The sequence below is a fragment of the Equus przewalskii genome, chromosome 1 (genome assembly GCF_037783145.1).
Source record: "Equus przewalskii isolate Varuska chromosome 1, EquPr2, whole genome shotgun sequence".
NCBI classification, from domain to species: Eukaryota; Metazoa; Chordata; class Mammalia; order Perissodactyla; family Equidae; genus Equus; species Equus przewalskii.
In genome coordinates this window covers 15,677,451-15,782,467 of record NC_091831.1, presented here as the reverse complement: position 1 = coordinate 15,782,467, position 105,017 = coordinate 15,677,451, and the positions used below count along the sequence as shown (strand labels likewise).

The 105,017-nt window shown below is 36.5% G+C and overlaps 1 protein-coding gene and 1 long non-coding RNA gene across 5 annotated transcripts; both read left to right on the top strand.

Moving 5' to 3' along the window:
- The first annotated feature begins 21,145 nt into the window (after nucleotides 1-21,145).
- CCDC172 (coiled-coil domain containing 172) lies at nucleotides 21,146-85,554 on the top strand. 4 transcript variants are annotated; one of them, XM_008514534.2, is made up of 9 exons: nucleotides 21,244-21,338; nucleotides 21,754-21,898; nucleotides 22,108-22,193; nucleotides 43,283-43,399; nucleotides 44,595-44,760; nucleotides 61,730-61,831; nucleotides 62,185-62,287; nucleotides 83,043-83,130; nucleotides 83,946-85,554. In XM_008514534.2, exons 2-9 carry the CDS (start codon nucleotides 21,820-21,822, stop codon nucleotides 83,979-83,981), a joined length of 777 nt encoding a protein of 258 aa, XP_008512756.2. In that variant the 5' UTR covers nucleotides 21,244-21,338; nucleotides 21,754-21,819; the 3' UTR covers nucleotides 83,982-85,554. The 4 variants fall into 4 exon arrangements, with proteins under 4 accessions (XP_070451426.1, XP_008512756.2, XP_008512755.2 ...); XM_008514533.2 differs by having other exon boundaries at nucleotides 21,270-21,598; XM_070595325.1 differs by lacking the exon at nucleotides 43,283-43,399 and having other exon boundaries at nucleotides 21,146-21,338.
- Nucleotides 85,555-85,748: 194 nt separating this feature from the next.
- Nucleotides 85,749-94,756, top strand: LOC139079622 (uncharacterized). The gene is made up of 3 exons (XR_011533388.1): nucleotides 85,749-90,026; nucleotides 91,747-91,938; nucleotides 93,535-94,756. It is a non-coding gene; the product is annotated as an uncharacterized lncRNA (long non-coding RNA).
- Nucleotides 94,757-105,017: the final 10,261 nt, after the last annotated feature.

Sequence of the window (105,017 nt, the reverse complement as noted above, 5' to 3'; positions counted from 1 at the left end):
TATAATAGTCCACTTCAATGGAGACATGATATATTACAGGAAAATTGAAAATGTGAGGACTATTTGACTGGTCAATGGTCATTTTAAATTATTAAAGTTTGGGGTTTTGTTTTGGTTTTGGGGTATAGTAAAAACAATGTAAACTAAGAGGAATCTCATTAACTTCAAACCTTTCTTACCAAGCATATTTATTATAGTTTGAAAAGTACCAAGATATTCAGTTAGAATATAAATTCACTTCATATCAGAAGTGCACATTTGGGTAAAATCCATAGGGAGTGACATCCCTTAATGGAAACCCTAGTAGACCAAAGTAATCATTCTTGAGGGACCCAGAATGTATTTACACAGGCAAGAGACTTTATTAGGAACTAACTTCTGGTGTGTAGGTGAGGCATGTGGTCTAACAGAGTCTGAATCTGACCTCTCTCAACCTTCTCATTCCTTTAAAATTGTCCTTAGGTATCATCTTCCCAAAAGTAACAGTCAAGTATAGCATTGAACTTAAGTCAATGGTCCTGCATCATTGCACTTGAAGTTCTCTTCCCATAACCTGGAAATCGGAAGCAGATTTGTGTATTAGAAAAATTTATTGGTTGGAACTCTTGCAGTTGCAAGTGACAGAAACCAAACTCTAGCTAGCTTAAGCCAAAAAGATAATTTACTGTCTCATGTTATTGGAGAATTCAAGTAAGGCTGGATCTAGGAGTTCAGATGATGTCATCAGGAGGGTGTCTGTTTCTCTGCTTCTCTCAGCCATGCTTCCTCTGTAACGGATTCATCCCCAAACTGGCTGCAACCATGTGGAGGGGCCCTGATCGTCAGGGATGCTGAGAGCTGGTACAGCTGGAGGACATTTTTTTTTTTTCAGATGCTCCAGCAAGGGTAAACTAGTTTAAAATCTTTACACTGGTTTTGTATTGATCGGTACACTGAGGTCCAGAGCACTCTTCTGGGTCTCTAACCCTAGAATGTGTACTATCTTTCCCCGCTGCCCACGCGCACTTCTAACTCTGTCCCCTCTCATTGGTCCAGCTCATGGGCTTTCATGATGATTTCTCAAGGCAAGAGTATCTATCTGTCTCTGTCTTGCTCTGTCTTTGTTTCTCATTTTCTCTTCCTCCCTCCCCTGCCACCTCACAATCCACATCAAATTTTGAACCACATCAATTGGTCCTGCTAAGGTAACCCCCCACCAACCCTGGCCAATCACTGTGCTCAGTGGGATGGAGTATTCTGATGGGCCTAGGGCATGCCCATCCCTATGCGAAGTGGAGCATATCTTGATGGATAACCCCACCGATTACGTGTGCAATTTGGGTGGGGGAAGCAGTCCCCAAAAGGAAGTGTTCTACCACACACAAATAAGAAACAGACTCCACCTCAAGTATTGAGACCCCTGTGAAGAATCAGGATTGTTTTATGTGATTTTCCCTGATTTCAGTTTTCTGATTCAGCTGAGATCCATAAATCAATTGAAATAAGTCCAATATGGAGATCTGTCCCTGTTAGCTGAATGAGGAAAGGAATGCTTATTTCTACCTCACGCTGTGGCATTGGACGCATCCTCACCAAAAATGTGTTCCTCAAAACTTGTGCTCGTATATCTAGGCTTCAAAATGTGGACATGGTGCCAGGCTGTGGAGCAGTGAAGCTGGAGTTTACTGCAGGAAAATGAGGGGAGGCATTGACAGGAGGAAAATTCTCTTCCCTTGGGATTTGGCTAAGGTGGTGAATATGCCATTTCTGGTGCAAATCTGGTCAAATAAAGATGTACTGTGCATCTCTTATGTACCAGACATTATGGGGACATACTGGTGAATTTTTTTAAAAAATTCCCTGCCTTCAGAGAATTCACAGCTTTTGGGGAACACAGAAAAGCAAACAGCTAACTAACACAACGTGATTATGCTATGAGAATGGCAATGACAAACTGTTACAAAGAAGGAGCAAAAAGAAGAGGTGATTAATTTTGCTGGGGATGGAGGCAATGAGCAGTAATTAGGGATACGGGGAGAAAGAGAAGCCAGCAGAGGTTTCCCTGGAGAGGTGACATCTGACCAAAAGAAGGAGAGGGCGAGTGATAACTCAGAAGGAGGAGAGCAGCATTTTAGGCAGAGGAAACAGTAACGGGAGGGAGGGGGAAATCAATCCAACATCTCTTTAATAGTTGCTGGCCAAGTTTCCGTGGCTAGCACAAGGGTGAGGATTGAAGCAATTATGGAGAAAACTGTCTCAATCTTTCCTTTTCTCCTGGCTGTGGGAATTTGGCCATTGCTGCATTTTCGTAAGAGGAAGAGTCTTGATTCCAGAGACCACACATTGTTAAGTGATGGAAAAACTGGTTTTTAGGCAAAAGAGAGAAAAACCAGAGCACCTGGATTCAACTGGGGGAAAACCAGACTTTATAAGAAAGGAAAATGAAAACCTTTCCTCTCTGTCTCTCTCTCCACTCTTCCTTCTTCCCTTTTTTTGGGAGGGAGACGGGGGCAGTAGACAGAGAAGGCTTCACTTCAGAGCAAATCCATTGAGCAAAAACCATGTGTCCATATGCAATTGGTGCCTTGTGAAAGCTTAATAAGCAGTTGTAGTAGGCTGATGGTGATTACTTAAATAATTTCTCAAGAATTTACTAACATCAAAATAAAGTGCAGGGGCCGGCCCCGTGGTCAAGTGGTTAAGTTTGCGCGCTCTGCTTCGGCTGCCCAGGGTTTCGCCGGTTCGAATCCTGGGCGTGGACGTGGCACCGCTCATCAAGCCACGGTGAGGTGGCATCCCACGTGCCATAACTAGAAGGACTCACAACTAAAAATACACAACTATGTACCAGGGGGTTTTGGAAGAAAGAGGAAAAATAAAATCTAAGAGAAACAAAAAAATAATAAAATGCAACTCTAGGAATTGATTCCCATGCCCTCTCCTTCATTATCCTGTCTCTCCAAATGCTTGGGTGGCTTGTTAGCATTCAACACATCCTTTGAAGATTAAATAGCATTAAATTTTTGCCTTGCAAGGAAAGGGATTATGAATTTATGTGAAAACAAGTCTTTGGTAGAAATGTATGCAGAAATCTGAAGAGGGAAGACATTCTGCCTTAAAGTCCACAAAATGTACTACAAATGAACAGAAATGGAGTGGGCCTCAGTTTGAGTTTTAGCACCACCATTCATTAACTGTGTGACTTTGGACAAGTTTCTTAATCTCTAGACCTCAGTTTTAAAACGAGAATAATGGCAATACCTTCAGCCTAGAGTTATATTGAGTATTAAAAGGAACAATCCATGAAAAAATATTTTACACAGTGCCTGGCACACAGTGTTATCGTGAAGTCAACAGAGTAACGGAATTACAAGAAATTGCTCCAGAATTGATACTAACCACAGAAGCAGACATTACATCAAGATTCTAATCTGATACCTTCTATCTCATCTGTTTGTCCCTTCATCAAGTTGTCACATTTAACAAGATTGGAGAATAGTCATTATGACATTATGACATTGATCCATGTTGGATATCACCAGAGGGCTAAGGGATGACTTTCAGTGTGTTTTACCCTTCTGTTATTTGCAAAGAGGAGAGAGAAGGGCATTGGACTCCCTTCGCTGAAAACTTTGGCCATTTGGCACCACATGAGTTTGGTTGTAGAGAGAAGGAGGAGATTCTAACATCATGTTAACACTGGGCTCAAAAGGCCATGACACAAACCCTTTCTCCTCCCTCATGGCAGAACTTCTTCATGTTATCTGAAAATACACTTCAAAAAGATGTCACTTCATGAGCATTAAGTCTTAGGATTTGCTAATGTTTAACCTTTGGCTTGAGCTGTATATCCTTTTGTAAGGCAGAAGGAAGCATAAGCTTCTAACTGAAGTGCAGCATGGGTAACAGTGGAGTTGTCTATAGTTCATAACTGAGTATGAACATCCCCTTTATGTTACACGTAAGAAATAGGTAGAAAATTCAGTACTGCATGTCTTTAAAATATATTTGCCTACTGGGCCCGTCACTTGGAATTCATTTCTTACAAAGGGGCTAAAATATGAATTTGTGTGGAAACTGAAGTCATGGTAAAATTTTCAGTAGACTGCATTGTAAATAGACCTTTTGTCCCTTACTGTTATAGTTAAAATGCTTCAGACCATTATAATTCATCTCATTTACTATACAAGAAATAAAGTATGACTGATTGCAGATATCAAATTTGAAATAAACACATGGAAGAGAGTTCTTAGGGCTATACACTTTGTAGGCAGAATTTCCTGTGACTTTGTTCACATACCTGCCATTTAAATTCACTTTTAGCTGGATATGTACACCAAAGGGATATGTCGGCTGTTTATGATTTATTGGAACAGCTGAATGGTTGCAAGATATGGCTCCTTGTGGTCATCTGTCATTCCAAATGATGATTAAGTACAAAAGAGAGATACAATCTAGGAAAAGAGCAATATGGAGTTGGGGTAACAGAATATTTCTCCAAGTTCATTATGAAAAAAAACTTTAGCAGGAAAATCACAACAGATATGTTAGATTTTGCAAAATCAAATAAACATGACTGCAGAATGGGTAAAAACCAAGATTTCTATTCATAAGGAAATATTGGTTTCCTAGGTCAATTTTTGAAGTGACATTCTAATGGTCTTTGGCTATGTCTACACTAACTTTGCACTTTCCTTAAAAAAGTGTGCAGTTGAGAGAATTTATTTATTTATCTATTGAGGTTTTGTTGGTGAGGAAGTTTGGTCCTGAGCTAACACTTGTGCCAATCTTCCTCTATTTTGTGTGTGGGACACTGCGACAGCATGGCTTGATGAGCCACGGGTAGGTCTACACCCGGGATCTGAACCCACAAACCCCCGGTTGCCAAAGTGGAGCACATGAACTTAACCAGTACGCCGCTGGGCCAGCCCTGAGAGAATGTTTTTAATTGGACAAAGAAGTTGTATACTTTAAGTCTCCTCAGTTTAGAAAAAGTCAACCAAAAGTGGGCGCTTCTGAGTTTAGAACCAGCTCTGTCACTTGCACATTCGCGTAAATCAGAACCTCAGTTTCTCAGTCTGTAAAATGCAGACAATGGTACTAATTGTTCTGCTTCCCCCCACAGAATTGTTGTGAGGGTCAAATGAGACAACAGATGTAAGCTGCCATTATTAGTATCCAAAAATCAATTAATTTAAGGAGAATCGCAGCTACTATTTCGTCTCGGATAGCTCAGATGTAGTCTTCTGTGGGAGCAGGGTGGCATAATGCATTATTTCCGGGGGTAGCTGTTGTCTTGAAAGTGATAGCTCATTGTGCTATTTGTTTTGTGATGCTATTTTTATTCCTGGGCTGAGGGGACATAAGAAAATATTGGTGATACTTAGATGAGCCTTCCTACGCATTTGTAAAAACAAGTGTGTATTTGTGCACGTGTATTAAGAGCAGGGATTCTGGAACCTGATGGCTTAAATTTGGATCCTACTTACTTGCTTGTGACCTCGACAAGTCTTGCTGTGTCTCAGTATTCTTCTCTGGAAAGGAAAAAAATATAGGTATGTTTGTGTGCATTAAATGAGTTAATACAAAAAGTACTGAGAATGGTGTCTCTACATATTGCAAGTACCTAATAAGTCTTTATTATTTTTATCATCGGGGGGCCTAGATTTTAGCACCAAAATTATCAGTGGTGATTTACTCAGTTCAAAACATACACTCATGTTCTGTCTCGCTAGTGACCAACAGTTTACCAGAATGGGAGCCCAGACCAGGATCATAACTTTTGGAACTCCTGGGCAAAGGGAAGCTGCGTGGTCTCTGACCAAGGCCTTGGTAGCTGCCTAAACAGAAATCCATACCAGGTTTTGAAACATAAATTGTATTTTGCAGAATATCATCGGCCCTAACATGGTTAAGTATGCTTTGTGAAAAAGGGTCTTGGCCAAATATGGTTGGGAACACGGTGTTAAACTACACAAATCAGGTTTCTTTATCATAGGATGCCTCAGAACCTTTAATAAACTAATGTGCATTATGAGTCTTCAGGGGACTAGAGAATGCAGTTTCTCAACTTATTTTCATATAGAATCATTGGGTTTTTTTTAAAGAAAGCCTATAAAAGTCTTGAGGAATATTAGAGGTTCCTTAAGGTATAGCTTACGAAATATTTCTTTATGAAATTTTTCTCAAGTTCAGATATTTTAGACTGCTGTATTTTTAACAACAGGATGGTAAAGGATTAAAAGTACTCAACCAAATGCTCTTGGGGGAGGTTTGGAATCCTCCACTGGAAGGTCTTGGAGCTGTCTTTGTTGGTAATGAGTTAATTATGGATAGTCAGTGACTGTAAAAAGAATATCCCCCAAACCCTAGAGATTGCTGTGGAACATAGAACAACATGCATCATGAAAACTAAACTTAAGTGTGATCTTTTGGGAACTCACTTGCACAATTTAGAGATGATGAGAATTTCTTTTTTATGGATTAAAACAAAATTGTTAACTGCAGAGCAGAAGTTGGGTCAGACAGATATACTGCTCTGGAGAATGTGCCGATGATGATTTGTGTTTTATTGTAGCTGAAGAGTTTGAGCTGCTTGTTAATGAGATCAAGCACCATTACATATATTACTGGCATCCTCAGAAGCTGCAGATCTATTTTGAAATATCTTTACGCTACATTTGTCCAAAGCATTGTCTTTCTGTTAAAAGTATTCACCTGCACATTAAATTTTCTCTGTAATATACTACTGATAGTTTAAAGAAATATTTCTGTGTATCTCTTTGCCTGAATTTGGAAGATATGTATTTTCTTTGAGTTCCTTTTCTTCTGAAAACTAGTTGTTGACAAATACAACTGTCACAATGATTGTGGGACTCAATTACCCTGTTGATTTCCTAATTCGTTGCTTGAATTGTAATCACGCCAAATAAGAGCAGTCTTTCTAAAATATTTTGTCATCTTACACGGTTTGAAAGATAAATGGCCTTAAACAGAAGAGTTGCTGAAATTCTTTGCTAGAATTGAAGTTCTAACATCAAGGTCTATATCCGAGAGAATGTAGTGGCATAGATTGCTCTTTTTTTTTCAGTGGGTTTTTCTAATCCAAGCAGGGAAATTCTGTAGGGTCAAACATAAAGTAAAGAAGAGAAGGTAGAAGAGATGAACTTCCAAGTCAAGAAGAGAGCTGGAACATGTATTAAAAAGAGTACAGAGTTTAGTTCTAGATCTGTCATGAATCCTTGGGTAAATCTGGCCGCTATCTGGGCGTCAATTTCTGCATTTATGAAATGAAAGGAATAGACACCAGTAATCTATAAGGTACAACATTTTTCATTAGAAAGTTGATATGGAAGGAGAGGAAAAAAAGGAAAAATATGGAGTCTAGCAACTAACTATAGAATTCTTTCCATGCTTTAAACATGGGAAAAAGTCATACTATTAGGACTCATAATGCTGTATCGTTTGCTTACCATTTCATCTGTAGATTAGAAATGGCTATTGCTTTTGGGGGACACAGCATTTCCAAACTTGACTGAATTTTCTGCCTAGAATTTTATATGTTGTTGCATGCCTAGAACGTTTTTTGTTATTTCCACTTCTCATTTGAAAGGCTTTCACTGACTATGCCTATAAGCTATGATATTAAGGCTCAATGCCAGTAAAGTTTCAGGGAAAAGAGTGAGAAAATTATTTAAAAGGACTACTTTTTGATAATGGCAGTGTTTTGACAGTTTTTGACAGGCAATTTGGAATAATGCAACCTCCTGGATTACAGCCAACCCCTGAAATGGGCTGTTATTTAGAATGATGGCAGCTCCAATGACCTCTATATTGGAGAGTCACTAGAATTAAAAAAAAAAAAAACAATTCTCCAAACAGTTTAGGTTTATATTTCAAAATCTGGCTTAAATGTTCTGACATGTAGCCATTTTATTTAATGAAAGGATTTTCTTGTCCTATGCACAGCTTCACATACTTATCCTAAAGCTGGGGAAGGTTTTTTGGCACCGCCTTTTGTGGGGTAAAACTCTTCTTCTCAGATTCACTCCCAACCAGACTATGAACATTCTGATCAGCTAGTTGTGAGTATGTCTGGCCCTTCTATCCATTGGATGAAATTAGACCCACTCAGGCATCGGTATCTCTATTATATTGGCATCCTGCCGCAGAGAGAAGTCCTGGGCAGTTACAGCTTCCAACTTTCTCCTTTAACAAAAACGTGTTGTCTCAGGTTCTAAGTTTGGTCCTCCAGGCCCCTTTGAAAAATAGATTCTATTACTCCCTTAATTCTGAGAGTTAAATGCTTTTTAAAGAGTTGTATAAGTTAAATATGAGCTGGGCGTACAGTGTAGGATTTTCAACTGAACCGCAATTCTCCAAACATACCAATATATTCTACAATTGCCAGTTGCAGGCCATAAAATATTTACATTACAGAGTAAATAATGTATGTTTAGTAAGAAATGATGAAATATTTACAGTTTTTCTAAAGATACTGTGTGGGCTTTTTCCTCTACCATAGCCATTTTTCTTGAGGCAGGCAAAATAGGCAACTTTAAGAGCTCTGAGAACAACATGGCAGCATCTATGAAGGAAGGGAATGTTCTGAGGCACTAAATGAAAATCTCCATAAGGAGAAGAAACAACAGCTGATCCCAGATATCAAGATACATATTTCATATGGTTAAAGGTCTAGGGAGGCATGAGCAAGCAATTTTGGTATTTTTACCATTAAATTGAAGAGTTGCTGGGCCCTGTCCACGTGATACAATCATTTGCCAAAGCCGTTCTGTGGAAGTGTTGTGAACCTCAGAGGATGGTATGACCTTCCCAACAAATATATTTTGAAAATCTCTCCCACACACTCACTGACCCTGAACATGATTCAGAGAATCCAATCACGGAGGTACTAAATCCTCACCACCTGTGTTTGGGAAAGAGCTTCAAGAAGCTCTTAACAGAAGTTTTCAACAGTATCACCTGAGAGAGTCTTACAAAGAGATTTTTAGGCTTTCACTCACCCTAAGAAATTCTGATAGGATCGCTGTAGTGTAGGGCTTGAGAATTTTTATTTTCAAAACCTTCCCAGGTAATTCTCATGATCATCCGGGTTTGGGAACTGTGGTAGACTGAATAATGGCAGCCCCCCCCCCCCCAAAATAATCCATGTCCTAATTCCTGGAATTTGTGAATGTTACCTTGTATGGCAAAAGGGAGGTTACAGATGTAATTAAATTAAGATTCTTGACATGGGGACATTAGCCTGGATTATCTGGGTGGGCTGTAAATGTAATCAGAAGTCTCCTCTTAAGAGGGAGACAGAGAGAGATTGGACTACCGAAGAAGAAGGCAAAGTGATGATGAAAGCAAGATGCTAGGCTTCTGGCTTTGAAGATGGAGGAAGGGGCCAGAAGCCAATGAGTAGGCAGGCACCAGAAGTGGTAAAAGGCGAGAAAAGACTCTCCCAGAGCCTGCAGAAGGAAGCAGCCCTCCTGACATCTTTTAGCCATGAAACAGATTTCAGACATTTGACCCTTAGAACTGTAAAAGAATAAATTTGTGTTTTTGAAGCCACTGTTTGTGGTAATTCTTACAGTAGCAGTAGGAAATTAATACACGAACCATTGCCCTAAAATACCTCAATTTTAATAGTCCTTTGTTGCTAAATGTAACTCTTCAAGCCAGGGGTTCAAGGCCCTAGGATTTAACCTGTTTCCCAACTGCAGAGGGACACAAAAACAGCCTCGCCTCTAGGAAATACTGCTGCCCCCTTTCCCATCTGTGTTGAGCACCTCCTTCACAGTCCTATTTCCTTGAGGATGCCATAGCCGCCACAAAGAGAAAATGCAGCAGTGTGGGACTGTGGCCAATAACTGCATCCCTCAAGCTTGGACACACAAGAATTCATCATACCTCTCCTGTGTGCTCAGCATTCTGCTAGCCACTGCGGGGAATTCAGAGAACCAGGAGAGGTCCCTCCCTATTCTCGGGCTGAGTAGAGAGCTTGCAGAGCGATTAGGAACACTTAAGTTGCCTTTTCCAGAAATGTCAACACTGAGGCTCTCCTGGCTACAAAGGATATTGTCTCATTTTGGGATAAGACAAATGCATCACCGCAGTTTAGGGGAAGAAGATGATGTCAAAGCATGGGCTTCCCAGTTAGACTCTGATTAGGAGACCTGGACATTAAGTCATTTTTCCGTGGTTTTAGACTTTCGGTAAGCTGAGGGACATCTTAATGAATTACGCGTGCAACATTTGAAATGTAGCACTATTTTCCAAGGTGGGTAAGTGTACCTGGGGAGTGGGGGTGATCTCTATATTTTATCAGTACTTGTTCCTATCAGAACTCCTCACAGTGAAAGAAAAAAAAAAGATGGCAGCTGCATAGAACTGGGATAGCATCTCGTTTCTATGACAACGGTGTCTGCTCTGCTCCCAAGCTCCATCTGGTATTTTCAGGCCTAACAGCCAGGTAGCATCTAAATGCCTAGTGGAAAAAAAGGCATCGATAGAGATTCTTCAGATCAGACACAAACGAATACAGCAACATCATGCCCTTTCTAAGAAAAACAGTGAATTACTTCACCAGCAACAGGGCTTTATGAAGACAGATCACTTAGTACGGAGAACATGCTCACCTCTATCTTATGGACTAAACAAACACAATATGCACATAAAATAAAAGTACGGAAGCTGTTGGGGCTGGTGGGGGCTTTTTCCTAAAGGCAATCTAACGAGGCTCTCATGGCGTGGTTCTCTCCTTCTTACTTGCTCTCTTGCCGGTCCTGCTTTGTGGAATTGTGTGTGCTTTAGGTAATATGGATGCAGCAGCTCTTACCTGCCTCACTGACCTTCCCTTCAGATTTTATCCTTGCTGATTACTGTTCCTTGGTAGCTCTGCAGAATTTATGAGAGCTGAATTTCAGTGCTCCTCCGTGGGCGCTCACAGAAAAGCATGCTTTTAAAACAACACAATATGACACAGCCAGTTTTCACCTTTCGCTACCCCCATTTTGAACACAGTCTAGTGAAACCACTTCCTTTTTCTTCCTTAATAATACCATCATTAAAAACACAACATTTTGGGGGCTGGCCCGGTGGTGTAGTGGTTAAGTTCGTGAGCTCTACTTTGGCAGCCCAGGGTTTGCAGGTTCAGATCCTGGGTGTGGACCTACACACCGCTCATCAAGCCATGCTGTTGCAGGGTACCACATACAGAGTGGAGGAAGACTGGCACAGATGTTAGCTCAGTGACAATCTTCCACAAGCACAAAGAGGAAGATTGGCAACAGATGTTAGCTCAGGGCCAATCTTCCTCACCCCCCCAAAAATAAATAAATAACATTTTTACAAAGTTATAATGTATCTAAAATATGATACAATATGACTTTCTAGCTAAGTTATCATGCAATATTTGGGACACACTCATACTAAAAAATTACTCATTGTTTACCTGACATTCAAATTTAACTGGGCATTCTGTATTTTTATTTGCTAAACCTGGCAACTCTTCTCAGCTTGTTTGATCACTTAGGCTTTGACATAGTATATCAAAATGTCAGTACACTGAATTGAGTATTGGTTTCCAGCATTTTCTGGTTACTAAGAGGAACAATGAAATGTTCACTGTTCATACCAAAAGCTGTTGCTTACACCAAACCTTTGCATGCATTCAGTTTCCTTTATTCATTCAACATAGAGTTACTGGGCACTTGCTATGGGCTGGGCCCTGTTCCAGGAGCTGGGCATGGGTGGTGCACAAGAGCAACAGGCACTTCCTCATGGAGCTGACATTCTATTGTGCTCCTGGATTTTATTTCAGGACATTTACCCCCATTGCCTACAAGGCACTTTGATATAAGAGACCCATGAGACAAGGTCCTGCCCTCTAAGAGCAGATAAACTAGACTAGATTAGTTGTTTCTTACCCTGCTTAAAATGTCCCCAACTCTCGTCAAACCATCCCAAGGAGTTCCATGGGCATTAAATCACAGAAGAAATTCAAATTGTCATTTTGCACTTCCTTCATCTCTCAGTATCCCAGGTTAGGAGATAATTAACCCTCGAAGGGTTTGACATTACCTAGTGCCACCCTACCTTCAGTTTCTGGAGCCCCCTCTTGTCCTCTCTTGGATCCATCCACTTGAGGGTCCTTACCCTGTCCTTTTCCTCTCCTGAGCCCTCACAGGAGATTTGGACATACGAGTGATATTTCTATTCTTTCTCTCTCTTCCTCATTCCTTCTTTCTGGACTGTCCCAACTCTTTTCCCCTTTTAGCTATTTCATCTATTTGATACTGGTAACTACCAAACAGAGGGGAAAATTAAAGGTCTGCAGCATTCCAGAAAATTCTTGAGATATGGACCTACTTTAGGTTTTTCTTATTTGACTCATATTCTTTCCCTACATATCTCACTTTTCAACAGTGACACACTCAGTTTTATTTTATGAAAATTCTAGGTAGCTTATTACATCACTCAAGGATGGTATTTAAAATATATAAGCACTGTGGTAGACAGAATAATGGCTTCAAAAGATATCTGCATCCTAATGCCTGAAACATGTGACTATGTCACCTTACATAGCAAAAGGGATTTCGAAGATGTGATCAAGTTAAGGATCTTGAGATGGTGAAATCATCTTGACATATCCAGGTGGGCCCAATGGAATTATAAGGGGCCTTAAAGCAACAGGAAAGTGAGAGAAGGAGAGAGATTTTAGGATGCTACATTGTCTGCTTGAATGGAGGGAAGGGCCGGGAGCCAAGGGACACAGGCACCTTCTACAAGTTGGAAAAGGTAAGGAAACAGATTATCTCCTAGAGCATCCAAAAAGACTTCTGATCCTTTGATTTTAGCCCAGGAAGACCCATTTGGGGCTTGTAACCTCCAGAAGTGTAAGATAACAAATTCGTATTGTTTTAAGCCATTAAGTTTGTGGTGATTTGTCATAGCAGCAACGAGGCAATACACCTACAGGTCCAGGCACTGAGAAATCAGAGCTGACCCTGAGCAGGCTCCTCGAGGCTCTTTGTTAAGCTGGGTGTTAACCCTTAGTTGCCAGACTGTGGAAACATCTGCATGGTCGTGGAGGTGGGACAGCCCAGTAGTGGGAGCTGGTACTGGAGGTCTGGGGTAGCGGCTATTTACTAACCACTGTGAGAAGATTTCAATATTATTACAGTCAGAATGGGTGTGCCAGTGAATTTCTGCTGTGCCCACACTTATGCACAACCAAATCTAAGGAATATAGAGTGGATTCTGGCATCACCCTTGAATTTTTCTTCCTTATGACCCTGCTATTAACCCTTAAGCAAAGTAGCCAAGGCAATGGTTCTAACAGATTTCTAGATTCTTTTCTATGTGACCTAAATTGGGATTTTCCAGACTGTGGAGTGGGATAACTACTTCTTGCTTAGGGGCATTTATTACTAAATTCTTAGTTGTTTGTTTCTTTTTTCAATTTATTATCTGAACTTTCCATGTTTCAGTATTGAGTATTTTTTTCTTTCTTTCATCTCTCCTGTTTCCTCCTTTCTTTTACTCTGCCTCTCCCATCGCCATTTGAAAACAAGTGCAATAAGGGGAAAAGAGAGTCAATGACTTGCTCAAGCTCTCCTAGCTAGTTATCAGCTAAATCGAGCTTTGGACCTTGGTCAACACCCTCCATCCTTATCCAGTGATGTGTAGTCACTCCTCCATCAAGAGAACAGTGCTTAGTAATTATTTTCTTATTCTTAAAATGTAATCATTCCCCTACAGAACCCTCTTATGGCCTTCCATTGCATTTTAAATAAAAGCTGGACTCCTTCCATGCCTTCAAGGCCCTGCATTGGGCCCTGGCCATTTCACCAACCCCATCTGTGCAAGGATCCCAGGGGCTTCCTCTCCGTCCCTCAGACGCCGGTTCTGTCTAGCCTGAGGGACTTTGTGGAAGCGTAAACGTGTTGTCCACACTGTCTACAGCAGGTCTCTGTCCCACACTGTTAGATTTTACACCTACACTTACTCTGTGTGTATTGAATTAGTGAATGTGTGTACTTTGTTTCTTGTTGACCCTGTAGGCTCCATATCAGCAGAGAGCTCATTCATCTTATTCATTGTTGTGGCAGAGCCTGGTCCATAGTAGTTCTTCAATGAACATTTCGTGAAAGATGTTTGTGGTCATTCCTCATGGCCTCACCCTAAAGTCATAGCACTGCTCTTAAGGCACAGAATTCCTGGTCCATCTTGCGAACCACTGAGACAGGCTGCCAACCAGATGCTGGGACTGAATAAAGGAAAGACAAGGTGTCTGGTTAGTTATGTAAAATATCACAGCTGGCACTTAAAGGAAGTGGCAACTAGCTTTCTGACCTCTGCAGTAATCAGCTTACACTGTGAAACAGGAGATTTGAATCCCCTTATCTACTTCTAGATGAGAATATTATGTCTCATTTACAGTTACAGCTTTCTGGACTGAAATATCATATCTTATGAATAATAGCATCTGTAAGTAAGATAAAAGACATCACCAAAGAAAAGGAAAGCATTTAAAATACAACAATTACCAAAATAAAATACCTATACCTAAAGATTTAGGACATTCTTCTGACAAATTCTCTTAGGTTTTATTAATTTCTTCTAAGGATATCCCTATGAATCTTTTTTACGAGTGTTTGGACCCCATGTGCACAGTCCTTGCATCTCTTCACTTGAGGCTAAGGCACGTAGAGTACAAGATCCCAGCTGCTTCCTGCTTTTCTCTGTGTTCACGACTGGAAATGGGAAATGGTGCAGGTAGATTATCAAAAGGTTTAGGAAACCCGTGCATGTACACATTTCCTAAGATGAATAATGAGATATACGACACAGAATTACAGTAAAGACTGTCAAATTTCAAATGATGATATATACATAACTTCAGTAATTCTAATATTTTGTAATATTTCCTTATTTGTTTTCAGATATTTAAATTCCTTTCACTCTCTTCATTTATTTCCTTCAATTCTGTTCCAGAACCGCTTACTATTACCTATGAAATAATCAGCTTATTCTCTGTTTAAAATGTTTCTTAGGGAGCTCTTTTGTTTAAATGCTAATTAATTGTTTCCTTTAACCATCTTACCGAGTTTCCATATTCTATTATCAACACACCTGCAATGTCAAATAAAAGATAAAGTTTATGAGCCATGTAAACTAGAATAAAACATTTTGAACTCTCTATGGCATCGTGAAGGGAAAATAATGGCAGTGTCTGGCTTTTATAAGGTAATACTATTGTACTAAGGCAACTGAAGTCATTTTAAACGTTGGAAGCATAAAGCCATTTTATCCTGATAAATGAGCAATTTAGCAAATTGTTTTAAGAAAAAAATAGGATTTATGGTTCACTCTACCTACTCACATATATATATGTACATTTCATTTTTTTTCAAAATTTACAGTCACTGTGAATAATTCACAGAAAGTAACAGAAATATAAAAATTTATCCCAAATTTTCAAATAGTCACTATGATTCATTCACTGAAATTAATAGAACTCTTCATAGAAATTGTAATAAGAGACTAGAGTACAATATGTTAATTGTTGGTTTAAATTTAGACCTATTTGACAACTAAAGAGTCGGTTATTTACCAAGTGACCATGTGCTTAGTAGGTAGGCAAAGAACACATTGATGACTAAAACGAATAACTGGAGAGAAAACAAACAAACAAAAAGCCTTAAATTTCTCTTTTAACTCTTTCTATGTAATTCCAAACCACTTAAATTTATTGCCATGGAAACTATAACCCGGTACAACCAGATTTCGAGCCCCTTGTTTCTTCATCTTTGTAATCTCAAGTTCTTACTCGCCTTACATATAGTATACACCCAGCAAATATTTATTACATAAACACGTTAATTATGCAAGGTGGAGAACAGTGGTTTCCAAGTTTTGTTTCGTTTTGGTTTTCTGGGGCTGACCGGCTAGCCTCCTGGGCAGGGCACTTGGAGCTGCCCTCCTAGACCCTCTGCTGGGCGCTGGGCTCTGCCAACGTGAAAATCCAAGTTCACCAGCTACACTGTAGCTTTTTTCTTCTAATTATTTTGATATTTAATAACTCATAATGTGTTAATGGAATTTCTTCATGCAATGTATTTCACAACCAAGAAAAGTTTGCTTTTCTGAATCCGTAATTAAGAACAGGCAGTTTACTGTCATTTCTATTGTAGAAGTGTAAGACGACTGAAAATAAAATTGACGTCTTTAAGCATTTATATTTATATAGATAACTTTATCACATATGTGTGTCTATATATGTATGTATGCATGTGTTTTCTCTATATCTATCTACCTGTCTCTCCCTGTCTACCTCTCTCTGACTCTGTCCCTAGCTATATCTCTATCTATCTATCATCTATCATCTATCTATCTAATCTCCTTAATGTGGAGGGGCTCCTGCAGTAGATGAATTGCCCCAGGCCAGCTCTGTACCCAAATCATTATACCCCTTCTTCAAACTCTTACTAAAAAGTTCAATATAGAAAAAACATAAAAGAGGAGTTGTTTTAACTGAAGTAATTGAAAGCCACTAGTGAACAAAAAAGATCTTTCACTGGAGCAGAAGGAATTAGGAGGGAGTTCTAGACTTCGCTCTCACATTAATCGCCTGAGCAACATTGGGGAAATCCATCAACGTCCACCTGCTCCGTTTTAACATCTATAAAATAAAAGGATTATGCAAGATGTTTTCTAAAGTCCAACAAGCCACTAAAAATGCTTTGATTATAATAAAAATAAACTTCAAATTTAAAAAAATTCATAAGTATTTCCCACAACTTGACTTTTAAGGTCTGTTATGGCTCCACTTGTGTCCCCCAAAAAGATGCATGGAAATCCTAACACCCTGGTAGCTGAGAATGTGATCTTATTCAGAAATAGGATTGTTGCAGATGGAATTAGTTAAGATGAAGTCATACTGGAGTAGGGTAGGCCCTTTATCTCATATGATGTCTTTATAAGGAGAGGAAAAGAGACAAAGAGGCAGAGATACAGATGGAGAACTCCAAGGGACATGGAGGCAGAGATTGGAATGAAGCATCTACAAGCCAAGGGATGCCAAAGACCACCAGCAAGGACCAGAAGCCAGGAAGAAGCGAAGAACAGACTGTCCCTCAGAGAGCTCAGCAGGAACCAACCCTGCCAACACCTTGATTTCAGTCTTCTGGCCTCTGGAACTGTGACCACCTAGTTGTGGTACTTTGTTATAGCAGCCCTAGGAAAACAATATAAATATTAAGAAACTAATACAATACTTCATATATGAATTTCATTTTTAGTTCTACATATTAGATATATAGCTGGTTAAATAAGCATTTACAATAAGCCATCGTCCATTCTCAATTATTTTTCCTTAGACCACATTTGATTTTAATTCATTACAGATGCATTGCATTACTAATCCAAATTCTAGAAGTCTGAAAATGACTTCAGAAAAAATATTAATTTGTTGGTGACAAGCATTTTTTAGGAAATGTATCTGCCTGGAAATGAAACACAGCTGCTGAAATAGTCTCATTTTCTCTAGCCTCTAGTTTTTTGGAGGCAGTAAGTGAAACAGTTAAGGGTTTGCCCTGGGGCTGGCCTGGTGGTGTAGTGGTTAAGTTCGTGTCCTCTGCTTCACCGGCCCAGGGTTCGCAGGTTTGGATCCTGGGCAGGGGCCTGCACGCTCTCATCAAACCATGCTGTGGCAGCATCCCACACACAAAACAAAGGAAGATTGGCACAGAGGTTAAGCTCAGGCCCAATCTTCCTCAAGCAAAAAGTGGAAGATAGGCAATGGATGTTAGCTCAGGGCCAGTCTTCCTCACACACAAAAAAAGAGAGAGTTTGCCTTAAATCCTGATTCTGCTACTTTGTAGCTACCAAATGTGACCTTGGACAAGTTACTTAGCTCTCTCTGCCTAAGTTCTCCAATAATAATGTGGAAATAGTAAAAGCATTGATCTTATAGCGTTGTTGAGTTGATTAAAAGAATTAAGGGCTGTCATGGTCTCAGACAATGGTTGGCACATAGCAAGTTAATAACACATGTTAGCTATTAGTCTCTTTCTTTTTAATGTTTCTAGCCCATTGCCACAGATTGCCTGCATAAAGCAACTCTGACATGCCACTCACCTGCTAGAAAACATTACATGGTCGTCCATTGTGTATACAAAAATGTTAAACACTGGCCAAACGTTGGCCGTATCTAACTTTCCGCTTTTTTCTCCTTTAATCTCTATCTGTTAAAGTCCCATCCTCCTTTAAAATCCAGCTCATATTTTATTCCTTACTGATAAGACTTCCCAGATCACCCACGTCAGGCTTATTCTTTCTCCCTCTGCCATATTCTCATAGCACAAGGGTGAAGCTCTTGTACACGGCCTGCCTAGGAGTTATTGTGCACGCTGTGTCCCATTTGATGGATTATGACCTCCAGGAGGGCAGGGCCAGTATCTTTCAATTTTGTATCCTCCATAGTACTTAGTAGAGATTTTTACCCTAAGTAGATACTCAATAAATGGTTGTTAAACTTGGTTGAACCCTGCATTTTTTGGGGGCAGATGTCTTAAGAAAAACATAAAATAAATGAATTACTTTTCTTCTTTTCATTGCAATATATATGCCGTGGGCTCTAGTGGGTATTTGCAAGCCTGGTTTAGAACTTAGGGAAGTCATCAATCTAAGAAAGGAGAGGAAATACATTTTAAATCACAAGAGCAATATAGCCTTATATAAGGCCTTCTAGCAAAGCAATTATCGAATGCTCAATAACCCAGGTGCTAGTGTTATTATGAGTAAAAGTCTGAGGTTGACAGACAATGAACGATCTTAACTTTTATATTTCATGGGTATGCAATTCAGTGGAACATGTACAGATGGAAAGTTGAGATCTGAGAATCATACGTGGATATCATAACGCAAATAATTGGCTTTCTTTCTGAAGAACATCTGTTGAAACATCTGAAAGCAGTTGTTTATACTGCTGCCAAAATGCTGAAAAATATAATAATTCTCCAATGAGGTTAGAAATATCCGGGGGAAGAAAAATCCTTTTTATGTAGTTCTGTTTTTATTAAACCCTCTTGTTGTTTCTCTAATATGGCACATAGGAGATGCTCAATAATATTTGTTGAATGAATGTTGAATGACTACCAGAGACTCATTAAGCAGTTGTTGAATGAATCATTTCCTTTTTTTAGACTTATAAGATACATTTTTCAGAAAATAGCATGCTCTAGTTTTACCATGCTGTCTGCCATTTTTATTTGGCATAAATTTAAGTAATGCTACTCTTGCTCTAACATTATAGAATGTAATCAGCATGTATATCTATATATAGATATACATGCTGAAAATGTATGAATAAAGCTAGATACACAATAGCAATATTTTAGTATGTTAATTTTACTCATTATTATGAAACTTTTAAAATTTGAATTGTGGGCTTGCATAATCAGGTTTGCTTCAACAAATAAAATAAAACAAAAAACCTGCTCATGGCTACACTTGTGGTAACTCTAAGAAGACTCAAACTTGGGATTTAAAAGCACCAAAATATTCTGGGAGGTGCAGAAGATGAAGAAGCCATTTCTCCTTCCCAGAATTTCCAGCAGCTCTGTCTTCCATACTCCTGCGTGAGTGAGGCGACTGGGCTCCCTAAAGGCTGCCCAAATTTCCCTCCGCCAAGTTTCAGTACAGAAAGAGCATGGTAAATAATAAATGTGAGTTTGAGTGTAACTAATAAAACTGGAATGTTAAAGAGCAGCATGCTTTTGAAAACCAGCCTCCTTGTGAGGGCACTCCCTGGGTAAGTCTACAGAAATAATTCTGAAGGGAGTGATATTAATTAGTAATATAATTTATCTTCTGGAGGCCCTTTCCTTTGATGGCCGCTATGGCACAGTTCACAAGCTTTCAAATGAGTCCTCAAAGAAAATGATCCAAACCACAATTTCAGCTTTGTTTCCATCCTTAAACAGATAAACGAATCAAATTTATTTCAGTATACCTAAATTTTACATGTGCATCTGTATGATGGAGGATTATGAAATTATAAAAATATATTTAGGGAGAGTTTTCAATGAAATACTTTTCAATAAAATACTTGTGACATAAAAAGCGGGAAAAGGAGCAGAATTCAAAATTAAATTCATGGCCTCTGATCTCAGATTTCTTGGTTTCAGATCTCACTCTGCCATATACTAGATATGCAAGGGTGGCAAGATACATAACTGTTCTGTGCCTCAGTTTCCTCAACTATACTATGAAGGTAATAGTAAAAATCATCTTAAGAAGATATGTAGTGTTTGGGATAGTGCCTGGCCAATACTCAATAAAAAATAATAACTATTACTATTACTTATTCACGATATTTTCAAGTTTATAAAGGAAAAATGCAAGATGAGGAAGATAACCTGGAAGGCAATAACCAAAATGTTATTAATATTGCTTCTGAATGATATGTTTGGGCAATTCTCTTCTACTTCATTACACTTTTCAATATGTATCCTTTTATAACAAAGTTTAAGAATTAAGTTTTATGCATACATGGCTTCATGGAAATTAAGGTGGAAATCTGCAAAAGGTTAAAATTTATAACCAATTATACTACAGCATTAATGAAATATTAATTAATTCTATTATACAGATGATGTGACAGAATTTGCATTTACCTTCTTTTGCTTACTTCTAAATACATTAGAAGTAACTAACTAGAAATTACTTTTTAAAGTTTAGCCAATGTCAATTTAACAGTCAAAAATAAAGTCGTGTTTATTATAATCTTAATATTTTGACCTACTAAAACTAAAAATATTTTATTTTTTAATTTAAAAAATTCCATGCAGAAGTCCCAAAGGTGCCTTTCATGATTAAGCTTTAATTAGCAACCACGTTGGTCTCTGACACATATTGCGCAGCTATTGAAGTGTTAATATTACTGTAGCTTGATTACAAAAGGCAATGATTAATTTTAAAGCAGACAAAAAAGATATGCCCTGATTACAAAGGAATGATTAAGATGGAGTGTCAGACATTGCACATTTATAGCAGCCTCTGCCATACGCAAAGGATAAGACTTTCCAAAGTTTATATTTAGAATCATGAGTACTCTGTACTTTATAATCCTGGGTGTTTGTGCCTTGGAGATAGATCACCCCAACGCCAAGCAAGGCCTGAGACCTTTGGGGGCCACACGGCCACAGCAAAACACCTGAACGCGGAATGGGAATGGGCTCAACCGGATGCCGTAGATTTAAAGTTCCCCCCCCCCCCCCGGGCGAGGCCGACCGGAGGCGTGGGCCGCCACCTTCGAGAAGGTCTCCAGCTCGCAGTACTGTTAGCAGGTGCACGTTTTGCTGAGAGACAGAGCGCTTTGGGGACTTTATGTCTAAAAACAGAGGCGGCTAAGAGGAAGAGGCTGACCACAGAAAGGGCTGCTGGCCACACCCGCTCGACGCCAAGGCCTAGGGCGTCCATTTTTATTTGCCACCCGAACGAGGAAACCCGGAGAGGGGCCCAGGCCTCGTCCGAGGGGAGCTGCACTCAGCCAGGGAGAGGCAGAGTGGGAAACTGTTGTCCCAGGCGCAAGGAGGGCGAAGAAACGGTGTGGCCCTGGTGACAGAGCAGACGAAGGCCGAGAGCGCCGCTGCCGGCCGGGAAGGCGCCCGGGGTCGCGCGTGGTCCCCGGTGTGGGCAGGGACGGGAGGCCGACCTGGGGATCGCCCTGGAACAATCCTTCCTCTTTATTGTGCTTTCCAGGATCCTCAGGCTTGGTTATTAAATATTTAAGAGCGGAAAAAGGATCGGCGGGAGCCCGGCCCCAAGATGAATCTGGAGTCCTTGTTTCAGCACATCGTCTTCTCCGAGCATCAGGCCGAGGAGGGTCGCCGCCGGATGCGCGAAGGTGGGCGCGTCGGCCGCTTGCCAGGGGGCCTCTCGTCTTCCCGGTGCGGGGCTTGGGGCGGGAGGAAATCCAGAAGACAGCGGTCAGAGCAGCTCCGGGCGCCTGCTTTCCCCGTCGAGGGCAAGGCAGCTGAAAGGCGTCTTATCACAGCCTGCAGCATGGGGACTTGAGAAAGAGTGATGTGTTTAAAGATTTAATTTGTTTTACAGTAAGGTCGGAAATAAGCAGATGTCGTGGAAAAATTAAGAAAGCAACAGAGGAACTGAATGAAGAGAAAATCAAGTTGGAATCTAAGGTATTGACATGTAGAGCAGGCTCATTATCACTTGAGAAAGTCTTTTAACTTGGCATTTTGAGGATATTTGTTATTTAACTAGTTGTTTCAAATTTTCAGCTGTTTAACGAGTGCTCCAAGTAGGAAGCACACTACTATACTAGTTAGTGTAGTTCCATGTTGTAAGATCTAAAGTTCTAGATCCAGTGGCACCTTCGATTCTAATATGAACTTGTCCTAAAGAAGCCAGTGTTGTGGGTTGGTTAACGTTTTAAAAGAGCACCATGTCATTGGACAAATAATTGTTCAATAAGTAGTTGGTGCGGTATATGTAAATTTTGAATGATAAATAATTTAAGAAGAGTGCTTTGTTGGTGTAACAATTGAATGTAACTTTCAAATGTGTGTCTGCCTTACGTTTTTTAATTCTCAACCATATTTTGGAAATGTCTTTCATCCCCAAGTATAATTTTTCCACTAGCGTTTCACTCTTTGCTGCAGCATTTGTGAAATTCTGTTGTCTTATATAGAAGCAAGGGAATCTGATGGCTTCCTGAAGGAGGATGTTGAAGTGGTGGGTAGAATTTTGGAGAGGCAAAGAGAAGTAGTAGGAGAACCGCATTGAGGCAGAGAGAGGATAGAAACAAAAGGGAGACATGCCCAGGGCATACTGGGAGAGAAATCTCCCAAAGCACAGGGCTGATAGCTGGGAACAGGAGGAAACTTGCAGGTTTTTGATCAGGGAGCTGTGTCATAAAAGTGGTTCTAGGAAGATCTTGCTGAGCTCTGGGAGGACCGAGCTAAGAACATCATCCAAGTACGTCACAATGAAGGCCTCGCCATGGGTGGGGACGACAGTCATTCAAAAATATTTATTCAGCTCTGAAGATAAAATAAGCAAACTGTGCAATGGGAAAGCTGTTTGAGGAAGTCCATTTGCTTAAACTGTCTCTTTTAACTTAGCACTGTGAGGAATCTTCAGTCTCTTTCTGAATAAAATGATCAAAGATTCTTTCTCCACCTCGTGATCGTCAGCTCTTCCAAGTCTTGCTCAGACACACCTGTGAAGCCCTCCCTTGGAGATCTTGGAAAATTTTTTTATTATAGCATTCAGTGTACCACATTACAATTAAACAGCAATATGCACTTGTGTTTGTATCCCTCGCTATTTTTGAGCAATATATCTGGAATTTTTTTCTCACCCAGTTTATAGCCAGTGTATCCAATGTCTAGCACATCGTATACATTAGCATTTTGAATGAATTAATGAGTACTAGTGAGTAACTAATGAGTAATAGTGAGATAATAGGGAGAGTGCTGTCTTTTAAAATAAAATTTGGAATGATTATTCAGTGAGACCCTATGTCCTATTTTGCCTGTGAATAGGGATGGGCAAAGCATTGAGAATGTCATGATGTGGCTTTCTTTTCCTTTAAAAGAATTAAGATCCCTTAAGGATTGGTAACTAGAAGTTAATCGAAGAGGGAGACAAATACAAGTAGGTAAAGCATAGCTAACCCTTCCTGAGCGCACTCTATCCTGGGCACGTTGTAAATGCTTCAGCTGTATTATTTCCTCTAATCCTGCTAGGAATCCCGTGATGAGGCACCATCGTTAATCCCCCTTAATAGGGGAGGAAACTCAGAGGTTAAACGACTTGTCCCTGGTATATAATTTAAAAACGATTAATCTACCACCATGAAAGTGACAACTGAGTGGTGACAACATGTTTTATTAAAACAGATTTCTTGAACTCATCTTAAAGTTTTTTCTTCATGAAAATCACATAAAATAATGTATCTGAAGCTTTGGCATCTAGTTTAGGGCAATATTTTTAAAAGGTCACTTATGTAAGCTTTTGTGCAAAATGGATTGGTGAAGATATTGACCTGACAGATAACAAATGTTAAAGAAAAAAAAAAAAGATTTACTCTCTGAATATCTTCTTTGAAAAAAATAGGTTTACTCTTTGTAATATTTTGTCAGTAGCCTATTTTGCTGAAAATGGAAATGTAGTTTGTTGATATATACACATACATAAAAAATGTAGATTCAAATATTTATACTGGAGAGAAGACAGAGCAAATCCCTAACATTGTTTAGAAACATTTGCTGAAAGTACTAATTAATATAGGCTCATAAATGTGCATTGCTTTTTAATCAGCTCATATACATGAGTAATAATACAATTGTATCTTACTAATAAAATTAGCATATGAGGTTCACAGTTCATACAATACTAATTTGTAATTGGAATAATTTGATTTATAGTCGAAATTGTGTGTGTGTGTGTGTGTCTGTATAAAGATCTTAAAAGTGGGACCACAGTTGTAAATGACTAATGGGAGGAACTGAAGAAGTCGTCATAAATTGATTTCTTGTTTCTTTTATTCTCAGACTTAATTATTTGTCTGCCAATAACAATGAAAATATATTTACTTGAATATTTGACTTGGCATTTATTGACCAATTTATCAAGTAGAAGCAGCATAAGGAGAAACTAGAACATAATTTGAATAGGCCAGTGCTTGAGCTATTTTTACAGTGATACATTCAGAAAATATTTTGGGCATTTATTTTGGAAGTTGCTTGTGGTCAGAAAATGTATTTAGGAAGAACAGTATTCATTTTTTTCCGTTCTGTAAAACCCAGGTAGCATGTAATTAGAACTTGAATGATAGCATTTGCCTTTCAGGGCTCAATGAGTCCTTTAGAATATATGGTTGCAAAAGTCTCAGCTTATATAGTATGAGTACTTTCTGAATTGGAGAGCCACAGTATGCCTGGTTAGGTTTGGTAATACGAAAACAGAAAGACAGGAACATACCCTGGATTCGCATTAATGCTTACCAATATGCCTAAAGCTTCTGATAGTCAAGGAAGGGTTTCATCGTAGTGATGACAGAGCAAGTCAAAAGGACTCACAGAACGTTTGTAGTTTCTTTTAAGCATCTAAAAGAATATTTTCTGTTTTAAAAGATAGTCTATATTAAAATTTGGGCATTTAATTTTTATAAACGTATTACATAAAACCTAATATAATGCTATACTCCCTCAAGAGGAAGTAAATGGAGGAAAGTCTGAGGCTATTTTGTTTATTTTTTCTTCTCCCAATTTTAACTGGTTGCTTAAACATCAAAACAATAATAAAATAATATTTATGAATTTTGAAAGGAAAATTATATTGAAATAAACAACCTAAGGCGCCTTCTTTTACTTCATTACTTCAAACTGTACACATTCTTTTTTTTTAATTAATAAAAGTTAGAAATCCTCCTAGAACAACAGGCAAAATCGTATTGTTAGTACTCTATTAGCTGATTAAAGAACAAACAAAATCACAAATTATCATCATTTATAATGTTGAATGAAGTTTTGTAATTGAGATTTTTTCCTTTTTTTAAAGTTTAATCAAAGAAAAACTTATATCCTGCCTAAATTTAATTTTATTGTTGATTAAAAGTTGCTTAAAAACATAGTAAAAGAGGGGAATTATTTCTCCCCTCTAATTAACATTTGTTTAAGTAGCAGTACATGTGAATTATTTAATCCTAATTTTAGAAAGTAAAGAGGAAATTGTGTTTATCTCAATTTAATACATACCTATAATTCCGTTAATTGTGACCAAGACACTTTTGGGGACAGTTGCACTTGGTTGCTTGCAGTCTCTGTGACTTTATTTTCTTTTTCTGGGAAAGATTTGCCCTGAGCTAACACCTCTTGCCAGTCTTCTCTTTTTGTCACCCCTCCCCAAAGCCCCAGTATGTAGCTGTATATTCCAGTTGTAAGTCCTTCTGGTTCTTCTATGTGAGCTGCCACCATAACATGGCCACCAACATACAAGTGGTGTGGTTGCACACCCGGGAACCAAACCCAGGCCACTGAAGTGGAGCACGCTGAACTTTAACCGCTAAGCTGTCTCTATGACTTTTTCATGTGAAATTTGTTTAAGCCAAATCCATCCTGTCTTGAATATGTACAGCTGATTTTTTAAAGTTGTAATATAGAACTTTAGATATATTGTCCTTTTACGTATGTGCAATTCCATAGCCAGTCAATATATTTCTGAGTCTGGAGTCCATTCTACGGAGGGTGGTTTTTCTTTCATACTCAAAATAACCTCATAGTTGGAGATTTGGTGGATGTCCTCTTCACTCTCCAGTGCTCCTTCCAAGACATTATGTCTCTACCTTCTTGTGGTAGCTCACGCTGTATTCTAGGCCATACCATCTTTTCCCCTCCTCTTTTCTGTCATCCTGCTGACTCACTGGATACTCTCCTTTGTTCTTTAGAGTTTTGGCTCTGGGCTGTCAGGCTTCCACTCTGTCCCAACTCTTGTCATCATCCTGGATGGTGTCATTGTCTGTATGGATCATTCAGCTACCACCCTGGCCTGTCAGTTGTTTGGTAGCCACATATTCAGTGACTTTTTTCTCTATTCTCCATCAGCCACCTGTTTCCATAATCATACTCTGGACTTTACCATCACCTAAAACCACCTAACTTTCAAAATCAGTAAAGCATTTCACTTTTCTCCCACTATATTTGTTCTCCGATTTCATCAGGACCTCGAGTCCATTTCTGTCTTTTTTTCTCCACTAGTACCTACCTTTATATTCATTTCCCTCTTTTTTCTTAGATTTCACGGTTGAGCATTCCACTGTTTCCCCAACTCATCTCTCCTTTTTTTGCAGCTGCCTCACAAGGTTCCAACTCTGGGTGAACCAATTATCTGCTACTGTGCAGCGCTCAGGCCATTCCAGGAGAATTTAGGTCCAGTGTCCATTCATGGACATTAGCTTCAACCTCAACTGAGTCTTCCACACTGCTTGGAAATACTACTACATTTCTCTGTCTCGCTCTCTGCAGTGACTGTTGTAAACCTTCACTCTTCTTGTGTATTTTATCCTCTCTTCTGAACTCCTTAACTCTCAGGCAATAACTTTGCCTTTTATTTCAAAGAGAAAATAGAAGCTATTTAACAAGACTTTTTTTTCCCTGCTTAGATATCTCCAAAGCTGCCTAAGTAAAGACCTCATCTTCTCCTTTTCCTTCCTGTTATGGAGGAGGTGTCCTTCCTTCTGACAAGGGACAGTTCCTCCATCCATGTTTCAAATCCCTTCATATTCTTTATCATCATCATCATCATCTTAATCGTCATTGTTGTTATGCATTTTAGTGGGAAGGGGCCTGTAGAGAGAGATTGAAGATAGTCTAGAGAGAAAGATATTAAATAGTTAAAGGGCCCTGAGGCGGTAGACGGAGGATGGGATCCAGAGCATGAGGTAAGAATTAGCCGTAGACAGAGGAGGGATACCTCTTCTGTTGTAAAAACTAAAAATAATAGGTAACATTTAGTAAACGATTACTATGTATCAGGCCTTATGGTAAGCATTTTATAAACATTCTATTAATTCTCACAAGAACCCTGTGAGGTTGGTAGTTTTATTATCTCTGTTATTCATTTGAGAAAATTGAAGCTCAGAGAAATTAAGTAACTTGCATGAGATGATGTAAGTGGTAAGTAGTAGATGTAAAATTTGAATCTCTATTGGGTTAACTAGAGAGCCCTGTGTCTTAACCACTATAGTACAGTGTAAAAGGGAGGAATAAGGAAAGGATGAGGCGATAGGAGAGTTCGAAGGCTTAGTGACAGGAAACTAAAGGCATGATTCACTGAAAGTAGTCTCCTCGCTTTATTATTTCAACAGGTTTGATGAGTATGTGTCGTATATGTTTAATGAAGTTATTAATAAGGATATCTCATTCCTTTGTTCCTCTGCTTTACCAGTTGAGTGGCCTCATGCAAGCAAGGTAATACCTTGAGTTTGGAAAAGTTTCCCTGTAATCAAGTGGGCTACTCATTTTACTATCATGACTGATTCGTATCAGTCAGGCAGCAGGTTAGGATCAATAATATATGGGCTTTGCCCTTGAGGGACTTAAGAGTCAAATCAGATATTGCCCCTTCTTTAGAGTGGAGGCTCTCTTGCTTGCAAGTAGCAGGAATTTAGTTCAAAATGGCTTAAACAGTGTTGGGAAACTCTTGACGTATATTTGAAAACCCAACATTTGATTGAGTTATATCAGTTGGAATTGCATCAGGATGCTTATAACAAAAATCTAGCCGTGATTGCTTTACCAAATAAGGGTTTATTTTTTCTCATGTAACGGTAAGTCTGGAGGTGGGCAATCCAGGGCCATTTATTAAAGCTGCTTGAGGAAATCCTAGAAGACGCCAGCACATTCTGTCTTTCTGTTCCACAATCCTTAGCATGTGGCTTTTACCCTCATAGTCACAGGTACTCCTCCATCCCAGGCATCATATCTGAATTCCAGCTGGAGAAAAAGGGAAAGGATGAAAATCAAAAGGCTTCTTCTCATGTGGCTTTATCATTGCTTTGGTGGAAGGGAAGTCCTCTCTAAGGATTTAGAATCTACATCTCAAAGATTGGAATTTTGTCACTTGGTCAGTCCTAGAAAATGGGGTCTGGGAATGTGATTTTTTCTTTTCAGTTTTGAGGACTTTACTATAATAATGTGTTCAAACATGTAGTGCTTAACTGTGTGCGGGCGTACTTTACATATAGTAACTCATTTAATCCCCACAACAGCCCTGTGAGGTAGGTGCTATTTATGAGGAAACTGAGGTAGAGAGAGTTTAAGTAATTTCTCTAAGTCATACGCTTAGGAGAAAGTGAAAGGTTGATTCAGATGTAGGAAGGCTGGTTCCAGAGTCCGTCTCATAAGCCCTGCGTTCTCCTGCCTTTTATGTCGCCCACGTATCTCTAGAACTGGACAGTTGCAGGATCAAGGAGAGCCAGAAGGCAGTGGAGCACCTGCCTCTCTCTCCAGCTTCAGTCCTCATCTTTGCTCACATAGACTTTGTCTCAGTTGAGTATTTTTAACTGTATTTATTCCTGCTCTGAACAGAATTGGAATTTTAATTAGTAAAGAATGGTAGAATGGCTAGTTGTCCTTGTGTTCCCCAAATAGTTACTAACAACTCCTAGACTCACATGCTTTTTTGTTTAAATTAGGGAGAGAAGGAAGTTTCCAGAAGCTTTCTCTGAAAAAGAGAGAAATTATCCTTGTCAGATACCTTCTTCCATCTCTTTTCTGTGAATTTTGACATGTGACTACCCCTGAACCAATACCTGTGGTCCCAGGGTAGTAACGTCTCCAAAATTGAATGGGCTGTCTGAGAATGGTGCAGGCTTCCAAAAAATAACGTAAGTATTGACCAAGGAAAGAGGAAATTCGTGTTAAGGAGGCAACCGCAGTGTCTCCAAGAGAGGTTTCAGTGGTTAAAACCAGAATGGCCATGTAGAGAGTGCCTGTAGTGGGTTGAAATATTTCAGGTTAATTATTGATTATGTTTATCATTTAATGTAAGTATGATTTATCATATATGACAGAACATAGTGCAAGCTTTTCCCCTCTAAGTTATCCCTCAGTCAGAAGGAATTGTTTCATTTTAGAGTCCTTAAAAAGGCTTTCATGTTATGAAATGCACTGTAAATTCCTTTATTTTGAACAAAAACTCAATTAATGATGGTTTGGAATCCTTGGAGAAATGATCTGATAGACCTGATAAAAAAGTAGGCGAAGACATTTAACAACAGTTAGTTATTGTTCCTGGGAGTATGACCTAAGTGCTGGGTGTCATTGTAAAAAAGCCACTTAATGATGACCTAAAAAGCTAATTCATAAATCTGTTAAAAAATAATATTGTGATAAAAGAGCAACCTATAGAAGGTACATAAGTAAGATACCAGTTAAAAACATGCAAAACAATAATACGTTTTGTGAGGGATTTATAAATATGTGGTGAAAGTATAATGACATGCATGGGAATGATCAATAGTACATCGAGATGGTGATTATCTCTGAAAGAGATGGAAGATAAATGTAATCAGGAAAGGGTATGCAGTGCACTTCAGCTGTACATGTAATTTTCTTTTTCTTAGGCTGGCGGTGGGGACATAGCTGTTATGTTAATTTAAAAAATAAAGATACATTTTAGAAGTTACAGAGCCATGACTTTTAGCCTATTCAAAAGATTGTGCAACCATCACCATCTAATTCCAGGATATTTTCATCTTCTCAAAAACAAACCCCCTACCCATAGCTGTTACCTGTCTATCCCCCTCAGACCCCACGAGCCCTGGGTCACCACTAATCTACTTTCTGTCTCTGGACATTTCATATAAGTGGAATCATACAATATGTGGCCTTTTGTGATTGACTTCTTTCACTTAGCATATTTTCAAGGTTCATCCATACTGTAGCATAAATCAGTACTTTATTCCTTTTTATGGCTGAATAATATTCCATTGTGTGGATATACCACATTTTGTTTATCCATTCATCAGTTGATGGACATTGAATTGTTTCCAGTGTTGCTATGAATATTTGTGTACAAGTTTTTGTATGAACATGTGTTTTCAATTCTCTCAGGTATTCCACCTGGGAGTGGAATTTCTGGGTCATACAGTAATCCTAAGTTTAACTTTTTGAGACAATGCCAGACTGTTTCCATAGTGGCAGCACCATTTTACATTCCTGTCAGCAATGTATGAGGGTTCCAGTTTCTCTGTATTTTCTCCAACACTTGTTATTGTTATTTTCTGGTTTTTTGTTTGTTTATTTTGTGTTTGTTTTATAGCCATCTTGGTGGATGTGAGGTGGTATCTCATTTTGGTTTATGTTTCCAGTTCCCTGTGATGTTAATGTTGAACATCTTTTCATGTGCTTGTTGGCCATTTGACACATCCATTCTTAACATGAGCTTCTTGATTAATGGTCATATACATGGTTACAGTTCTTTTCTGGGGGCCTGGTCTCTGAGAAGTAGCAATCTCTCTTCATATTAATAGAACTGAAATGACTACCTTTCTAAATGAAGTGTAAAATTGTACATGTAGCATTCATTGAACTCCTTTTTCTTAACTTTGTTTTCACGATCCTAAGAAAATCCGAAGAATATTTCATGGTAATAACAGTTTAGAGCAAACTCTGTAACAACATGCTGGAAAGCCTTTCTGTTTGCAAGAGCTTAAAAGTCACAAAAGTTGCGCGTTTCCTGGCTTGGATCCACAAAGTGGAAAATCTACTGCACTGTTTCTAATGGTAAAATCTACCAGTGTGCGTCTTTCTTTCTTTCTTTCTTTTTAAAGAGCTAATCTAAATAAATTGTTTAGCCTGAAATGTTAGAAATGTTTTGAACAGAAGAAAATGCTTCCTTTCCAGGAACTGAGAAAATGATCCTCATATAAAGAATAGTAAGTTTGTGGCTCAGTATGCAGAAGGCATTAGATTAAAATTTAGTATGCTAAGCTTGTAAGACTGTAACAGCACAAAAGAATGCCTCTTAAAAAGTTTACCTTTTGATTTGTGAGTTCTTGGAAAATCAATTAGCTGTGTTTCTCACTTCTAAACAGCCTTCAATCATGCAGTGAATAATTATTCAATCAACAAACATTCATTGAACAACTTCTAAATCACATAATGAATAATTGGCAAATAAATTATATAACAACTTTCTGCCTTAATTAGAGGGTTAACATCAAGCAACTTCAACTATATAAATCTAACTGTAAACTCAAAATTCTTGATGTTCTCATTTTTAAAATGTTTGTAATTACTCTTGATTGTCTCTAAGTAATTCTATTAAGAAAGTCTTATCACATTTATCGTGAATAAATACCTAAAATGCAGAACTAGACAGAAGAGGTCACCAAATGTCCTTTGAGTGTAGCAGTGGCATTTTCTAGTAGTCCACCTGCCTGGGGATAATCTGATTTTCTAGGAACATGTACCTTTGTAATGGATTCTTTTGTTCTTATTATACCAACCATTCTTTGACCTCAGGGCCTTTGCACTTGCTGTTTCCTCTGCGTGAAATGCTTCTTCGCTCAGCTATTAGTGTTTTATACATGCTCACTTCCTTTAGGTCTCTCCTAGTAGGATAGCTACCCATTCTACTGGAACATGAGACTTTAAGTTCTAACTTTAGAACAGTCCTGTGCAATTCTTGATGGTTGGTTACCTTAGCTCTCTGCTCAGTTACCACTTGAGAGCTGTGCTTCTCAAACTGTGATCTGCAGATCCATAGGAGTCCCCAAGACTCTTTCAGGAGGTCTTAAATTAAATGCTTAATACTACAAAGGTGTTATTTGCCATTCTCACTGTGCTGAATGCACTTTAATAGTGCGCAGGCAATGGTGCGTAAAACTGTTAGCACCTTAGCACAAATCAAAGCGCTGGCACCAAACTGTACTAATGGTCAGTTGTATTCTTCTACTGCTATGAACTCACAGTAAAGAAACAAACTCACCAGTTTCACGGTATGCCCCTGATTACAGTGTAAAAAGTACTGTTTTGAAGCTGACCATTGTGTACATGTGTTTTTAATATTGTGTGTGATGAAATGAGTTCACATAAAGGACTCCAGAGTACAGTGATTGTCTCAAATGAGAGCACTTGTGTGATTGTTTGAGTTGCAGTATGAGTTAGCTCTTCTTTTTCTGGAACACCATATTTACTTGAGTAATTAACAAACTGTTAATTATTTAAACGAGTATTTGGCAAAATTTTCTCAAAAGTTAATGAAGTGGCTCTGACATTTGAAGGCAAACAACAAATAAAATTATTATTATTATTATTATTATGTTTATTATTTTGCCAGTGATAATATTCAACCTTTCAAACAAAAATCAGAATTTGGAAGACTCAGATCTGTCAATATAAGCTTGGCAGTTTAACAGTACTTAAAGATTTTTCTGATGAGTTTGTTGGCAGTATTAATGAATTTTGTTTGTTTGTTTGTTTTGTTGAGGAAGATTGGCTCTGAGCTAAGATCTGTTGTCAGTCTTCTTTTTGTTTAAGGTCTTCCTCTTTTTGAGGAAGATTGTCACTGAGCTGACCTCTGTGCCGGTCTTCCTCTATTTTGTATGTGGGACGCCACCACAACATGGCTTCGTGAGCGGTGTGTAGGTCTGCAACCGGGATCCGAACTCATGAACCCCAGGCCACCAAAGTGCAGCACACAAACTTAACCACTGTGCCACCAGGCCGGCCCCATGAATGTTATTGTTTAGTGTTGTATTACGAAATGTATCAACATTTGAAGAATCTGAATAATTCAGTGAAGCAATATTTTCCAAATGACCAGCATGTAATGTCACAAAACCATGCATGGATAAAAGATCCACTCAAAGTACAAGGTAGGCCAATGGATTTTATTGTCACAGAGGATGAAAAGTTCATTGAAATGATTTCAGATTCCACATTGCAACTAACCTGCGAGGAGCTACCTACCACTTGTTGAGTTTGGGTATGCTGTCAGAGAAGATGACACATAGTCATTTGCAAAGGATATTAAAATACCTCTCCCATTTCCAACTACATTTCTTTGTGAGGCCAGATTATCTTCATATACCTCAACCAAAAATCATATTGCAAAAGGTTGACTAAAGAAGCAGATCTGAGAGTCCAGCTCTCTTCTATTAAGCCAGACATTAAAGAGATTTGCAAAAAATAGAAGTTCAGTTCTTCTTACTATTATTTTTGGTTTTGGAAAATACTATTTTTTCATAAAAAATATATTTATTTTAACATGCAGTGGATTTGTTTTTGTTATTCTTAAATGAATCAAATTTTTTTTTTGTTTCTCAGTTTTAATCTTTGTTACAGAAAATATTGATAGGTATAGCTCACAAAAACAGTCAAACAAAACAAGTCCTCAAAAATTTGACTTATAAAGTGTTAAAGACCAAAAAGTCGTAAGACCAAAAAGTTGGAGATACAGCTGCTGTAACGGACCCTCCCTGACCTTCGTATGTAAAATAGCATCACCGCATCCCATCTCCAGCTCTATCTTTTATTCTGCTTTATTTTTCTTTGTGGCACTCACTTATCACCTCTTGATGTATTTTGTATTGATGTGTTTATTATTTGTCTCCCCTCAGTGTAAGGTAAGCTCCACGAGAAATACTTCTATTTTGTTCACTAGTGTTATTCCCAGTATCCAGAACAGTGCCTGAATCACAGTAGCTGTTAAATGTTGTTGAATGAATAAATTAGTTTAACATTTTTCTCATAGAATTTTCTGTTTCCTGTTTTCCTCTTCTGTGAATTCTGCTTGTTTCATCTGATGGCTTTCTTACGTAGTGGTATATTTTCTTACGAGCTTTAAAAGTTTTTATTGTGAACTTATCTTTAGCAGGGCTCATCTTTCCTAGGAGTACCACACATTCCCTTCATAAAAAAGATGTCCCTGTGAAACACTTTCATCCCTGCTGCCGGGTCCTTGCAGATTTCACCTCTTCGGGACCAGTTTTTCTGTTAATTTCTGAGCTGAGAGTTTCTACACTACATGGATGAGAGATATTTGAATCTCGAATTCATGAACAGTTCAAGCTTGGGGTTGAAGTTCCTCGGGTATGACTCCCCTTCCATTCATGGCTTACTGGAGGCAGTTCACTTACATGCTGCATCTCTAAGCCGATGGATGGAGTTTGGTTACTTCACTTGCAAGGCTGGCATAGACCCTTCTTGATCCCTGACTTTATCCAATGAGCCCAGTTCCAGCTCCCTTTGGCCTTGACTTTTGGTCTTATGTGGACGTTTAAAAACCTAGCCTGTAATGCCCGTATCCAGTCTCAAAGATACCCTGAATTCTGGCACACCATTCTAACCCTGAATTACCTCTTTGTTTTTGACACAATGATTTTTCTCTCTTGCTTTTGGCCTAGCTATGTAAATGGTACATATTTTAAATGTAGTTATATTTTATCCAGCATTTCTCTATATTTGAGTAGAAAATGGGTCTTTCTCACATTTGCTTAGACTACCATATTAACCAGAATTCTTCACTTTAAAATTGTTTAATGCCTCAGCTTTCTCATTCTTGAGTTCTTATTTTTGATTTATCTTTTCACAACTCTGTGTAATTGTTCAAGTAATTTTTCAGAAGGAATTTGTGCATAATGGATTTTCTAAGCCATGAACATCTTAAATTTCTTTCTGTTGTTTTCACACTTCAATGAAAACTTGTCTGTATGCAGAATTTTTGACTCAAACCTGTTTTTAGAAATTTTGTAGATCTAGCACTATTGTCTTCTGAAATTTATTAATGCAGAAGAGAAGTATTGAAGTCAGCCTGATTTTTAAAAATCCTTTTTAGGGGCTGGCCCAGTGGCACAGCAGTTAAGTGCACATGCTCTGCTTCCGTGGCCCAAGGTTCGCCAGTTTGGATCTCGGGTGCAGACCTAGCACTGCTCATTAAGCCATGCTGTGGCAGCATCCCACCTATAGAACAGAGGAAGATTGGCACAAATGTTAGGGCCAATCTTCCTCAGCAAAAAGGGGAGGATTGGTGGCAGATGTTAGCTCAGGGCTAATCTTCCTCAAAAAAAAAAAACTATGCTTTTTAGGTAATCTGTTTTGTTTCATTTTTCTTCCTGGTAGCTTGGAGAAATTGTTTTTTTTTAATCATTATAATTCCATGTTTGTGCACAGTTGTATATATTAATTTTGTTTAGAACATGCATGAGCTGCCCATTTTAACCTCAACTATTATCTTCTGGGTTTTTTTCAAGTACCCCTCTTCCTTACAGCTTAGGTGTTTGTTCTCTGTGCTCTGAGTCAATTCTGTTATCTGCTAGTTGTCAGCAGTCTTGGAGAACTCTCCGTACTTTACATCACTGACTCCAACTTTTGCGGTGTTATTTTTGCTATTCAGTACTCTTTGCTGTATTGCCTTCTTACTTTTCTTTCTTACATTTCTTGCATTTTCTTTCTTTTCATCTCAGCTTGTATTCTTATCTCATTCTTGTGTCCTTACTTGCTCTTGTTTTATTGTGGACAGCTTTGCATCTTCTTGAGGACATCAAGTAATTAGTTAACAAAATTTTTCTCTTTGTGCCGTATCGTAATATATTATAGAGATATACAGTACTCTTTCTCTGTAATCTTGTGGGTAATTCTCTTTTTCTCTTCTGTTACCGTATTTTTTTGGTAGGGTTTATGCTATTTTTCTGTGAGAACTGCCAGACTCAGTTTGCCAACGGATACATTATATAAATAGTTCTTTGTCCCATTCCTGTTTTCTTGACTTCTTGAAGAATGAACTGTCTTAACAGCTAAAGCTGCTGGTTGACAAGTTGATGTGAATATCCCCAACCCAATTTCTAGTATTCTTGTAGTATTCTTGACTGAGGTGTGATCTTTTCTTGCTCATATGCCAGATTTTCTTATTATGAGGAGGAAAATGTATGTTTTAAAGAATCTGTGACATTTTACAGTTCTTCCATTAAAAGCAGTACATGAGAAATCACTACTCTCAGCATTCCGTTGTTTTATGTCCTGACAGAATAGGAAGATGTAGTGATAAGTAAAATAAGGTACTGCCTCCTGAGTTGTCAAATAGCACAGAAGTCACCTTATTTGAAAGCATCTCTCCAGCAAGTCTTTCAGATTAGGAAGTGTCGTTACAAAATGTTCTTGGCTTATCGGTATTTGTGCTTCACTGCTCTTTCCCTAATCAGATTAATATCTAGCTGAATCAGCAGTTCTCTGGGAATGGGAGTTTTATTTGAGGAAAAGGGGAAGAATAATTTCGGAGTATGGGGGTTATTTTGAGAAGGGTAGATTTAAGTCGGCTATAGAGGTTGGGTTCAGAAGAGATGAATGGAAGAGGTCAAAGGCAAACTGGCTACTTACAGCTGTGTGTGGTCTCGATGCTGCTGGAAAGAATTTCTCATATAGCCTTTGGTGCTTATGCGATCTTATGAATTGTTATTATGTGAATTAATATTTTAAGATAAGTTGAAAGGCTGCCTACCTCAGCTACTTTGATTCAGACTAGTTCCACGGCTTTAAATATAGTCCAGTTTCTCGTGGTTAAAATTCTAATCAATTCCTCCCAAGAGAAGACAGAAAAAAGGAAGGAATGGGAGATATATATCCACCACAGTAGGAAGATAGATCAGATTGTTACTCTAAAATGGTCTTTTTTTTTTTTTTAGTATGAACTCCTGCTCCTCTCTGTCTTTCTTAGGATCACTTGCTTATGTCCCTACTGGAAGAGTGGGTTATATTCCCAAGAAATTCTGAGGGCCTTTTACCATTATATATGATGAACATTCGGTAGACATTTTTTTTCCAGAATTGAACTAGCTTTATTGTTTTAACTCTTCATAAAAGTAATACATGTTTATTGCAAATTATTCGAAAAATAGAGACAGGCAAAAAAGCAGAGTGAAAACACTCATAGTTCCACTGTGTAGTTAATATTTTTCTAAGTTTTCTTTCAGAATTAAGTGCATGTATTTTTTCTTAAATGATTTGCTTTTTTCCATTTACTATATCCTGGATATCTCAGGAAATACATATCTAAATAAGCAATTTTTATTGATTGCATAGTATTCCATTAAATATAAGCTATACCATATTTTAGCTAATTTCCTATTGATAAATATTTACTATGAAGAAGTTACTATTATTAATATCACTGTGATGACAATCTTGTGCATACATCTTTGTGCACTTGTTTTTTAGGATAAAGTCCTAGAAATCAAATGGCTACATTGATGGGTATATATTTTTAAGGCTTTTAATAATTTCCAAATTGTCCTCCAGAAAAGTTGTTCCAGTTTATATTCCCACAAATTCACCACTCGTACAATAGAAATTATCATTTCTTTTACAAATATAAAAAAACTGACATCCCTTCGTAGTTTTAACTTGAACTTTTTTGTTTGCTTATATTTTTTTATTTGCTCTTAGGTTGTTCATATGTACTTCATGATTTACCTATACGCTTCCTTTCCTTGTCTTTTTCTTATTGACTTCTAGCTTTTTATATGTTACAGATATTACCCTTTCTTTGTCATTAGTTGCAAATTGTATTATTTCTAGCTTAACTTTTTATGACATTTTTTATAATTGAAGTTTAGAATGTTTATGTTGCTGGAAATTTTAGTCTGTTCGTTTGTTTGTTTGTTTCTGAATCCATTCCAGGCTTGGGAAAGTCCACCCTACTGCAAGATTTTAAAGAATGTCTTTTTCCAGTAGTTTTACAGTGTTTTCTTTTCTTTAATATTTTAAATAAAATACTTATCTATTTTCACCTGAGTAAATGTCAAATGTTCCTCATTGATGTGCCTTTTTTATAATATAGTAATGTGTGTATATATATATTTGTGTCTGTTTCTAGATATTCTTCACTGTTCTATTAATCTATTTATTTTGGCACTAGTATCATATTCACTTAATTACATTAGCTTTAAAATATCTTTAACTCTCTGGAAGGACAATCTCTTTTTCAGAATTTTCATGATTCTTTTCACAGTTTTTTTTGCTCGTTTTTCTAGATAAATTTGAGAATGGCTTTGTCAAATTCCAACAAAATAAAATTATTGAGGTTTTAATTAAGATTATGTTAAATTCATGTGCTAATTTCGGAAGAACTGATGTATTTACAACTCTGAATCTTCACATTCAAGAAAGCAGCATATCTTTCTGTTTATTAGTATCTTTTATGTTTCTCAGTATACAGGTTTTTTCATATAGATGTCAGATATTTCTTATTAAGTTTATTTGTGTTTTGTTTATTTTGGTTTTGCTGTTATGAATGGGGTTTTTTCCATACATTTTTCTGTTTACTGTTGGTAACTAGAAAAGATTCTTAGTTTTTGTATTTATTTTGTCACTAGCCACTTTACTGAATTCTTTTTTTATTTCTAACAGTTTCTTGATAGATTTTCTTGGATTTATTAGGTATATAATAATGGCATTTGCCCAAAAAAACAAGAGAGAGAGAGAATTGTATATCAACTTTTTTGATAATTACATCTATTATTCTTTTTTCTTGCCATATTGCATTAATAGGAACTTCCAGAACAAACTTAAATAGCAGTGGTCTTATTGGGCATCCTGATAACCCTCAGTGAAGAGGTGAGAGATGAGCAAAGTCTTGACTGAGATGAAGGAACAAACCAGGAAGAGTCTGGGCAAAGAGATTTCCAGGCAGAGAACAGCCAGTGCAAAAGCTGAGGAGGGAGTGTGCCTGATAAGTTCTGGAATGTCAAGGAGGCCAGTTTGCCTGGAGAGGAGTGGCTGAGGAGGAGACTGGTAGCAGATAAGATTGGAGAGGGAATAAGGAATGCAGATCATGTAAAGCCCTAAAGGCCATTATTGTAAGGACTAATATTGAACCTTCCTTGCTTACTATGTTAGCATTACCGTGTCATAGTGAGTCTCTAAGCATTGCATCCTTGGTTAAGAAATTTATTTATTAAAAATAGATCTACTTTTTAAAAAATCTTAATATCTATTATTGACAAATATTCACTGATGTACTCTAGTGTTTAAAATGTCTGTTATCATGATCATAGTAAACACATTCATTCCCCATGATCTTATGAATGTGAAATCTCCTGCATAACTCTCTTCATGTTTTCTTATGTAAAGATGCCTATTATACTATTGGGCAGAGTGTTTAATCAGCAATGTATCAGTTTCTAGAAGGGGAGATTATTGTGAACAACAGCAACCACAGCCAAGAGTAGCTTTGTACTTTGCTTACTTTGACCCAAACGTTAATTTAAAATCCTCAGTCATTTTCAGCGTTCAGGTTCTTCTGGTAGAAGAATACGTAAAGGCAGCCAGGCAGCAAGAGTAGTGGAGAGTCACAAATGGTGGCTATGTTGAAACTGGCCTAGTTGAGCGGATTAGTCAGCTCACTGGGAAAACCGTAAGCTCCTGTGAAAAATCAAATATCCCAAGAGGAATAAAACAGGTAAAGGAAAAACAAAACTTTATTGCTGAGAGAAGCGGAATTAACCAGAATGTTGGCATTGCTATAAATTAAAATTTTCCAAAACTCAATAATTTCTGACAAAGCTTGGCTATTTGATTCTAGAATGTAACTTTAAGGCTGCATACAAATATTTTCTCTTCATTTGTAGTCAGCGGAAAGAGAGAAATGAGAAAGAGAAATTTGTCTGACTACTGCTAGGAACCTCCCACCCTTTTCTTATGGTTTGTAGCCCTGCAGGATCCCTGGGTAACTTACAAGATAGAGTCAGTAGTTTCAAAAACATTAGTCACGATTTTACATCTCTTCTAGTATCTCCCAGTTATGATCCCCACCCATCACTTTTGCAACAAAGAGGAGCTGAGTGGTTTCTGATGATAATTTATTCTGTGAAATGACCTCATCCTGTGATCTTGTCAATATGTTCAGATTATATTTAGAATATTTACCTAAATTTTACACATCAGTAGGTCTGGTTTTCAAACACAAGAATATGAAAGATACTTTAAGAAATTAGTTGTGATAACAGAAAGAACAAAAGGAACAATGAGAAACACATTCTGCAAATAGCTGGTTGTGAAAAGCTATTTTAGTTCCTAAGAGTTAATAATTTATACTTGGTAGAGAGGAACTGGGCAGATCCAAAAGTTTTTGTCCCTTTAGTTCCATTAAAATGTGAAGGCTCTCTCTTAGTAGTGTTAGACCCCATGTAGCTTCTGCAACCCCAGCTTACTGCTGTCCTCAACATGTGAATCTGCATATTGTAGTCATCTGTTCTTTTTTGACCCTCCTGACTTGAGCTTTCCCACATTCCTGCCTCTTTCTCTATTATGCCAATTTCCCCTACTTGCCAATTCCTTTTTGTATTAAATGTGTTTATCACAGATCCTAAGTAAATTTGAAAATTAATGTTACTGTAACTTTTCTGTAGTTATTGACTCTCTGGGATTTTTTAAGTTGATTAAAACAGGAAAATATGGAAGAAAAGTAAAGACAGAGTGTAAGACAGAAAGTGGGACTGAAGAGGAGAAGTAGACTAATAATATGAACAAAGAAGCAGAAAAGACCTCAAAATGGATAATTAACATAGGACTTTAGGGGAAGAGGAAAATTACAGATCTTTTGAACAACTGTCTACTTTTCAGTCTTGGATCTATAGCTTTCGTTTTTCAGGTTATGGTAAAATAGTTCAATGCCAAAATATCTAATAGCTTCCATTAATATTGTTATTCTGCCTTTTAAGAAAGAAGATGTGAGCTCAGTGGTAATTTTAGGTCTTAGTGATAGCTGGAACAGAACACCTTAATTTCCCAGTCCTTAACAAGATTTTTCTGAACTTGAATAATAAATTTACGTAAGTCTTATTTAAAAATTCCTCAGTTTGATAGTTAATATTTCCTCCATTTTTGGGTTTCAACATAGGTCTTTTTCAACAAATCAGTGGCAGAAACAGAATCAGAATTCAGGAATTTTGATTCTGAAATGCGTATTACATGAAATAGCTTATTGGATTAAACCTGAATTTGTCCAGCGCAGTATTTGATCTGAAAGCGTTTTGCAGGTATTCATGATTACTGTCCATAATAGCAACTCTGAGAGTTAGGTGTACACTGCAGGCAACCTTCTCTCAATAAGCTCTGATGGACCTAGTGTTCGATAATTTTTCTCTTTCTTAAACTTATATATTTTCAGTTTCTATTATTATCAGAGAGTGAAGTCCCTTTTTAGTTTAAGAAGTATCTCTTTATTATTTTGAAATAGTTTTAATATTTCCATGTTAACATCATGATTTAGAAGAAAGGAAGTCAGAAGACTTGGATTTTACTCCTGGGTTTTCCCCTGATTAATTATATAACCTTTGAAGAGTATTTAACTTCTCTGGAACTCATTTTATTTTCATTTATATAATAAATACTAAATAGCTCTGAAGTATTTTCTTATTCTAAATGAATGTGATAGATTTCTTGATCATACTCTTTTTTTTTTTTTGCCATTGTTACCAATTTCTATATGGTTTCATAGATCTGGCCATATGTTTTCTAATTTCAGTCTTCTCAGTAAACTACTAACTGCCTTGGTTTCCCTTCTCTCAATTTTAAAAGTACTTTCTGATTTTCTCTGGCTGTGTAAATTGTGCCTCTCTAATCTTCCTCTCTTGATGTCTTTCTTAAGCTAGAGTTGATGAGAATAGCACCAAGGACTGGAGGTGTGGGAACGTGTGCTGTGATATTGTACTAATGTAAGGTCATATTTTCTGTTTTATTTGGGCTACTTTTTTTTTAATGCCAATATTTCTAGAATTTTTTAGCCATATTATTTCAGAATGTCTTTTAGGCCAACCCTGTGCCTCTGGACTAGACTATTCCTAAGCTTGTTACTATTCAGTATCATCTGGGACAGATTTCACAGCCTGTCTCTTACCTTGAGGAGGTTCTTATAGCTAGCATAAATCTTGCTTTCTGCAATTTAAGTTGAATTTATTTCCTTTTTCTTCCTCTGTGGGGATGGGAACAGCCCCAAACTAGAAGTGATGCTTTCTTACGAGGGCCATCCTGAAGGTAGTAGAAAGATTATTTCCAGTCCAGCATCATTTCTAGCTTTTATATATCAAAGCTTCCTGACTTTCATCTCAATATTCATGGTCTCAGGAGATACTATACTTTATGGCCCAAATATTAGTTACATATCTAATATTAATGTTTATTATGTCTTTTGCTAGTCAGAACCAAATGAGGTTCTAAGATAAATGAGTTCTCAAAACACATTTGTGGACTTTAGCAGATTTGTGTTATGTTTAGTATAACTACAGTTATGGGACTGGGTTTTTGCTTGTGGTTTCTAGATTTTTAATCTCATTATTTTATTAGTTATATTGTATACATGATTTATTCATCCATATCTTCCTTATAAATGATGAGAATAGAAACTTGTTCTTTAAAACAAGCTGTCTTGAAGCAAATTTCAATGTGTGTAGTCAAAAAGCTGTAGTACCCAAGATAAGAAATGTGCTAGGTATTGGAATGAAAGAAGAAAACACATTTTCTGCCCTTGAGGAGTCTATAGTCTTACTGAGGGAAGAGGTTATAAAAATTGTAACTATAAAGCACTTATAAAATAATATATGATAGTGCATATAAAATAAGACGTTTAGTGTGAATTTTATTTTACATTTTAAAGATTAATACAGAAAGCATGTTATACTGTATATATCGTCTCTATTAATTAAGCCATCCTAAAATGTCTAAATTAATTGTTTCATTCTGATATTTGTTTTTTCACTTTAAAGGTTCAGGAGTTTTCTGAAAAGTCCTTCTTCTTACAGCTTTTGAGAACTCATGAAAATGCCTTAGAAAGGCAGTGCAGTGAAATTACAAACCAAAGGATTATGCTTCTTCAAACTTTTGTAAGCCTCCAGTCACTTAGAAAAATCTGTTTCACTGACTGTGTCAAAAAGTATTTAAATGTACTTAGGTGTACTTTCAGAAAATTATCCATGCGCATATTGGCAGATAGTCCTGTTCAGCTATGGAGAAGTATTAAGTGCTATTTAAAACCAGTTGGTAGGGTAATATAGTTTGAAAGAATCCTATTGGCAGCGATGCAATATAGAAATTATTTGCAATTATAATAAGCATAAAAGAAACAGTGAAACTGATTTGAATTGCTCAAGCTTTGAGACCTTGGTTTTAATGCCTTTGAAAGGCAGAGAGGTTCATACTTAGGCATATTTATGGATGTGGGTGAAGAGAGAGATTTTGTTTATCTTTTTATCATAAATCGGAGCCAACAGGCTCAGTAGTTTTAAATGATAGGGCAGTTTAGGCATATGACTTGTAGCTAATTGACATTTCAAAGAAAATATATTTTAAAATATTAAAAATATGTATCTAAAGTCAGAATCACCAGAATCAGCCACCAGTGGTTATAAATGACATGGCCAGTTTCTGAATGTTGCTCATAATTAGTTGACATCTCCTAGAAAAATGCAGTAATGTTTAGGTTTTAGCATTTTAAAAAAGTTTAGGTTCTAGCATTGTCCACAGTTTTTGGAAATTCTTGTTTCTACTTTATGTTGATATTTTATAAAATGTAAACTGTTATTTAGAACTGAATTTGAAATGAATGTATGATTTTAACTTCATTGTCTGCATTTTAAAGGTTTCCTTGGCTTTCCTTGTTTGTTTTTCTTTTTTTTTTTCCTATAAGGCAGTAATTCCTTTGAGTGCAGGTTTTCATTTTCAAGTTTCGTCATTTAATTATTTTACAACTTAATTTTATATTGTAATGACAAAATGGCATATATGGTTGTAAGTTTAATACACAAACCACGTATATAATGATGAGTGGTGGAATTTCTACATCAATAATTCTCCCAAAACATTAAGGATAAATCTTTCATGTAAAAATAGTTGGTTGTTATTACTTAATAGCTTCAGTTTTTTGTTACTATTGCTGGAGGAGTAAAGCATTTCTGTGATAATACCAGAAAGTATAATTTTATATTTTTGTTAATAATTCCAGTGATTGTATTTTAAATAGTAAAGAAAAATATTATTGCAATTAACACCTATATTTGATCTTTTATTTCTGTTTTTCAGGAGGCTACAAAGAAAAAAGTAACAGAGGAGAAGGAAAAATTTATTAAAGAAATTACAGACTTCAATAATGAGTATGAAATAACAAAGAAAAGAGAGCTTTTGATGAAAGAAAATGTCAAGATTGAAATATCTGACTTAGAAAAGCAGGCAAACATTTTGAAAAGGGGTATGAATACACAGTACGGCTTCATTTATCTGGCATTAGTGAAAATAACTTATTTTGAGTCAATGGATTTTCCAGAAATTTAACTCTTTAATAAGCAAATTGAGTTATTGCATAGCTATTCTTTTAACTTTTTATCTTACTTGTCCTAATGAATATGTATCTTTTATTGTGAGCAGTCTCAAATTATTTAGAAATAGGTGTGACATGAACATTTGATCATGCATTCAATAAGCAAATATCTGTTTACTATGTTATATGGTAAGAACTATTCTTATCCTCTACAGGATATAAAACTAAAAAGTAGACGAGTCATATATGTAAGCAAATACTTAGAGTACAATGTGATAGAAGCTATAATAGGGGTAAGACTGGTGCTATAATCCTCATTTTACCATAAATCCAGTTTAAACTAGGAAACAAGGTTACACAGCGGGTTGAGGAGAATTTCATTTCAAGAACACTAGTATGCATGTCATTGCCATCTGTGATAAGATCCTGAACTAAAGAAGTTGCCAAAGAGAGGAGGGAGTGAATTAAAGAGATATTAAGGAAGATTGACACTACTTTATCACTGATTAATGAAAACAGAAATAGAAAAAGTCAAGAATCAGTCACAGTTTTCAAACTTCAGAGATTGAGTAGAATATGGTACCAGGAAGAAGAGGAGAGGTGGAGAAGCCTGTCTGAACTATAGTCTTTTCTGGGCAAAAAGATTGAGTTTTGTTTCACGTATTTTTAGTTGGTGATGTCTGTGGCATAAACAGGTACTGATGTCCAGGTGGCAGCTGGAAATTTGATTGTGAAGCTGATAAGCAAGATCGGAACTGGAGTATTATGTTTGGACTGAGTCCAAAGGAATTGGTGACATCATTAAGAGGGAACATGTAGAGGGAACGTAGAGGAGGAGCAAAGACCAGAGACAGAAAACTGGGAAAGCATAGTATTTAAGGGAAGGAAGAGAAGAAGAGTGAGACAGAGTAGTCAAGGAGGGCAAGAGGAGAACCGGCAGAGAGTAACATTTTGGAAACCAAAAGCAAAAAAGTTTTTCTCAAATGATTAGGAATCAAAATAGGACATCGATTTGGTAATCAGAACATTTCAAGAGTAGTATCGTAGAGTTGAATGGTAGAAGAACACTGGTCGTAGTAGAGAAGGAGTCAATGGGAGGTGAGGAAAGGGAGAATGAAAATATAAATGATAGTAGGTGGACAATGAGTTTTTAATGGAAGCTTTCTAAAACATACTCTTACTTTGATGCCTTTAGTAAGTGGAGAATAATAAACACATTTAACTTTTTTACTGACTTGGAGCTATCACGATGAATAATTTATTGTTGTGCTTTGCATATGATAATTATTATTGTAGGTAATATTTATTAGGCTTATACTATATAAAAACTACCATCCTGAAGATTATAAATGCTAAAATCAGGTTGACTGAATTTAAATCTTAATTTCCTCACTTAATAGTTGTGTCATTTGAGGTAAGATGCCAAACTTTTCTTTGCGTCAGTTTCCTCATCTGTAAAGATGAGGGATAATAATAATGACCTTAGCGAAGTTGTTGTGAGGGTTCAGTGAAAGAATATTTAAGCACATAGATTGCTGCCTGGCACATAATTAAGTCTTCAAAAATATAAGGATTATACTTTTTAATTGGTCTTATTTTATAAATGAAGGAAATGAAGTTCTCAGAGATAAATTAATTTGGTAGGACAGAGAGTCTTAACCATAGGTGCACATCTGGGAAGCATTAAAAAAGTTTTAAATGCTTGAGTCTCATCCTAGACCTATTGAATCAGAATTTCTGTTGATGAGGACAGGAAACTTTTTTTTTAAGTCCCTTAGGTGATATTGATATGTACTGTTGTTTAATAACCATACATGTAAAATACAGAGTTAAATAGGTATTAACTTTAGGAGATAACCCTGAAACTAACTTTCTTCAAAAAGTCATAGTTATCATCACTTCTATTCAGTACATATTGGAAATTCTAGCCGAACAAGAAAAAGAAATAGAAGGCAGCCAAATTGAAAAGGAAGAAGTAAAATGATCTCTGTTTCCAGATGACATGATCTTATCTATAGAACACCTGAAGATTCCACAAAAAACCCTGAAGAGCTAATAAATAAATACAGCAAAGTTGCACTATACAAATTCAATACACAAAATTCAGTTGCATTTCTGTGAACTAGGAGTGAGCAATCCAAAAAGGAAATTTAAAAATTCCATTTCGGGGCTGGCCCCATGGTGAAGTGGTGGAGTTTGCATGTTCTGCTTCAGCGGCCCAGGGTTTCGCTGGTTCAGATCCTGGGCACAGACCTAACACTGCTCATCAAGCCATGCTGAGGTGGCGTCCTGTGTAGCAGATCTAGAAGGACCTACAACTAGAATATACTGCTACGTCCTGGGGGGTCTTTGGGGAGAAGAATAAGAAAAAAAAAGATTGGCAACAGATGTTAGCTCAGGGACAATTTTTAGGAAAAAAATTTCTTTTTAAATTCCGTTTATAACAGCATTAAAAAGAATAAAATACTTAGGAATAAATTTAACCAAGGAGGTAAAAGACTTGTACATTGAAAACTATAAAACATTGCTCAAAGAAGTTAGGGAAAACCTAAATAAATGAAAAAACATCCTATGTTCATGAATTTGTAAACTTAATATTATTAAGAGGACATTATTACCCAAAATGATCTACAGATTCAATGCAGTCCCTTTCACAATCCTAATAGCATTTTTTTCGTGATTAGAAAAACTCATCCTAAAATTCACATGGAATCCCAAAGGATCCCAAATAGCCAAAAGGAAGAACAAAGTTGGAGGACGCACACTTTCTGATTTCAAAACTTAAATGCCACAGATTTAAAATGCTACAGTAATCAAAACAGTCTGGTACTGGAATAAGCACAGACATATAGAACAATGGAATAGAATACAGAGCCCAAATATAAACCCTTGTCCATATGGTCAAATGATTTTTGATAAGGGTGCTAAACGTATTCAATGGGAAAGGACAATCTTTCCAACAAATAGTGCTTGGAAAACTGGATACCACATGTGAAAGAATGAAGTTGGGCCCTTACCTTACACCATATACACAAATTAACAAAATGGATCAAAGTCTTAAACTTTAGAACAAAAACTGTAAAGCTCTTAGAAGAAAACATGGGAATGTTGGATTTGGTGATGATACTGGATTTGGTGATGATTTCTTGGATACCAAAAACACAGGCAACAAAAGAAAAAGTAGGTAAATTATACTTCATCAAAATTAAAATCTTTTTCACATCTAAGTACACTATCAAGAGAGTAAAAACACAACCCGCAGAAGGGGAGAGAATATTTGCAAATCATGTTTTTGATAAGGAATTAATATCAAGAATATATGAAGAACTCCTACAACTCAACACTTAAAAAAATAAACAACCCAATTAAAAAATGGGCAAAGGACTTGAATAGACATTTCTGCAAAGAAATGGCCAATAAGCACATGAAAAGATGCTCAATATCACTAGTCATTAGGGAAATGAAAATCAAAACCACAGTGAAATACCCCTTCGCACTCATTAGGATGGCTATTAGCAAAACAAGTTGAAAGCCTCCACGACATGATATTCACAGTGTTCAGGATGCAGTCCAAAATTACTCGACCTATGAAGAATCAGTGAAATAGGACCTAGCGTCAAAAGAAAATCATGAGATGCCAAAACCACAGTGATGTAGATGTTGGGATTATTGGATGAAGACTTTATAGCAGCTATTATAAACTATGCTCAATGAGTTAAGGAAAATATACTTGTAATAGATGAAAAGATAGGTAATCTTAGTGGAGAAATAGAATATGTTAAAGAATCAAATGAACATTTTAGAACTGAAAAGTACAATATCTGAAATAAAAATGGTGCTGAATAGGCTTAATAGCAGAATGGAGCTGACAGAGGAGCCAGTGAACATGAAGATAGATCAATAGAAACTATCCAGTCTGAAGAAGAGAGAGAAAATTGAAACAAAACAAAAAATAGAACCTCAGGGAGCTGTGGGACAATTTCAGAAGGTCCAAGTGAGTAAATAGAGTCTCTGAAGGAGAGGAGAGAGAATGGGCCTGAAAATATATTTGAAGAAATCATAGCAGAAAATTTCTTAAGTTTGCTGAAAAACGTTAGTTTACAGACTCAAGAAACTCAGCAAACCCAAACAGGATAAATTCAAAGAAATCCATGCCTAGTCAAACTGGCAAAAAGCCAAAAGTAAAGAGAAAATCTTGAAAATATGGAACAATGAATCAAAAGACCATATTCCTGTCACTAGAAACTGTCAAGGCAAGAAGACAGTGGAATAAAACTTCGAAAAACTGTTGAAAGAAAAGTAAATCTCTAGATCCAGTGAAAATATCCTTCAAAAATGAAGATGAAATAAAGGCATTTTCAGATAGAGTAAAATTAAGGGAATCCATTGCCACCATGTCTGAACTACAAGAAATACTAAAGGAAGTCCTTCAAATAGAACCAAAAATGATACCAGAGAGAAACTCACATCTTCCTGAATGAATGAAAATAATGAGAAATGGCAAATATATGGATAAAAGTAAATACCTATTTTTCTCTTAAATCTATTAATTATATATTTTATTTTTAATATATAAATATATTTATGTATAATTGTTTAAAGTGAAAATATGCTGCCTTGTGGAGTTTATAATGTATGTGGAGATAATACATATATATGTGTCATGTGCATATATGACAGCTATAACATAAAGGAGTGGAGAGAGGAACTGTGAAAGGACCTATACCGTCCTATATAACTTTCAGAAAACCAGGAACAGAACTTTATTGATCTGATAAAGAACCTGTATGAAAAGTCTACAGCTAACGTTATACTCAATGTTGAAATATTGAATACTAATATCATACTTAATGATATCATATTAAATACTTTCCCACTAAGATTGAGGATAAGGCAGGGATGTCCATTCTTCCTACTTCTATTCAAAATGGCTTTGGATGTCCTAGCCATTTTAGCCATTGCAGTAAGACAAGGGGAAAAAAGGGCATAAAGATCAAAAAGAATAAAAATAAAATTGCCTCTATTTGCAGATTACATCATTGTTTACATAGAAAATACTAAGGAATTTATAAAACAGTTACTAAAATTAATGTCAATATAGCAAGGTTACAGGGTACAAGGTTGCATGGGTCAGAATAGATGAGCTGCAAAGGGACACAAAAAATCGTTTGGAATTGATGGAAATTTACGGTTTCTTGATTCTGGTGATGGTTTCACGGTTATATATGATGGTCAAAACTCATGGAATTGTATGCTCTAGATGGATGTAATTTATGTAAATTGTTGCTCAATAAAATTGGTAAAGAGAATTGATACCGTAAATGCTGTAAGAGCCCTCTATTTTATGTTCTTCCAGAAATAGGGATTTATTTTACCAGATTTGCTTCCGTGGTACCTGATACTGTTGGTTATTTATACTTTCAGAAAGTCTGTCTCTAGAGATTTCACAACATTTCCATGTGAAACTTTAATTTCCATAATGGCAGAGACTTTGTTTTCTTTAATGCTTATCTCCAACAGTATGAATGAGATCATTATAAATTGATGACTGCTTCAAGAGGAGAAGTACAAAATGATGTGAGAACATAGAGGGGGTCTGACCTGGACTAGGTCGTTAAGGAAGATCTCTCTGAGCGAGTGACTTTCAGACTGAGGTCTGAAGGGTAGTAGGGATTAGCAGAGAAAGATTTGAGTGTAGATGTCAGATCGTTGGGTATTTAAGTTAAGAGCTCAAAGAGAGGTTTGGACTGGAGCTATTAAATTTTGAGAGTCACCCAGGGAGAATCTATTGAAAGAAAATAATAGAACCTTGAGAAGCACCAGGATTTTCAAGGCAAGAAGAGGGAAAACCCAGCTGAGTCTGAGAAAGAGCTTCAAGAAAGGTAGGTAGGGCACGTTACTGTGTGAAGTTGGGATCACCTAGGGGACAGAATATTTTCCTATATTACTTTCCTTGTTTAATTATTTTCCTACGTTATTACCCATCCCATTACCAATTTGGGCATTATGAATAACTGTAATTTTTGCCAATCTGACAAGTAGTAAAGATATTTTCATTGTTCGTTTAATTAACGTTTTTGATTTCACATGACATTGAATGTGTTTCTCCCAATTTACTCACCACTTATATTTCTCTTTCTGTGAATAGTCTGTTCATGTTCTTTATCTTTCTATTTTTTGTTCTTATTGATTTATATTAGCTTCTTATAAATTAAGGAAGTTAGCTCTGTCATGTTATAAATCTTATTTCATAGCTTATTGTTTACTTTTTGATATAGTGTGTGTGTGTGTATGTGTGTGTGTCTGAATGCCATATAGAAATTTTAAATTTTTGCAGTCATCTTAGTCACTCTTTTCCTTTATGGCTTCTGGTTTTTTATCTCCGGCTTAGAAAGGTTTTCTCTTTGTAACATTAATAAAAAAATTCACCTATGTTTACCTAAATTCACCTACGGTAATTTTCTGTTTCATTTTTCCCATTTATATTTTATATCCATCTGTAGTTTATTTTAGTGTAAGAGGTTAGGGATTCAACTTAATTTTTTTTCAAATAACTGGTCAGTTATTTAACACTATTACATAATTCACCTTTTCCAACCAAGTTACATTTATCATATCTTAAATTCATGTTATATATGTGTGTCTGTGTGTTTCTGTACTCTATGCTCTCTGTCGACTTTGTTTTTTAACTATTCTAGTTTCATAGTATGATTTAATGTCTAGCAGAGCAATCCTGTCTCCCTACTCTTCATGATTGATTGTCCTGTGTATTTTCCTAGATAAAATTGTCTCATTTTATCAAATTCAAAAAATCTTGTATTTTAATTAGAATTGCATTAATTTTATTAATCAATTTAGAGAGAATTGATAACTTCACAATCTTGTCTTCCTATCCAAAAGCAAGATATATATTTCAATTAAGTCTTTGCCTTTTTCTTGTTAATATTTCTCTAAGTATTACTAATTACTGTAAATGGGATTTTTCCCTCTTACATTTTCTTGCTGGTTTTTGGTTATTTGTAAGTAAAATACTTTTTTTTCATATTCTGATTTTCTAATAAGCCACCAGACTGAATTCTCTTATTGTCTGTACCTGATTTCACTGGGTTTTCTATGTGTAATTGTGTCATATTCAACTAATGATAGTTTTGTCTTTGTTTACCAATATTTATTACATTTTTAAAGTTAATTTCACTGGCTGATACTTAGAGAAGGCTGTTAAATATTAGTGACTGTGTTAGTCTTTCCACGCTGAATAACAGAATACCACAGACTGGGTGGCTTATAAACAACAGGAATTTATTACTCACGGTTCTGGAGCCTAGGAAGTCCAAGATCAAGGTGCCGGCAGATTCCACGTCTGGTGAGGACCTGCCTCCTGTTTCATAGACTGCCGCCGCCTTGCTGTGTTCTCACATAGTGGAGGGGGTGAGGTAGCTCCTCAGCGTCTTTTTTATAAGGGCACCTAATCACCTACCAAAGGCCCCACCTCCTAATACCATCACTCTGGGGGGTGAAGATTTCATCATAGGAATCTTGGGAGGACACAAGTATTGTCTTTAGTAGTTATATTGGATACCCTTCTTTATTACTAATTTTCGTGGAAGTACTTCTAGAGTTTTACTATTAATCATGATGCCAGATTGAAGCTTTCTTTCTACTCTTTCTCCCTCTCTCAACTCTTCCTTCCTACCCTCCTACCCTCCTTCCCTCCTCCCCTACCCTCCCCCTTTTGAGATGATCATATATGCTTTTCCCACTTTAGTCTATTAACTTAGTGAACTTTATGAATAAATATCCTATTATTAACCTTACTTAGCTGGGGTATCTTAGTCTTCTAATGTACTACTGAATTCTGTTTGAAAAATATTTTCTTTAGGATTTTTGCATCAATATTTATAAGTGAGATATCTTTTTTGCGTGTGTGTTGACAACAGAAAAATTGTAAAAGCTATTTTCTTTCTCCAGCTGGGAAAATGTAAATACTGGAATTATCTGTTCCTTCAAGGTTCAAAAGAATTTACCTGTGAAACTGTTTCTGGTGAATTTTTCTCCCTGGTGGTGGTGGTGAAGAAAGCAGTTGTTCAAATTTTAAACATACATTAGGAGCCATATTCTTCCCAGAGGAGTTTTAGTTTCTGTCTGTCTTCTTTCCTGTCAGTGATGGCTCTTCCATTCTTTCTTCTCATTTGTACCACAACATCTCTTATTTCCTGACTCTTGATTTCTCTCGCCTTGGCTTCCCTCTCTGACCGTTCCCATTGAGCTTTTAGCCCATAATGTGGTTAGTCAGCCAGTTTCATTAGGTTTTGAATAATCTTCACACACAACTTTCCATTGCTGTTTAGTTATTTTCTACTACTCAGGAGTGTTTTGTCCACTGCCACACATCTTCTTTGATTTATTAATTTTTAACACTGGAGTTGGATTCTGTTCTCATTCCTTGACGTTGCCAAAATCTTAACACTCATATTTTTAAAAGAAATTATTAGTACTAGATTATTACAATAAACTTCATAATTTAGTTATGTTCTGTTTAAAAATGTCATGATAAACAGAGGAAACCAAGTTCCATACTTTGTTTTGCCATCCCTGAACAACCTAATGTTTGCCCACCTTCCAGCCTTCCCAGTGGGCCTTGCTCTTTGTGCTAAAGCCAACTTGCCTCTTTTGTTCCTTAGATTGTGTCATGCTTCCTCCTGCCTCAGGACCTTTGAATATGCTCTACTTGAATACTTTTCTTATCCTTTATCTGCTTAACTCAATCATTCTTCTGATCTCAGCTCAAATATTACTTCCTCAGGTAATCCTTCTCTGATGTGTACCCCTTCATCCCATATTAGGTCAGTTCCTCTGGTTCTCTTGTCGTTCTCTATACTTTTTCTTGAAAGTATTGTAATTACTTCTTTTATTGTTTGGTTCATATATATCTACCCCACTAATGTGTAAACCTCCTGAAAGACAGGAACTATGACCATTTTGTTCATCAATGTATTTCTAAAATCTGCTTAGTGCGTTCATTCAGTAGTAATTTTTTGTGCATTTTGTGTATCAGGCACTGTGCTAGGCATTGGTGATACTGCAGCAAGCAAAAAAGGAAAAAAAATATCCCTGCCCACATGGAGCCTACATTCCAGTAGGGGAGACTGATAAAAATTAACTATAATGAATGAATTAATTAGAAATATGTTAAATAGTGATAAGGGCTGAGGAGAAAAAAAGAGAAGGAAGAGGATAGAAAGATTCAGGGCAGGGTTGGCATACCCCTGTGTGTGTGTGTGTGTGTGTGTGTGTGTGTGTATGTATGTGTTACAGTTTTAGATGGATGTCCTGGGAAGGCCTCACTGAAAAGGTGAGGTTTGAATAAAGAACTGAAAGAGGTAAGCGAATGAGCCACATCAATATCTAGGGTAAGAGCATTTCTGACAGAAGAGATAGCTAATACAAAGACCCCCGAAGGGAGATTGTGCCTAATCTGATTTTGAGGAAAAGCGAAGAGCCTAATGTCACTAGAGTAGAAGGAGAGGTCTTGAGGTCACAGAGCTGACAAGAATTCAGATCATTTAAAACCTTATTGGCCATTCAAAAGACTTTGGCTTTTACTCTGGTGAGATCAGAAGCCATTGAAAGGTTTTAACCAAAGGAGTGAAGGGTCTCACATATTTTAACAGGATCGCTCTGGCTGCTATTGCGAACACACTTAATAGAGGTAAAAGCAGAAACGAAAGCCTAGAAGTCTGTTGCTGTAATCGAGACCAGAGATGATGATGGCTTGGATCAGGGATGTAACAAGCAAATTGATGAGAGGTGTTCAGATTCTGGATATGTTTTGAAGATAAAAAAGTGGGATTTCATAATTGTGTAGATGTGGGTGTGAGAGAAAGAGAGGTGTTCAAGTTGATTCCAAGGTTTTTGGCCTGAGCAACTAGAAGTTTGGAGTAATTGGTATTCAGTATATATTTGTGGAATTGCTAAATATTTATTCATTTTAAACATCTGGTTATTCATAGATAAAAGGGTCATCACTTAGCTTCAAAGTAATGACTATAATGATTGTCGTAACATTTTTCTCAAAATGTCCCCCTTACTCATTTCTCCAAGTTGGTGAATCAGTTTTTCTTGGATGTTACATAAGAAGCACAATACATTCTTTGCTTGCTAATATCCCTTAATGATAAGCAATGTACAGTCATATGAGAAAGACAACTCACATGTCAAAAGTTGGGAATGAATTTTTATTATCTTAATTTTGTTTAATATTCATAGCCATAAAACCTAGCTATTGATTATAACTTTGTGGGGTTTAGGCAGTGGAAGAAGTAAAAAGTTCTCCCCGTGTCAATTATACCTCAGTAAAGCTGTAAAATAAAAGTAATAACAAAATTAATATAAGGCAATAGAGAAGTGGGGGAAAAGTTATTACCACAAACAGAGATTTTTTTTTTTTCTGTTATGTAAGCTTCATAAGAAATGTGTTTTACATTTGACAAGATACAGCATCCATTTATGATAAAAACTCTAAATAAAATGGATATAGAAGGAAAATACCTCAACGTGATAAAGGCCATATATGACAAACCCACAGCAAATATCATTCTCAATGGAGAAAAACTGAAAGCTATCCCTCTAAGAACAGGAACAAGACAAGGATGCCCACTGTCACCACTCTTATTTAACATAGTATTGGAAGTCCTAGCCAGAGCAATCAGGCAAGAAAAAGAAAGAAAAGGGATCCACATTGGAAAAGAAGTGAAACTATCACTCTTTGCAGATGACATGATTTTATATCTAGAAAACCCTAAAGAGTCCACTAAAAAACTTTTAGAAATAATAAAGGAATACAGTCAAGTTGGGGGATACAAAATCAATGTACAAAAGTTGGTTGTGTTTCTATACACTAACAACGAAGTAGCAGAAAGAGAAATTAAGAATACAATCCCATTTACAATTGCAACAAAAAGAATAAAATACCTAGGAATAAACTTAACAAAAGAGGTGAAAGATCTGTACACTGAAAACTGTAAGACATTGTTGAAAGAAATCGAAGAAGACACAAAGAAATGGAAAGATATTCCGTGCTCTTGGATTGGAAGAATTAACATTGGTAAAATGTCCATGCTTCCTAAAACAATCTATAGATTCAACGCAATCCCTATCAAAGTTCCAACAACATTTTTTACAGAAATAGAACAAAGAATCCTAAAATTTATATAGAACAATAAAAGACCCCGAATGGCCAAAGGATTCCTGAGAAAAAAGAACAATGCTGGAGGTATCACACTCCCCAATTTCAAATTATACTACAAAGCCATAGTAACCAAAGCAGCATGGTACTGGCACAAAAACAGACACACAGATCAATGGAACAAAATTGAGAGCCCAGAAATAAACCCACACATTTATGGACAGCTAATATTCAACAAGGGAGCCAAGAGCATACGATGGAGAAAGGAGAGTCTCTTCAATAAATGGTGTTGGGAAAACTGGACAGTCACATGCAAAAGAATGAAAGTAGACCATTCCCTTACACCATGCACAAAAATTAACTCAAAGTGGATTAAAGACTTGAATGTAAGACCCGAAACCATGAGACTTCTAGAAGAAAACATAGGCAGTGTGCGCTATGATATTAGTCTGAGCAGCATGTTTTCAAGTCCCATGTCTGACCGGGCAAGGGAAACAAAGAAAAAATGAACAAATGGGACTACATCAAACTAAAAAGTTTCTGAACAGCAAAGGAAACCATCAACAAAACGAAAAGACAACCTAACAATTGGGAGTAGATATTTGCAAACCACATATCAGATAAGGGGTTAATATCCAAAATATACAAAGAATTCATACAGCTCAACAAAAAACAACCCAACGATCCAATTAGAAAATGGGCAAAAGATCTGAACAGAGATTTCTCCAAGCAAGATATACAGATGGCCAACAGGCATATGAAAAGATGCTCAACATCATTAGCTATCAGGGAAATGCAAATCAAAACTACAATGAGGTATCACCTCGCTCTGGTCAGCATGGCTATAATTAACAAGACAGGAAACAATAAATGTTGGAGAGAGTGTGGAGAGAAGGGAACCCTTGTTCACTGCTGGTGGCAGTGCAAACTGGTGCAGCCACTATGGAAAGCAGTTTGGAGTATCCACAGAAAATTAAGGCTAGATCTACCATATGATCCAGCTATCCCACTGCTGGGTATTTATCCAAAGAACTTGAAAACACAAAGGCATAGAGATACTTGCACCCCTATGTTCATTGTGGCATTATACACAATAGCCAAGACTTGGAAGCAACCTAGGTGCCCATCAAGGGACGAATGGATAAAGAAGATGTGGTATATATACACGATGGACTACTACTCAGCCATAAGAAATGACAAAATCCGGCCATTTGTGACAACATGGATGGACCTTGAGGGTATTATGCTGAGTGAAATAAGTCAGAGGGAGAAAGTCAAATACCATATGATCTCACTCATAAGTAGAAGATAAAAACGACTATAAAAAAACAGAAACACATAGCATTGGAGATTGGACTGGTGGTTACCATTGGGGAAGGGAGCAGGGGGAAGGGCAAAAGGGGCGATTAGGGTCACATGTGAGGGAATGCACTATAATTAGTGTTCAGTGTGAACATGATGTAATGTATACAGAATTCGAAATATGATGTATATCTGAAAAAAAAATTTAAAAAAAGAAATTTGTTTTATTTTTTCTTGGAAGAATCAATCTTGGGATTATGCCTTTTCAATTTAGCCTAGAAAGGACTAAGAAAAATAATATGTTCTTTCCCTTAGAAATGTTGAAATCCAAAATTTCTCCATCATTCTTGCCTAAGTTTTACAAAAATGTTTTATCATAGATTGTCTAATAAGTCAACTAATAATGAATAAAATATTGCATCATTTTTTATCTTTTAAAGATTATGTTATGATATCCTGCAATACCTCTATTTATTATTAGCATGTAGTTATGTTTGTGTTTTAAATTTTTGTTTATTAAAGGAGCAGAAGCACAAATGTGAGTATATTAATTTTCTTTTCATAAAATTGTCTGTTTTTTATCCTCTACATTTGTGGGCAAAAGCATTGTGGATCATAAAAAACTTTAAAGTCAATTTTATGACTTATTTTAGTTCAGTTCAATATGCTTTCTTGAGAATGTGCTGTGTGTCCTGTATATACTGTGCCAGGCACTGTGCAAGAATTGGGGTTTAAAGATGAATGAGGCTTAGTTCCTGTTTTTGAGGAGTTTATGGTCTAATGTGGAAGATAGATAAGTAAAAGGATAATTTAAATATTATGTGGAGAACTTCCACTTATGATGATGAAGGAGCAATTTTATGGAACTTTCCCCCGACACAAACAACTGAAAACTGGAGAAAAAATGTGAAAAACTATTTGTAGATATTAAGGACAAGAGACAGTGTAAGACTGTGATCCCTGAGAGAAGGGAAACAAATGAGGTAAGCTCTGTGATTGCCCCAGCTTTCTACCTGGATGCAGGTTTTGGACAGCAGCACTGGGAGAGGGAACTTAAGCAAAGCAAAGTGGTCTGATTGAGTTGAGGATACAAAGACTGGAGTTCAGGGAGGCTGAGTTAGCTGGAATTTTCAGGTCTATGTACTTGAGAGGAAAAAAACTACACCAAGAAGAATCTCCAGAAATCTAAATAGAGGTTGCTTTGAGTCTTTGGCTGTGTATTATTCTGTGCATATATAGGGAAAACTCCACTAGGCCAAGTAAAGAAAAACTGCTGGGGAGTGGTAAAGTCAACAATTCTAAGAGCTCACACACGACTAAGGGACATTCATGTTTCATCCTGTCAGGATAGGAAAATCTCATTAAATAGAAGAGTCCTGCCTTAATAGTGGGATTAAATTAGCCTTAGATTTAAGGCTATTCTAAACCCACTACTAAAAAAAATCTTAATTGAACCAGCCCTGATGGCTTAGTGGTTAAAGTTCAGAATGCTCCACTTCAGTGGCCCAGGTTTGGTTCCCGGGTGCAGAACCACACCACTCATCTGTCAGTAAACATGCTGTGACAGGCAGCTCACATGAAAGAACTAGAAGAACTTAGAACTGTACACAACATCTATTGGGACTTGGTCGGGGGGAGGAGGAAGATTGGCATAGATGTTAGCATAAGGAAAATGTTCCCCTAGTGGGGAGAAATCTTAAAAACCAGGCCTGAAGCTGATTCACAAGTTTCTTAACTGCCTGCTAAATAATAAGCATCAACATGCTTCAGGGGAACATAGCAAATCTCAAACTTTCAACAAAATAGCACAATGCCTAGTATCCAATCAAAAATCACTAGACATGTGAAGAACCAGCAAATTGTAACTCAAGCAAGGAGGAAATTATATTAATAAAAACATACCCAGAAATGACAGAGATGATGCAATTAGCAGAGAAGACTTTAAAATTGCTCTTATAAATATTATAAATATATTCAAGGACATGAATTTAATAAAGAGATAAATGGAATATATACAAAATAAGCAAAGACAGAAAAAGCATTTGGCAAGATCTAACACACTTTCATGATAAAAAACATTCAATAAACTAGGCATGGAAGGCACTATCCTCAAACTGATAAAGGGCATCTAGGGTAAACCCATAACTAATGTCATTCTTACTGATGAAAGAATGAAAGTTTCCCACCTCAGATCAGGAAGAAGACAGAGATATTGACTCTCGCCAGTTCTATTCAGCAGTGTACTAGAGATTTCAGCCAGGACAATCAGGCAAGAAAATGAAATAAAAGCATCCAGATTGGAAAGGAAGAAGTAAAACTATCTCTATTTGAAGATAACATAATCTTGTGCATAGACAATCCTCTGGAATCCACAGGAAAACCTTTTGAGCTGATAAGTTTAGCAAGGTTGCAGGGTATAAGATCAATATACAAAAATCAATTACATTTCTATATACTAACAATGAATAATTTGTAAATGAAATTAAGAAAACAGTTCAATTTACAATAGCATCAAAAATAATAAAATACTTAGGAATATATTTTACAAAAGTGCCAGACTTGTACACTAAAACTAGAAAAAACGTTGGTGAAGAAAATTAAAGTAGATTTAAGTAAATGGAAAGACATCCTAAGTTGATGAATTAGAAGATTTAATATTGTTATGGTGGCAGTACTCCTAAAAGTGACCTACAGATTCAATGCAACCTCTATCACAATCCCAGCTGGCGTTTTGTAAAAATTGACAAACTAACCCTAAAATCCATTTGGAAATGGGAAAGACCAAGAATAGCCAAAACAATCTTGAAAAAGAACAGAGTGGGAGAACTCACATGTTATGATTTCAAACTTACTACAAAGCTGCAGTAATCACAACAGTGTGGTACTGGCATGAGTATGGGCATATAGATCAAAGGAATATAATTGAGAGTCCAGAAATAAACTCATACATGTATGGTCAATTGATTTTTGACGAGGATGCTAAGACAGGTTAATGGGAAAAGAATAGTCTTTTAAATAATGGTGCTAGATAACTGGATATACACACTCAAAAAAATGAATGTGGATATCTACCTCACATTATACACAAAAATTAACTCAAAATGGGTCAAAAACCTAAATTTAAAAGCTAAAAATAAAAACTCTTAGAAAAAAGCACAGATGTAGATCTTCATGACCTTGGATTAAGGAATGTTTTTTTAGATGTACGCAAGCAACCAAAGAACAGATAAATTGGACTTCAAAATTAAAAACTCTTGTGCTTCTGGGCTGGCCTTGTGGCGCAGCAATTAAATTCGTACATTCTGCTTCGGCAGCCTGGGGTTTGCTGGTTCAGATCCCGGGTGCGGACATGGCACCGCTTGGCACGCCATGCTGTGGTAGGCATCCCACATATAAAGTGGAGGAAGATGGGCACGGATGTTTGCTCAGGGCCAGTCTTCCTCAGCAAAAAGAGGAGGATCAGCAGCAGATGTTAGCTCAGGGCTAATCTTCCTCAAAAAACAAAAAAGTGTTGGAGAGGCTGTGGAGAAATTGCAAACCTCATACATTGCTGATAGGAACATAAAATGATGCAACTGCTTTGGAAAACGGTTTGGGCATTTCTCAAAATGTTAAACTAGAGTTTAACTAGATGTTAACTAGATGTTAAACTAGATGTTAAACTAGAGTTTAGGATCTGTCAATTCCATTCCAAGGTATTTCAAGAGAATTGAAAACATATGTCCATACAAGAAGCTACATCAGTGTTCAAAGCAGCATTATTTAGGTTAACCAAAAAGTGGAAATAACTCAAATGTCTATCATGTACTGATACATGCCCCACCTCCAATTACCATCACGTTGGAGATTAGGTTTCTACATATGAATTTGGAGGGGACACAAACACTTAGTCCATAAAAATGTGTAATGGAGTCCCAGAAGGTACAGCAGAGAAAGAATATTTGAGAAATTAGGAAATGAATCTTAAAGGATGAATTGGAGTTTTTGTGGGGATAAAAGGAGGAAAGGAATTCTAGGTAGAGAAAACAATATTAGCAATATTGTGGAAGCTTGTAACCATATACTGTAGTGAGTACTATGCAGTGTCATTTCAAATATGTTTTAGTTATGAAGGATAGAGTTTTCTTATTATGTCTTGGGAAGTTTGTTTTACTTAGTGATAATACATTATTTTGAATTCTCTTTTGGTAGCCTAACCATCAACTAGCTTATTCTTTAGTATCCAGTTATTGCTTAACGAATTCTAGTCAGTTTATTAGTGTCTAGGTGGCCAAGAGAAGCCAGTTGGGGCTCAAAATTCACCATATGTTGCTCAAACTTTTACTACATGAGAAAAAGTTAATAATTGCTGACATACTTAATGCAAAGCATAAATAGTTAAAATTTGGTTTTTGTTTATCTATTTGTTCCTAGAACTGAAGTCAATGGGACATGATCGTGGCCAGTTAAATGAACTTCAAAAACAAAAGAGTGAATTAATACAAGAATTATTTACTCTGCAGAGAAAACTTAAAGGTATTACCTTTAGGAGTTAGTTAATTTTATCAGTGAGTATAGTTACATACACATGGCAGGGTCATATTATTCTTTAAAAATATATTAACCTATTGGGATATAGTACTACTATTGGTATAAAAAAGGAGGAGGTAAAACACTGAATGGATCAGTGCTAGATCTGGTGTTTCTAATGTCAGAAATTTTTTTAAGATCTTTTTTGTGCCTTTAATTGCTATAGTAAAGTAGAAAAATAAAAATCATTAGTACATAGGTTTTACGTGAAGCACCAAACATTAGAGTATTGTTCTTATGAATTAAGATAGACTTTATGTTTAATTTTTAAAAGACTAAGAATTTTCTTAACTGTTTAGTTTTTGAAGATAAAAGGAATGAAGCCATTTGTACTACCAAGTACCTGGAGGCAGAAAAAGTAAAAATCAATGAAAAGCCTCAAAATGATGCTGAATGCTTAAGGTAAGAATGGCCTATTATATTTTGGTATAAAATCTGGTAATTTTTCAAGTTGTCAAGTAGATTTCAGCATAAAACTAAATGCATAGTTTTTTTTTTAAGTTCCAGATGAAGACATTATTTCCTTCTATGTGTGTTCTGAAACTTGCTAATAAGCAAACACTTCACTGGCTAGGAAGTTCTACACGTTAAGTTTCACCGTGCATCAGGTTGATGATACTGAAATCAGTTTTATCTTTCCTTATACCTGGTGGACTCTGTTCTTCATATCCTAATAGACTAAGACAGAGTATCGGTTCCACAACTCTCCTTTCTGTTTGTTATTCCTAACTTTTTAAAAAAATAATTGAAATTATTTTTTATCTATCCAGATTTGGGGAGAAAGAAATCACAGTCTACTATTCTACTTGAAATGTGTTACTCTGGTTTTGTGCCTAAAGAATGAAAGTGTATTTTTGTATGGAATATTTAGATGCTTTTTATGTACTTGGATAATGAAAGAATAACTGATGTTTGAAATAACATAGTCATATACACAAGGAGAACCCCCCCCAGTTCATTAATTTGACTATTATTTATTGTTAATTCAGTGTTGTAGTTGCTGGCTTAATTTTAAAGAAGTTCCTATACTTTTTAGGCTTAATATAAGAAAAGAAACTTCGTTACTGAATCCATGAAGAAGCAAATGAAGCCTTCTTTCATATAAATCATATAGGAAATATGTCCACTAGAGCTGAACAAATGCTTCATATTAGCAATGTATTGCCTTAGACCATAATTTTAGTAGATTGTGAGAAAATATTTGCAATTTAATTTTATGTTAAGTTTTATAAGCATGAAATATCAATCTCTTGGGTGATATGTGTGATGCAGAATGAGTTTCTGTAATGACAATCTGCTCATTGATTTTTTTAACACTTTTAAAAGTGGTAATGCCCACTGGTATCATTATAGTTAGTAGTGTAAGAGATTTCAACATGAACTCCAGTTTGTGGGTTTATCACTCAGTTATAAAAATTTGCCCTGGGTTAAAATTAAACACACAAAGTCTGTTAGAGAGTGCTTTTTCCTTCACAAATGGTGACAGAGGAAATTTGCATAGAAAGAAACATCAGTCCGGATACCTAGTCCAGTCTTTGCATTTTAGCAGTTTTTAAATGAAATACCAATATTTATCAATTCCCACTTTAAATTGTTTGATATCTGTAACTTAGTTTTCCTTCTGGTATGTTTCATAAAGCTTATTTCAAATGTGAAGAGCAGAGTCAAGGTATGAAGTGTAAAGATTTTAGGAAAGAGGGCTTCAGACTCATAATTAGTGCAATAACAAGAAGCTAATGATGGCAAGAAATGATATGACATTTATTCAACTTTTCATGAAAGCCAAAATTAAGTTGTTTTTATGCTTTAATTTTGGAATAGAATAGTCACTTTTCATCTGTGTGTTCAAATGTATACTGAATTCTGTAATGGTTGCCCTTTTCTTATTTTTTTGGGTTGAACTGCTACTGGTTTGGATGCTATTTTTGTAGCAGGGATTCTCAAACTTGGCACTATTGACATTTGGGGTGAGGTTATTCTTCTTGGAGGAGGCTGTCCTATGCCGTGTAAGACGATTAGCAGCATCCCTCACCTCGACCCACTAGATGCCGGTAGCACCACTCCCCGCAGCTGTACCAACCAAAATGTCTCCAGACATTGCCAAATGTCCCTTGGGCAGAGGGGGTGTGGGCCAAATAGTTCCCAATTGAGAACCAGTTTTATTTTAAGGTTATTGTAGCTATATTTCTATTTTTATTAAACTTTAACCCATAAGAAAGTCATTACAAAAAAATTATTTGTTCACCTGTATGAGCTTATTGTTTCTACTTTTAGTAATTAGAAAATTTTGATATATATTTTATTCTGTCTATATTATTGAAATTCTTTAATGATGATTATGTTTTTTTAAGTTAATCTGCCATGTTTAGGTTATGTGTTGGATTCTGTCTCGATGTCATCTATCAATGTAGAGAACCAGTACTTTACATTATTCATAATGGTTTAATGGTCTCTGCTTTAGGGGATTTTTCCCTATATATAAAAACCAAGATGTCTGTTTATTTAAAAGATTCCATTTTGAAGAGTGTGGGATCCTTAATTAGCAGATGTTAAGACAGCTAACTTGTAGAATATTGCTATGATTAACAATTAAGCCAGAGGTTAGATTAATTCATAAGAAGCTTCCCAGATTTGTATAACTATGACTGAGCTAGTTTTTCATATAGTCTAGGGAGGAGAAGTGATAAAGCTCAGGGTCTTGAGAGGCCATAAGCATAGAGTTTAAGATTTACAAGCCCCTTTGAATCCCAGCTCTGCTATTTACTCAGTTGGTGACCTGGGACAAGCAGTTTAACTTGTCTATGCCTCAGTCTCCACATCTATGAAACTAGGTTAATAATAGCACCTACCTCACAGGATTGTAGTAAAAATTAAATGATTTAATATGTATAAAGCCCTTAGAACAATGCTTGGCACACAGTAAATGTTCTATAATTATTAGATAGCATTATAATTATTTAATTACTCATAATTTATTTATTTATTTTTTGAGGAAGATTAACCCTGAGTGAGCTGACATCCGCCGCCAATCCTCCTCTTTTTATCGAGGAAGATTGGCCCTGAGCTAACATCTGTGCCCATCTTCCTCTACTTTATATGTAGCTTGATAAACAGTGCACAGGTCTACGCCAGGGATCCAGACCGGCAAACCCCAGTCTCCCGAAGTGGAGTGTACAAAGTTAACCATTACACCACTGGGTGGGCCCCTCATGATTTCATTTTTATTTCATATTATCTTTGTGGATTTCATATTCACGCTTCTTTCTCATTTTAAATTTTACCTGTCCCTTAAACGCAGAGGGTCCCTAGAGGTTAATTGTTGATTGTCTTCTTAATGTGTACTCTGTAGGCTTCTCATCTGATCTAATGATTTTAGTTATCATCCATAGACAATCTCCAAATCTTTGTCCCTAAACTCTTTTTTCTCAGCTCCAGTCCTAAATTCCCAACAATCTCATGTAAACATAGGAATAGATCTGAAGTGATGCTGCCCTGATTAGACAAACAAAAATGGAAACAAAGTTCAAGGGCCTTTGTGATGTGTGCCTGTGCATTATCTCCCTGCATTTCTATCACACACCCTACACTGCTAGTGCATCAGAGTACTATTTGTGGAAGTGTGAATATGCCACAAGCCTTCACACCTTTGTATCCTTCTCCCTTTCTTCTCTTTCTTCTCCCTTAGCTAAATTCCAGTGTAGTCGTCAAGACCCAGCTCATATTTCATTTTGGGGACAGTATTGCTCAAATCCAAAATGTAGCAGGCATTTTTGACATGTTGACAAATCTCGTCATTCTCACCCTACCCTGGTCCCTCACCAAGTTTGAACCCTTCCTCTCCTCTGTCTCCATTGCTGATGTCCTAGTTCTAGCACAGTCCTCTCTCACCTGGATCACAGTAACAGTCTCTCCTTTGCTCTCCCCTCATCCACTTTTGTACCTTTCAACTCGTTGTAAGTTAAATCATGTCATCCTCCTTATTAAAATCACTCAATGGCTTCATAATGAACATAATGAAACCTGAAGTCCTTAGTGTGGCCTACATGACTTGTCACAATATGGCCTCTGACCTCATCCCCGCTTATTTTCAATGGTACTCTTCTCGTTCTGCTCCCTCAAGCACTCCAAGCCTTCTTCTGCCTAAAGACGTCTGTACCTTTCCTTCTGAAACTATCTGTTCACCTCTCTGCCTGCCTGTCTCCTGCCTGGTGGGACATACCCCATGCTTTAGGTCTCAGTTAAAATGTTTCCTCAGAGAAGCCCCCACTACCCTGTAATCTAAATTTTGTAACCTCTGTTATTTTTCCTAATAGCACAGATGCCATTTTGTAATTACATATTTATATGCTTTATTTTGTTAATGTCTCTCTCCACCATGTGCTCAATAAGAGGAGGGATCCTGTCTACTTTATTCATTATTGTAGACTCACAACCTAATACTTTGGTACAGAGCTTGGCATATAGTAGGTGTTGAATAAATAAATGGACAAATAAATGAATGTAATAAATTATGAAAGCTTTCCTCTACTGTTCCTTTCTCTGAGTTCATAGAGAAAATAGTTATAGTTCTATTGTATCATTAATCCTATTCTATGATAGTTATGTGTATCAGTCTATCCCACTGGACTAGGAACTCCCTCTGCTTGTTTATTTTTCTATCAGTCTCTGCATCTAGCACAGTCAAGAGCACATAGTGTTGAATAAATATTTGTTCCAGTAATTGAGTCTACATAAAATTTTATTTTCACTACAAAGAAGATAAAATTTCTTCATGTATTTTCAGTGTTATTTGCAAAGACATAGTGTGCTCTAACCACCAGGGTAGCCCCATGGAATTCTTTCCACTCTTGATTTTTTTCCTTCCATGTGGAAAAACCTTTACTGGTTTAACCCTCCTACCCTTCCCCATAGCACCTCCCTTTCGTATTCTAAGGTGAAGAGGAGTGACTCAGTCTGATTTGTGAATTTGGAAGGGTAAACTGGAGCTCAGCTCCTTCCTTTTCCCTATCTCTTTGGAAGTGGGCCTGCCTCAGAGAGAGTGTGTTCCACTAGCTCCTCCATGCCTTAAGATTTACAGTGGTAGGACTCCATGAGAGAAAGCTTGTGGCATAATGGTTTAAGTTAGGTTCGTCTAATTCTGGGGTTCATTGTAAGTCCTTTGCTTGCAGATATAAGCCACATTCCTCAGTATCTGCTATATTAGTAGTAAATGTACATCTTGGTCTTCCTTATTTCTCAATTGGGCAGAAGTCAGCCAGGAAAGATGTGTGTTATATATTGGGCCCCTTCAAATTCCCAGCGCTTGTTATTTTTATTGCTATCCAACACCAGGGTCACCAGGGTCACCAAAATACAGTTCTTGATCATGACTTTTTATTTATTCCAAATAGTAAGATCCAGACAACTTGAAACATTTGAGAGATTTTCCTTACCCACAAAACTTCTTTCTAGAATGGTTTAACATTTTTTATAACCGGTGTTTGTGCTTGTTTAATACAACAGAAAGTTGGTCTCAGAAATGAAGCTGCCAAGTCAACAGCATGAGATTTTCCTTCTGAACATTTGAAGATAGTGTGGTTTTTTAAAGAGCAAATTTGCAATGGAAAATGCACAAAAGTTAATATACACCTGCTACTGAGAGACTCTAAATGTATTTATATGAAGTAGTAAATCAGTGCTGTTGCCTCTTCAGTGAAAAAGTCATCAGGTTAAGTTCCTCATGGAGGTCACATTGGTGGTCCTTAAGATTTATAAGAAGGCATAAACACATGATGGTATTAAAATACTTCCAGCCTCTCTAAAGGATACACAGATAAATGTGTATATTTACACATGTGTATATTTTTTACTTTGCCAAATATATAGAGATATTTTTAAATTATAAGAGTAGGCTGTTGATTGAATAAAAAATTCAAACACTACAAAAATGTAAAACATCAAAGTCTCCTCTCTCATCACCTCAGTCCAGAAACCCTTGATGTAACCATCGTTAAAAGTTTGGCACGTATCCTTTCAGAATTTACCTATCTCTGTGTGTATGTGTGCGTGCACATGTGTGTGTGTTTAGCAAAAACTGAGGTCACACTTACTGGTCTGTAATTTGTTTTGTTAATTAGGAAAATGTTATAGACAGTTCCCATGTTAGTTTGTACTGATCAACTTCATTCTTTTTAATGCCAGTGTATGGAGATGCCATATTTATGTAACCTATCTCCCATTGATAGATGTGTAAGAGTTTCTAAATATTTATAATTAGAAACATCTTTATAAATGTATTCTTAAATACTTGTGGGAGTATTTCTGTACCATTACTTAGAATAATCATCATTTAGTAAAGTAATAGGAATTGTTATCTAGGCTACATTGAGAAAATAATGCACATTTACTTTGCAGTACTCTTTGACATCAACAAGAATGAACTCAAAGTGGACACGTATAACCAGCTCTCAGTTCTAAAGTTTCTGGAAAATACTGGTCAAATAATTGTGTATCTATAGGTGACCAATAACATTCCTCTCCTCTTTTTTTTTTTGTGAGGAAGATTGGCCCTGAGCTAACATCTGTTGCCAATCCTCCTCTTTTTGCTTGAGGAAAGTTGTTGCTGAGCTAACATCAGTGCCAATCTTCCTCTTCTTTTATGTGGGATGCTGCCACAGCATGGCTTGACGAGCACTGCCAGGTCTGTGCTTGGGATTTGAACCTGCAAACCCAAGACTGCCAAAGCAGAGCACACAAACTCAACCACTCTGCCACCAGCCAGCCCCAGCCCTCTCTTTTTCTAACGTTTATAAAATATGAAAATCCTCATTTGATTCCAGGATCATTCTTAGCTATGTATTTTATTGAATATTTCTGTTGACTCCTCATCTTTTCTGGTGAAACGTCATCATTTATTCACTAACAGAAGTGTCTCTACAACATTGATTATGTAGCCTTCAAGCTAAATAGAGATCCCTTGTTTTGTGAATTCTTGGCACATACGATAGTTATTAAAGCTTCTTAGTAAATAAAAGGGAAATTTTGATGATAGAATCAATTGATTATTTTAAAAGTTATATTCTGATGTAAATTTGCCTATTTGTAAATGTCCCTAAACTTTGAAATAATTTTGCTTATTGTACAAGCCATATATAATATTAAAGTAATCATTTTCAAAATTCGTTAGTATCTTTGATATCGTAATACAGGTTTTTTTAAAATTTTCATATGTTTACCTTTATAAGCAACATCTTTTGATGTGACGGTGTGGAAGATGATAAAAAATATGTGGTAAGGGAGCTGCCTAATCCAGCCAACCTAGGATTTGGAGTAACGGAGATGCTGGCAGGACGCCTCTCTCTCCTACCTCCTCCTCAACAGGTCTCTCTGGTGAGCCTTATACACTTGTGAAGGTTCTCACCTGTCTGCTGGTGGCCTGGACTAAGGAAAGGCATAATTAGAAAGGTGAAATTCTGCTTTCATATGTTCAGCTTTCAAACCTACTTTCAGAAATAAATTGTGTATGAAAGAGGATGACCTGTGTATCTCTAAAAATAGTATTTTTGTGTTTAAATGGCACTAAAATAATTTTCTTATGAATTAATATAGACAAATAATATTAAGAAAGTCAAACCATGGAAAAACTAGCAAAAAGTAGAAACAACTACTTATTAAACCTCTGGCGTGATTAGGAAACCAAAAAGGATAAGATTAATAGACTTAACATAGAAGATTTAATATTCCATGTGTCAAAAAAGTCAACATGGAATGATAAACTGGGAGAAATTTATAGTAATTATGACAAACAAGGGATAACAGTTTATCAAACAATCAGCTGATAAAAAATCAACAAGAAAACACTAAAATCAATAGTTTTTCGTTCATGTGTTTATCCAACAAACATATATTAAATGCCTACTTTATGCCATACACTGTGCAAGTTACCAGGGATACCAAGATGAATAAAACAAGATAATTCAGTTATATTGCTTATTGATTAAATGCAGATTAAAACCACTGAATATTATTTTTCTGTCAAATTTTGAAAGATATTCTTAAATGACCATAGTCCAGATTGGCGTGAGTGCAGTACAGAGAGAATTCATGCATTGCAGTGGCAGTATACTTTGCATATATTTGGAATGCAATTAGGTGTATATAAAATTATTGTGAGCACCTTAAAATGTTTATGCTATTTGACCGAATAATTCCACTTATGAGCTCTATCGCAAGGAAAATAATTCCAAGTTCAGAAGAAGCTTTATGCATAAAGGTGTTCCTAGAAATGTTGTTTATGGTAGAAAAAAAATAGGAACAACTTAAATGCTGTACCATAAATGAGTGATTAAGTTAACTGTACTATGGCCACTTGGACTACTACATATTATCTTCAGTGGTATTAATTGGCATGTGCAAACAACTGGGGGAATTGTATATGGTAGCATTAAGCAAAAGAAAAAACTAGGAGGCAAGATTACATAATCACTATTATACGGAAACACCAGACTGTGATGAAACAGACCTAAATTTTAATAGCATTTGAGTTTGTGTACTAGGACTTTGGGTGAAAATTTTCCTTCTTTCTGCTTAACTATTATTTGTGCAGTTCTATAGCTAAAAAGAGTATTCTTTAGTTAAGGCTTTTCTGTGGCACTTAGAGGTAACTGAAAAACATTTGGAATGGTGCATAAAATCGTAAAAATACATGGAACATAAATTTTGCTAAACTAACTAGCAGTGTTGGCCCATCCTTGTCATTATTTGATGATTCAGAAAAAAGTGATAATAACCAGTGCAAACTGCCCCTAGTTATTGTGCAGTAGGTGAAGGAAGTCCTTCTTGACTCCTGTAGGCAATCAGTCTATGCACTGAAGCGTGAGATCTGCTTACCATTGTAGAGCTTTGGCCAGCTGCAAATGTATTAATATTCATACCATTATCATCTAGCCCCTTTTAAAGCTAGCAACAGCAATCTTTAAGTGCACATCTAAATTCTACAGCTTGATTATATGCTGAAGAGTGAAATACTTCCTATAATTTGCTCTAAATGCCTTCTTTAATTTCAGTAGTCTCTCATTCTTATTATTAGCTAACTAAAAGGGAAAGCGATCACTGCCCAGTTCCGATGGGCATGAAAGATCTTACAGAACCTGTAGTCCATTTGAACTGAAAAAGGGGAGGGGCAAGTATTGATGGTATGGTGGGAAGAAAGATCCCTACCATTTTATTTGAAGAGATATATATATGAAAATAAAGCCTTAAGTGCATTGTACAGCAGCATCTGCAGTACACTGTAACTCTCCATTTAACTTTCCACTTACTCTTTAAAAATATTTATTACAAGGGATTTTATGCTTGTGTGAAAATCTAATGCTTAAAATTAATAACTTGCTGTATCTTTCCTACTTGAGCATTCCTTTAGAATTCTTACTTACTATTACCTTCCTAAAAGTTCAGAACACAATGAACTTCGCATATGTAGGGTATTTTTCCCCCTCCATCCCTATAACTATTATATTTTTCTTCCTTAAGTATATGTAAGTTCTAAAGTATAATAACGTAATGAGCACCTGTGAACTAAACTAGAACATTACCAATAACTTGTGTGAGCTATGGGCTCCTCCTTTATCCCATACTTCCTTTCTTTTCCCAAATGTATTTACTGTCCTAGATTGTGTTTCATTTTCTTGTGTGTATGTGTGAGATATGACTTAGTGGATTCATTTTCTTATTTATGTATAATTTTCTTTGTTTCATTGTGATTTATTTAAATTTATGCCACGTATTTATATATATGAGCTGCCCATCATTTATATGCATGCTAAAACAATATATTGGTTTATTTTTGCTTGTTTTTGAGTTGTGTAAAGATGGTATCACACTGTCTGGGACTTGTTTTTCATTCAACATTGTTTTTAAAATTTACCCATGTTATTGAGCGTACATGTATAAATATACCACAATTTTTTTTCTTGTTAATGCACATTTGGGTTATTTCCAGTTTTTGTCATCACAAACAGTGCTGTTGTGATCATCCTAGTGCACATGTGCAAGAGTTTCTCTAGTTATGCGTGGTGGAATTGCTGAGTATAAGCATATGAATGTTGAACCTTAGAAGATAATGACAAACTATTTTCCAAAGTGATTAAACTAATTTATACTTCCATTAGCACATTGTAAACTTCCCCATTAATCTCCAGCCTCTTCTATACTTTGTTTTCAGAATTAATAATTTTTGCCAATCTCATGGATGTAAGATGATATTTTGTGGTCTTAATCTGCATTCCCTGACTACCTATGTGATTGAGCATCTTTTCGTCTTTTTATGGACCATATGTTTCCTTTTCTGTAAAATGCCTCCTAATTATTCTGCTACTGGGTTGTTTGGGTAATTTACCTTTTTCTTATTGATTTCTAGAAGTTTTTTATTTTCAATCTTTTAATAATTCTGGATTTTGTCTGTTACGCATTGAAAATATCTTCTGCCAGTTTACGAGGGTTTTCTTTTTTTGTGTGTGTGTGTGAGGAAGATTGGCCCTGAGCTAACATCTATGCCCATCTTCCTCTATTTTGTGTGGGACGCTGCCACAGCATGGCTTGAAGAGCAGTTGTAGGGCTGCACCCAGGATCAGAACCTCAAGCCCCAGTCTGATGAAGGCAAGCACTCAGACTTAACCACTACACCACTGGGCTGGCCCTGATCAGGGTTTTCTTTTGATCTTTTTTTTTTTTTTGGTGTTTATGCTGTTGTGCTTGAATAGAGTTCCTACTTTTACTGTAGTTGAAAGTATCTGTCATTTCTTTTTACGGTTAGTGTTTTTGTGTCTCGTTTAAGAGCTTTTTCCCTACCCAAGATAAGAAGGATATTCTCCTATATTTTCTCTAATAATTTTTAAGGTTTGCCTTTTCACATTTAGGTTGTTATCTGGAATTGATTTTTGTTTGAATGTACAGTAAGATCCATTTTTCTTTTTTCCCACATGGGTAATAAATTGTCCCAGCAGATTTATTGAATAGTTTTTCCTTCCTCTAGTGATCTACAGTCGCTTCTCTTATAAAAAGAATAATATATTCATGAATCTGTTTCAGGATTTTATTTCCTCTTCTCTTTCATTGGTCAATTCATTCATTTCTGTTCAAACCTGTCTTAATCACTACTAAATGCATATCGTTCAGTTTTGACTATTTAATTACTGATACTTTATAATGAGTTTTTTAAAGGTGGTTGTTTTAATATTATTTATTAGCACAGTGACGCATGCAGACTTAAGTAATAGCGAGTCTTGTTATAAGGCAGGACACTCCTCTTTGTCCTTTGTCTTCATCGAGAGTGTCTTGGCTATACTTGGCTCTTTGCTTTCATGTACATTTCTGAATCACCTTATATCCATGAGACTCTGTTGTTATTTTGGTCACAATTCCACTCACTCTGTAGTCACTTTTGAGAGACTTTACATCTTTGTTAAACTGAAACTTCCTGTCTATAAACTTAGGATAGTTCGATTTACTTGTCTTCTTTAATATCTTTTAATAAAACTTTATAATTTTCTGTTTATCAATCTCGCACATTTTTTGTGAGTTTTAATTTTAGATACCTTGCAGTTTTAGTTGCTGTTGTAAATGTGTTTTTTTGTTTTTATTGCTGGTGCATGGAAATATAACAGATTTTTGTATGTTGACTTTATGGCCATTATCGTTGCTAAACTCTATTTTTTAAAAAAACTTATTATAGAAGATTTAAAGTACATACAAAAGTAAAAAAGAAAAAATATAGTGAATCCTATGTACTCATCCCTCAACTTTAATCGTTATCAATTTCTGGCCAATCTTATTTCATCTATATCTCCACTCATTTTTCTCCTGTATTACTTGAAGAAAATTATACACATCATATTATTATCTTATTATGTCTCTCTAAAAAGTAAGAACTTTAAAAAACATAACTAGAATCCATTGTTACACATAAAATAAACAGTAGTTAATATCATCAAATATCCAGTCAATGTTTAAGTTTTCAATTATTTATAAATGTCATTTTTTTTGTTTGTCTGAATTCAGTTCCAAAAACGTTCACACATGACAGTCAGCTGATATGTCTTTTAAATCTCTTTTAATCTAGAAGCTCCGCCTTCTGTTTTTAACTTGTAATTTATTTGTTGAGGAAATTAAATTTCTTTATCCTGTAGAGTTTCCCACAGTTTGGTTGTGGTTGATTATATTCCCATTGTATGGTTAAACATATTCATTTGACATATATTTTTTGTAAATTGGCAATTGGATCTAGAGGCTTGATCAAATTCAGGTTGAATTTTTTGGCAAATCCATATCAAAAGTGGTGATGTGTTTTTCCGTCAGGAGGCTCTTATAATGCCTACTCTCTCTCATTTTTGGGATGTTAGTGGCCATTGATGCTGAATTATTTTTAACATTTTTTTCTGTGGCTTAGACAAATTATGCTTCAGAAGCAAACAACCCCAAAATCTCAGTGATTTACAACAGGTGTTTATTTCTTGCTCACACTACAGGTCCATTGGGAGTTAGCCACGCTTCTCCTCCTGGTCTTCACTCAGTGACCAAGTGTGAAGGAGCAGGCCCTACTGGGATGTAGTCAGTTTCACCGCAGGAGTAAAGGAGGTCATAGTGAAGCATGCGTCTGCTCTGAAAACTTCTGCTTAGAAAGCTTGTGCTCATATTTTTGTTGGCAAAAACAAGTCAGATGGCCAAGCCTGACATCCGTAGAGCAGAAACATAGCATCCTGTAGGGAGGAACACTGAATATACCATCTACTACAACATCTGTAAATAATAGTTTTGTTCTTTCTTTATAGTCATTATGCCTTTAACTTCTTTTCTTGTCTTCTTGTGAATTGGGGCTCCAGTACACTGTTGAATAAAAACGATGATAGGGAACATCCTTATCTTGTTGCTGATTTTAAAGGGAAAGTTTCTTGGGTTTTCCCTATTATGAATGTTTTGTTGAGAGTTTTATAGGTATATTTCAAGGGATTTAAGCAATTATCTTCTTCTTCTAGTTTTCTACGAGTTTTTTTTTTGTTATGAATGGGTAAGTTTTATCAAAAATTTTTTCTGTATATATTGAGGAAATCTTATGTATTTTTCTTTATTTAATCTGCTAATGTGGTGAATGACATTTATAAATATACAAATATTAAACTATCATTACATTCCTGGGATAACTCAACTTGGTTATGGTGTATATTTTTTTTTTTTTAAAGATTTTTTATTTTTTCCTTTTTCTCCCCAAAGCCCCCCGGTACATAGTTGTGTATTCTTCGTTGTGGGTTCCTCTAGTTGTGGCATGTGGGACGCTGCCTCAGCTTGGTCTGACGAGCAGTGCCATGTCTGCGCCCAGGATTCGAACCGCCGAAACACTGGGCCGCCTGCAGCGGAGCGCGCGAACTTAACCACTCGGCCACGGGGCCAGCCCCTATGGTGTATATTTTTTAACATACTGCTGATTTGTTTTGCTAATATTTTATGATTTTGCGTTTGTATTTATGAGTGAGATTGACTTAAATTTTTTGTTTTTGTACTATTATATGGTTTCAATATCAAGACTATATGAACCTTATAAAATGAGTACAGGGGTATTATTTCTTGTTCAATTGTCTGGAAGATTTTTGTATGAGATTAGAATGATCTATTCTTGGAACTGTGACATTTTTTAGAACTTACTTCTGAACCCATCTGAGTCTAGTGTTTTCTTTGTAGGAATTTTTGGACCAATTATTTGGTTTTCCTTAAGTTAAAGTACTGCTTAGTCTTTCTATTTCTTCTAGAATAAATTTTGAAAGTCATATTGTTTTAGAAATTTGTCCGTTTTACCTAAGTTTTCAAATTTATGTCATAAAATTGTTTATTGTATTTTCTCATTTTGGGGGAAAGACAGTTTTTTATCCCCAAGTTTTATTTTGAAAAAATTAAATTTATAAAAAAGTGTGCTCCATGCACAACTGTAAATTCTTTATCTCTCTACCCTCCTGTATCATTTTGCTGCAACACTTGTTCCCTGAATACTTCAGCACGTATCTCCCAAGAACATGACTATTCTTCTCCATCCCCACGACACAGCTAACACGCCTGAGAAATGTCACCTTGACACGATGCTCTTATCTATTACACAGTCTACATTCGTATTTCTCCTTTTATCTTAATAATGTTCTTTATAGTTACCTTTCCTTTTCTTTTCTTTTTTTAAGGATCTAGGCCAGTTGTTTTGTAGAATGTCATGCAATTTATATTTATCTGTTCCTTTGAAATTAGATCCAGGTTAAGCATTTTTTTGGCAAGAATAAAATATAAGTGATAGTTCTTTTTCTAATCTTTATTGATTTAATTTTATTCATTAAATATGTAAATAAATCATCACCATGATTCAAAAGTCAAAAGTATGTAAAAAGATACACCTTGAGGAGTTTCATTCCAGTCCATATCTCTTCCACCCCATTTGTACTTACTGCTGTAGGTAACCATTTTCACTAGTTCCAGGTTTATCCTTCCTATGTTTCCTTTTGCAAAAATAAACAGGTAAGTGTGTATTCTTATATCCCTTTCTCTTTCACATATGTTAACACATTATATATAATCTCTTGTATCTTGGTATTTTTCACTCAACAATATATCCTCGAATTCATTCCATATTAGTTAAAACAGATCATCTTCATTCTTTTTATACTGTTTAATGCTCCATTATATGAATATACTATAGTTTATTCAACTAGTCTCATAAGACCAGATACAGGTTTCCAGTATTTTATGATTACAAATAAACTTTGTGCATATGTTGTTTTGTATTTATAGGGTATATTACTGACATGGAATGGCAGGATCAAAAGAAAAATATAAATATAGTTTTGTTAGATATTGCCAAATCCCCCTCCGTTTAGGTTTAATCATTTTGAATTCCCAATAGCGCTGTTTGAGTACACTTGTTTCCCCACAACCTTATCAAAAGAGTGTTATTAAGTTTTCGAAGTTTTACGAATCTGATAGATGAGAAATGATATCCCTGTGTAGTAAATTTACACGTCCTTTATTATGAGTGAAATTGACCATTTTTCATGTGTTTAAAAATGATTTGTATATTGTTTTCTGTGAACTGCCTGTCTCTGACTTGTCCCCATTTTTCTAACAGAGTTTTGGTCTTTTCCTTTGATTATAAAATTTCTTTATATATTAGAGAGATTAGACCTTTATCTGTGAGATATGTGGCAAATATTGTCTACTAGATTGTCATTCATCTTTTGATTTTATGTATGTTTTTTGCTATGCAATTTTAAAAAATGTAATTGAATTTTTTTTCTTAAAGATTGGCTCCTGAGCTAACATCTGTTGCCAGTCTTCTTTTTTTTCTTCTTCTTCTTCACCACAAAGCCCCCCAGTCCATAACTGTATATTCTAGACATGCTGAGGACGCTGCCTCAGCATGGCTTGATGAGCGGTGCCATGTCTGCGCCCAGGATTAGCACTGGTGAAATCCTGGGCCACCAAAGCAGAGTGCACAAACTTAACCACGTGGCCACGGGGCTGGCCTCTGTAACTGAATTTAATACTCTTATTGCATTTGTATTTTGAGTCGTAGTTAGAAAGTCTTTGACCACATCCAGCTTATAAAGGAATTTACCTATACTTTTACTTTGTCCTTGTGTTGTTTCAATTTTTACATTTAAATCATTGATCCACAGTATATGCTGTGAGATACAGATCCAGTTTTAGCTTTGACTGTCCATTTATATCCACATTGCAAATGATTATCCAGTTTTCCTAACACGGTTTATTAAAAAGCTCATCTTTTTTTCCCCAGTGATTTGAGGAGCCACTTTTATCACATACTAAATGTCCACTTGTCCTTTGGTCTATTTCCATCTTCTATGTCCTACTGCTCTATTTATATGGTACTATTGCACTATTTAATTATAAAGGATTAATAGTATGATTTAATATCTGGCAGGGCTAGTCAACATTTTTTGTTTGTTCTTTTCCAGAGCTTTCATTGAAAAAAACATTCAAGAGCTTTCCTAGAATGTTTATTTTTTTATAGTGTGAACTTTAGAATAGATTTGCCTAGCACCAGGAAAAAACAAGATGTTAGTGTTTTTATTGGGATCAAATTAAATTTTACTTAACTTAAGGATAATTAACATTTTTATGACATCCTATCCAAGAAAAAGTCGTGTTAGTTACTGCTGGTAACATTGATTCTTAGGTTTTCCAGGTATATTGTCAAATCACCAAAAAATGAGATAGCTTTATTTCTTCTTTAAAATTCCTCTTCCTCTACTTATTTTCTCTAGATTAATTTCAATGGCTAGTTTCTCCATCAAAATATTAAAAAGTAGTAGAGACAGTGGGCATCTTTGTTTCTGAACTTAAGGGGATTGACTCTAGGGTTACCCTAGTAAGATGCTTACTTTAGGACTGACATGTTTTTTTGGTGAGGAAGATTGGCCCTGAGCAATATCTGCTGCCAATCTTCCTCCCTCTGCCTGAGGAAGATTGTCCCTGAGCCAACAACTGCACCAGTCCTCCTCCACTTTGTATTTGGGACACCACCACAGGACACCCTATGAGCAGTTTATAAGTCTACACCCGGGATCTGAACTTAGGAAGCCTGGGCCGCTGAAGCAGAGCACCCAAACCCAACCACTATACCACAGGGCCAGCCTCTGACATGAGCTTTTTATCATTTAAAAACAACATTCAGGGGTCAGCCAGGTGGTGTAGTGGTCAAGTTCACACACACTGCTTTGGCGGCCCAGGGTTCTCGGGTTTGGATGTCAGGTGTGGACCTACACACTGTTCATCAAGCCATGCTGTGGTGGTGTCCCACATACGAAAAATAGAGGAAGATTGGCACAGATGTTAGCTCAGGGACAATCTTCCTTAAGCAAAAAGGGGAAGATTGGCACAGATGTTAGCTTACTACCAGTCTTCCTCAACAACAAAAACAACAATATAAAACAGCATCCATTAATTCTGATTTTTATTGACTGTTTTTATCAGAGATAAGTTTTGAATATTTCAAAGCTCCTTTCAGCACCTCTGGAGGTGACCATATTATTTTTCTCCTTGGAAATACTAATAAGGTCAACTATATTAATGAATTTCTAATATTGAACCATACCTTCATTCCTAGAATAAATCTTAACTGGTCATAATATATTATTTACTTAATGTGGTATTAGATTCTTTTTGCTAATATTTTATTTAGAATTTTTGCATCAGTATTCATATGTTGGGGTGGGTGGGTGCGATGTGTGTACTATCTTTCTGTCTTTATCAGGTTTAGGTATCACTATTACACTTGAAAAGAATTTGACTGTTTTTTTATTTTTTATACCCTGGGCCAATTTATATAGTATTGGGATTATCTGATCTCTGAAAGTGTTTTTGCTTTTTTATTGTTAGTATAGTTCTTTGAAAATTTTATCCATTTCAGCTATGGTTATTGGATGAAAAGTAGTACTTGGAAAGGGCTACAACCTTTAAAGATGAGAAAGAAGCAAGAGGTGAAAATTAAGGGCCTTGGAGAAACAAAAGAAAATTATAAAATTAAAAACCACAACAACACTTAGACCCCCCAAATAAGAGAGCCATTGATTGAAAACTTCCCTCGATTTTACAAAAGCCAGTACTCTGAGCCATGAGGCTTCAGACCTGTCCTCACTGTTGTCCCACACAGGGTGAGACTTTCTCTTTCTGAGGGCCTTTGAACCTGTGTCTCATCACTCCATGTCCCGCTTCCTCTTCTTTCTCCTATCTTCCATTTAATTGCTGCTTCACCCTCTGCATTGGTGTAGGCTTCAGAGCTGGTTCTGCTGGATTTAGATGTTTATTTCCCTACTTAGGTGTAATTTCAAGTTTGTAATATCCTCTATTTCCTAGTTAGCTTGTAGGTATGGCTTATGGGTGGCTTTATTTGGTCTTCTTATGGAGAGAGAGTTTTTATTTAGTGGTTGCTATTATCCTATGAGAACCTAGATTACTCTCATTGTCTTTGTTTAAAGACAGGCTTATTGAAGTTTAATTTATATCCAGTACAATTCACTGTTTTTAGTATACAGTTCAGTTAATTTTGGCAAACACATTCAGTGATGAACCAACACCACAATCAAGGTATAGAATACTTCCGTCACCCCAAAATGTTCCCTCTTGCCCATTTATAACCAATGCCTGCAATGTGCACTCAGTCTTTGATCTATTTTCTTTTCCTAATTTTGTCTTTTGCAGTACATAATATAAATAGAATAATATGCAATATAGCCTCTTAATTCTGGCTTCTTTTATTTAGCATAATGCATTTGAGATTCATCCGTACTGTTCCATATGTTAAAGATAATGGCAGAAAATTTTACAAAAATAATAAAATACTTTAAAGCACAGATACAAGAACCTCACAGAACTCCATTAGCATTTTTAAAAAGCAAACATCTATTCACATCATATTCAAACCTCATAAAAATAAAGAGAAAATCATGAAGGAAGAAAGAGAAAGAAAAGACACATTACACACAAAGGAATGAAGATCAGAATTACAGTAGACTTTTCATCAGGAATTGTGCAGGCCAGAACATGAGGGAATGACATCTTTAAAGATTGAAAGTGAGAACTGTCAATTCAGAATTCTCCATGAAAATATCTTTCACAAATTAAGGCAAATTAAGATATTTTTAGACAAATACAAGTTGATAGAATTCCTTGCCAATAGACTACATTACAAAAAAAGCCTATGGTAAGTTTTTCAGGAAGAAGGAATATAATACCAGATAGAAACTTGGAGCTACACAAAGAAATAAAAGCTCCAGAAATGGTTAAAATGAAGGTGAATATGAAAACTTTTTTCCATTTTTAATTGCTCTAAAAGATAAATGACTGAAACAAAAATAGTAGTGATATATTTGATGTTTGTAGTATGTGTAAAAGAAGAATTTGTGATAACAATAGAACAAAAAAACTGGAGGGAGAAATTGGGAATATACAGTTATAAAGTTCTTATACTATAAGTACTGCAATATAATATTATTTGAGAATGTACAGTAATAAATTGAAGATGCATATTATAAACCTAGTGCAAGCATTGCAAAATTTTAAAGATATGTGTAAAAAAATGTCAATATAGGAGATAAAATGCAATCATTAACAAAATCAGTTAATCCAAAAGCAGGCAAAAGGAGAGGTAAAAGTGAACAAAGAACAGATGGAACAAATAGAAAACAACTAGCAAAATGCTATATTTTTAATCCAGCCATATAAATAATTATACTAAATGTCAGTGGTCTAAACACACCAACTAAAAAACAGAGATTATCATATTATGTAAAACAGTAAGACACAACTATATGGTTTCTACAAAAAACCCACTCTAAATATAAAGACAGCCATATAAATAATTATACTAAATGTCAGTGGTCTAAACACACCAACTAAAAAACAGAGATTATCATATTATGTAAAACAGTAAGACACAACTATATGGTTTCTACAAAAAACCCACTCTAAATATAAAGACGTAAATAGATTAAAAGTGAAAAAATGGAAAATGATATCCTATGCCAGCAGTGTCTGAGAGTTCTAGTTTCTTCATATCCTTGTCAACACTTGGAATTTCCTTTTTTTCATTTTAGTTATTCTGGTGGGTGTGTAGTAGCATTTCATTGTGTTTTTCCTTTATATTTTCTTGGTAACTAATGAAGTTGCGCACACTTGCATATTTTTATTAGCCATTGGACAGCTTCTTTTTTTTTTTTTTTTTTGAGGAAGATTAGCCCTGAGCTAACTACTGCCAACCTTCCTCTTTTTGCTGAGGAAGACTGGCCCTTAGCTAACATCCATGCCCATCTTCCTCTGCTTTATATGTGGGATGCCTACCACAGCATGGCTTGCCAAATGGTGCCATGTCTGCACCCGGGATCCGAACTAGTGAACCCTGGGCCACCAAGAAGCGGAATATGTGAACTTAACTGCTGCGCCACCGGGCTGGCCCCTGGATAGCTTCTTTTGTGAATAATCTGGTGAAGGTTTGTGTGTGTGTGTGTGCATGTCCATTTTCCATTGTCTTGTCTTTTTCTTATTAACTTGTAGTTCTTCATATATTATGGATATAATCTGCTGTTTATTGTCTCTGCTGACTTTTACTTATGGTGGCTTGCATTCTTAAGTGCTTGGTGATCTTTGATTGTGAACTCATTGTTTGCTCTTAGTCTGTGAGAGGCCTGTGGGCCTAAATATGTTAAACTTCCCTTCAGAGAGGCCTTTGTTTTGTTTCTTCCAGTAAACATGGAGTGCAACTGGCCTAGGACCCCCTCACCTTCCCCTTAAGTGTCAGGACTCAGCAAAGGTTCAAGCTGATCTATACATTTCACCTGTGGCTGCTCAACTTGCTTAGGTTTGTGAGAGCACTATGACTCTTGGTATCTGCCCTCAGGGCAGCCTCACCTTGTAGCTACCCAGTCTCACTCCCTAGTTCCCCACCTCTCCATCCACAGTTCATGGCTTTTGCTTGTTTTTCTTTTTGGAAGGAATGTTAGTCATAATACTAGAAATGAAAGACTGTTTCTTCACTGTTTTTCACATTAAATATAGATATAAAATAATTTTTGAAAAAAGAATTTCAGAGCATTCAAAGGGTTAGAGACTTAACTGGGGAAAAGGAACATTGATAGTATTTTCTTATTTTTAAATTAAAATATATTTTAATTACATATGTGTATTATAAAGTTAATGTTTAATTTTAGAGCAAGAAGATCTCAGATGTCGTTTTTTTCCTGTCCTTAAAATTTTTCAGGTGAGGCTTAGAGAGACTAAATGATTTAGCCAAGGTTATTCACCTTGTTAGTGGCCAGGACTGAAACAGAGGTCTTCATACAGTACTATATTTTTCCCACTAAACCATGTTGCTCTTTTAATTAACCTCAAATTTTTAACCATCTATTATTTATTCAGTCTATCTACCTTATTTTCTTTCTGGAAGGTTTTTGTTTTCCAAAATTTTATATAGTTGTTACAAAATTATAGAAAATTAAAATTTCTTTCCAAATTCCTTAGTGTTACCTTGAAATTCTGATGATAGAAGCTGCAAACCTGACGCTACCCACATAATAAAAGATTATTCTAAAAGTTTATTGCTGAACTAATATGGCGAATTTTTCCTTTAAAACAGACTTAAAAGAGAATTAGAACTTTATAAGGAAGATGACATGCAAAGTGTTTATGAAGCTCTCCAAACAGAAGTAGAATCTTTAGAGTTGGTAAGCCATCATTGGTTCTTTCACTTCTGTTCAGCATTGTTTTACCTACGGGTAATAATGGTTTTACTGGTACACACATCATTGAACATCATCGTATTTTGCCCTTCACATGGATTTGTACTAGATACAAAGAACAAAACAGCAACAACAAAACTAAAGTCAGAATGTAAATCTGTGTGGTGTTTTGAGTTCCTGGAGAGTTAGGTGCTACACAAACCAAGTTCTAGTCAAAGAGAATATATACAATTTCAAACTGAGTTAAAAAATTCAAACCTGACCTTGCAACATTCCCTTGACTGAAACTGTTATTAGAGGATTAATGCACTAACGGAGTTTAACTATCATAATACTTAAAAGCTTTTTGTTTTTGATAGGCATAAATTATACTTTTATTATATTTGATCCTGTGATCTCAAGAACTTTGGATGTAGTTATTGGAAACTTATTTTTGGATTGTGTGGGAGCACTTTAAATTGCTTTTAACCTCTTACTTTGGTTGCTTATAAAAAGAGCACAGTATTTGCCATGCTCTATTTTAGAAGAAGACATATATAGCTAGCTTTAAAGTATGTTAAAATATAGTATTAATTTAATATGTTACATTTTGTTTCATGTTTGTTTTCCGAAAACATTTTTTTTGTTTAAAGTGTTCTAAGAGGTTATGTTAGGATTTATATTTTTTTATAAAAATTTTCAAAACTAAAATTTAGAAATGCCCAGAGTTATTGTTGTGCTAAATTTACATAAATTGTATGTAATTCCTTTGTTAAGAATTTCATTTCCCTCATTTATAATTATTATATGTTTCTTTTCAGACATTGGCACAGAAAGATCTTCAGGAGAACAAATAACTTGTAGAGAGTTGATTAGCTGTCTGAGATTTGATCAAAGCATCTTAGAATCAAATCTTTGTGATAGATATGTGCGTGATACCCATTACAACAGATTCTTGTGGCAAACGCGAGGTCCAGAATGTTCAAAGTTATTGGTACCTAGAATTGGTTTATTAGCACTTTTAAAAAATAATGTTTTGTTTTCTTGCTTGCTTGAAATTTGAGGGTTCTTGTGTGGTTTGATTTTGTTTCTAAAGGAAGAAAAAGGAGAAGTAGACACTGTGTTCTCAGGCTTCTCATATCCCCCTGACCCTTAAGCTGATCTATACTTTCTGATGTCACTCATTCTCTGTTGCAGCTTACCTCAGGTCCAATCAAACACATGCAGGAAGAAATGCTCAGATTATTGACCCAATTTTATTGGTGTCGTTTCCACCAACAAAGGTGCTTGCTTTCATTTTAATCCTTCTCTAATCATATGATGTATGTCGGCAGAGGTCCTTTGAGGCCTTTTGTCTGCAAAAGCCAGTTTTCTCCACTTTTCTCAAGATGTGTCTATTGAGTTAAGTCTGGGGCATCTGCAGCGGTTTTCCAGCAGTTTGTGCCCACCAGTTTTCTTCCTAATGCCAGTGTTGGTTAGAAAGAAAGAAGTCACTCACTTGGGGAGGTACATAATCTCCTTACGGCCATCAGGATTCATTTGTGCTGGTGATCTGAAACACAGCAACTGAAAACGGTGTGCTTATGTTTTGATCACACTTGGTATTGGCAGCAAATTTCCAACATCATGTCGGTGTCTTTCTGCTGTTAGTAATCCTGACTAGGAAGAAAGGTATATTTTCATGAGTTTCTAAAAAAAGAGTATTGAAACTGTTCAACAAGGGACTCAACTGCAGTAGGTTGGAGAGGGGAACAAAACCTATTTGGGATATATCTCAAAGTACTGAGTGTAAATGTTAGAATCAGGTTTTCTTTTGTGGTTGTAGTTGAATTAGTTTAACATCAAATGTGGAATGTTTACAAATGTCTTATATCTACTGATCTTGAGGTAGAGTACTTGGGTCTAGTTTCAGAGCAAGTCTTATTTTGGGATAGCTTTTTTGAATATGTTGTTTTACACCCTTATTTTTTAAAAATTAGCGAAGTTAAAACTCTCCTTTGAGATGTGCAGCAATTGCAATCTGTTTAAATAATTTGCATTTTCAGAAGTGATTTCTATTTTGAGTCTTTAAATATTTAATAGTAAATTATTTTTGCTTAAGAAGAAAAAAATTAATGGTACCAGGGAATTGCCATTTATCTTATATGCAAATATAAAGTAGGAAATGGTTGTTGGGATTAGTCATGACTTCAGTTCTGTCTTATTTTAGTCCATTTATCTACCTACATTCTAAGTCTTGTGAATATCTCTTATTAAATATGTATCATATTATTAATATGCAGATTTATTTTACACATAAAGTCTTTTGACTTACCAGTAATTTTTGTTCACTATTGGTTTTGTAGCTAAAATATTAATGTGAACTAGAGACCTGCCACTTATTTGTGTAACTAACACACAATGATATATATGTAGAATAAACTCTTACTGATACAACTGTCTTTTCGTGTGTGTGTCATATAGAATATCTAGATTAAATGCTTAGTAATGGAATCAGGATTCATATGAATTGAATTTGAAAAAAAATGGAAGGCTCAGTATTTTCATTATTTCAGAATGCTTAAAATGCATATTTTAAGATTTCAACTAATTTTCAAACAATCAAATGAATGATTATTTTAGCACTGCATGGTAGAGTAATACAAAGCATTACCCATGTGATACCAGTCAAAATAACTGGGACTATCAGAATCAATGTAATCAAAGGAACAAGTTCACTGGATAAAGGAAATACAACAATCAATAGAAACCACAGTGTACAAAACTAAACTGCACTGTCAATATAAAATATCAGCAGTAGATTAGGTCTGTTCTTAGTTTTTTTAAGAATTAGTAATTCATGAAATTCTTAGGAAAAATAACTGAAATTATCTGGGTAAAAATGTGTCTCAGGCTGGCTTTAATTACTCTGGAAGACTTTGGCTGTACAGAGAGGCAATTTTTATATGACTGCTCATTCGTTAAGTAAATTCACCAAATTTCCACTATCCTCAGTTATAACCAAAGCTCATACTAACCCAGAGTAACACTGGTACTGCTCTGAGCTTCCTAGCATGCCACCATAGTTCTTTTCTGTAACAAAAGTTCTTTCAGAAGCAACTGATTCTCAGCTCTCCACTGGGGATAATATTAGGATGTATAGATAGTTTGCTGCATATTTTTCCAGCTGATTAATGGAGTTATTTGGCTTGGGGGAAAACAGCAACAAAATTATAGGATGTGGACGTGACCACTGGACTAGAAATTCCTTTCTTCCTTCCCTGGCCTAATTATTGAATGGGAGGAAAAAGCAAAGAAAAGGAAAAGCTTTAAGGTACAGTATGTACAATCAGGAAGATTTCTATACTACTCTTTGTTTTGTCAATAGTAGTGTTTTCTTCTGTAAAAGAAAAAAAAATTGAGGAGCATTTTGTTTGCCTGTCTTTTTTTCCTTGAAATTTGAAAAACCCTGATGAGATTCTTAAAAGTGTCTAAGATAAAGATTGAGGTTATTGTATTGTAGTGAATTAGAATCTAGAAATTTCTTAAAACAGAATCAATTGGGATGGGTAATTTATTGTAGAGTGAAAATTATGCAGCAAAACAGCCATTGAGTCTGTTAGCAGAAGGGCAATCAGTAATTCAGTTGGCTAGCTGCAGATGGACAGGGAGCACGCACTGGACAGGCCCTGTTCTAAGCTTATGCTGAGGACAAAGTCCCTTTCTATTTCATACCAATCAATCATACATAACTGTGTCACGTTATTATGAATAAGTCATTTATTTGCAGTCCAGAAAACAGTAGCAGTTCAGTGACATGATTAAAAATAAATATAATATGATTTTTAATCCTGGATGTACAAGGGTAAGGTGTTCTGTCATTCAAATATTTATTTGTAGCTTAAAATTTGAAATTTGAAGTTGTTCAATGTATTAAAAAGTATTTTAACATTTGAAGCTGACCTATTTTAGGTCAACTTTTATGTTGCTTCTTGACTTCTCTCCTTTGTCATCCTGAAAAACTCAAGCAAATACATTTGTGTCTCAGAGTCTAGTTCAGAACATTTTCTGTCAAGGGAGTTTTTTTCAGGATGTGTACTAAAAATGAAAAATATTTTTTGTCATTAGCCTGAAGCAGAGATTAAGTCTTGGAGTTTTGTGTCCCTTTTATCTTAAGACAACAACTTTTTTTTTTTTTTAAAGAACGGGAAGGATGAAGTTATCTTTGAAATGTTGGACGTAGGAATGTATAGTTTGTTGCGTCTGTGCTGTCTAAACATAATATTTGTAAGTTCAGTCAGTCTTTTGCTTGGCCTGCTAGTCATCACATCATGCCATTGAAGAAGCTTTACCTTCTTACTTGCTTTACTGACATTTGACAAAAGAATAGTATTGAGAGGCATTGACGAACATGTGAAGGAAATAATAGAATAACTCCCTGTTCTGTAAGGGAGAATCAGGATTTCATTCGTTTGTTTGCGGTTGTTCATTGTACTGAGAGTCGCTTTCATTAAACGTGAGGAAGAATTTTGCAGGGTAATGCTGATGGTAAGAACACATTTATTTTGATCGGAGGAGGAAAAGAAAGCATAACAAAGAAAGCTGTGACTGATGGTAAAACGCTCTCCTAGCTTCTGCTGTGAAAAGTATCAAGAGCAGAGCTGTCAGAACCGAATGCTTATTTAAACAACCGCTTCTGATACATAGCGAATTTATCTTTAAAAGACCTTTATGAAATTGACAACACCAGAATTCAAATGTCTGGGAAAATAAAGAGTAAGTAAGAATGTGAAATTAATAACAGTGACTGATGTAAGTGGCTGTGCAAAAACGAGGCTCGTAGAGCGGGAGAAAAATGATTTACTTTTTTTCTTGCAACCGGAAGAGCTATACTACTCTATTAATTCTGAGTTAATTACTTTCATACTTGTAATAAATTGTCATTCTAATTAGTTGGTAAATAAAATCTTGTTAAAATAAAATCCTCTTAATCTACATTTAATAGATGCAAATACAATTACTAATGAATATTTCTGGCTATGGCTTTGTGATTGCTGAGAGAAAGTATTTGCAAATTCAAACCACCGTTAAATGGTGTGGTTGTTGACAGTTTTTGTGGACTTTAGACAAAGGAGCTCCTGGTTGAGAATGAGTGGCATGGGAGTAATCATAGGGTCAGTGTAATGTCAGCTCTCAAATCTAGTGCAAATTGAAATGTGTAAAATACCAAGGTTATATCTATAAAAACATTTTTATCCAATAAAATCAAAGCTCTTTATTGAGATAGTAGTTGGAGACCAAGCATATATCCCGGTTTTTGCAGGAGGAGCTGAGACTGACTGACGATCTGATTTGCGTGAGGTCATAGGAGGCAGTGGGCCTCTTTATTTGCAGTTCAGTTGCCTGGACTTCAGTTCCAACACCTTAAAATTTACTGCTTATGAAAATTTGCTTATAATTAAGTCTTATACAACAGGTAAATGTTAGAAGATAACAGAAATTTGAGAATCATTTAAATCACCCTTTTGGTACCAGAAAATATTGATTATTCTGAATCAGTGAATGTGAATTTTTAATTACCTAAGAATATCTTTTACACTCCATGAGGGGAAAGGGGCAAATCAGTACAAAACAGACTGAAAATTCACTTTCTGAGTATCTCTTGAAATTAATACCTATTCATCCCACTTTACTACACTTTCTACAGATTTATTTTTTTCAGTGCTTCCCTGTGGTCACCGATAATTTAAGGTGATAATGTGAAGGATAGCATCTTCTTAAAATATCAAATAAGAGTGATATTCATTCTTCGGTACTTGTGAAGGCAGGAATGTGGACTAACAGAAGACTTCTAGAAAAGTCAACATGTAAAAGAATCTGTGATTAACCTGAAATGAGCACTCTTACTCATTTGTTTCTTTTCCCCTTCTATTCTTCCTACCATCTACTCTTTCATCCATCCATCCATTCATCTTGGCTCCTGGCTATTTCTTGGAACTCATGTCGTCTCACTCTCCTCCTTCCTCATTCTTCTCCAGCCACACCAGCCTTCTTTCTGCTCCCCAAATAGGCCCCACTCTGGCCTTGGGATCATTTTGGGAGCTGTGTTCCCTCTGCCTAGAATGCTTCTCCTCCTGATCTCTGTATGGCTGTCTGCTTCTGTCATTCAGGTGTCAGCGGAAACGTCGCCTCCTCAGGGAAGCCTTCCTTTAAACAGTCAATCTAAGGTAGTCGTGTGGTCACATTATCACGCCCTCTAACTTAATTCTGTTCATACTACGTGTGATTTCTGATATCCTTCTTGTTTGGTTTTCTTTTCTGTTTATCACCACTAAAACATAAGTTCCATGAGAGCAGGGGTATTGTTTGTCCTACTTTTTTCTCAGAGCCTAGAATAGTGTCGGCATATAGGAAGTGTTCAATAAATGTGTGTTGAAATATGACTTGAATTAACTTGTTCATTTAACCTATATTTATTAATTGAGAATTTAAGCATAAATTATTGATTCTCAAGTTAAAGGAACTGGATTCATTTAATGTTGATTCTCTTTCTTCATTGAATTACCTTATCCTCTCATTTCTTACTCTTTCTGAGTCTCTGTTTACTTATCTGAAAAATGACAGTAAGAATATTTGCTATGGATTATAATTAGTCTTTGGGTGGTGAACATGACGTAATCTATGCAGAATTCGAAATATATTACAGTGTACACCTGAGAGTTATATCCTGTTATAAACCGATGTTACTGCAATGAAAAATAAAGAATGTTTGCTAATTTCAGAATCTGTCTATGTAGAACAACCAATAAAAGCATTGAAAAGAAACTAGAAGAAAATAATGATCACGTATCCCATCATGGAAAAAGTTTGTGACTCTCTCAATGGTCCCTTCAGCTCTCTATTATCAAGCTGTTGATTGGCAGGTAATAGTTATGAATGCTTACTTTCCACAAGCTGCTAGAACAGGAAGTGAAAATTGTAAGTTGCTTGCAAACTATGAATGTGCATTAGAGTAGCTTAAAAGCATTATTTCTCCATAGTAATAGAAAATTTAGAAATGTGTTTGCTTCTGACTATGATTTATTCAATCTTTCTGGTCTGAAATACAAAATGTGAGCAATCCTGATTTTATTCAGCATCATATTTAGAAAAATGTATGAGTGCCATCTGCTGGATTTCTCTGGTACCACCTTGAACAAGATGTTACAGCAAAATTGGAGGAAATTTGAGAATAACAAATCCTTATAAAAGAATGATCCTTCCTTCCTCCCTCTCTTCCTTCCTTCCCTCCTTCCCTCCCCATTTATGTAGGCATAAATTTTAAATCTCTCTCTATATAATTTTCAATCATTCCATATAAATTTTCAAATATGTATTTGATACTAATTTTCAAAGTAGTATCACATGTGCTGTAAAGAAAAATTAAAAGTTTAAGGGACATAAAAGTGAAATTTTAGTAATAGTACAGTCTAGTTCCACTTTTGCTAACCTTAAAAGAGGCTAATTGGTTTAATCAATATATTTTCTTTATTCTTGAATTAAAAAGTATAACTAACAGGGTCATCCCGGTGGTGTAGTGATTAAGTTGGCACAATCCACTTCGGCAGTCTCGGGTTCGCAGGTTCGGATCCAGGGCACGGACCTACACCACTCATCAGGCCATGCTGTGGCAGCGACGCACTTAAAATAGAGGAAGATTGGTACAGATGTTAGCTCAGGGCCAATCTTCCTCACAAAAAAAATTAAAAAAGGAACAAAATAAAAATAATAAAAAATATAACTAACAGACTTTCGACCTGAGACCACATGAAAAATTGGTGTTAATTCAAGTTGTTGATTATTTGTATAACTTCTGAGTGTGTTAGCCTCGATTATTTAGTGTTCATCCTTAGTCTTCAAAGATTCATCCATAAATTATTAGTCCATCAAATAAAGTGAAGTCATTCTGCTTAGGATCTTTGGTAATTGACCTGCCAATCAGCTTTATCACCAGATACGTGTTTCCTTTAAAGCTTTACTTAAAAATTGGGTGACTATCTGTTGACTCCAAGAATATCTTAATAGTTGAATATCTGATGGTACTTCGTGTGTCCAATCCATCACCAAATTCTGTTATTTCTACCTTCAACATATATGCAGAATCTGGAACCTCTTCTCCTCACGGCATGGCTACTGCCCTAGTGTAGGCCCCTTGATACTTCCTGTCTTTTTTCTGCTTTGTCTCTTAGCACTTATCCTATGTATGTTACTTATTTATAAATTGTGTCCTATTCACTGTCTATCTTTCAGACTAGAATGTAAGCTTCCTGAAGGCAGAGATTTTTGTCTCTTTGCACTGCTATCTCCCCAGTGCCTAGAACAGTGCCTGACCTGTAGTATGTACTCAAATAGCTTATTTCTCGAATGGGTTTACTTTGCGTGGTTTTCTTCTTTCTCAAATAAAATATTTTATAAATTATGTTTGTACCTCTGAAAAAAATAAAAATTAAAAAAAAGAAAATGCAAAAATAAAATAAAATAAAATAAATTATGTTAGTAGGGACATATTCTTGGTGCTTCTGTCAGCTCTAAACTTATAATGTCCAAATGAGAATAATTGTTTCATCATTTACATACACTGACAATATCTCTCTATATTTTAAGGTGAAAAATTAGCACCAGCTAACTAAACAGGATATCATGGTAGATGTGGCATGGGACCAAGGAGACCAAGACATGGTCCTTGTACTTACGGAACTGACACTTCTTCTTCCTGAGGATTGTTAAGGGGTTGTTGTGAAATGACAAGACTATTCAGACTCAGAGCTGCTAGATTTATCCTCCTTGAAATAGGAGGTAGGTTTAGTTTTGTTGCATTTTGCTTTATTTTTCTGAAGGGCATCAATTAAACTTGTCAGTGGTTCTCAAGGAGTTCTGGAGTTTGTGTATTTCCTAATCTGTGAACACTTGACTTGTGTATGTATCAGTGTAAGAAAGTCCGAATTCAGAATTCCACCCTTGATCTCTTATGCTAAGTGCCTTACGTACATCATCTCTAATCTTCACACTATCCTAAAAGATGAGAAAACTGGTGATTGTTTTACAGCCAAGGAAACAGAGGCTGCAAGGCTAAGCAAACTGCTAAGATAATACAGTGCCAATTTCAAAGCAGATTTGAGCCCAGGACCACCTGAACTCAGTGATCTCTAATGAAAGCGATATTTCCCATTTCTCAATACCTGAGACTGATTTGCATGGGTTTAGAAATGCAGCAGAGAGCCATCTCTTTCATAGATGCAGAGAGCAGTTTACTAGGTATCAGGGAGGTTTCAGCTGCTCTTCCCCAGTGGGGGCCACTGCTTCTTCCTTCCCAGCAAGTGTGGAGGTACTTGGAATAGGAATTTCATTCCTTTCAGATTTTGCACAAGAGTTCCTTCCTCTGTCAGGTGTCTCCTGGTACATCCAGGCAAATTGAGCGTGCCTTCTCTGCTCCACAGAACTTTTTCTGAATATGCATTATAGTATTATCCAGCAGTGGTATAATTATTAGTCTCCTTTGGATTGTGAACTATATGAAGGCAGGAATTTTCATTCATCTTTGCGTTTCGAATCCATACCAAGTGCCTCCCACATAGCAGGTACCCAGTAAATGTGGAAGACTTCTATTTCACATACTTAATGGGTTGATTAGGTTTTATAGACTGACCTGGAACCTAATCATTTTTAATACCCTTGATGAGAGAAGATGTATGCTAAGATTTAAATAATCTAATTAACATTAACTTTTGAACACTATGGCCTACCTTTATTTCTTTCTCAAATTCTTGTTCTGGGGATTATTTTCCCCCTCAGACTCAAATTTGCACTCAGTACAATCTATTGCCATTTGCCATTCACAGTAGCACCTTGATAGTGTTAAAAGGGAAAATGGGAATACTCACTAGTATGGAGACATTTAAAAAAGAATGGAGGAAGCATCTTGAAAGAATAGCTGATGTCAGACTGTCAGAATTAAAGAAGTAATGAATACATACAGACCAGTGGGAGAAGTTCCTCTAAGGAAAGGATGTTTTGGGTAACTCCATTCTGCGAGTATAGAAAGAAGCAGACTGGCCGCACTCAAACAGTATTATGCCATGATGATGGTGTGCTAAATGGGCTGCATATGCATGTTTAATTCAGTTCTAATTTCTGTTTTCATAGACTTCTTTAATTAGATTTAACTAGGAATATACTTATTTGAAATAGGTGAAAACTGAGTAGGTTTTTGTTTTAACAAAAAAAATGATTTTTTTACTTTGCACACTCAGTTTAATGAGGGTCTGTTGACTTGCTTTAGAGAGTAAGATAAGACTATCGATGAGTTTACATACATTGGCTAGTCAATTGTATTGCTGCTGTGAAAAATTACTACAAACTGGCTTAAAACAACACACGTTTGTTATCTTACAGTTCTGATGGCAGAGTCTGATGTGGGTCTCGCTGGACTGAAAGCACGGTGTTGTCAGGGCTGCCTTCCTTCTGGAGGCTCAGCTGATCCACAGACAATTCCATCTGCAACCTTCCGTCCTCTCTGCCATGTAACGAACACATTCATAGGTTTGGGGGTTAGGATGTGGACATCTTTGGAGGGGGGCTTTATTCTGCCTACTACATCAATGGAATATTTTTTTCTCTAAAACAGGTTAAGCTGTATTCTAAATTGTGCAGCACATTTGTGTTGGTTTTCTTAGCAAAGTCCTTTTCAATTGAGTGAAAAATTCAGGATTAGTTAGTGGCATTTTACTTTTTATGTGTCTGTGGCCCATCTGCTGGCCTGCAATAAAGTAAAAGCGTAATGTAGTTGAGTGATGGTTTTTTTTCTCGCGGGAAACAGGATCCTGTAACAGAGATGTTTTGTGGGCAGTTTTAAGTTTGCTGTTTTTCTCTCCTCCATCCCTTCCTCCTCCTAGTTGTTCACTTCTCTGCTTTTCCTTTCTGAGCTTCTCCCGAACATGCTTCTATAATTTTTTCTCTTATTTTTCGTCTCCATTCTTGTTGCCCGCGCTTATCGTTTTATCTATTTTACCGGATTACTTCTACTCTTGGGTAGTAAGCGAAGCTGTGTCCCCTTGTTTTCTAGATTTTAAAACTTGATGGTTACTCCCTAGCTGAATCTCCCTTTTCTGTTAAAAATCTTCATTTGGAAGTCTCCCTAAAGAACATAAAACCTCAAAGTAGCCTATAAAAATTAAAGCAAAAATATACACCCTCAAAGTAGCCTTTGGGAAAACCACCTTGTTGGTTCAAATGTTTGGAATCTGTTTTTACTTAAAAAGACAGAAGATACTGCAGAGCGATGTTCAGTAACAAGGCCTGTGTGTCTCTGAAGGGTTTCTGTCCTGTTGATTCCCTTGGCAGAAATCTGCCTAGTGACTTACCATAGGTATCTGTAATAATGTTGAATGAACTTTTTCTTGTGCATGTTTCACGGAGCTATTAAATATATTATAACAGTCTCCAATTTAATGAATTTTTTTTTGAAGTTTTGCTCTGATAGGTGCTGTATGGGTCACACACAGAAAAAATAAGATGTGGTCCAAATATGTAAAAATCTTAAATTCAAGTATGCCATGTTGCCTCATGAAATAAGCTTGGGTTTGTGTTCTAAATAAATATTTTTATTTGCTTTTAACTCATCTTATTTCAAAATGGTCATGTGGTAGCTTTAGAATCAGGTAGACCTGCAATCCTGTTCTTGCTCTGCCCTTCCTGTATGGCCTTGGGCTAGTTACTTAACTCTTCTGGATTTCAGTTTCTTACTTGGGAATGAAAGAATAAAATAATATTTATTTTATCAGGTTGTTGTAAAGATTCAATGAGAAAGTATCTAAAGGACCTAGCATAATGCTGACATTGGTATATGCTCAGTGCATCACAGTCATTTTAATTGTTGCTGGGCAGAAGACAGTATGAAATAGATAGAGTACCTTAGCATGGTATTAATGTTTTTAGTGTTGCTCTTTATACACAAAGATGAGCTTTCTGGTTCATATACTTTGTTTTCTTTCTTTGAGTCACCAGAATTTCACGTGTGGCTTGTATCCCAGACCCATGACACACTTGACTGTGGGAGAGGTGCAGGCTGAAGCTATGGAACACATTTTCCTAGGCAAACATAGTTGACATCTTTTGCCAGGTCTGAAACCACTAAACTGACCAGCCTAGTGGAACTTTCGGGGATGGTTCAATTTGCTTTCAGGCAAATCCTGTTTGTTTCATATTCTGAGATACAATCAGAGTCTGAGAACATGGTTTATTGGACACTAAAGACTCTTCCAACTTCCAGTTGAAGGTGGCAAGTTGAACACAAACCTTTACCTCTGCGTCTTCCTCCAGACTCTACTATATGATAGTGAAATGATTTTCTTTTAAAGACCTAAAAGGGAAAGAGAAGATGACGTAGAGGAGTTGATAGCAGTGCGATTCTGGAAGCTGGGAAGTGGATGGATGGGTGCGAAATGCCTTAGCAAACTTGAGAAAGTGGGTTCCAAACCCTCAGAGAAAAAGATAAAACCATCTTGATTTGCCTCTAGAGAACTCTCAAAACACTGGGAAATTGGCAGTACGAGATACCTGTGGAAATGACGGTGAAGGTGGGACTAAAAATAAAGGGATTGATTAAATGTATGTTTAAGAAACGCTGAGATCCTCAGGTCGTCTTCCCCATTACAGTGGGGGAATAGGCCCTCCCCAACCCTAGCAGAAGCTTTTAGGTTTGTTTTCTGGAGAATATAAAACAGAAGGCCTCTGGACAGAGGGCACCAGTCACTGTGGGGGATAGAGTATGATTACTGAAAACAGAGGGATTATGAAAAGCTTACATTCTGAATGTTGTAATCCCAACCCTTCTAATTCAGATTTTGTTTGAGGCAATCAAATTTATATCATTCAGGCTGGCTGGTGTTCTCAAAGTACAGTTCCAGGAGCATACCAGCAGCATCGGTATCATCTAGAAACTTGTTAGAAATGCAGATTTTAGGGCCCTACCCCAGACCTTCCGAAGCAGAAACTCTATGGGTGGGCCCAGCATCGGTGCTGGAACAGGTCCTCCAGGCGATTCTGATGCCTAAGGAAGTTTGAGAATCACACTGCTCCAAACAAAAGGTTGGAATATCCTTCTCTGAGGAATTTTACAAGCTCAAAGGAAAAGGCTTAAGAAAGAATTTTTTCAATGAAACAGTTCAGTCAGGTGACCCCAGGGTGAAGGTCACAAGTGACAAGTGCCACTCATGTGTTCGATTAACCTTTTATAGCTTGACTCTAAAATGGAAGCAGTCAGTATTCATGAGACATGCCTTTAACATGAAGAGGACCTATCCAAACAAATAGGGGGACAGCAACTCAGAAGAGAGAGAGTACGCAGGGAGATGAAAACTTCTAAAGAATCATTGAAATCCTCAGAGAGATAAGAGATGTTTGCCATTATAGGATGCAGATGAGTGAAATTTAAAATATGTTAGCAGAAGTTTAAAAAAATGAGTTAGATAAAATTAGGGAAATCTCCCAGAAAATAGAGCAAAAAGACAAAGAGAGGAAAAAAAGGAGAGAGATAAGATTAGAGAATCAGTTCATTTTGTTCAACATTTGAATAATAGGAGCTTAGAAAGAGAAAGCAGAAAAAACAGAGAAGAGAAAATTTTCAAGAGTTAAAGGACATGAGGTTTTAGGTTGAAAGAGCCCAGTAATAACCTAGTGGAATCCATGCATCAGACCCACTGTCAAAGTGACATCATCACAAAATTTCAGAATATGGAGGACAAAGATAAGATCCTATAAAATTCCAAAGTGAAAAATAGGTCACCCCTAAGGAAACAGGAATCAAAATGCCTTGGACTTCTCAACAGCAATACTTGGATGACCAATCTAGCAGTTGGTTTACCAATTCACAAGAGAGGTGATGAGAAACTCATTGGTATAGGGAAGATAAATCCCAGGATGGTAGCTGTGCACTAGGCCTAGAGAGCAACCAGTTCAAATGAGAGCAGCCTCCAAAGAGAAGTTTCCAGGAAGATGAAATTGCTGGAATACCTGATACATTGGAACTATTAAGAGAAAATTTAAATAATTGGGATAGAGATTGGTATAAATCACTGATAGGTACATGGAAAACTAAGCAAATGAAAACAACAAACCACAAGAATGTCACTAACTCCAGAAAAAACAAAAGTTATGCAAGGAGGGAAAAGTAATACTAATCATAATACTAGACAGCTCAGCTGTGGATATTTTCATAATCATATTAGTGTCAACACTGAATATTGATCTAATGAAGTATAACACAATGTTGGAAGGATAAGGGTAGTGAGAAGTGTATTTATGGTGGCGGCAGATGTTTTGTGAGAAAGAAAACTAAATTCCTATCTTCCATAGTAGAAATCAGTAGATAATGCTAAAATTGGAAAAAGTAAGTAGCAGCATGAGCATGTTATATAGTGACATGCCGGCAAATTCAAAAATAAACAGCGAAAAGAGTTGAAATTATTGCCTGGGAATAGGGGTGATGGGAAGAAAAGGAGAGCAGAGAAGGAGGTACTGATTGTCCCTATTAATATAAATAATCTTTGCAGAATTCTATTTTGGAAAATTTGCTTTGTTTATTGACCATAACCCTAAACTTGACATGCAAAGCACATCTTTATTTTAATATAAATCATAAATCCAGTGGTATGCTAGTAAACCAGCTTTCTGCAGGGGGGTGAAGTGGGTGGGAAACCCTGATTTGTAATGTGTTGTAAAGAATCCTACCATGGCCAATTTCGGGCTAACAGTAGTTTAACAGCTGGCTCACAAAGTTCCTAAAATTTAACAATCAGCTCTTGCAAAGCAGTGTAAATCAGCTTACAATGACTTCAATAAAAATACCTTTTTTTTTTTTAAGTAAAAAAGTCCTCTCTGGCTTGCATGAAAAGCTCAGTGTTGCTATGTGAAATATGGTTCTATATCTTTCTTTGCTGTTATTTTTTCTTTAAATTTAAATCAATTTTTGAGATGTAATTCACGTACAATAAAATGCAGATATTTTAAGTGAACAGTTTGATGAGTTTTGACGATGGTAAACATCCATGTAACCACCACCCAAACCAAAGGAGAGAACAATTTCATCACTCCCGGAAGTTTCCAAGTTGACTGCAAGGAGAGCTGCCTACTCCCACCGCTGCCCCTGCCTTGGGTAACCACTGTTTGGATTACTTTTCACTAGAGATTAGTTTTGCCTGTACTTGAACTTTGTATAAACGAATTCTAACATATGTGCTCCTTTGAATCCACCTTCACACAATGTCTGTGAGAGTCACCTGTGTTGTTGCCCGTACCAGCTGTTCATTCATTCAGTGTACCGAGTATTTCATTGTATGTCTACACCTCAGTGTTTATGATTTATTGTGGATGATGCATTGTAATGAATTTGGATTATTACATCTTCCTTTAAAGAGTGTGTCATTTTGTCCTGACAGGCATTCAGAGTACTGGCCAAGTCTTTTGATCCTGTTAGTCTTGGTTTATTCTTTGGGTGGTTGTATTTTCATTCTGAACTTGGTCTTAGGGCAGGGCCCTTACTCCAGGGTGTGGTCCCTATACTGAGGTGTGGCCTTTCTGAAGATCTTAACTGCACCCCTACCCCGCCCCTCCCCCTTACCCCACCGACTCAGGCCTCTGCTCCCACCTGTTTGGGTGGCAGCCTCTTTGCCAGCTGGTACACTGCCCCACAAATTCCAGCTGTTTCCACTGCCTGGACCTTGAGTGTGTGCTTTCTCAGCTCAGGCGGACTACCCATCTCACCTGTCTCTGCTTGGGGCTCACCTGTCTGTGCGACAGGAGCAAAACTGCCCCCAGCTCACTTCCTGCGGTGCCTGCTCCTGCTCTGCCTGTCCTCAGGGCCTAAGAAAGTTGTCTCATACATCCTGTCCCGTTTTCTCATTGTTTTCACTGGGAGAGCAAGTCCAGTGCCAATTGTCTCATGACTAGAAGCAGGAATGTGTAGAAAGATTTGACTCTTTAACCTATAACTTGGATAAAACTAAAAACTGAAGGAAAAAAAACAAGATTTCTCTCTTCCGTTGCCTCTTTTGAGAAGGGCCTTCAAATGGAAACCAAGCCTCTATAGGGAGAGCGGGTGCCTTGTCCTTTTTGTATTCTAGGGCCTAGTTCTGGACCCAAAACTGTCAGCTCTCAGTGAATGATTTCCACTCAGGCTTTGTTTAACGAGGGGGTTGTGTTCTGAGATGCGTCGTTAGGCAGTTTCGTCGTCGTGCGAACGTCATGGAGTGTGCCTACACAGACCCAGATGGTACAGCCCACTGCACACCTGAGCTCTGTGCTACAGCCTGTTGCTCCTAGGATACAAACCTGTGCGGCTTGTTACTGTACTGAATACTGTAGGCGGTGGTAACACAATGATATTTGTGTACTTAAACACATCTAAACATAGAAAAGGGACAGTAAAAATATGGTATAAAAGATAAAAATGGTACACCTGTATAGGGCACTTACCATGAATGGAGCTGGCAGGACTGGAAGTGGCTCTGGGTGAGTCAGTGAGTGGTGAGAGAATGTGATGGCCTGGGACATTCCTGCAGACTTTATAAACACTGCACACTTAGGCTACACTAAATTTATAAAAAAAAAAAATTCTTTCTTCAATAATAAATTAACCTTAATGTAACTTTTTTACTTTTTAAACTTTTTAATTTTTTTTAACTTTTTTACTCTTTTGTGATAACACTTAGCTTAAAACACAAACACATTGTACAGCTATACAGAAATATGTTTTCTTTATATCCTTATTCTGTAAGCTTTTTTCCATTAATTTTTTTCTTTTTTTTTTTGCTTTTTAAACTTTTTTGTTGAAAACTTGACACAAGCACACATATTAGCCTAGGCCTACACAGAGTCAGGATCGTCAACGTCATCCACCTTCCACCTCCACATGTTGTCCCACTGGCAGACCTTTAAGGGCAATAACACACATAGACCAGTCCTCTCCTTTGCTAACACTGCCTTCTTCTGGAACACCTCCTACAGGACCTGCCTGAGGCTCTTCTTGAGAAGGTGTCGCTCTTTTCAGAAAAATGTCCATGGTGGGTTGCTTGGTTTGTTTCTTTTTTTCATCTTAGATTCGCTTGTAAGCAGGTAATGCACCATGCACATCCCTCTCCATTAATGACAACTTTTCAGTGTTGGGGTCCATGTTTTCAAACTTTTTAGGGAGCTTGTTGAGGTCTGCAAAAGCTTCTGCTAAACACCTCATTGTGAATTTTCTTGGGGATTCTTCTTTTTCTCCTCTTGAAGTTTCCTTTTCTCCTGCCTCCTCTTCAGCTATGGATTCCTGTTCCAGTTCCAATAACTCCTCATTAGTCACTTCCTCAGGAACCACCTCTAGGAGCTCCTCAATGTCATACTCATCCATACCCAGGCTAATGTTGTTTGCTGTCTCAGCCACAACCTGGTCGATTTTTGCAACATCCTCATCTTTGGCAAGTCCTGTGAAGTCATGGACAAACCTCCTAGTGTCTTCTTCCAGATGCCATTCATACACTCCTTGTAACATCACCCAATCCCAAACAAGGTTCTTGATGCAATCAAAAATGGTGTAATCCTTCCAGAATTGCATCAGTGTCTTCTCACTGTCTTCCTAGGTCACAACAATAGTCTGGAAAATGTTCTCCTCAGATCGTAGGCCTTGAAAACTGCTATAACTCCTTGATCCATTGGTTGGATCAAATAGGTGGTATTTGGAGAGAGAAACAACACTTTGGTATTGGGATGCAAATCACCAATAAAAGAAGGATACCTGGGAGCGTTACCAACAATAAGCAAAATCTTGAAAGTTTTGTTATTCTCCAAACAGTACTTGTCCATTTTGCTGGCTTAGCAATTCAGGAGGCCATCTTGGAAGAGGAACTGGGTCATTGTGACTTCCTATTGCTCCTGTAGTACACTGGCAGTGTGTGCTTATTGAAGCACGCACTTCACGTGTGTGCTTGAAGGCGCTGGGGTTCTCACTGTGCCAGATCACAAGGAGTTTCAATTTGTAACCTGCAAAATTGCCCCCAAGCAAGACTGTTATCCTGTCCTTTATTCCGTGAAACCTGGCATTGACTTAGCCTCCTTATGGATGAAAGTCCTTTCAGGCATTTGTTTCCAGATTAGGGAGGTTTCATCCATATTGAATATTTGCTCTGGCAAGTAATTTTCCTCCACAATCAGCTTATCTAGAGTTTCCAAAAATTCTTCAGCTACCTTCACATCCACACTTTCAGACTCACCACTCATTTTCATATGATGTAAGGAATAACGACTCCTGAATCGTTTAAACCACCCAGAGCTAGCAGTATATTCAACATTGTGGTTGAGTATAGCCTTTTATTTCAACGTTGCAAACAAACGTTTTGCTTTGGCCATGATCATCAGGGTGCTAAGAGGGATATACTTCTGTGTCTGGTCTTCAATCCAGTGGATTAGAAGTTTCTGCATGTCCAATATAGGTCCTCCTTGAGTTTTTGTTAGTCTCATTGCCTTCAATGAAGAAGATATTTTAACAGCTTCTTGTCACTTTGTTCTTGTTCTTCAAGAGCGTAGTTATGGTGGAATGGGACATGCCTGATGGTGAGCAATAACTGTCACTGATTTTCCACCTTCGTGGTCCTAATCACTTTTAATTTTGTTTCCAGGTCAATCACTTGATGTGGCCTTTTACTGCCAGCATTAGCAGTGGATTTTGTATACTTAGGGGCCATGATGAACACAACAATATGAGATTAAATCAAACACAAGAGAAAATAATGATGCAATGAAGAGATGCGGTAAACACAAGATGTATGAGGTTGCTGCCATCATAACATGACATACTGTTTTACAGTAAACATTTTTTTATAAGTAGAAAGAGACACTCTAAAATAATGATAAAAAGTATAGTATAGTAAATACATAAACCAGTAATGTAGTCATTTATTATTATTATTATCAAGTAATATGTACTGTACATAATTGTATGTGCTATACTTTTAAATGACTGACAACACAGTAGGTTGGTTTACACCAGCATCACCCGAAACACGTGAGTAATGTATTGCACTACAATGTTACAACGTCACTAAGCGATAGGAATTTTTCAGCTCCATGATAATCTTATGGGACCACCATCATATATGCAGTCCATTATTGACCGGGATGTCATCATGTGGCACATGACTGTAAGTGAGTGAACACACTTATAAGTGAATGAATGAAAAACTGACTGAATGAATAAATATGCAGCTATGCTAAAAACTGAAAAATATTAAAACATGAAATATTCTTTCTTTACTCTCGCCTCCCATACTCCATAGGATAAATGAAGATAAGGGGCCGGCTAGTTTGGCTGGGGGCTAGATGTAACTGGTTTTGCGTGGGGAGAGGGCAAGTCTAAGGATCATTTACCTGTTAGAACAAGAAGCAAAGACTTTTTGTTCCTCATAGTATGAGAGGTTAAAAAAAACGCCTTTGCTAACACAGCAGTAGCCAGCTGTGGCCTTGGAATCCTGGCCTGCATTTGGCCTTTGTAACAACCAAAAATTTTGTCTCTTTTTTTATTTATTTATTTTTTTTAAAGATCACCACCTGAGCTAACAACTATTGCCAATCTTTTTTTTTTTTTGCTTTTTTCTCCCCAACCCCCCCCCCCCGCCCCAGTATATAGTTGTATATTTTAGTTGTGGGTCCTTCTAGTTGTGGCATGTGGGATGCCGCCTCAAGGTGGCCTGATGAGCGGTGCCATGTCCGCGCCCAGGATCCAAACCTGCGAAACCCTGGGCCACCGAAGCGGATCACGCGAACTTAACCACTAGGCCACGGGGCCGGCCCCAAAATTTTGTCTCTTATTAAAGAAAGATGAGTGTGTCAGATGAATCTCCTTGGAGGAGGACGTCATCAATGTAATCTTATACCTGTGCTCCTGGAGAAAGGTGGGTGTAATTAGCATCTTGTCTGCAAAGATTGTGTGAGATGGCAAAGCTGTTGAGGTACCCCATGGGTAGCCTGGAAAGGTTGTTGTGTCCCTTAGTAAGTGAAGACAAACCGCAGCTGAGAGGCTCCTGAAATAGACACTGAACAGAACACGTCAGCCAAATCCATAAGGGCAAAATATTTATAGTTGTCGACTGGATGGAATCAGTAATTTTAATAATAATGGATATCGGATAAGGAGCCTTCGTGCATGAGACTACAGCATTAAGATTGTAGTAATCTACCACGTGAGGCCCTTTATTTTTTTCCAGGCGACATTTTAAGAATAGGCAAAATTAGGCTTTTAAATGGAGAATCAGTGGGGATGGTCCACCCTTTATTAATTAGGTTTTATATAATAAATTGTTATCCTTGAAACCTGTTTTAATTTACATTGGGGCTTATTAACTATTTAACTGAGAGCCCTTGACGTCTTTATCAAGCCAATTTTTAAGTGCCTAAGACTTAGTTCAGTTTTCACTTATTATTCACTGTGTTAGAGCATATATACCAAATGTGGGATATTTTAGAGCAATGGGTACTATGACTATGGGAACTTTAAGCAAGGCTATAAAGTGACGAATATCTATTTTTCCTGTATTCTATATTTAGTCAGCTTCTTAAGATTGTAAGGGATATAATGTTTAAATATAGTGGAATCCCCAGGTATAACTAAAATTTGAGCACCAGTATTGATTAAGTCTATGAAATTCTGTCAATTAGTGCATTTTAGCAAATGCTGAAGTTAATGTAGAAGTTAGGTTGTAGAGGTACAAAAGCCAATTGGTGCCCTTTTTATATTTTTGTTATATAAATTCTTTAGGATATAAATTTTGGATTTCCAATTAAAAAAAAGAAGGTGTGCTGGAAATAAGACTGTCTAAGTTGGAACTACATTTGAAGTATGTTAAGAAACATAAATGAGGTTTTTGTGTCTATAGAAAAGTTCTAACATCGAAATTACACAAGATAAGCTGAGAAGAGCTAATTCAATAGATGTGAAATGTGATAATGCAGAAGAGGTAGGAAAATCATGTCATCACGAGTTGGCATAATGCATGCTGTTTGAATATAGCACAGGTTGTGCAAATCTTTCTGTTATAAATTGAGAATAGGAATTGTTTCCTGGTGTTTGTCAAGAAGAATGACATCATAATGGTTGGTTTTAGGATTGATTCTAATAGCTTAATGTAGATATAATAAATGAGTCCTATAACATTGCCTTGAATCTTTTTGTTCAGAACATGAACAAAATTTATAGGCTTCTTTGAATAAAACTTTGAACAAAACAGAACTCATTCCTTTATAATGTACTATGATTCTCATGTATGACAATTTGAGAGATGAAGAAGGATCCTTCAGATAGGTGCCTTAAAAGACATCAAAAATCTTGCATCTGTGGGCTGCTGAGAACAGGAATATATATACTCTCCTCCATTTTTAAGAAAGGTTAAATTAAGCTGTCTAAAACTTAATTTCCTCCTTCGCTTATGCTGTTTATTCTTTTGATCTGGAACCTTGTCTAATGCTTTCTGCCTGTTAACTTTGTATACATTTTAATAGATATGTGCTGAGCACTGAACAAGTTGGTATACTTTTACTTGCAAAGGACCAGATATCTAACGCAAACAAGCTTAAAAAAAAAAAAAAGGAGTGCGCCGTCTCAATTAGAAAGTCCTAGAATGCATCTTGACCTCAGGCACAGCTGGATCCAAGAGCTTAAACAAAGTAGTAAGACCAGTCCCTCCCTCCACCCCAGGTCCATTTTTCACTCTTGCAGCTTCATCTTCAGGTACACTCTGCCCATGTGGTGGCAAAGATGGCTACTGGCATCTTCAGGCTTTTATCATCAGTTTAGCTATCCCCAGGGAAAGAGAGTGCCTTTCTCCAATAGTTCTAGCAACTGAACTGAA

Bases quoted from the DNA above. Each gene is read 5' to 3' on its own strand.
- CCDC172 (XM_008514534.2), top strand. From the start codon at position 21,820: ATGAATCTGGAGTCCTTGTTTCAGCACATCGTCTTCTCCGAGCATCAG. The intron at 21,899-22,107 runs GTGGGCGCGTCG...TTTGTTTTACAG, and splicing joins TCGCCGCCGGATGCGCGAAG to TAAGGTCGGAAATAAGCAGA. The intron at 61,832-62,184 runs GTATTACCTTTA...TTAACTGTTTAG, and splicing joins TCTGCAGAGAAAACTTAAAG to TTTTTGAAGATAAAAGGAAT.